The 144,179-nt window shown below is 35.7% G+C and overlaps 1 protein-coding gene across 2 annotated transcripts; it reads left to right on the forward strand.

The window, feature by feature from the left end:
• Positions 2,629-115,848, forward strand: PCDH17 (protocadherin 17). 2 transcript variants are annotated; one of them, XM_018056818.1, is made up of 4 exons: positions 2,629-7,617; positions 41,997-42,055; positions 42,189-42,361; positions 111,130-115,848. In XM_018056818.1, the coding sequence occupies exons 1-4, from the start codon at positions 5,047-5,049 to the stop codon at positions 111,810-111,812; spliced, it is 3,486 nt and encodes a 1,161-aa protein (XP_017912307.1). In that variant the 5' UTR covers positions 2,629-5,046; the 3' UTR covers positions 111,813-115,848. The 2 variants fall into 2 exon arrangements, with proteins under 2 accessions (XP_017912307.1, XP_017912308.1); XM_018056819.1 differs by having other exon boundaries at positions 42,192-42,361.

The following is a 144,179-nucleotide window of genomic DNA, read 5'->3' on the forward strand; positions in this document are numbered from 1 at the left end:
GCCTGGTGGGCTACAGTCCATGGGGTCGCAAAGAGACGGACACGACTGAGCGACTTCACTCACTCATAGTTTTAAAAATTGTATCTGGTTAAAGGGAAGTCAAACAATGGGAAATATCATTTGATTCAATTTCCTGTAAAGATGAAATAGGGATGAGACAAAGATTAGACTTAAGGGCTCCCCTAGTGGCTCAGCGGTAAAGAACTTAGCAACAAAAACGACAAGAAGACACCTGATATGCAGTAGTTTTGTTTTGCTCCCCTTGACTGAAACCCTGGGGTAGTCACCATAAGCATGGTAGTTCTCTTTCCATACACTAGGCGGAGGTGTGACACAATTACTCTGGAGGGGTGATGGGAAAGTTGGTGTCCACGAGGATGTGCTGGTCTTTCTGAGACATTGTTGGTTTCCCCTTAACATCAAATTAAGAATAATCAATAAATCATATTACCATTTCCTAGGAAGTTTTTCACTCTCTTGTGTTTGCTTTATTGTAAACCTCAAGTAAGAATATTTTATGAGTTTCCTTGAATGAGTAAGAAATGCAAAAAAAAAAAAGATTTTTCATATTTAAAAAAGTAATGATTAATAAATGAATGTGTAACCTCTACTCGACGTAAGTTAGTGGCTGCTTTTAAAGCCTCTACACCTCAGATTTCAAGATACACATGTTAGGATAGAGTTACTAACCCCTGCTTGAGAAATGTTTCACAGAGCAGTGTGGTTAGGCACCCAGTTGGCAAAATAACTTAGCTTTCAACAAAGCTCTAGCTCTCCTGTCTAGCAAATGAATGTGTATGACAAACTACCTATTCACAAAATGCAAAGACATTTTAGGATTTGAAGGAATGGCTGTAAAAGATTCCTTTTTGCATTTTTAAACTCTGGGGAAAAAAAGAAAAAAAAAAAAACCTCTGAAAGATAGTCTTTTAAAGAACTGGTGAACTTTGGATCCAATCATCTGCAAATTCATACTATAGGTTATCTCACTGAATCCTCTGAGAAATAATAGCTCCTTTACCTGAATCTTTAAGCAATTATCCCAACAACAGTCATCAGAACTTTCTTGTAATTGGTCTGGCTTTGATTTCTTTGAAACTTGAATGATTCATGTTACAGACTTGTATGTTAGCCATTCACAATTTATAAATGGCAACTTTACTTTAGTATTTATGAATTGTGATCAATACTCTAGCAATCAAAACACTCACCTTTTCTATTTCAATACTTCAGTTTTCTTTTGCATTCTTAACTCTTTCCCATGACTGGATCATGAACAAAGAAGTCCTCCTTATGGATGTTTGTGCTAATAGTTTGGGGAGAAAGAATCTCTGAGATGAGGAAGTAAATTTTGTAGAAAACGTAGATGAATCAGGAGTGTATTTGTGTGTGTGTTTGTTTATGTATGTGTGTGTGTGTGTGTAGTGGTAGTGGTGGTAGTGTTACTTAGAAAGTACGAATCTTACCAGATTTCCCAGTGATCTGTCTTAACGGTTATGTTTCAGTTTCTACGCGTAGAGGCTTTGGCAAATACTGTCATCAACATCTACTTGGTCTTAAGGATACAGCATTCAAATTTCCACATGCAACTTTAATAACAAGATCTCGGTAAACAGAAAACCTTGGAAACTATTATGAGTGAGTATATGGATGTCCGCTTTACTTTGAATCTGGGCTGAGATGCTGGCGACTGAAAAGGGTAAAGCTCTAAGTATTATTTAGCCAGATTTGGGTTTTAACAAGCTCCAAGCTCGAATTGACCATGAGCCTTTCTCCTTAAAGGAGAGGCGCTTTTTCCTCTGGGGAGACATGGCCTCTCTTTCATTCTGCTTTTCTTCTGAAGCACTTTCATAATTAAGAGACTTTCCTTGCCGGGGGACCGGGGGAACGCTGATTTTTCTGAGGATGCAGAAAGTTACATATTGATTGCTGTTGCTCGCGGTTTGTTTGCACCGGCGCGGGCAGAAGCGGGCGCGCCAGCACCCTCGCATTTACACACACACTGAAATACACAACGCACACACCCTGCCTCAGAAACACGTACACACCCCTCTGCACCTCATTTAGATGGGTCCACGCGCAGCCGGAAGATCTACGCCTCCCTTGGTATGGGTGAGTGTACGGTGCGTGCGTTCCTGTGTGTGTGTGTGTGTGTGTGTGTGTGTGTGTGTGTGAGAGAGAGAGAGAGAGAGAGAGAGAGAGCAGAAGCCCAACAGGAAGACCGCAGCTATCTTATTCTGCAAGCACTCTGCGATTACGGCTTCCGTGTACATCGGATAAAACAATAAATCAATCGCTGTCAAACTTTTTTTTTCCAGATTCTCTTTTTTTCCAGAGGAAGACGGAGGAGGCGTTTCTCCCGGTAGTTTAAGACTCGGGGGACCCTGCGGCGAGGCCCGGGGCGCCCCCGCAGCGGCGAGCGCGGGGCTGGGCCAGCCCGGCCGGGCCCCGTCTCGCGGCTCTGATCAATGGCTCTGAGGCGCCGGGGCCACAGGCCCCGCCCCCGCCGTCTTTCCGGCTCTCCCATTGGGCGCGGGCTGGGGAGGCCGGGCCTGGGGCCTCGCGCCTATTGGCTGGCGGGGAATCAGTATCAATGTTTAAGCGGCGGCGTGAGGTGAATAGAGTCAGTCAGCGAGAGGCGCTGGGGAGAGAGCCGGGACTGCGAGCCCGGCGGATGCGGCAGCTGAGGGCGGCCGGGGGGACGCCGCTCCAACTGTTGAATTTTCACCTTTCCTTTCCACCGGTGCTGTGCCTGCGGACATGGATTTATTTGGTTTGAAATCCGCACGTCTTTCCCAGGCTGTGAGCTGATCCTGTCAGGCACCAGATTGAAAGAGACCACCCGTGACAGAAAAGGAGGAAAAAAAAAAAAAGCCTCCACAACGGACTGCACAATTAACTACGCACACCAGTACTGGACTTTGTGAATAGAAAACACTGACAGGAAAATCGTGAACTGTGATGCGGAGCTAAGCTGTGAACAGTCTCTCTAATCCAGATTTTTTTTCTCTTTTTTCCTCACCCAAGATTGAAAGATTTGGGGGTTCCTTTACGCCTTTTTTTTTTTTAAATAAAAACACCTAGCAAAACAGACGCCTTGCTTTCCAGAGCCTCGGACTCCGGCAGAAAGAGGTAGAGTAAAAGTGCTGCTGGATTCAGCTTCACCTCCCTCCTCCTCTCCCTCCCTTTCTCTCGCTTTTTCTTGTTTTTCCCCCAAAACATGAATCTGGCTTTTCTTTCTGTAGAGTGAGTCAGAGAAAGCGTTAGGAAGAAGCCACAACTAATGTCTATGAAGGGAGGACCATGAGGCGAGAGTGAATTCGATTCGTTCCGCTGCTTCTGACTCATCCGGCAGATCGGAACACCTGCATTTCTGGATGTGTCATTCCCGTTTGTCGAGGCGCCTCGAGAATCCGATAATGTGTAGACAGACCCGTGCCTAGCATCCCCTGGGCGTTAGCTCCCCGGGGCGGGTGCCCTGGCAGGACCGCCGCGGCCGCAGCTCTTCGTCCGCTGCCCTCGCGACTCGCCCAGAGAGACTGCGAGAGCGAGACTGCAGAATGCATCACGCCAAACCTTGATGTGTTCCTTTCATCCAACCCACTCCTACTATAGGAAAAAAAATTGAAGAAAAAAGAAAAAGCCCGCACTTTATTCGCTTCAAATATTCACTACTTTTATTCCTCGCCAAGGTTTTCCTTTCTAGATGAAGAGGACTGGGAGGCAGGGCCATTGGAAGGAGATGCTGAATAGAAAGAAAAGAGAGGCACTTGACAGCCCAACCCTGTGAATGCAGAGACTGTTTCCCTTCTAGCGAGAGACAGGGAGAGTGTGTGTGCGGGGACTGGGAGGGTGGCTCCCCCTTCCTTTTTATTCCGCCTCTCCCTCCCCCTTCAAATCTGCACATCCAACCATGAGTTGCCTGTTGATTTCCTTTCGCCTGGGAAGAAAAGCAAACTGGAATTAAACTGCAGGGAGAGAAGTCCTTGCTCGCGGGCAGAGAATGGGATGGTAGCTGCGGCTACTGGCTCAGCGTAGGGAAATCAGAGTGCGTTCTACCAACAGAGGCGGAGATACGTTTCTACATTTTCCCCCTCCCAACAGACTCAAACCGCAAACGCAGATCAGGCTGTGTCTTCTCGACTTGGGGGAGAGCCTTTTCCGAGGAAGAGAGGGAGGAGCCTCGTGGAGGGAGGAAACTACAAATCCGGACACTAGTTCTTTGCGCTGCATTTCCTCCCCTCCCTTCGGCTGCTCGAAACGGAGAGAGAAGGAGGGAAAAAAGAAAAAAAGAAAGAGACACCCTTGGCTTGGAGATGCAGTCTGCCGCCACCGCTGCCTCAGCCGCCAATGCAAGATTAGATCTCTAAATGCAGCAAAACACTGCCTGAAAACAGACCAACCCGAGAAGCAAGCAGACATTTCACAAGGCTTCGGGGAAGCTTCAATATATCTGACTCTTTCTTCGTTGTTCCTTATTCCCATCAATTTCATCACTGGAGAAGAGAAACAAGTAAGGATTTCACTTTCTGATCTGCCTAGAGACACACCTCCCATCTCCCTCCCCCACCCGATGTGAAGAGTATTCCGGAGGCAAAAATCTGGAGTGGATTTGCAGCGCCCTAGCGGGAGTGAGGAAAACCTACGGATTCTTCGGCTTATTACCATCCTCCCCAGACGCGATTTCCTTCTTATCGCTGGTCTCATCGCTGAAGTTTGAGTCGCCCGAAGTCCAGGAGGGAGAGACAAAGCCCCGGGCTCGGCCCCAGCCGCAGGGAGCCTCCGCCTTGCTCAGTGCCCCTGCAGCTACGCTGCACCGCTGCTCCCAGCCCAGTGCGGATGCTGTAGATCAACAGGTTCGGGGAACTTGTGCGGAAGAAGGAGAGACCGCCGGGTGCCGCATCCCGGGAGCGGAAGGAAGAGAGGATCCAGAGACTTGTGGCTCGCGTCGGGCGCGTAAGCTGCGCCCGGGGCCCCAAGCTGGCGCGCACTCATCCGCTAGCCCCTACAGTCCGGCTGCTTCTGCCAACACCCCGCCGGTCTGGGATGTACCTTTCCATCTGTTGCTGTTTCCTCCTCTGGGCTCCTGCCCTGACGCTCAAAAACCTGAACTACTCCGTGCCGGAGGAGCAAGGCGCCGGCACGGTGATCGGCAACATCGGCAAGGATGCTCGACTGCAGCCCGGGCTTCCGCCCTCAGAGCGAGGCGGCGGTGGTGGCGGGCGAAGCAAGTCTAGCAGCTATCGGGTGCTAGAGAACTCGGCGCCGCACCTGCTGGACGTGGAAGCGGACAGCGGGCTCCTCTACACTAAACAGCGCATTGACCGCGAGTCTCTGTGCCGCCACAACGCCAAGTGCCAGCTGTCCCTCGAGGTGTTCGCCAATGACAAGGAGATCTGTATGATCAAGGTAGAGATCCAGGACATCAACGACAACGCTCCCTCCTTCCCCTCGGACCAGATTGAGATGGACATCTCAGAGAACGCAGCCCCGGGCACCCGCTTCCCGCTCACCAGTGCACACGACCCCGACGCCGGCGAGAACGGGCTCCGTACCTACCTGCTGACGCGCGATGACCACGGCCTGTTCGCGCTGGACGTCAAGTCCCGCGGCGATGGCTCCAAGTTCCCAGAGCTGGTTATCCAGAAGGCGCTAGACCGCGAGCAGCAGAACCATCACACTCTGGTGCTGACCGCCCTGGACGGCGGCGAGCCGCCGCGCTCCGCCACGGTGCAGATCAACGTGAAGGTGATTGACTCGAACGACAACAGCCCCGTCTTCGAGGCGCCCTCCTACCTGGTGGAGCTGCCCGAAAACGCCCCGCTGGGCACCGTGGTCATTGATCTGAACGCCACCGACGCGGACGAGGGTCCCAATGGCGAAGTGCTCTACTCTTTCAGTAGCTACGTGCCCGACCGCGTGCGGGAGCTCTTCTCCATCGACCCCAAGACCGGCCTGATCCGGGTCAAGGGCAACCTGGACTATGAGGAGAACGGGATGCTGGAGATTGACGTGCAGGCCCGAGACCTGGGTCCCAACCCCATCCCAGCCCACTGCAAGGTCACGGTCAAGCTCATCGACCGCAACGACAACGCGCCGTCCATCGGTTTCGTCTCCGTGCGCCAGGGGGCGCTGAGCGAGGCGGCCCCGCCCGGCACCGTCATAGCCCTGGTGCGGGTCACCGACCGAGACTCGGGCAAGAACGGGCAGCTTCAGTGCCGAGTCCTGGGAGGAGGCGGACCGGGCGGCGGCGGCGGCCTTGGCGGCCCGGGAGGCTCCGTGCCCTTCAAGCTGGAGGAGAACTATGACAACTTCTTCACGGTGGTGACCGACCGCCCGCTGGACCGCGAGACCCAGGACGAGTACAACGTGACGATCGTGGCGCGGGACGGGGGCTCGCCTCCACTCAACTCTACCAAGTCGTTCGCGGTCAAGATTCTGGACGAGAATGACAACCCGCCTCGTTTCACGAAGGGGCTCTACGTGCTCCAGGTGCACGAAAACAACATCCCAGGAGAGTATCTGGGCTCGGTGCTGGCCCAGGACCCCGACCTGGGCCAAAACGGCACGGTGTCCTATTCCATCCTGCCCTCGCACATCGGCGACGTGTCCATCTACACCTACGTGTCCGTGAACCCCACCAACGGGGCCATCTACGCCCTGCGCTCCTTTAACTATGAGCAGACCAAGGCGTTTGAGTTCAAGGTGCTTGCTAAGGACTCCGGGGCGCCCGCGCACTTGGAGAGCAACGCCACGGTGAGGGTGACGGTGCTAGACGTGAATGACAACGCTCCGGTGATCGTGCTGCCCACGCTGCAGAACGACACGGCCGAGCTGCAGGTGCCGCGCAACGCTGGTCTGGGCTACCTGGTGAGCACCGTGCGCGCCCTCGACAGCGATTTCGGCGAGAGCGGGCGCCTCACCTACGAGATCGTGGACGGGAACGACGACCACCTGTTTGAAATCGACCCATCCAGCGGTGAGATCCGCACGCTGCACCCCTTCTGGGAGGACGTGACGCCAGTGGTGGAGCTGGTAGTGAAGGTGACGGACCACGGCAAGCCCACCCTGTCGGCGGTGGCCAAGCTCATCATCCGCTCGGTGAGCGGCTCCTTGCCCGAGGGCGTTCCCCGGGTGAACGGCGAGCAGCGCCACTGGGACATGTCGCTGCCGCTCATCGTGACCCTGAGCACCATCTCCATCATCCTCCTAGCGGCCATGATCACCATCGCTGTCAAGTGCAAGCGCGAGAACAAGGAGATTCGCACTTATAACTGCCGCATAGCCGAGTACAGCCACCCGCAGCTGGGCGGGGGCAAGGGCAAGAAGAAGAAGATCAACAAAAACGATATCATGCTGGTGCAGAGCGAGGTGGAGGAAAGGAACGCCATGAACGTCATGAATGTGGTGAGCAGCCCCTCCCTGGCCACCTCCCCCATGTACTTCGACTACCAGACGCGCCTGCCGCTCAGCTCGCCTCGGTCCGAGGTGATGTATCTCAAACCGGCCTCCAACAACCTGACTGTTCCCCAGGGCCACGCGGGCTGCCACACCAGCTTTACCGGACAAGGGACTAACGCGAGCGAGACCCCAGCCACGCGGATGTCCATAATTCAGGTAGGAGACTTTTAGCATCACTGGGACTTCACTTTCTTGCTGGCTTGGGGAGCTGTCCTGAAACCTTTGAAACAGGAAGAGCCACACTGCCAGCAGCTGTGAGAGGGGCACTTACTGAAAAGGATTTCCACTTTGGCCACTGCCTGCACAGCATAGTCTACACATAACCCCTCCCATGTGAATAGTCGAAAATTTATAAGATGTAAAATGTCTTACTTTTGTTGCATTTTAAACGTTTATTTTTTTTAATAAGTTTTAAAATGTTACCCGGGTTCAGTGTTCGCAGTTTATTTTACTTTGCTGGTCTGCATTTCTCTCCACAACAGAGGATTAGTAAATATTTTTTTTCAGTTAATTCACTTAAAATTTTTGCATTTCATTCAAAAAAATCTGATGGCATAAGAAAGAAACATATTTCCCAATATTAAGTAGTTAACTACTTTTTAAAAGAAGCTAACTACTTAAGTGCAGCATATCAACCAACAAGCCATCAGAATTTTCAGAGCCTGAATCAGTATCAGTTTTAACCACCACCTCCCAGATCAGTGTTTCTATTTAAAAGGTATTCTAAAGGACACAAATCTTATTAATTCTTCAGCTGAAACTGCAGACAGTGCATTAGTGTAGCTTAAGCTTAGAAATGTGAATTATGCTCTGAAGATCTTTGAGAAACCTGAAAAAGTATAGGCTCTAAATATGACTTATATATACCTATGAAAAGTTTATATTTACTTTGTCCTGTGATTTTCCTGATCTGTTTCCTTAAAGTCCTTGAGAGATGAACAGAGTACACTAGAGGGGTGGTCTCATTCTTTGCTGTGAAAACAGGAAGCAAAGTTGCACTGAAGGCACCTGTACCAAAAAGAATTCCAGGATGCATTTAGTTTGCCTACTGCATATTTTCAGTATATCTAAGTGATATTTAATATATATCAGATAGTAGATTCACATTATTGGTATATGAAAAAAACTAACTGACCCAGCATGGGCGCTAGCCTAACAAACGCGGTCGATTGTACTGTGTTTAGTTCCTGCCTAGTTTCTTTATCTACTATTGAGTTGTGTCACAAAACAAACTTAATTTTGGCTTATCAGTGTGTGTTGCTAAAGATTACTTTGGATGAGCAATATTTGCAATTTGAAATTGAGTTTACTGAAAGTGACATTTTGGGAGGAAAATTAGTTTGGGGCAAATGAAAATAATTTACTCGGAATTTTGTGCTTTGAAAAAACAAATACCTTTTAGTGACACTTGACTCAGTAATGTTTTTATTATTAAAAACATTTATTATTATAAAACAGAGTAGTAGAATTTCATAATTTTATCATTTTAAACAGAAGTATAACAAATAGTAAAACTCAGCAGAACAGTGTCTTATAATATTTTAATGTCCTTGTAAATCAGACTCATACTGAACACTACTGAATACTAGAGTATGCACTGTAATTTTAAATCCCATTTCTTACAGTGTTTACTATACACTTGTAATTATGATTTTTGGAGATCTCTATAAAACTGAACAAGAAATTTCTCCCATGAAAAATTATAGTTTCTATGAAAGTCTGTGTGTAAAACTGGTATTTATGATAATTTCTATAAATATACTTGTTATATACTTTTCTTATAGTTTTACCATTGACAGTTAAAGAGATATCACAGAGGATTAATACTTAATCTTCCACTTCAAGTACTATGAGTTGAATTCTTATTCAATGTCCAATAAGAATGAAGTTTGTGCAGTGAAATCCTCAGCAAGCCTGATTCCTGATCAGTTAGGGAGGAGCAATCTTATGTAGAAGTACCCAGGAGGCTTTGATGGACAGGGGTCCCTGTGTAGTGTTTACACCATACTGTTCTTGAATCTGGCCATTGCCGGAGGGAGAGATGATGATGATTCCTCTCATTAGCAGTAAAACTTGAGCCAGAGCAAATCACATACAGACGCCACACACACACACACACACACACACACACACACACACACACACACACACACACACACACACGGCTGGGGAGAGAGAGTTTAAACAGAAAACAAAGGAGGCAAACTTCCTTGTTTTCCTGCTATTCCCTTTCTTCTAGAATCTTACTTCATGATAAAAAGACACAGGATAAGTTTAAGTTCTTGAAATGGTTTCCAGACTGGCTCAGTTGCCCATATTGTTTCTACCTTGGTAGTTTTTGCAGTCTTGTAAGGGATGCCTTTTAAGTTCCTAATATGTTAATTTCCTTTCAAGTGTGTCAGGTTTTTCTCAGTGCCTATTATGGGGAACAGAGTAAATTGAGTACAGTGACCTTGCTTTTTTCCTTTCTTTTTTAAACTAGTGTGCTGCAAACACTGTGTGCCGAAGTGACAAGCTCAAATTAAAGTGTTCAGGCATCCCATATTCTTGTTTCAAGTTTATTTATTAGTGTGTATTTATTTAACACAACCTGCTGAGGAAACATACTATTAAACCCGTGTATTTCTGAAGGAAGAATTTTAATCCACAGAATAAAGATGAAGTAGGAGCTATTGGGTCTGGTTTATCTTTATTTTCCAGCATCTTAGGTGCTGTTTAGAATATTCCCAGTGTATTTCTATTGATGAAATGAAAAAAAAATCATACTGTTTTGAGATACACTGTTAAAGGGTGGTGAAATGAAATTTAGTAACTTTGGGATTTATAAGACTCATGTTACAACTCAAATTAAAATTTGTCAAAAGATTTTGTGTGAGTTGCAGGCTCTAAAGTTTTATGATTAATATCTATAGATTTTTCAGCATGAATTTTTGTTGAGAATAGATGCCAAAAAATCATGTAAGCTGGTGTAAAAACAGTGATTTGTGAAAAAGTATTGTATTGCAGATTTTCTTCAAGTTGCTCAGCCCATGTAAAGTCAGTCTATAAAATGTCCAAACAATTGGCTGGTGATTAAAACATCCTCAGTAGTGTGAATAAGAATACAGTATTATATAGTGAAATATCTTATTAACTTTAAAGCCACAAAAGTAATTTGGAATAGAACAGGAACACAGATTTTGTGGTCAGTTAGACAAATAGATTATTAGACAAATTTATAAAAGCACTCTTCATCAGAGCAGTCTTCATGTGAATTATTTCATAGTTTAGTATGAGAATCTAAAATCAAGTGGAGGTCATTACTAATTGTCATGAGTTACTGCTAATCATGACTTATCAAGAATTACTTATTAGGTAACCAGGTAAATTTTCCACAGATATTTTCAGTGATGGCCTGGTTGCAAAGAGGAAGGAGGCTAGGGACTTCTCACTGGTGGGAGAATTTCCAGTTTTGTTTAAACATCTGTGTTTTCAGTTTTTTTTTTTTTTGTAGCACATAAAATGTAGTCATCTTAATATGCTGTCATAGAAGAAAATATGTTGAGCCAACAGAATAAGATATACTAAAATAAATTTTTGAAAGGAATACATTCTTATACAGTGTTTTACAGTTCAATTTTAAAAGATTCACATTCTGGTTGACTTTAGACTTTTATCCTAGAAGAGGAAATCCTTTTGATATACCTGGATGGCCTTTTCAATAAAAGTGAATTAAACATATGAAAATGCCTTCAGTCAATCCAAATATATAAAAATGAGATTGAGGCATATAGGACTCTAGTATCATAATGTAGATAATAAAGTCAGTATCTTAGAATGAAAGGGTGAAAGACAAAATACATCTTTCCTAGCAACATTAACCGTTGTCTGTCTTATTCCTAGTTCTCTAAGAGATTTTTGGCTTGGGACCCAGATGAGTTCTCAAGACCACAATTTTCAAAACTTCATACTCTGGTATGGTAGGCATTTCAGTAACAAGCACAAAATAGGTGAATAACTTTTTTTTATTCATGATTTTAAAGAATCTTTTGCAGTGTTATTCCAAGACAAAACCGTTTTATTAGTTACATGAACTTATTTCCATAAACTTGATATACGTCTCTATTTCTAGGGTTTGTGATGGGCTGAGTAAGAACGGAATATCCCTATCTTACTGCATGCCTCTAGAATTATCTTGTCCAGTTTCATTTTTTTAAGTTTTTTTTAAAAGATAGGTTTACGTTCTATTTCAAATTCACGTGAATACACAATCATAAAGCATATCTTTCTGTTTTTGAAGTTGAAGTATTAGTCTCTCCGTCATGTCCGACTCTGCAACCCCACGGATTATAGCTCACCAGGTTCCTCTGTCCATGGCATTCTCCAGGCAAGAGTATTGGAGCGGGTTGCTATTCTCTTCCTCAGGGGATCTTCCCAAACCAGGGTTTGAACCTGGGTCACCTGCATTATAGGCAGATTCTTTACCATCTGAGCCACCAGGGAAGCTGGCTTCCTGTTTTTACTATATATTAAAAATAGTATGAATAAAGTAGGAGTAAACTTTAAAAGTTACTCAGCAGTTAAGGTGGATACGCAGCAGTTTGAGTTTCTTTGGAGAAGAGTTTAAAATTCAAATTATTATCATTCTTAATATGTTATTATTTTTTTTCTTAGTTTTGTGTTTGCTTTTGAAAATCTCAGCTGCAGTGTAAATCTGTGTACATTTCTCTATTTTATAATAAATTTTTTTAAAAAGTCATAACATTTTTACTATATGAACTAGAACCCCGAAGCTCACTTTTAGTATCAGCTGATATAACTGCTCATGAGGTAATAGTTTTTTTAACCAATATTTTTTAGTTTTCAAAAACATTTTCAAAATATTAACTAGATAGTAGTTTATTACCTTTAAGGTCTTATTCTTACATCTTTATCAGTCTTTTAAAATGTAAAAGTAAGATGATTTTTAATTTTATTTAAGTTCTTTGAGTGACTTCTACAATTTTTCTTGAATTCTATGAGTGAATTTTGTAATATCAATAAATGCCATTATATAGAAGTCTGCACAGAGGATTTTATTCTTGGCATCATCTTGTTATTTAAGGCTGTGTGCAATCATGAAATATAGCAGGCCATAGAAAAGCATGCTCTAAAATTCCTATTTCAACTACTTAAACATATTTTTAGTCAAGAAAATAAATTTACATGTTCTAAAGCATTATCTGTTGCCTATCACTATATTGATCAAGTCAAAGTCAAAAATAAAATAAGAACATATTTTCTAAAACCTTTTCTTTATAAAGTTGCTTTTATAGTACATTTTATTTACTTTTTTATGATGCATAGATCACATTTATATATGAGGTTAAACTAAATATTATTTTAAAAATAATCCCAAATATTATCTCTTAAAAGACTATGAAATAAACATATTTAAATCTGAGGATAAATATTTAATATTGTTGAAAAGGGTAATATTTATACTTCATCTTGTTTCACTACTATTGTCCAGTTTCAAATTTTTCACTGTTAGTGCTGCTTACGTAATAAATGCAGTAGAAATACATCTATATAAGTAAGAAATGTAAATTAAGAAAATATTTTTAAAAATTTAAGGTTAAAAAGGTTTACACGCCTTAATTCAGTGAAGGCTGGCTCTGCTCATATTTATGAAAATGTGAACAATCAAACTTCCTGGCAAAATTAATGTATGCATGTACAGGTGTATATGTCCTTACATTTTCAGTATAATGTATATAAAGGGTCAAGCACAAACATTAGCCCATTTTAATACTTTTTTATTTCAAAGGTAGTTTTTTTTTCTAGGATGAACTCAAACCTTTCTTTTTCCTTGAAAATATTTTTAAACTTGATAATCTCACTGTTTAAAGCTTCAAACATTTTGAAGTTCCTTAAAATAGAGGCAGTTATTCCAGAGTAGTTCAGGAACAACTGGCTTTCAGTGGACAATAGGTTGGAGTTTATGTAGATTGGGGCTTCCCTGGTGGCTCAGATGGTAAAGAATCTGCCTGCAATGAGGGAAACCCAAGTTTTCTGATTCTCCAGGTAGTGTGCTGGGGTGTCTAGAGGCACTGTGAGAGTATATGCTGGGAGCCTGCTGATGAAACCAGAGAGGAAAGTGAAGCCACTGGAACTGGTCTCATGCCAGTCAGGAGGTGAAACTTAACTCCCCTATGCTGAGAAGTCTTGCAATACACTCAATAGTGGGTAAATTTTTACAAATGCACCTGCTAATTGTGATTTTAGTCATTGCTTCAGAATGTATTCCCCTCAGTGATGCTTCTGTTTAATAAATCCCACTGGGCTAAGCCATCTTTTAGTAAAGTCACTGGGGAGAGGGTATTTTTTTTTTTCCTATTGAATTCCTTCAACCAATGACTGTCTATTTGCTAGAGACTAACATAATGGTCATCTTGCCTATCAATTTGAAGATAGTGTTGACTTCTGACACCCATCTACAAAACACTTTTAAATCTTCATTGGACCTACACTAACCTATTGTCAACCCGTTTTAGCAAAGGAGATGTTGACAAGAATTCCCTTCAAAGGCACACAGTATTTTACAGTTAGTCATAGCTTTCACCACTAGCTTTGACAGTGATGTATTGCTGTCCTTTGGTCTCCTGAAATAAATTATCTCATAATAAAGAAGTTCTTAATGGCATCAACATTCTGTCCTGTGACTAAGCAGAAGCCTGTTCTTGCCTCCTTGCTACTGCAGAAGTATAAATTCAATATTTTTAAGGTAAAGCAAAAAAAAAAAAAAGATGTAACAAAATACAGATGCAAAGTTGTGGAGTGTGGGTGGCACTTTTCACTCTTGTGCACTGTGTTCTTCCAGTGATAGACTGTAAAATTGGCTTCAGACAGTGTTTGAGAGAATCTATTGATACACATGTGACATACTTCTATTTGTTCTGATTACTGGTATTTGTAGGCTCTGCCCTGGATCTATTCCAAGGAGTTCTATTGTAGTGAAATGACTCTTACAGTTCATTGAGCATCTAGCATAACTGTGCTAAATATGATTGGCACGTTTGCATATATTTATTCAAAAAATAAGACAGTTAAACAGCATAATTATGGGAAAATGAATCATAACAATAAAAGACCATTTAAGTTAACAAGCTTTGTGATCAAAGGATAAATACAGGTTGGATAAATTAGACTTTAGATGTAACTAATCTACATAAATAGACTTTGTTCTGATTAGGGGAATGGAATATATTAAAATAATTTAATGGTATAAGAAATGCATTTTCTTTCATACATTATGAAATATTTAAAGATTTGAGTTATTTTCTTTATATTTCTGTTCTCTGAAATGGTCATGAACCATATTTGTGTCGAGTGAAAAACAGGCAAGGTAAAGATGGCTATTATCTTGTAAACTTATTTAGTAGAATACAAGATGTAAGAAAAATATTTATTTTTTAGGCTTGTAATATTTTTGATTGATTTTTAATTAGCTAAGCATATTAAAGGGCCCATTTAAAGGAAAATTTCTTGTTTACTTCTTTTATCAACCAGAAGCAGCCTTTGTAGAATACGAAAGTGTGAATATTAAAGCTCTATTTCATGTTTTCATTGCTATATATTCATAATCGTTTCATAGATATATGCTGTTTTCAAGAAACACTGGATACATGTATGTAAATTTCCAGCAACTGTGGTGCTTAGGTATGCTTTCTTAAGCTTTACTTGGTGGTAACATTAAAAAGGTAATTTAAGCATAAGTCATCAACTGGTGTACTTTTACAATATTTCTACCTGAGTCAGTAATCATTGTTAAGCAATGATTGGATCATAGTTATACCTAGAATTTTCAGGTCCTCCAATTCAGTAAAACTCAAATTAAAATATATACATATATCCCAAATTTTGATAGCTTTTATAAAGCAGAATCATAATTATTTTATTATAGGGAGAAATGTTCACAGGGTCAAAATTTCATTTTTATTTGTATTATCCAATTTTAGACAATCAATGTCTTAGAAAAATTTTTAATTTTTATTTATGTGCAGAACAAACATTTGTATCTGTTTCAAAATGCAAAGCTATGGTTTTCACCCTTACGATATATTATTCCTTTTATTTTCACAGATTCCCATGTAAAAACCTTTGCTAAAAGCTCTTCATTTTATTTTGCACACAGTATATTTTAACAGAATATACTGAGATTATTTTAGGACTGAATGTTTGATAGATTTTTGCTATTTTTCCACAACACCAGAGCAACTGCATATGCAGAACTGATATATATATATATATGTAAACAACTCACTTATAATTGCCACAAGAAGGATTATCCATCCACAGTATGAGGTTACCAAAATGCACTTTTACTGATGTCCCTATTATAGGTAACAGTAAGAAGTTAGAATGTTTGAGAGATATTATGTTTAAAATCTTAGAAAAACTTGCTAGAAAAAATGTTATCCTTTAGTATTTTTGAAAAAAAAAAAAAAGATAGCTTCAAAAAGGGAATCTTTTCCATTTCAAATTTGGCAATTGCTTAGTTATACATCTTTATATAAATATTAGTTATAAAAATTTCTGGGCAACTTGAAAAATAATTAGTTTTGATTTCAATATTCTATCAGCAAAAACCAGGAAATTGCTTGATATTAGTGACTTCTATTACTGTGTCTTCTTAAGACACACAATTTCTATTTTGCTTTGGCAGTTTTGCAATTGTTTTAAAATAGTTTATCCCAAATCAACTTAATGCACTAAGAATGTGAATAAGAGGAGCTATAAACCATGAAAAATGAAAGATAAATCAACCATCTATCATTACAAGCATTCCCATTAAGATAGAATTAAAGATTCTGTGCAAATTTGCCTTCACATAGTTTTAAGGCAAGACGCTTGATTGCTTTATGTTTATTATTTTAGCTTTGGAAGACCTTGTGTAACATTAATGAATTGTTTTTTCTTTTTGTTTTAGACCAACCCTCACTCTCTTACCTCAATCTTGATTGATTAAATCAGAAATTTCTGATTGATAAGAAATGTTTGGAGATATAGGTGACTCTTAGTTGGCATGGCATAGGCACAGAGTGCATTTGTCATTTTAGGAGCAATATATTGGTGCTAATGCATGAATCTAAATGTAGGATAAAGACATTTTATTGAGAGAAGATATTATATGAAAAATAGGAAATATTTTGATACAATACATAGGTTGAAAAAATAGTTTATGACCTTATACTTTAAGTGTTGGCAGATGCACGGATAGTAATTATTAGATAAATTTCCAGATCCTGACCTTCTAGGAAGACAGTGTTTATTCTTAGATGATAATAAGGCCAAAAATAAGTGAACTATCTTGGTAAAAAAATCCCACTCCCAGTCAAGATAAGGTTACTGACAAAAGTACCCTCGCAGTGTGGCCCTCACATCAGCTGTTCTAATACCAACAAATGAAGCAAAATGACTAAGCTGGGAGAAACAAGACAGGGAATACATTTAAGGAGACTTTTTTTTTTTTTTTCTGATTTTGAGCAATAGGTTTTCCATGATTTTTTTTTTTATATAATTGAGACAATTACCTAGTAATTTGGGTTAGAATGCCTGCCCAGTTCCCTGTTTCAAAACCCAATTTGTTACCACCTGTGGCTATTTCTATTAAAAAAAAAAAGAAACATAATTACTATGAGTCTCAGCAGTCTTAGAGTAAATTTTGCAATTACAATGCTTCCCTTGGGCAGATGTGTGAAAATGGCAGATTAATTCCTGCCAGGATCTTTCTGTTCCTTGCGCATTTTTAGTTTTGGTGTTGCCTGCTTATTAGAGTGGCTCTGTTTGGTCTGGTTAAAGGTTATGTCAGTGTTTCCATAATAAATCTCTAGAAATGAAGATTCACAAGTCAGCCATTCAATTTTGCCTTAGGTGAAAAGTTGACATGTAACGTCTCAGCAAAGGAGTAGTTATTATTTTCCATCACACTCTGTTGCTGGGTTAAGTTTGAAGTAAATGGTAGCAGGACCATTTGGCAGTGTTGAAAAAGTAGGACTTAGACTAGCAGGCAAAAAGAAAAGTGCAGCCTTTTGACCTATGAAATAATATCTAATCAACAGAAGCTGATGGAAGTATTTTAATTCTGTACTTCATCTCTAGCTACTTAATGTATAAGATTTTTAAACAGCCACAATAAAAATATTGAGGCTGGATAGCTAACAAGAGATTTAATACTCCATCAATTTCCGTTCATTCCTTCATTATGATGTATTAAGTGAAATTGTTAGACACTCAGTCATGTCCGGCTCTGCAACCCCATGGACTGTAGTAGCCCACCAGTCTCTGTCCGTGGAATTCACCAGGCGAGAAGACTGGAATGGGTTGCTATTCCCTTCTCCAAGGGATCTTCCCTACCCAGAGATCAAATCTTGGACTCCTGCATTGCAAGCAGATTCTATACTATCTGAACCACCAGGGAGGCCCTGAGATGTGTCAAGTATATTCTTAATAAAGACCTAATTGATTCACACACAAAATAACTAATGTTATTAAGTTTGAATAGTTTTGAATCTCTGGCTCAGTGTTATAACTCTATTCAACCGCTGCGATGCATGAGGTCGCAAAGAGTCGGACACGACTGAGCGACTGAACTGAACTGAACTGAAAGTTAATTTATCACAAAATAGTCTAGATAGGAGAATAGTTGAAGACAGTGATCACATCCATCTTGTTTGTCTTTGTAGTTGACAGACCTTAACATAGTTTAATACATAGCAGGCACTTAAAATATGACTTATTTGTGATGTCATATGATCACTGATCAGATGTGAGCTGGGGCTTGGATTCAAACCTAAAAGTTATTCAGGTCAAAGCTAAGGTTGTTTATAGAAACATGCTGAAATATTGATCTGTTGGTAAATAATGTATTTGAAGGTGGCCTATTTGATAATTTTTATTCATAGTTATTACATTTTTAATAACTGCAATGAAAATCTCTATAAGTTATACTGATAATATTGCCAGTCCATGGGAAAAAAACAGGTGGTCAAGGTTCACAATTTCCATAATATGTTTATATTTACCTGTGTAGGTTTATCAATATGGGCTTCTCAGGTGGCACTAGTGGTAAAGAATCGACTTGCCAATGAAGGAGACAAGAGATGAAAGTTCAATTCCTGGGTCGGGAAGATCTCCTGGAGGAAGACATGGCAACCCACTCCAGTGTTCTTGCCTGGAGCATCCCATGGATGGAGGAACCTGGTGGTCTACAGTCCATAGAGTGGCAAAGAGTCAGACATGACAGGGGTGACTTAGTATACTGGCATACATAAATATAAATAAATATATATATATGTTATCTCTAATTTACATCATATCAACATAAACAGTATTGGTCAGAATATCTTTCTTTTTTTCTATTACTTGGTGTGGTTTATAAAATATCGAAACTATGCAATTCAGATGTTATATGTTATATATTTTAAGGCTTTGAAAACCCCACATCTGTAGTAAACTAAGAAAGTAGAGATTTTCCTGTCAGTACAGTGGTGAAGAATCCACGCTATAATGTAGGGGACGCGGGTTCTATCCCTAGCTGAGAAACTAAGGTCCCGCACACTATTGAGCAGCTAAGCCTGTGTACCACACCAGATAAATAAACTTAATAAACACTAAAAAAAGAAATTAATGTGATCCTTTTTTCTATGTTTTAATTTTAAGATAATTATATATATAGACTCCATAAAATATACTTATTTTTTAAATTAATTTTAATAAAATGAAATAATAGATAAATGGTGACTAGTACATTTTGATTAAATTTATTTGTATTTATTGACATCTAATTTTATGAGTTAATCATTTTCATACCAGCCATTTGCCATTTATAAATGGGAGAAGAAAATCACTACAGGCAGTTATCAAATTCATGTAGTAATAATAACCCAATTTACAAAACATTTCTTAAAATTTCAGAATCTCTCTTATGTAGGTGATATGATATTTCAGTTCACATATTGGGGAAACATAAACTACACATTCATGTAAACAATATTTTCCCATTTCAGTAGTGTTGTTTAAAATGCATCCACACTCTTCAGAGTTGTTCAAGCCATATTCATTAATTCAAGAGTAAGTCATGAAATATTTTAAAGAGCTCTTAATTGGAATACTTTACTGCCAATGCAGGAGATACAAGAGACGCAGGTTTAATCCCTGTGTTGGGAAGATCCTTTGGAGTAGGAAATGGCAACCCATTCCACTATTCTTGCCAGGAAAATCCATGGACAGAAGAGCCTGGTAGGTTACAGTCTGTAGAGCTGCAGAGTCAGACAGACTAAATGCACACATGCATACACATGTTGCTTTTAAACTACTACAGGACTTAATTACTATTTATCTGAATTTTAAATTTTGATGGAAAATTCAGGTCAAACAATTAGGAGGCTTGGTGGAATAAAGGCTTCAAGCAGAATGAGCTTTCACACCATATTATAAATTTAATTATCCTCTTTTGACAGAAGAGTCAAGATTCAAAGTTAAGGAAAAAAACAATCGAAAGGAGCATAGAAATATACATTTAGGAAGTTCAGAATTCACTGTCAACTCTCATTTATGAAAAAGCAAAAGACTTTCATAAACAGTAAACTAACGGTGTCAAATATTACATCAATTAGCCTATGAATAATAAGTTCTCAGTGGGGATATTTATATTCACAATTATATAAACATTATAGTTCAAGTCCATCTGTAAATTCACCCTGGAATATTTGTTATTTGAGGGAGAGAAGGCCCATCAACAGTCAGTGCTATTCTGTCCAGATGAGCAGTCAGGCTGGGTCTTGATTCATGGCACTATTAGATATCAAAGGCCCATGTATCCAGGGCAGACCTTCTCCTACACAGTGGATCCAAGCTGGACCTGAAATATTAATATTTCATAATCTGTCTGAATTTTACTTCTTTCCAGAATGTGCTTGTTCTTGAACTATCATACGTGCTTTTTTTTTTTTTTTTTAAGAATACAGCTGAGAAATCTGGAAAGGTGACTTCCAAATAATGTTGGTAGAATGTGAATGTTTTGCAAAGATACTAGTTTTCCTGAGTTTAATTTCTTTTCACATAAACCAAATAATCTAAACACATGTGTCATCTGTTTATAAATTTCTCAAAAAGTTGTTTAAATAACTGAAAAGTATCATCAAAGCACATAATTTGAGTGAAGCAAATGGAAAGAAATTATTGCTTATATTTTATACTGATCTGTTCTAATTTTTTTCTTCCTATCTTTGCCCTCTGGTATCTTTTCTGTGATATCCATTCAGAAAACATATTTTTACATAGATAGCTTAAGAACCTTCTACATTTATGTATAACTTAAATATTTTTAAATATGTATATATATTTAAAAGAATATATATATATATGTACGTATATAGGTTGAAGAGACCATGGTGGAATTTCTCACCAAATTACTACTTAACTGTACAGTTGCCCATCAGTATCTGTGGGGGGTGTATTCTTGGACATCTTGAATTCCAAAATTTAAAGATGCTCAAGTCCCATATATAAAATGGTTTAGTAATTACATGTAGCCTACACATATCCTTCCATGTACTTCAAATTATCTCTAGATTACTCACAATACCAAAGGCAATGTAAATCCTATGAAAATAGTTGTAAATATAATGTAAATGCTAGGTTAATAGTTGGAGCTTACAGCAAATTCAGGTTTTGTTTTTTGGCACTTACTGGAATTTTTTTCCCCCAAATGCTTTTTGTTTGAGATTGTTTGAATCTGAGGATGTGTGACCCGATGATATGAAGAGCTGACCATATGTACATTTGGACTTAAGATCATATAGTTGATTTTACATAGTGGAGCTGTACAGGGGTACATTGAATTTCAGATGGGTTGGATTCAAAGTACTATGTTTGGCATCATTAAAATGCACCTCATAGACAAGATACTTTTATTTAGTTAAAACTAAAAAGCTTCTTATTTCCTTTAATCTAGACTTGAATGTATATTTTAAGAAGTAAAGTGTTGATATTCTTTTTATATAAAAATGATAAAATGAACCTCTCCACATGACTCCCTCATTTTGTTCTTCAGGCAAGAGTGTGCTCTATTGAGATATAGTAGAGAAAGGATTCTCCATCTGCCACTCCTGAAAATAGAATGCTTAGCTATTTACCTCTTGATAAATCTTCTTTATTTATTTATGACTGTACAAGTCAGAGAAATAGACTAACATATCAGTTCCTAACATAAAGAAAGGAAATTTATAGTTAAACTTTGTCAACAAATTCTTTAAAGTTATTTTCATTTGAAATTTCCTGCCAAGCTTCAGTGAACTGCTTTATTTAAATAGTCATCGTTTAACTAGAGAAATTTAATCTCCAAGGACACATCTGTTATTTAATGATATTATAGGTTGGGTTTTGTTTGGTGAAAGTGTGGGATGCAAAGGTGCTAGGGGTTGGAAAAGAAAAGGGGCTCTAATTCAGTATCCTCAGGTAATATGATATAATAATTGGCAAATGGAGATATCATTTCAGTTGGTTAATTGTAATAAACCTATTATCTTGTTAGAGGATTAAAGTAGAATCAACATGTTGGGAAATAGATAAAAGGTGCATGAAAGCATTTAAAATTCAATCATTAGGTTTTATTGCACCCATCTGCTCCCAGGAAATATAATTGGAAATTTGATTCATTGACCTTTAGCTGCCATTTTGGATCATAGTTCCAAAGTCGTTGTTTTCAAGTTGGATATTTGAAGTTAATTTGATCAGAACCATACTCAGTACATTTTTAACTCAATTACCTTTTTGAACAAAATTTCAAAAAATAAAATCAGGCTTAATGGCTGGTGTGTATTTGACAGTAGCATCAGCATAGTTGTTTAATTCTGGATCTGGTTAAAGCAACTGATGTTCAACTTCATTAAGGGTTCTCTTAACTGAAAGAACTGACAAACTTTTTATGTTGCTTTATTCACAAACTCCTACTTCTCATTAATTATTCTCCAGATCTATATTACAGTAATGTATAGTTACAACATCCAATTACACTAAAATTACCTACCATGACATATGAAAAAACAGCATTTAGTAAAACAGGTGATTATCCTTAATTAAAAAAAAATTGGCACTTCTCAAGCCCCTTATGCCAACATAAATATGATGCTACAGAACCCTCCTAAAATGTTTCTTACACTTCACTCAGAAGAGTGAAATGTAATAAAATTACATGCCTAACAGAAAAAATAATTATGTAAATTGACCATGATTTCTTGTCAGTGTTTGTACACTGCTCTGTTCACTGAAGTTCATGTAACTTGGAAAAGAATCATGATTAAACAGGTGTTTCTTCAGCCTTTGAGATCAAATTTCTGAAATATTTATATAGTGATGAGCCAGATGTACAAAGCTTAACCTTATAATCCCATTTCGCAGCTTTTCCAAATACTTGGAAACTTGTTAAGTATGAAGCTGATTATTTTGGCAGCATAGTTCCATTAATAGGGTTCAGATCTTCCTTATTTACAAGCAAGTGCTGTTAATGTAATCTAGTATATTAAGTTGACATGGAAACTGAAAAAGAATCCATTTAAGGGTTCACTGACAGGGAAGGGTTTCTCTAAAGCTCTTTTTATTGTTTTTTTTTTTTTTTTTTAAATTAACTTCTGTTAGAAAACACATGGTACAGGTGAATGAAGTAAGTGTTTTAGGTACTATGCTACTACTTTGGTGTGAAGCAACTATTACTCTGATTTCTCATACTTTTATCATAATCTTGATATATACCAAATATGACAATACATCCACCCTTTACAAATATCCCTTTCAGCATCATCTCAGTTGTAAAGCCTTGCGTGTCATTTGACATGTGAAATAATTTTAAATGCACTTATGCTTTTTTAATGAATAGAGGCAACAGAGAGTAATGTAATAATGTGTCATGATTTTCATTTTGCTTATTTATTGGTTCTGCAATAGTAGATGGAGAAATTATTGTTATGCTTTCAGTTTGAGCTGTTTATGCACCATGCAACTAGGTGCACCATTTCATATTTGTGACATTCTGTCCTCTCAAGAAAAGAGTATCAAGATTTTTAAATCAAATTAGACTAGGAAGAGTTTTATACTTTGTCTTTTTTTTTTCTTTCTTTCCTTTTTTTTTTTTTTTTTTTTTTTACTTTATTTTACTTTACAATACTGTATTGGTTTTGCCATACATTGACATGAATCCACCACGGGTGCATACAAACTCCCAATCCTGAATCCCCCTCCCACCTCCCACCCCATATCATCTCTCTGGATCATCCCCATGCACCAGCCCCAAGCATCCTGTATCCTGCATCAAACATAGACTGGCAATTCGTTTCTTACATGATAGTATACATGTTTCAGTGCCATTCTCCCAAATCATCCCACCCTCTCCCTCTCCCTCAGAGTCCAAAAGTCTGTTCTATACATCTGTGTCTCTTTTGCTGTCTCGCATACAGGGTCATCATTACCATCTTTCTAAATTCCATATATATGTGTTAGTATACTGTATTGGTGTTTTTCTTTCTGGCTTAATTCACTCTGTATAATTGGCTCCAGGTTCATCCATCTCATTAGAACTGATTCAAAGGTGTTCTTTTTAATGGCTGAGTAATACTCCATTGTGTATACGTACCACAGCTTCCTTTGTCTTTTTTTTATACTAAGTGCATAGCTTTTATAAACTACCTGACTCTGCTTGAATAATAAACTCATGCTCCTTCAGAGAGAGGAAAAACCTGTTTTTCAAACTATATGTGACCACCCAATTCCCTATTTCATAAAGTAGGAAAAAGGAAACAGACTATCAGTGACTAGAACAATTCTTCAGCTTTTTATCTCTCAGGAAATTTATCTATTTTGCATCTTATATTTATAAAAAATGTGTCTAATGAACCAAAAATAAAGAGACATAATATTCTTAACATTGCTACTCATCAAGAAAAGGCAAATCAAAACCCTTCACCTCACAGCTGTCAGAATGGCTACCATCAAAAAGAACACAAATAACACGTTTGCAAGAACGTGGAGAAAAGGGAACTCTATACGCTGTGGATGTGAATGTAAACTCGGTACAGCCACTATGAAAGTATGTGTACCCTCCACAGTATGGAGGGTTCACAAAAACTAAGACTAGAACTACCACATGGCCTAGCAATTCCACTCCTGGCTATATATCTGCAAAAGAATTTTTTTTTAAACCCACTAATTTGAATATATATATATATACACCTCATTGTTTATAGATCATAGCAGCATTATTTAATATTGCCAAGATTTGAAAGCAACCTAAGTGTCTATCAACATATAAATGAATAAAGATGTGTAACATGTATTGTATATATACACAGTGGAATGCTACTTAGCCATAAAAATGAATGAAATTTTGCAATTTGCAGCAACATGGGTGAACCTGGAAGGCATTATGCTAAATGAAATAAGTCAGAGAAATATAAACTCTGTATGATAGCACTTATATGTGGAATATTACAAATATAGCAAACTAGTGAAAATCAGCAAAAAAAGAAGCAAATTTGTAGATACAGAAGGCAAACTAGTAGTTACCAGTGGACAGAGGGGCAAGATCGGGGTGGGAGTACAATCTGTTGGGTGTAAGAGATGTTCAAGAATGGGAAATAGTGCAGTTATTGTAAATGGAAAGTGACCTTTAAATTTTTCTTAAAAAATTCTTACAGCTCTAAAAATAATCAAAATTGCTTGGAAAAAAGAAAATCTCTATTTTTACAAGGAGAGGAACCTAGCTATCTTTCATGGCCAAAGATATTAAAAGCTGATTTCCATATTAATTGGCACAGGTCTGAAAACAGGTTTTTCTGAAAAGTTAAGTATTTGCAAGTAAAGTAGAGAATATTTGTCCAGAAGACCTGGCATACCCAGAAAATATTCAGATAATGACTTTAAATAAACTTTCAAGAATAATTATATATTTTAATAAAATAAGTGTGCAAATACTGACCAAAAATCCCATATAGAATTAGGTAACCTATAAAGAAGAATTCTTCAAGGACGATGGATATGTAAATACATGTTGAATAATAAAGTCTTTGGACCATTATTTTTTTGTGTGTGACTTATTAAAAAATAAGTTTCTCCATTGAGACTGTGCCTCTATATCTGTGTGGTTAAGACCCAGGCACGGCTGGTCAACTGCCTTTTGGATTTCAACAGCTTTAGAATTGACGCTTTTGAACTGTGGTGTTGGGGAAGACTCTTGAGAGTCCTGTGGACTACAAGGAGATCCAACCAGTCTGTCCTAAGGGAAATGAGTCCGGAATATTCATTAGAAGGACTGATGCTGAAGCTGAAACTCCAATACTTTGGCCACCTGATGTGCACAACTGACTCATTTGAAAACACCCTGGTGCTGGGAAAGATTGAACGTGGGAGGAGAAGGGGACAACAGAGGTTGAGATGGTTGGATGGCATTATTCAATGGACATGAGTTTGAGTAAACTCCGGGAGTTGGTGATGGACAGGGAGGCCTGGTGTGCTGCGGTCCATAGGATCACAAAGAGTTGGATAAGACTGAGCAACTGAACTGAACTGATCATCAAGCTGGGAATCTGTAGTCAGCTTCTAGGGACTACATTTCACCACAGGAAAAGTTACTCCCTTCCTGTTTGATTTTTAGCAAGTCACTAGTTTCCATATGAAGAGAGTTTACTCTTGGGAACAACAACTATTACAAAACCCTGATATGCAAAAATTCAAAGAAATATTAATATGTTTAATTTTGAGTTGTTGTACCAGTCCCTGCTGGGATGGGCAATACATGACATACACACACACACACACACATATGTGCAAACACACACACAACTAGATTTTTACTTTATAATATTGTAGGCAGCTATATTTCAATTTTAAAATCTTATATATTCAAAACAATATATTAAAGCTGCTTTTTACTCAAATTTATATAAATATAGCATAAATATCTTTCTATGTCCATGATGTATTTTCATATAAATGATGGAATTCTTGGCCAATTATGAACATTTTGCAATTCATTTAATCTTACTCTCATTGACAGACTCTTTTTTATCCAAATTCGTTTTTATTTATTTTTAGTTTTTATTTATTTATTTACTTATTGACGTATAATTGCTTTACAATGTTGTGCTAGTTCCTGCTGTACAAAGTGAGTCAGCTATATGTATACATATGTCTCCCCATCTTGGGCCTCCCCATCTCACTCTTGTGTCTTACTCTAGGTCACCCCTATCCTCCCACCTCCCTTCTGGAGGTCACTGCAGAGCTGAGCTCCTTGGGCTATACCGTCGCTTCCCACTAGCTATGCATTTTACACATGGTGTTGTATATGCATCAGTGTTATTCTCTCAGTTCATTCCACTCTCTCCATATCCACATGATTGGCAGATTCCTTACAATGAGATTCTGTTTTCAAGGCCTTGGCTTTTAAAAGCAAATAAAACTTGCTTTTCAGTCCAGAGCAAGTTGCTTAACTTTTTTTCCTGTTTTCTTACCAAATGTAATAATAATATTTGTTACTCATCATGCTGTCATAAGTGTTAAGAGTGAAATATGATTGTGCTGAAAACTAATGTTAATGATACTAAATTCAATAAATATTAACCCATATTAGTATTTTTGTTAACAGCAAAAGACAGAAAACATTCTGGAGCAGTTAAACTTTTGGCTTTTAATATGTAGACATATTTCCTGCAAAAACAAAATTTCAGTAGGCCTCAATCCTAGATTATTTATGATTATAAAAATGTAATTTTACTGAAATGCAAATTTGTTTTACTGTAAATTTCTATTTTGACCTCTCTAAACTAAGAGTGATCACTTTTGTTTTAATGTTAGACATTTTAAAATGTGATTGATTTTTGATAGAATTTATCTTGTGAAAATTTGTTTCTAGATGTCTAAAACTTCTTAAACCACCAAAGTAAACCCTGAAGGGGAGAGATATTATTAAGCCTTCCTTAGAATTGTGCTTTTTATTCAGGGAGACCTTGTGAGAAATAAAGCTGACACTGGATAGAAACTGAAGAGAAGTTTCCGTGCAAGAATTGTAGGCAATGAACATTAGAAAGTTAGAGACATATGACAGCATCTGATTTCATTTGCACTTCTTTTCATGTGAGAAAATCGAAGCACAGAAATGTTACCACAGCTTGCCAGGAATAGAGAACTAATGTCATCTGACTCAGAGTTTAGGATGTTTACTCCTACACCAGTTGGGATATCATATTTGACATGCATTTCTATTGAGGTATCTGTAGAGTATGAGAACATCTTATAGCATGAAAATTGCTGCTATGAAGTAATACAACTTACTTCCTAAACTGCAGGTCAATTTAAAAGAGAATTCTTTGAGGCTTCCACATAGTAAACATCTAACACTCCACTGGAGCCCATGTACAGCATGTTGTCACAGGGTCTCTCTGATGGGAAACCAGCAGTAGTGTCAAGAGGCTCTGTACTTGTTCCTAAACACTGAAAATACTTTCAAATTTTGGAGACTCTAGAAGCAGCCCTGGAGTCTCATATTTAATCATAGAACTGGCTTTGATTCTTTTATTCTCATCAAAAATTGTCTAGTAGACATCATTATTTTTATTTGTGTTTGATTTCAGGGCTGACCAATTATAGGCATAAAGCCATTCAACTAGATGTGACCTGGCATTAGAAGTCTGTAGAGAGTGTTGGTTAACAAGCATGCTTAGAATGAAAATAATCTGTGAGATGTGTCAGACAATGATAAATAGAATAGAATAGAAAGAAAAGGATAATACACACAAAAGCAAGATGAATCATATAGAACTTGCAGGATTTTTATTTGAAAGAATGCAAAATTTGGAGTCAAAAGAACTTCTTCATATTACTTACTCATACTGGAACCTCTGGCTAGTCTTTCATGAAGTCCACAGGCATCAGTTTCTCCATCCATAAAACAGAAATAATTATAATAGCACCAGTCAGTCAGGCTGAAAGGAAATAATAGACTTGGAAGAGTTGAAATACTGTGATGACATCAACCTCTAAAATGTAAAGAAGCACAGGAGACAAAGCTCAGCAAACTGAAGAATTCTTTTCTTTGGGAAGGAATGGGTTATTGTTATCCTTAAGAACACTCTAGAAGAACTTACAATACAGTTCAGGAAACTTCATGCGTCTAAGTGCATTTTGCTTTCAAGTGTTCCCATGGTGGTACTGCTTCTGCAGTTTTAAATTGCTTGGAATTGAATATAAACATGCCATAAATCACCTAAGGCCTAAATCCACTTAAAAGTATGATTCGTTTTTCAATCAGGTACTTTCTAAATGCATACTCTGTGAGAAAGTCTGTGTCGCACAGAGGATGAAAATGACTTCTAAATCATGACCTGATGGCTTAGCAGATAAAGAATCCACATGCAATGCAGGAGGCAAAGGAGACACAATTTGATCCATGGGTCAGGAATCCCCTGGAGAAGGGAATGGCTACCTACTCCAGTATTCATGCCTGAAAAATACCCTGGACAGAGGAGCCGGGTAGACTACAGTCCAAAGGGTTGCAAAGAGTCAGACATGAGTAAGCAAGTAATCACATATGTGAAAATGCCTCATTACTATTGATATTTTATATACAGAAGTGAGTAGAGTAAAAAATGTTAATTGTAGGTTAAGAACTGAACTGAGTCTTTCTAAGTCAGGAACCTTCAACTTTTTTTTTTTCTTTTTTTTTTTAAATTTTTATTTTTAGTTTATTTTACTTTACAATACTGTATTGGTTTTGCCATACATTGACATGAATCCACCACGGGTGTACATGCGATCCCAAACATGAACCCCCCTCCCGTCTCCCTCCCCACAACATCCCTCTGGGTCTATTCTAAAGTTCAGGGGCAATATGGACTCTGTCACAACTACTGAACTTTGCCATTGAAGGATGAAAGCAGCCAAAGACAACATATAAGTGAAAGGGAATGGTTGAGTTTCAATAAAACTTTATTTTCAAAAACAGAGAATGAGTCCCATAACCATCCAGAGTTCACCAACCAATTTTGTAAGTCATACCTGTTAATAATATTTGTTTGTTTTTTTTTTTCTATTTGAGTGTCTGTTAAAAAACTGTACTATTTAGACTTTAAATTGTTGTTGTTGTAGTCACCAAGTCATGTCTAACTGTTTTGCCACCCCATGGACTGTAGCCTGCTAGACTCCTCTGTCCATGGTATTTCCCAGGCAAGAATACTGGATTCGGTTGCCATTTCCTTCTCCAGGGGATCTTCCAAACCCAGTGATAGAACCTGAGTTTACTGCTTTGACAGGCAGGTTCTTTACTACTGAGCTACCAGGGAAGCCCAGACTTTGAACGGTTTCTAACAAAATAAAAATGACTGTTCCTTCAAAACTAGATATTTGATATATTGGAAGAATGCTTTCTTATTACTTCATGAAGTGATTCTCTAAGAAAGAATACTAGAGAAGAAAAATTCTTAGAATTAAAGTCTTCAAGCAAAAAAAGAATGGGGGGGGTGCTTGAATTAGGAATTAAGTGACGACCTGATAGAGAGTAGAGATATTTCATTTCATTTTCTGCTAATGTTTAATTAAAAATATGTTAACGTTAGTAAAGACACTTAACTTTATTTTAATTTCAGGTAAGAACACTAATCTAAAATAGACTATTTCCTTTGACTCATGCATTTTAAATGTGATACTTATTCTTATATTTCAGAGGGAATTGAAAAATATTCTGATAATCTAATACTCATAAATTTGATTAATAATTAATTTTTCCTCAAATATAAGAATGCTTTTTTCTTTGTAATGTTCATTTCTGAGGACAAGTCTTCCAGATTCCTGTATGTTATCTTCTAATTTCCATAATTGAGCTTTCAAATTACTCTTTTGTTTTTAAGCCAGAAATTCAAATCCAATGGATATTTTTTAATTTACATTTTTATATAATTTTTGTTCTTTGGAAGGAGTTAGTAAATTATCCTTAAATACTTGCAAAATGTTGAAGACTCAGAATTTCTCAAAAGTATATACTAAATACTGTAAAATACATTGTCTGTTTAGCTGGTTGGCTGAATCCTTACTTATAAAGAGTTAAAAATTCTCTATGCCTATCAAGTGTTAGAGGAAGGAAATGTGAGAAAGGTGCTACACCATTTAATTTCATCTTGAATTCCTCCTACTTTTTTCTTCTCTTAAAAAAAAAAAAAGAATTGGAATGCACCTATACAGCCAATGACTTGAAAGGCTGATGCAAAATCATATCAGAAACTGATCTTGTTGATAACTTTTTCTTGCATTTGTGAATATAATCATCATTTTAAAAATAATTGACTGTCAGTATTTTGAGGTGCAAGACTGGTGAATTGTGCTTACCAAATCATTGCATGCATAAAGTTTTAAATTTTAGCGTATTGTGAAAAAATATACTAATGAAACAGATAACGGCCATACAGATTGTTTTACTTTTTAGGTTAGTTATTTACTTTTTAGGAATTTTACCTAGTGATTGACTAAATATAATACCTTAAATTTGCACTGTAAAAGTTCAGAAGTACCTATTTTGACAATTGATAATATATGACTATAATGATGGTAATTATACAGTTAAGCTTACAGTATACATTATATATTTGATAATAGGTGCCATTATTACCTTTTTAGGGCTTCCCTGGTGGCTCAGATGGTAAAGAATCTGCCTTCAATACAGGATACCTGGACTTGATCCCTGGATTGGAAATATCCCCTGGAGAAGGGAATGGCAACCCACTCCAGTATTCTTGTCTGGAGAATTCCATGGACAGAGGAGCCTGTGTCCATGGGGTCATAAAGAGTCAGATATGACTGAGTGACTGGAAAAATCTAGTCATTAGAATTAAGTATAATATTAAGCATATTAAAATAATTTAATATGAAAGTATAAAAAGAAAGGTACAAATGCCCAAAGAGCCATCTTGTTATCAGGGGTAACAGTAGTACTATTTTACTTAGTATGTAACAATAATTTTTAAGATCATTTGAAGGCAATTCACATTAATGTCTCATTAAGTTATTTCTGAAAATATTGGAGGATGAAGCATTATTTTTCTCTATTTCTCAGAGAGGCAGTACATCAACCGACGGTTCCTGGCAGTCTTTGGCAAGTGTTACTGTCCTACAATGAATTAGGCATATGACAAGTGACCCTAGGAAAGTCAGCTGTAGTTTTTCTGTTTAAAAAAAAAAATGTGTACAGTGACTATATTGTGTCTCCTAGGACAACTGAAAAGAATGAATAGTAAATATTAATAATACTATTTTGTAGATCCTAATGTAGGGCTGCTGCTGCTGCTGCTAAGTCGCTTCAGTCGTGTCTGACTCTTAGTGACCCCATGGACTGCAGCCCACCAGGCTCCTCTGTCCATGGAATTCTCCAGGCAAGAGTACTGGAGTGGGGTGCCATTGCCTTCTCCAGCAGCATACTGCAAATCTCCAAGTATAAAATAGTGATAATAGTGCTGTGATACCATCTACATGCATTTAGATGCAGTGAGGTAGAGTTTCAAAGCATTTCCATATTACCTAAGTTAATTGGACTAAAAGTTGGTTTGAATCAAATAATTCAATTTTTTAATATAAATTAATTTATTTTAATTGAAGGTTAATTACTTTACAATATTGTATTGGTTTTGCCATACATCGACATGAATCCGCCACAGGTATACATGTGTTCCCCATCCTGAACCCCCCCCCTCCTCAATTTTTTAAAATTTCCATTTGGTTATGAGCAAGTTTCTCAAAATTAATAAAATTAGATTTTAAAGACATGTATTTTGCAGAAAGACAGCATTCATAGTGATAAGAAGTCAAATAATGTGTCACTAATTTTTCTCCCTCCCTTTTTGTTTTTATCTTCTCATGTGGAGCATTCTAGAAGTTCAGGCTTATAATGAATTTTTGTTGGGGATATATATTTGTGTCGTTAGTTTCTTGGAGGCCCAATTGTAGAGAATTTAGTTTCAGATATTCCCTCCGGGGGAAAAATCTTTCCATATTCTTCAGAGAGATGGAAAAAGAGTACAATAGGAGGAAAGCAGAGGAGAGTTTCTTAAGAATAAATGTCTGGTAAAGAGTTAAAAAAGAAAACAAAAGAATATCAAACTTCCTCTGCTGCTTGGAAGAAAAAGGGAACTGCATATTACATAGGGCTGAGATGGAGATGCTTAGCATCCTGAAGAGAATGGATTAATTAGGGATGTTGAAGTTAGCAATCTTTCAGTAAACTGGTTTGGATTCCTTTCCTAAGACATCAACTCATGGCCTAATGTGCTGCCCTTGCCAGTGGAATAGCGCAGTTAGCATTTGGTGGATCCCGGTGGTCTCTGGGCTCCAACTTTCAGCAAATATATAAAGAGAATGTGCATTTTTCTCTATTTTGTGCGCTTTTCCAGGTAACAAATAGCTCTCATTTTATCTTTTGAGTATTTCAATTTTCTTCTTTCTTGTCAAAGACGACTTTAAGATCACAAATTGCATAATTGAATTCTGGCATGCCAGCTATTATTAAGTTAACAATGCCATTTATAAAACGGTTAACATTTTCAAGAGTTTTTCAGATACAGCCACATCACTTCAAAAATTCATCTAAGTCATCCGAGTTGAATAGTGGACTTAGAATTCTCACTTACGGGATATAGCTTGTCCTCCCATTTTTAAATTTAAAGTAATGTTAGTTTTTGCTCAATGTGGTAAGAATTTCTCTTTTTTTTCCCTTGTGCTTTTAGTAACGTAACACAAGTGTGGCCCACACTGTATTTGTATAAAATGTATTATTTTGGAAATCACTGATAAATACAGTTATTGCCATACCTCATGCACTTTAGAAATTTCAAAGCCATAGGTGCTGTCAGATAACTTTATAAGTGGTGGCTTAAAATGTTGTTGCCTACTTCAGCAATGTGTAGAGAACCACACCATATATTCTGTTGAAGGCAGAGCTATCAGAAGCAATGTCAGTATGAAAAGGCTTAAAGTGAATTATTCACCTCTTAACACTCCCTTGTGTTCAGACTGCTGCAAAGAGAATGCTTGTTATCAATGTGAAAAGCAGTGCCTTTGAATTAAGGGAAAAGTTCAACTTGTTTCATTTTGTTTGCAACCCAGTGGCATCAATACATACTATCAATCTTTTGTCCTTAATTCAAAGGTACTTTTAAAATTTCACTCCCCTGTTCCTCTGAATTAGGAAAACACTGATCATCTAAGTATAGCTGAAACTATAACTACACATCCAACTGAACATTCACTTTTGAGAAGTTTTCTCTTAATGATGACTTCAAAGAGTCAAGTACATACTTTTGTTTTTCTTCAATAATTCCAATTCTAGATCAATAACACTAGAATGAAAGCTTTCTTTATATTTGTATTGCAGCCTTTGAAATAATCTTTTTGTATTTGACATATCTGTCTGCTCTCATATGTTACAAAATTACAGGCTGCTGGCACAGATATATAAAGTTTATTCAGATAAACATAAAACATTTATATTATATACACATATATATGTATATGTGTATATATATTATATATGTAAATATATATATATAATTGGTGAGGTAGATGCTTCTAGAACTTGGTGCAAAATACTACATCTTTTGTCCCTCATTGTCTAATCTGTTGTCAATATTATTTATTGTATCTTTATTTTCAAATATTATAGTTTTGAATTTTAGTTTTAATTTTTCCATTTTAGAACTTTCATTTTGACCCTATTTCTTGTCTTTAGGCCCAAGACGAGGATACCGCAAGAGAGGTTCTTAGGGCTCAAAACTTGAGGCACTTACTCGCAGGGTCATGCTTTTACATTCCTGGCCATATTTCCAATATTCTAAGATATTTTAAGGTCCTTGTTGGTTAATTCTGTCATCTTTTTCATGCCAGGGTCTCGTTTTATTGATTGATCTTTCTCCTAGGTATGGTTTATATTTTCCTGGTTTATTGCATGCCTTGTCATTCTTGATTGAATCTCAGATATTGCAAATTTTACATTGTTGAATGCTAGATTTTTATATTGTGCATAGTTTGAGCTAACCGTATGCTTCAGTTTACCTACTGAACCTCTGTCCCAATGGCCTCCTCTTTGGTAAGAAACAGACCTAGAAACACAAAATAATATCAAAAAAATGCCAGCAGTTTTTAAACCACTGTCTTCTGTGTTTCCACAACAACGATTTTGGAAATGCCAGAGCTGTTTGGTTTGTCAAAATTGATCTCTCCATAGGAAGTTTCCTGACTGCCTCATGACTCTATAATGGGAAATGTAAGATATTGCTGGTAAATTAGCACCAAGGTATTGTGTATATATTTATCATATAGTTATTGCACTAATCATTGATTGAGTTCTAGCATCATTTACTTAAATAGTATCTATGATGGTGAAAAATAACTCTAGAGTCTGCTTTCCTAATGCTCACAATGTTTTTTTCTCTCCTCCTTTTGTAGGGATACAATTGGAGAATAGTACTCTGATTTTTTCTTAAAGTTCTTTTGAAATGAGACTCGAAATGATGAGGATTTTATTTTTCTCATTCCACAGTTTTCCCATTTTCTAGAAATTCGGTAGTGTTTTACAATTTACTGGACTTTCATCCAGTTATCATCATTTTGAGATTATTACAGTGGTGCTTATAGGATTAAACAGTTTTAAAAGTGGGAATTCCCTAGTTTTCCAGTGGTTAGGATTCTGCGCTTCCACTGCAGGGAGCCTGGGTTCAGTTCCTGGTTGGGGAACTAAGATCCTGCAAGCTGTGAAATACAGTCAAAAAATAAAAAGCTAAAAAGTTATAACAGGAAAGCTATTATACAACGAAGAATTTTCACATATTATCTCATATAAAATATAAAACCACACATTTTAGATTATTTTATCCTTTGATACCATCAAAGTTGTAAAATTATTTTGGCAACTTTTCATACACTTTGGGGCATCTTAGATGCTAATAATTTCATATTCAGTGTCTTTAGTTTTTACAAAGATTCACTTATTTACAAATATAGAGTCACTTTCATGAGGTATTTTCTAAATTAAAAGACTCACCATTTCTAAGGCTGGTTCCTACTTCTTCATGATATAGCTACATTTTTTCATGCATTGAAAGGAAAAGCTTCTTTGCCATAAATACAGTCTGAAATCTTTATTTATTTAAAGTATGTATTGTATGGCTGGGTAAACAAGGACTACACACAAGAAAATGATCTTTGAAAAAAATGAAAATTAAGCTAAATAATTCATATTTAAGATGACTGTCTTATAGAGTGATGCTTGGGTTTGTTAGTGTGGCTATATAGAGTTTTATATCTCAAATCCCTTTGTAGCCTGTCCAAATAAACATGAGATCTCTACATAGGGTTTTGAAAGTTAACTGTATAGATTTTAAAGACAAACTTCAGAAATAGTCTTTATTGAGACTATTTAATGAAAACAATTCTAGTTTTATAATTCTCTGTGAGACAGAAGTAGCTTCAGTGTGTATGTGATGCAGATGATCACCATATACATTTATACTTAGAATTACCTGTTATTAGCATCCAGTAAAATGAACCTTTTTTGAATGTATGTGTGTGTGTTTTCATGTATAACTTCATGAAACTAACACCACAGTCAGCATACTAAAGAGTTCTATCACCTTAAAAAGCTTCCTTATGCTCTATCTCTATAGTCAGTCTTAACCCTGGCATCCACTGATCTATTCTTTGTCATAACAGTTTTTGCTTTTTTGCAAAGTCTTATAAATAGAATCATACAATGTACAATTCTTTTGAGATTGGCTTCCTCCACTCAGCATAATGCTTTTGTGATTCATCCAAGTTGTTGGATCAATTGTTCATTTTTGTTGTTGTTGTTTATAGTTTTCATTCTATATATATACCACAGTCTGTTCACCAGTTGAAAGTTATTTGGGCTGATTCCAGTTTTGGCAAAGAGAGCTCTTGAAAAATGTACAGATATCTGTGTGATCATAGTTTTCATTTATTTAAGGTAAATACCAAGTTATTGGGTTAATTTTGGTCTTTTCTTTCCCCTATGGATCATATTTTTGTTATTATGTCAAAGAATTCTGCCTAACACCAGGTCACATAGATTTTCTGCAGCGTTTTCTTAAGTTTTATATTTTCATTTAGATCTGGGATCAATTTAAAGTTTTTAAAGTGTTTTTGTTTTGTTTTAATAAGTTGTTTATTTCTATTGAATTGCCTTTTGCAACCTGGTAGAAAATCAGTTGAATATCTCTGTTGGTTACTTCTGAATAGTCTCCTCTGTCACATTGATCTATGTGTCTTTTCCATTGACAATACTACACTGTCTTCATTAGTGTAGCTTCGCAGTATCTCTTAAAACAGGCTAATGTGATTCCTTCAAATTTAATCTTTTTTAAAAAAAAATTTGAATATTATAGTTTTTTTGTTTTAAATTCTAGAATCCTCTTGTCTATAGCTACAGAAAGTCATGCAAAGAATATGAATGTAATTATATTACATGTATAGATTATTTGCGGAACTTTGATGTTTTGATTATGTTGAATTTTTAATCCATAAACATGATATATCTTTCCATTTATTTAGGCCTTTAACTTATTCCATCACTTTTTGTAATGTGCCGCATACAGATTCTGTACTTGTTTTTATTTTTATTTTTGTAAATTATCTATTTGTTTAAGTATTTGATTCTTAGGAAAATATAAATCTGTTGCTTCAGATATTTAAGTTTCCAAATAGTTCATTGCTATAATATAGAAATATGATTGATTTTTGTGTGGTGACTTTAAATATGGCAACATTGCTTAATTTATTTGTTGACTTTGAGAAGTTTTGTTTGTTTTCATTTGTCTTGATTCTTATTTTCTGCTTGAGCAATACTATTACCTGAGTATACAACAACACTGTGAGAAAAATTTTTCCTCCTTTTCCAGTTTGTGTCCTTCTTTTATTTTTTCTTGCCTTATTGACCATACTGTGGCTTTCGTGCAGTGGTGAATAGAAGTGGTGAATGATTTCAGTCTTTCAAGTTTGGTGTTTGTTATGTTCAAGTCGCTAAGTCATGTTCAATTCATCGCAGCCCTGTGAACTGTAGCATACCAGGCTCCCCTATCCTCCACTATCTAAAATTCCTGTCTATTGTGTCCATCGTGGTATCTAACCATTCATCTTCTGCTGCCCTCTTCTCCTGTTGTCTGCAATCTTTCCTGTCATCAGAGTCTTTCCCAGTGAGTCAATTCTTCATATGAGGTGGCCGAAGTATTGGAGCTTCAGCTTCAGCATCAGTCCTTCAGTGAATATTCAGGGTTGATTTCTTTTAGGATTGACTTGTTTGATTTCCTTGCAGTCCAAGGTACTCTCAGAAGTCTTCTCTAACACCTCAATTCAAAAGCATCAATTCTTCAGTGCTCAACGTTTGTGGTCCAGTTCTCACATCCATACGTGACTACTGGAAAAACCATAGCTTTGACTAGACAGACCTTTTTCAGCAAAGTGATATTTCTGCTCTTTGATATGCTGTCTAGGTTTCTCATAGTCATGTTAGTTATACTGTTTTTTGATAGATGCTGTTTATACAACTGAAGAAGTTTCTTTCTATTCCTGTTTGCTGAGAATTTTTATCATTAATAGATGTTAAGTTGTGTCAAATGTTGGACATTTTTTTAAATTTCTATTTGTATGCTTCTAATAGTTAAAAAAATCTATTTTGACTCCTTTTGCTATTTTCAGCTCAACTTTTTTATGTGCATATAAGTGGTCATATCAAATTAATCTACTTCCACAAATAAAATGTTTTCCCAATTTCAGGCAACATGGTTCAGCTTTAGTAGGTGCTTTCTTTCTTTCTTTTTTTTTAAAGATACAAATTTTTTAAATTGGTATATTATAGATTTATTTTTAGAGTTCTAACTGATGAGCAAGTAGTAGATAATAGTATATCTTAGGAATAGTTAATCACCACTTACTGCTAATAAAAATTATGATTTCAAGTATCATTTATAATTTACTACAATTTCCTGAGCACTAGAAGATAATACATAAAGACAAATATCAAAGAAACCATTTGTATCATACAGAATTTATCTGCTTTGTTTACTTGATTATTTTTTATGTTTTCTATAAAAAAGAATGTAAAGAATATCTAAATTTTTATATTCATCAAAAATCAATACAAGAAACCAAAAAAAATCAAATTAGGAGGGTCAACCAGTTTTTAAAATTAGTTTAGATTTGTTTTAAGTAATCATTCTGAGCAAATGATCATTTTTAAAAAAAGTACCAAACATTTGCCATTTTATTTCTGAGTGAAATAGTTTAAAATAATCATCATATCCTACAATTTAATTCAAAATGTTTACTTTAGAACTTTTCTGTTACTACTCATCAATTCCATGGATCCATTTTTTAATAATAAACAAATTATATGCTTTAAAAATAAATGGTGAAACTTTCTGTGTTCAAGTTGCATTTGAAGGGAAAACATTCTAATGATTCATTTTTATGGAAAATAATGAAGTTTTCAAGAGTTAAATATATTCATAAGTTAATTATTCTGCTGAGACCTAAAAATGTATGTCTTTGACTTCAAATTTTACTTTCTTTCTAAACTTAAAATTTAAGAATTTTAAATGTACAATGTGGAACTCAATTTTTAGAATACACTGTTGGAAAATAGCTAAAAGCCCTTCTCTTTCTAAGTTTAGCCCTTGATATACATATGGCTTTTTGTCTTTTTTATTGGTTTGTTTTACTCTGTATATACTGTTATTTTATATTTGGATTAATTTTAATGAGTTTTCAGATACCCTTGGAGACTGGATAATGAAAATGTTATTTCTATATTAAAATCAGTGTGGTTTTTATAGTGCATTAGTCATAAGTTTGTTAAAGGCTAAATGGCTATTTCATTATGGTAATTATAAACACACTCTATCTCTCACATTCCTACCTATTTTAATGGAAAAATGCAGACAGACATTATTAGTAAACTTCTGATACTCTGCTACTATTAAGTTTCAGACTTCTAACATTGTACTTTGTGAAATTCCATAATAATAATAATAATAATAATAAGCCAACTTTTTTTTTGCCTTTTTTTAAACTACCCTCATTTCTCCTCCTGTATGTATCTTTCTATTTTACTCTTCCTCCTCTCTCTATTTTCCTCTTGTCTTTCTCCCTGCCTTTATTTTTCTCTCTTCTTTCCTTTCCAAAATTCTTTCTTTTCTAACTGTCTCTTGTTTGTTTTTATTTTCATCAAAACAATATTTGGAAGTATTACCATTGCCCAGTTGTCACAAACACTCTGAGACATACATACAAACATACAAAGACACATCTGCACACACTACTAGCACATAATTTAAAATAACCCTTCACTTAATTGGAAAATGTATTTTATTTCTTAGTTTAAGTCTCTTATTAGAATTGCTTAGAACTTTGATATTATGCAAAAGTTTTTAGTTACTGTCTCTATTATATCAGGGGAAGAAAAGTTGTCCTAGTCTATCTCCCTGTGTCTAACTAAATAGGGATCCATATTGTATGAAGTTCCACATAACCAAAGGCATTAACATTATAAGATTAGCTGTAATAGCCCTGATATAGCAAATATTAGGAGTTTCCACTTTTCCCTTTACATTTTACTCTTTCCGTAATGGGCTTCCCTGGTGGATCAGTGGTAAAGAATCTGCCTGTCACGTAGGACACACAGGAAACCCAGGAGATGTGGGTTTGATCACTCGATCAGGAAGATCCCCTGAAGAAGGAAATGGCAACCCACTCCAATATTCTTGCCTGGAATCCCATGGACAGAACAGCCTGACTGGCTATGGTCCATAGGTTCACACAGAGTCAGACAGAACTGGGCACACACTCTCCTTAATACCCTGGATTCTGTTTCTGATCTAAATACTCAGGCTTAGCTTTGAGCTGACAGCAATAATGGGTTGATTCATTTTCAGCCAATTAAAAAAAATGATTTTAAGTTTATATGTGGAGTTTCTAAGTAATTTTAGTTTTAAAATTGGCAAAATTATTTTGCAAACATTTTTGCTCTTGGTGTTGGTTTCCATTACTACTTTAATGGAAGATATTTATCTTTTAAAGATGGATAGCTAGTTATGGAAGCAATTAAGGTGCTTCATAGAATCTGGAAATTTGTAAAACATGCTAATAAAATATATCTGCTACCACTACTAGTTAAAATAGATTAGGAGTGAGAAATTAATCTACCTTGTTTACCATCATGTTTGCATTTATCTTGACAAAGGTCATTAGAATCACAACAAGAAACAGATTAAGAAATTTGTGGAAGTTTTTCCTGTCCCCCAACTTCTAGCAGACAGTGAACCTTAGAGAGTACTCTAAGCTATTACTCTCAACAATTTTTTTCCAGTAATAGTTTAAAAGGCCAAATAAATTATTAACATGGGACAAGAAAAGAGTCTTATTAGTTTAAATTAGCCTTATTTATAAGGAAAACACATTGCTCTACATTAAGCCTTACCTTGGGTCCTCTGCTGCATGAATTATGCGCTTCTGTGTCACGGATACTTGTATGCTTGGTGATCTTGTAGGAACCCATAGCTGCTTCAGAGCACAATGGTGTGATATGAAGTGAGGCAGGAAACAGGAGAACCTTTGTCACTGAGTCAGCTGCAAGAAGAAGTAATGTGTATGAATGTACAGTATGGGGAGATCTATGAAAGATCTACTCTCTTTCTCCCAAAAGACTCTGTTCCATGGTACAAGGAGAATTCAGTTCTATTTGGCAGACCTCCATGTCAGTTTGGAAGCAGTAAAAACAACCACAAAAACAAGTCTCATTTCTCAGTGTCTTTAATTCTCCATGTTTTAAGTAACATTTTAATTCTCATTTTGATTTCACTTTGTTTTAATAATCAAGAGCTAACACCCCTCTCCCTTGTATTGAGTACAATTTCCAGTGTAAGGATGCAGCGAAGAATGAATTACAGAGATGAGTCCAGTCATAGGTGCTATGCTTGTGTTTGTCACTGGTACAATTTGAAGGAAAGGCCCTATATCTCTTAATTAAGGCGGGGATGACTTTAAACGATGTTACATCAAGGAGGGCAAAGAACCCCAGCAGATGATGCAAATTTGTTTCAAAATGAGTATTATTAAATAATTCATGTTTTTAATATAGAGAAATTAGGTCATTTTTCCACTCCTCCCACAAATGTTCAATCTTAATATCTAAGTAATGAAACAATACAGAGAGTGTTATCCATCCTGGTACTAACAGAGAATGCCAGTTATGACAGGCTCATTGTTTACTTTAACAGGTAATTTGTGGACTGGAATCATTTAATTGTTCTGAGTACATAATTACATGTCAGCAATTTCCAATTTAATTAAAATGTACAAATCTGAAGATTAAGGGAATTTTTGAATTATTAATCATTTTTCCACTAGGAAATCTTGTTGCTCTGCAGGAGATTTGTCCAGTGTACAACTATACGTATTTTTTTCCTTCTTTTTCGCAGACAGACAATTTTCCCGCAGAGCCCAATTACATGGGCAGCAGGCAGCAGTTTGTTCAAAGGTAAGGCCTATTAAATAACTTTCTCGGCTTCCCCATTTGCATTCGTGTCAAAATTGCTTTGTAAGAGTCTACACTTCAGGTTCAAACTCGTAGAGACAATACTTTCTCTTCTTTTTCTTTATATGTATTTCAGTAGCTCCACGTTTAAGGACCCAGAAAGAGCCAGCCTGAGAGACAGTGGGCACGGGGACAGTGATCAGGCTGACAGTGACCAAGACACTAACAAAGGCTCCTGCTGTGACATGTCTGTTAGGGAGGCGCTCAAGATGAAAACGACTTCAACTAAAAGCCAACCACTTGAACAAGGTGAGTGAAGCCTTCCAATGCTTACCAAGTATAAAGCTTAAGCAATATTAAACCTCAGAATACTAGTTGTAGTTTATCACCTTCGAATGGAGCTTTTATAATATAGCAAAACAAGCAGTAATCCCAAGGTTGCCTCACACAAAAAGCAATTTTCAACACTTCAGTAACCACAGGAAAATGAAGTTCATGGATTCTAGCCTGAAATCTTCCTGGAATGAGAAATTTTCCAAAGTCACTAGATTATACTTATTTTTATGAACATTTACTAACCTTTGCTGTTTTGCATTTTAGTAAAGGAAAATATGGTATATGTTAACTAGATATGCACATTTTAATATATTAATATAAAGATTAAATGAATAAATTTAATATATTTAGGTGAAATGAAAACTTGATTGAAATTGTATAGCTCTTAGCAAGGTTGGTATTATTTTTAGTGTGGGTTTTAGCTCCAAAGTCGTTTTTCAAGAGTCAAATAACAGCTAAGCCAGAGTTCTGGCTCCTTCTTTTGATTTACATCTAAGTCTTCCTGGATATCAAATAAACATGGACTTGTTTACTCTGATGGAGGTAAAAAGAAATGCTTCTTCATGAATATATATGTCTTTTATAAAAGTCTAACTTCAATTCATTAGCTCGATATGTCTTTTTATTAATAGCAATATTTTTATTGTTTTAAACACAGTAGAATGTTTATTAATGATTCACCCAAAGAAAATTAAGCTACTCTTTTGTGTAAGACTTAGATGCTGTGAAAAAGCTTTTTTATATCCAACTATAAAAAGTAAAAAGAACTGTTGCATAAATTGAATTTCAGAGTTATAAATGCATATTATATTAGTTAATATTAGTTTTCAAAATATTGATGATATGCAAGTATGTTTGATATTTAAGTTTTGAGGAGCTATATTTAAACTATTTGAATTTACTTATTTATTCTTCTAAGTCTTTTAATGATAGATGATTCATAGAAATTAAATTTTTGCCTCTAGTGTAATCTCTCCTATCACATATACATCAGCAGATAGCATGCTTTTTAATTTCTCTAATCATGTTGAAATTTTGATTCAAATATGCACATATACACATATATATACATTCAATACAGAAGTTAATTAATATATATATTTAAGTTTCTGCACTCAATATAATTACGCTGGCCTTATTTTAAGAATGACCCTCTCCAAAGCCTTCTTTTCTAAGTAATAAGTGCCAGATATATTGTAGCAAGTTTTTGCATAACAAGGCAATATTGTTTTAAAAGTTACTTTTAACAAAAGTTATTTGAATACTTACCTAATATTTGCAGTTCTTGCAAATTTGAATGATTATTTGATGTGACATATGTGGTCTTTATGGGTTTGACTATACAATGTCATATAAATATTTTAGGCACATTTTAGGTAATGAATGTTTGGATTTTGATATGTGAATACATAGCCTAACAGACTAATCTACGTCTGTGATAAAGTGGTTTGCAGGTAATTCATTGGCTACTGTTTGTAAAGCTGCATAGAGTAAGTAAAGCATTTACATTTACTGTCATATCTTCATGAGAAAATTTGTTGATTAAAACCAGCCTGCTGCTTACTATGAACTTCTTAATTCCTTTCCATACTCTGAATGAGCAATATAATTGATAAGAATGAAAAAAAAAAAAAAAACAAACCCTGTAAGGTAAGGACATTTATGTCTGAAAATATAGTTTATACTGAAAACCTGTTATTTTTTCCTATTTTGGTATCAAAAAGTAATGTCTTAGAAGGGTGGCTTTTGTTCTTAAAATAACATATAGTTGATGTATAGTTTAATTAATATTACACAGAAAATAACTTCTAGTCTACAAGTAAGAATGCCAATAGAGATGTCTCCTGTAAAAAAAAAAAAAGTAGTTTTCATGTATCCTTATTAACAAACATGAGAAAATTATGAATCTGAAAGCCACACTTAGAAGATAATCTCTGAATTACATAGGAGACTGACTTGTACTTTAAACATGATTTTTGAAGGATTAACTAAAAAAGTATTTCATTGATTGAATGATTGATGGATTTGGCTCATTAATTCATTTAATAAATATCTATTAAATGCTTTCAATAGTAAGGAAAATTAGATACTTTTGGGACATCAGAAATAAATTTTATTTCGAGCCTGCCTTCAAGAAACTGTATGTAACTGTGGTAGAGATGGGAGACTCTCTCTGCGTCTCTCTCCTATCTCCTCTCTCATTTACCTGTATCTCTTATCTGTCTCCCTACCTATCTCTCTATCTACCTCCAATCTGTCTTTTTCTGTCCATCACCTAGATGATCTTTTTGCCTCCCTGGCTCCCTTCCTTTAAGTTTTGTGTTTTTGCTATCTATGTATCTTATGCATACATCTATCTACCTACCTATCTAGACGCAGAGGAGGCGTTTTTACTACTATTGTTTTACTACTATTGTTATTACTTCTATTTTTTTTTACTACTTACCATAAACTATGCTAAATTCATTTTAACATTAGCTTATTTAACCTGAAAACTCTAAAATTGGTAGCATTTGTATCTTACATATAAAAAAACTGAGCTATGGGGAACTTGTTAACGTGCAGAGCAGGTTGGAAGATCTAGATCTGACCAAAATTTATATCTTTTCTATAGAACTTTATCTCCAAATAGTCGAATTTGCTCAAATATACATTCTGATTCATTGCTATGACTAGATATCAAGTAAACTTTGAAGGTTAAGTTAAAACTTGAGTTCATGTATATGAACCTTGGGGGACAATATCAAAATTACTTATATGCATTGAATTATTAGTGGCTAAAACATATTCTTTTTGGTATTCATTGCATTTATAAATAGATGAATATAGTTCCCCTAACATTTATAGATTTTAAGAAACTTTGTCAATGTTCCATGATGTAAGTAGTGAAGTCAGCATTAGAAATAAAATAGCATCCCTCCAGGGTTTGTCCTCTTAACCAATGCTTTATACTATTCATATAACAAATGGTTTACTCAGAAAAATAGATAAATAAATAAATGTTTGAAGAAGCAATCAGCCATTGTCTTGGTCATGGTACTCTGTTAATTTATTTGAAAAGCATCACAAGCACCAATGCTAAATTAATTTAATGCACACCTATAAAGAATAATTTCCTTTACAGACGAAAGAAGATGACAGCAGTATTCAAATAATTATCTCATGTCCAAGTTTCATATGTTAAACACTAATTTTTAATATCTTAAAAAATCTCCTAGAAAACAAATAAATTTCCTTTAAAACAGAAATGAAACAAAAAGAAACCTATTTATCATTTTTGCTCATTCTAAAATATTTATAGTAGTGCCTTAATAGTTTTTAAAAAGTTGTATCATGTTATATTTCATATTTTATATTCATTTAGTTGGCTTTTTTCCCTGTTTAAATTATCTCTATTAAGAAAAATGATGTTCTATTTCTAAATTAAAATACTGTTTTAACTTAGAAATTAAAATCAATTTAAAAAATAATCTTCATATTTTCAATGGACATTTTCTATGCTAATAATGATTTCCCTTTGCAAATAGCTTAGTACATTTGAAATTTTATTTCGTTAACTCAACTGTTGCTATTTTATTTTCTCTTTTTTACCATTAGACTTTTTCCGTTTGTTTTATTCCTGTTATTTGTGTACTTTTGCTACCATCAGTTTAAGCATCCCAGATATACAGCACCAGTATGTGTTGCCCATTATTTTAGAAAAAAAATTTGAAAGGATTCAATAGCTAATTGATGGTATGCACTATAGCTGAAGATAGCTTTAAGGATTTTATGTTAATAAACCCTCTAATAGAAGTTATTTTTGTTTCTCTTAGTGTGATTAAAAAAAAAAAAAAACACCTCTCAAAGAATGTACTTAGTGTCTTACTATTTGAGTTCAGTTTTCTGTCTGCCTCTCTGTCATTAGATTTTTCCCCATATATTCTCCATCAAATATTGAATGTAGATAGGTAGGTTAGTTGTTAGATAGAAAGAGGAGGGAGATAATAGTAAAACAATCTGAATGTTTTGGAGTTCATATGGTGCCCATACTAGCACGTTCACACACACACACACACACACACACATTATTTAATAAGTCATTGTTTATCAGAAAATGACACAGAAAATTGACTAAAATACATTTGATCTTATTCTGCTGATTTTATATTTTGGAATGAGAAAAACTAATTTATATCAAGAACTAATAAAAATGTATAATGTTACTTCTGTAAACAAGAGTCACAATTTTACAAAGAAGAAAAACTCTTTCAAAAATTTGTGAAGTTAATTTACAACTTATACCTCAGAATACCATTTATACTTTGACTTCAAGGAAGTACAGTGCCCTTCAATTTCTATCCACCAGAAACCCTGTAAAGTATTTTGATTGTTAGCAATAATTGCTTTTTTTTTCTTTTAAAAGATGTAATAAGCTTTCCCTAAAATTCAGTAGTCGCTATTGATTCCCAAATAATAAATGTGCAGTTTTTATAAATGCTGACCAGCAATTTCTCTGAGCTTCTTATTGATAGCTCAGTGACTGTTCTCAATTTTTCAAGGATAATCGGTCTTCTGATATCTTTATAGTTCACTGAAACCAACTCCTTGAATTGAAGTCTGATGCTAGTGGAGTAGCATTGTTCATCCTGAGTACTGATGGCCTGGCTTGTGCTAGAGACTGCAATGGAACACCACCCACATGGAATGTAATACTGTGTGGGGGCCAGATTGTTGGTCCCCTCCCTGATGACTGGACTCCAGAACATTTCTGAGCCTCAGGAGTTGTTCCTTTCACATTCATTTTTGTTTCTCATTTTATTTAATTGCCTTATGATTTCTTTTATTCTGTTCAAGTCTATGTCTCCCGTGTTCTCTCTGCTGCCAGAAAAATCTGACTTCTTAAATTATGTTCTGAATTCAAAACATTTCACAGTGGAATCCTTGATTATAATCTAATAAAATATAATCAGCAGAAAGTTGAGAATAAATGAAATACCAAATAAAGTAGGTTTGCTTCAGTGAATTCAGTTTTAAAACTAATCGCATTCTTAAGGGTTGCCTTTCTTCTTTTCAGAGGACATTCTAGAAAACTACAAAACTAAAGTTAAGGGATTTTTTTTTTTTTTTTTTTGGTAGCTGTTCCTTTTTTTCTTTAAGTTAGTGTTTAAATGTTGCTCCTGGATCCCATATTTCATAGCAGGTTTATACTAGTTTCAGTGACTGCAGTATTTGTTACATGATTGCAGAGTTTGGTGAGACTCTGAGGTCCACTCCTTTTAATCTCCCTCCCTAATTCACTGCATAATGATTGCAATGGCACCATATTTCTAATTATGTCTGGAAAGGAAACAGTTTCCACAACCTCTGTTTTACCACGAAGGAGCTATTTCAGAAAGCAGTAGTAGGGAAACAGGAGAGTAGAGGTTGAGATCCTTGTTCATGCGAGTGAATGGGGAGCCATGCATTCAGGATCTGGGGGGAGCTTATTGAGACAGAGGGTTGGGAGGCCAGACACCAAAGTGACCTATGTTACAATTTCCCCTAGAACTGACCCTGATTAGAAAAGTGCTAGCATAGTACTTGGAGAAGGCAGTGGCACCCCACTCCAGTACTCTTGCCTGGAAAATCCCATGGACACGACTGAACGACTTCACTTTCACTTTTCACTTTCATGCATTGGAGAAGGAAATGGCAACCCACTCCAGTGTTCTTGCCTGGAGAATCCCAGGGACAGGGGAGCCTGGTGGGCTGCCATCTATGGGGTCACACAGAGTCAGACATGACTGAAGCGACTTAGCAGCAGCAGCAGCAGCAGCACAGTACTTCTATATTCTCAAGCTTCTGCTCTGTTTTCTCTTCTGCATTATGGTTACCTTTGAATCAAGCAGTGTATTTTCCCAGGCCTACCCAGAACAGGCAACAGCAAATCTACTTCTACAGAAGTAAGAACTTGAAGATGGTGAATGTGTCCATCTTCTCAGCAGCCATCTGGCAGTCTCTGAAAATAATTTTTAAAAGAAATGTTGCTATAAACAATAGGAAATTTGTCTTAGGGAGGGAATGGAAAATTACAGCCATATATAGGGGACGGGAAGGAACTGTTAAATATTTAATGCCAGAGAGAAATAATTTACGAAATTTTAGAGGAACTTTTGCTTTATGATTTGCATACATGGTGTTTAAGAAATTGTATTATTTGCCAAGAATTCATATTATTTTCAAGCCCTGTGAGTTTTTATTACGCTGCATCTATCCCAAGAACACTGTAATATCATTTGCGCCACCTCCCTGTGCTGTCTTTTAGGACCTTCCAAATTCATCTGGCTTTAAATTTTACTAGATAAAATGTTCTCAAACTGTGAGCAGCTTCACTTTATTTTTGCTTACCAGGCTTTGCAACTGTCCCATAGTTCACCTAACTTTAATAGTTTCAATGACATCTCTTTTTCTCATGTGCAAACATCTGCTTCTAGAATTCAGCATCTGGTATCATGAAAATAGAGAGATTTTATCACCCTCACATTTGTTGCTCATCGTAAAGTCTTTCTAACAAGTGTTGCATGATTTACTATAGACTCAATGTGATTTTGAGATTCTCTTGCTTTTAATAAGCACAGCAATGACTTTTGCTGAAACATCCCAATTAGGAAATGTTGGGAGAGTATTTCCCAAACTTTTGAAACTAGTTTTGCCGTATACTAGGGGCAACGGAACCCTCCCCAGCCTTAGAATTACACACTCTCAAATATTCCCAATCAACTAGAGGATTTTAAATTTTTAAATAATATTTATAAATAATCCCAATGTATTTTTTTAATTTTTATAAATAAAATTCTATACGAGTCATATGCATTTTTATGAAACCAGGAGTGTGCCCATAAATGCTAAAAATATAAAATGGTTATCAGCTCCTTTGTTAATTAAGAAATGCAAGAAAATCATGTCATTTGGTCTAAAACCTCCCAGTAATTTCCTGTTATTTCACTTTAATAACATGTTCTAATATTGAAGGTTCTCTATTCTTTTGAAAGCCATATTACAAAACTTCATGGTAGGAATCCTTGAAGTATAACTCCTCTATTGTGTAGATAAGAAAACAGATTGACTTCCATGGGGTCATCAAGCTAGCTGAAGAGGTAGTACTTGTTCCAAGTTTATAATTTTCTGTCTAGAGCCCTTTCCAGTCTTCTGTGTCACTCCTGTGTCACATTAATAGACACCTCAAAATCTCTGAAGAGGCCCTTCAGGTTCATCATCATACTTCTTTTCCTTATTAATCTGAAGAAGTCAACTGCCATGCTCCAGAGCTTGATTCTTTCATAGATATTGAATAAATACTTCACATATTCCTATATCTTATATATATTGAATAAAGATATTGAATTAAAGTTCCAAAAGGTCAATTAAATGTATCATTCCTTAAGCTATATAATGATGCTTCTGGATTTTTTGTCACCAGGCATTCTCAAATAAATATTCTTTTCAATCTGGATATATTACCTATACCTCTCCTAACTGTGGGTCCTTGATACCTTCTTAGCATGCTAAGGAATGGTGGTGCCAAAAGAGATTTTCATTCATTCATTCAATATTTTAATAAATGATTGTGTCAGGGATACAAAGATATATGAAAACACAGGCTGGGTCCTCAAGAAGTTCACACTGTATTAAGGGAATTTGACATACAATCATGAGATTGGTGCACTGAGATGTTTGCCCTGAGTATTAATGGAGTCAGGAGAATGGAAACCCTGCCCGGATTTGGAGGATCATAGAACATTCCTGGAGAAGAAGACATCAGAGCTGATTCTTTAGCATATGTTTAGCTCTTTTGGCAGAGTGAAGTTGGGGTGGGTGGGAACATGACAGGCACTCTCAGAAACACAGGAAAGGAAGCAGAGTTTGGCAGGCTGCTTAGAGGCATGTGAGTAGAGATGTGTGAGAATAGTAATGCAGAATAGAGCCTGGGGAGGTGAGTAGAAGCCCAATGATGGGACCACTGAAACGCAGCCCTGGGAGGTAGCGGTATGCTAGTTATGGCAGTGTCTTGGGAAATAGGAATACAATTAGAAAGCTGGGCAAGTAACACAACGCAAGACAGTATGAGGCCTAGAGTGGTAAAGAAAGAAATGGAACAAAGTGGAAGATTCAAAAGTTTTAGTATACGTCATTACTTTTATGATTATAATGAATTGCTTAGTATTCACTTGAAATTGATTTTGATATAAGGATTTCTAAAGGAAAAAATAATTTGATGCCCAAGTAAATGGAATATCACTTGAATTATTTAGTGCATTTTAATGCATTTAAGTAAGTCTTATGTAGTATATACCACATATAGTAAATTAACACATAAATATTTGAGATGTTAGCTTTTTCTCTAAAAGATCAATGTTTATTTGTACATAGGAATCAATTTAATAAAGAAATTTACCATTCAAGTATGCTGGAGAGAAAAACAAACAAGGAGAAAACTTCAGTTTGATAGATCTTTGAGAAAAGTTTCAGAAAGCAGTGAGGTAGTATACAACTTGGTGTGATAATGAATTTTAGGATTGTGACTTGGGTAACTGAGTTTTAGTAAAGTGGTAGACACAGGGTGAGAGTATCATGGGGAAAGCATTTGGAAAGTCAAAACCATTTAGAAGATTAACAGAGAGACGACTTAAATTACCATTTGGTAATGAGAGGAAAAGACCCTGATGCTGGGAAAGATTAGGGGTGGGAGGAGAAGGGGACGGCGGAGGATGAGATGGCTGGATGGCATCACCGACTCTATAGACATGAGTTTGAGTAAACTCTAGGAGCTGGTGATGGACAGGGAAGCCTGGCGTGCTGCGGTCCATGGGGTCTCAAAGAGTTGGACATGACTGAGCGACTGAACTGAGCTGAATGAGAGGAGAGGTTGGCGATATAAACACAGAAACCATTGACATAGTATCATACTTAAAGTAAACCGATGACAGGGATTATTGAGAGAAAAGACAATAGGATCCATGCTAGAATCTGGCTAAAACAACAGTAAGAAGTTGGGAAAGAGTAAAGTTCAACAGTTGTTCAATCAGCAAAGAGACAAGGCATAATCTGTATGTTCTATGACAAGGCAAAATCTGGAGGACAGCTATGTGAATTATTTGACTAAAGCCAAGAGTTTTTAGATTTCATTTCCAACCATCATAATAGAGAGCCAAATTAAATCAATTCATCAAACCAATCTAGACAAGTCTGATTTTATTCAAAACAAAATCTGAGGACAGTTCCGAATGCATGATCTCACATCACTGGCATAAATGTATGATTCCAGAACTCACCACTTAAAAAAAAGGAACATTTACCTGAAATCATATATTTTGAATTTTTACTGTAACTCAGTATTTTTGTGTATTTGTTGTGTATATTTATTATGCATTTCTTATTCATTATGTGTATGTGTATAGTATATGGGGAGATCCCCTGGAGAAGAGGATGGCCACCCACTCCAGTATTCTTTTTTTAAAATTTTTATTTATTTATTAAAAATTAATTAATTTATTTTAATTGGAGGCTAATTACTTTACAATATTGTAGTGGTTTTTGCCATACATTGACATGAATCAGCCATGGCTGTACATGTGTTCCCCATCCTGAATCCCACCTCCACCCTCCCTCCCCATCCCATCCCTCAGGGTCATCCCAGTGTACCAGCCCCGAGCACCCTGTCTCATGCATCGAGCCTGGACTGGTGATCTGTTTCACATATGGTAATTTACATGTTTCAGTGCTATTCTCTCAAATCATCCCACCCTTGCCTTCTCCCACCAAAGCAGACCAAAAGACTATCCTTTACATCTGTGTCTCTTTTGCTGTCTCTCATATAGGGTCATTGTTACCATCTTTCTAAATTCCATATATATATGCATTAGTATACTGTATTGGTGTTTTTCTTTCTGACTGCTTCACTCTGTATAATAGGCTCCTTCTTGCTTGGAGAATCCCTTGGAGAATCCCAAGAGCCTGAGGGATTACAGTCCATGGGGTTACAGAGTTGGACATGACTGCAGTGACTTAGTATATATAGTATATGACACTGTCTTAGATGCTCTGCTAAATATTTATTCAACAAATATTTGTTAGGTTTTTGGTATGTGTCAGGAACTTCTCCAAATGCTGAGGATGGAATAATAAGCAGAATAAATATTCCTGTTCACATGAACCTTATATTTGAATGAGAATGTGATTCCCAAATGAACCCTCTTCAGAGTCATGACCCCAATTCTCATAGAACTTATAGTCAGAAAATATAAAATGTAGAAAGTAACATGCTATTGATTAGGTATAAATAAAAGTGTGAAAGTTTCAAAAGAAGGGATAGAATACTGATCATTATTCCAGGAAGACTCCATACATAAGATGAAATTTGAGCTAGGGTTTAAGGAATGAACAAAGTTTTTACTGTGAGATAGAAGAAATAGAACAAAACCATAAAACAACCATAGGATTCAGAAGTAATATTTAGGGGATAATGAACAGTTCAGTGTATCTAGAGGAAAACCTATAGAAGGAAGAAAATATGCAAATGGAAGCAGGAAAGAGTGGCCAGTAAAGAAGGGGAAATAGGCAGTGATAGTGTCCCCAGTGGTCAAAGAGAGACAAGAAGCGTGTTGACTCTAGAGAAATTAAAAAACAAAAAATGAGGCTCACGGACACCTATTCAATCTGATTACTACAGGTCTATCTAGGTTTCCATGAAAGAAGTTATGATGGGGTAATGAAAAAGGGAAACAGATTTTTAAAGATTATACCACTGAAGCATCATCAGGAAATGGGGATAGACATTTTTCTTATTCCAAGATAATAATGGAATAAGAGAAAGAAAGGGGGGAAAATATCTAAAGAAGGTGGTATTATAGATGGAAATTGCTTTAATTATTCAAGGTAACTGAGTATCAATATACTGAAGTAAATAATCCACCTAGAAGGAATTATTGAAGAATTGAATTAAATAGATATTATTTGAGCATAAAAGGGGAGGCTAGCTTTAAAGTGAAGATAAACTTTTTCTGTAAGGGAAAGATAACAAGATTTGAAAAGATAAACAGGAAGGTAGAGGCAAAAGTAAAGTAATTGTTGGTTCTGATCTTCTCTATAAAGTGGAAAGCAGATTTCCTTAAGCTCATTATTTCACAGAAATGCTTGTATAATATAAATGACACTCAGATTTGTGAAAAGCTAGAGGAGTTCAGACAGTTACCAAGATAATCTATTGCAAGATGAACATCTGTCAAAAACAGATACTGCCATTATTTCATATTTATAATTGTTGAAAAAATAAGAACATATATTATACCAACCCGAAGACATTACCATATTTAAATTATCTCCTCATGTACTTTTCAATTTTATAGCTTGCTTGGAGTTTTCCAGAAAGATGTTTTGATGTGTAAGCCTACAGTCTAGATTTTTCTAGAATTATATTGTTTCAAATTCCACTTAGAAAGATGATATATTGCGTATACCATATTTTATGTTTTAGCCCCACTGTGATCTGTGCCAGTACTTGCAATTAAACACATTATCAGTTTTGCAGTCAAAAGCCTTAAATATTCACACTAAATGGAATAAATGAATAATATAGATAAGCCTATGTCAATTCAAGTTAGTTTTTTCCACCAAATGAGTAGCAAAATAACATCCAGACCTGAAATCGTTTTCTGATTTCAAAATGGGCAAGAAATTGTAGGCTTGTACTCAATTTGCATATTGGAGCTTTTCATTCTTTAAACTCTTGATAACTAATAGTATTGATGATGATCCCAGTAGTAACATGATGATAAATATATATATATATATAAACAAGAGAAACTATTTAATCAAGTTTCCTATTAAGTCATAATAGAAATCTGCAATGGGGGGAGTCTTAAGATCAAATGGAGATTAAAATATTCTATAATCATTTTCATGTGATAAATACTTACTTTGGGAAGGACACTTAAATGTTTAATCATATCATAAGAAGATTTTGAGTAGTATTTTTAGGATTTGTAGACAGATAACAAAAGCCCTCCTACCTCTGATACAGGATATACTTTTGAAACAAAATACATATTTCATGGAGATTGATTCCTCTGCCCTGGATTTTTTTTTTTTTTTTGAGGTTTTGAAAATTCATACTGAGAGATGAAACTCTGTTTTGTTTTTGCCCTGAGTCATTTCCTTCCTAATTTTAATTACTGTGTTTATTACATAATATCCTTTTATAGCCGTCTGAGCTTTTACCTCTAAAAGCTGACATTTTTAAAGATATTTAAAATAAGGATGGCATGAAAACTTCAGAAAATTTTAATACGTGCAGAATGCCTTCATGACGTGTTCCTCCACACGGTTGGAAAACAATAGACAACATATTGAATCTTAAGTAAATATACCTGATAACTTTATTTTTCACTCTTTGAGTTGTGACTCCTGTTCAGGAATGACTCTCATTAGCATTAATATATGAATGAATTAATTCCATACATTTGATTTCAGTACCCATGTATATGACTGTGCCTTCAAGGTGTTTAGTTTTTGAAGTTGTCATTCCTCTGTCCATCTAGGTATAGTTCCATTTGTTAAATACTGTAATATATGTAATAAGTAAAAATAAAATTAATTCTGCTGGAGAAATGAATAGAGAATTACTTCATGAATTAGATGAGCCTCTAATAGTGTCTTGTAAGTAGAGTAGGATTGCAGGATATAGGTGAATTGAATGTCTGAAGATAGGATAATAGCAAGAACCAAGATCATGCTAGAAATGTCACAAGTCATAGCATGATCCAGGTTTCCCTGGTGGCTCAGACAGTAAAGCTTCTGTTTGCAATGCAGGAGACCTGGGTTCGATTCCTGGGTTGGGAAGATCCCCTGGAGAAGGAAATGGCAGTCCACTCAAGTATTCTTGCGTGGAGAATCCCATGGACGGAGAAGCCTGGTGGGCTACTGTCCAATGGGTTGCAAAGAGTCAGACATGACTGAGCAACTTCCCTTTCAATTTCTTTCATAGCGCGATCCAGGAGTGGCAGATAAATAGGGATATTTTTATTGGAGTTTGGTGTATAAAGTTATAATGGAGAGTAGTTGGACCAAATAAAAGGACTAGGGTCAGATTATGAACACCTTAAATGCTGTACTAAGAATTTTGAATCTAATTATATAGGCCATTAAAAACTTTGAGTAGAGTTACTTGATCAGAATTTTGTTATAGATGATTCAATTAATATTATACCAGAGAAGGGTTGGAAATCAAAGGAAATCAAAGGCCAAGACTAATCATCCATCAAATTTCAAAGGGACGGTAGCATGTTTAATATTTTCTAATTTTTGTGTATTGTAATTTAATTGCTGAGCTCAAGAGTTTTCATTGAAATCATTCTGAGCAATAAATGTAACTCAAAATACAGATTATTCACTTCAAAGGACCATCTATTTGTGTCTGTCAACTATGAACAAAGTTGATTTTTCTCTTTCATTTTTATTTATAGCAGAGCTGAACACTCTACCTTAAATAGCTATCTTAATGAAACCCTTAAAAGATTATAAATGTATAACAAACTGTATAGACTTATCCAATCAGATAACAAAAGAACAGCTAATAGTTACAGGTCACTAAAAAGAAAATAAACAGCTACTATATGTCAACGACTGCACCAAGCACCTTTATGCAAGTTTGTCCTTATAGCAAGTTGGTGAAATGACTGTTATCTCTAATAGATGAAAAACCTGAGCATAAAGGACTGAAGTAGCTTACCCGTGGTTGATGCCCTCAGCAGTGTAGCCCTTGTCGCCCTGATGTCATTTGTGTGCCCTCTTCATTCTGGTCCTTTTTGCTTATTTATAGTCTTCAATAACAATGTGCAAAGGAGAGTTCACAGGGAAGTTATACTAGTATTTCTAAATTGAAAATAGGATATCTTACTTTTGAAAGTAGAGTTGAATCTGATGATGTATGTCTAAGTATACAGAGATATGAGCGGCTCTTCAGTAGCACATATAGTCATCTCTTTGCCATCATTTTATTATTATCATCATTATGACTTCCTCTGCAGTGGTATCTGATAGTGAGATGATTGTTTTTTCATCCTTATATACACTGTTTGTCTTTACCCCAAATAACATTTATTTCAGCTCTACAGATCCTGCAGTTAACCTAGTCATTAGACAAAAGACACAACACTTGCCATGCTAACATTTTGATACTATTTGAAAAATACTTTGCATATACTTTGAAAAATCACCTTCATCTGTGAGGGCTATCTTTTTTTATCAATGTGTAATTGCTGTTAAACAAAGAATATAACAAGATAGTTCCAGATATGTTTTCTACCTCCCCATTCATTTCCATCATTTGATAAAAAAGATACTCTTACTATTTTTGAGTAATAAAATACGTTTTGTGTTTAAAGTGCTATCTGCATCAAGCTCTAGCATTAGTTTGCTTTTAAGCCTATGACAGACTCCTTCAAGTTATCTATTATAGACACGAATTTAATTCTGCTTTATTCACAATCCATAATTTGTTAAACACTAGAGTCCATATACATTCTTAAGAAATGTCACAGTTCTCTAGATATTTGATCAAAGTTTTTGTTCAATTAAAATGGAGCAAAAATGGAACAAATTCTATGAAATACTGGAGACAAATTAGCAAAATGAAAGCTTATCTTGTGAGTGAGTGCAGCAACCAGACCAAGGTTGGGCAGGTAAAGATTCCATAGGGCTTAGAAGTGCTCCTTCATGTCACTGGGCCCAGAGCTACATTTGCAGTAAAATAATTAGATTTTAATCCCAGCAGGTAGTGTTCATTTATTTGTGAAATGCTGATGTGTGCATGCATGCATACATGTTAGTCGTATCCCACTCTTTGCGACCCCATGGATTATATCCTGGGGTGAAAATACATTGTTGGTGAAAATACATGTACTGATTTTTAATAGTGTCAGTTTATATAAATCCACCTAAAGTAATAGAGATGTGGTAAAAATAAAAGTGGAAATGAAGGCTTTGCCAAAAGTGATAATAGATGATACTAAGAAAAGGCATGAAAGTACTCATACATTGAATAGTTATTAAAAAGAAGAGAAAGTGTAGTTCTTCAGGGCATGATGAGAGACCCCCTTGAATTCATACAAGAACATATATTTAAAATAATAAAGGTTAAAGAAACAACACTCTGAAAGCCAAAGTTTTCTAGATTTCTCCCTTGCATTTTACTGAGAACACCAATAGTATGTTTTTGCTCTCTCTTTGCTTCTATAAAATATTGAGATTTTTAAAAACTAGGCTACATAAAACTCCAGAGGTTAGGAAATACACTTACTACTAGATTTTTTTATGGGATATAACTGTGACTTTCTATCTTTTGATTAATATTTATTTTCTGTTTTATACCTACACAAATTTATTTTCTGTTTTATACCCACACATGTTTGTATGAAAACATACGTGAGTTTGTGTTCACATATATTTATCTTCAATATTTAAATGACCAAAGCTTATTTTTTTTAAAATTACACTTAGCCTATATCCATGAGAATATCATTAACTTCTCCAATGTATTGTAATTGTGCTTGGAAATTATATCAGGTTACTAGAGACTTGTCCTTGAAATTACAAAATGTACGAACAATATATAATGTGTCTTCAAATAGATTTATTAGCACAAGAGTATTCAAAAGCCATTAACAACCTAATTATTTCTATGTCCACATGACAATATTTTATTAACCATCATTTACAAAATTTTGAATGTGGAAAAGGATAAAAAGAGAAGCTTATTAAAAAGCCACAGGGCAATTTACTGATTTTTAGGTTATGAATGTACGTTAGTTGCTCAGTTGAGTCTGACTCTTTGCGACCCCATGGACTATAGCTTGCCAGGCTCCTCCGTCCATGGGAGTTTTTCAGGCAAGAATACTAGATGAGTTGCCATTTTCCTCCTCCAGTGGATATTCCCAACCCGGGGATCAAACCCATATCTCCTGTGTCTCCTATATTGCAGACAGATTCTTTACGTTCTGAGCCATCAGGGAGGCCCTTTTACGTTTTGAGTAATATGTTTTTATGAATAGAGGTTACATGTTTTTCTTAATTTGCTTTTGGAATTGTGTTTTGAATATAAATATGTACATTCATTTCAGTATATTTATTACATCCGTTAATTTTAACACTCTGGATACTTTTATTAATACCATTAAATCAGCGTTTGAGTGATTTGCTATCATTTCCTTCAGATATAACCAGTTTTTCTCTGGTATTAATTCAATAATGTTAAACTACTCAATTTCCCTTTAATAATAACACAGTACAGTCAGTAATTCTATATGGGGGAGGAACCTATCTGTATCATGAATTACTTTAAAAGAAGATAGATTTCTATCTTGTTTTAATTCAAAAATGTACTGAAATTCAAATGAGTCAATAGTATGTTGCTATATAAATCCTTATTAACATCTTCAAAGATAAGTAGATGTGATAGATAGTAATTAGTGAGTTATCTATAATTTGTGTCTAATTTAAGGGAGACTAAAAGTAGTTTGTTCCTTTACAACTATAAGTACCCTTTTATAGTTCTGCTTCTGTTCTTAACGTTCAATATCCATTAAAATATTCAAAAAGGTAAATAAACCTACTTAGTAATAATTATATTAATGTACACTTGGTAATAATTATATTGATGTATAAATTAAACTGACACCTCAAAGTGATGCATATTTTTTCTATCTTCTCAAGTATAGGTTATATTAAAGGATTAAACATTTATTTGTTCCAGAAACCGTACATGGCACTAGGGAAAGACATTATACACAAAACAAACCTAAGTCCTGATCTTTTGTTGCTCACCTCAGTAGATGTTTGTGCTATTAAAAGTTCTTGGAACATCTAATTTGACTTTTTGTTACTGAGACATCTCAGTCTGAATACACAACTTAGATCTACCATGTGAAAAATCAGCAGCTATGTGGAAATAAGCTTTAAAACTTAGGTGAGATAAAAGTATATCTTACCTACACCTGGGAAAGTTGTAGGATGGAATTTATATTCCCTTCAAATCGATAAAAATAGTGAATGATATCCTGCATGGAATCCTTGAAGAGAAAAATGGCATGAGGTAAAATCTGAATAAAGTATGGACATTATTTTATCAGTAAAATAATGATGTTAAGATAGGCCCATTTTGTGAGAGATCCATGCAACTCTCTAGTATCCTCGCCATTGTTCTGTAAATCTAAAACTTCTGAAATTTTGAAATTATTTTAAAAATTATTAACTTTGGAAGAGAAAAAAATGAGGATACCAAATTGTGCAGAACTTTAGATAATAACTGAAGTATTTTAGCATTTTTAATGACAAGTAGGGGGACATTGAAAATGTGTGGGCAGGAGACTAGTGTAATGAATGCAATCATTTAGAGACACCATTTCCTACTACTGCGCAGACAAATTGTAGGAAGGGAGTGGTGATTTCCAAAAGATCAATCTGATTCAGTAATTTCCATACAAAGTGATAAAGGCAGAATTAATGTGGTAGTCAGTATGACTGGAAAGATAAAGATTTGACACAATACAATCAAGTAATTAACAGTATTTGTCAATTTATTAGATACGAAACCTATCAGAGAAACAAAGTGTGGGTGATTTAGAGGAGAGATGTATGACATAATAAACTGCATATAGAATAAAACTAAAATGTAATTTTAGACTTAGAAATTACAATTGCTGATAGTGTTATATTGGTTAGAGTAAAGGAAGATAAATTTGAGTTCCCAAGGTTAAATGAAATTTAATCATTTCCTACAGGAATATCTTTTGGTTAAATAATTTGAAATCTCTTGAGCAAAGAACAAAGAATGTTTGGAATTTTTGAGCCTAGAATGTCACTGTGGTCTGTTTTACAACTTTTTTTTTGTTATGATAATGATTGGTCTTTTATTTTAAATATTCATATTTCCTCATAAGCGCATCATGAACCATACCTCTTAATGCATAAACTAAGAATGAGGAGTAAAATAGGAAAATTTCCAGTTGCCAGACATCTCTTAATCAGTAATCTCTAATACATATTCAGAATATTAATTAATGGTTATAAAGAAGTCTAAGAATGGCACACTGCTCCAATTCCAAATTCATTTGATGAAATGAAATTTTAGGTAGTTAACTTTTATTTTATTCTCATTTACATTTCTACCTTTGATTATTAAAAGTAATTTTATGTTCTGTATTTCACAAGTGGAAAATAAATTACTTCTGAAACTTTTAAAGAAAGGAAAATGGTTTGGAATTAATCGAATTTGAAATTGACCCACAAAACACCAGTAATGACTTGAGAGAGGGCACTGAAACTTATATTCTTATTGTTTGGAACAATAGGAATTGTTTGATGTCAATATTGTTTGATGTCTACCAAGTTTCCCAGAATGTTTTTGTAGACCATTTAAAGTCTTCAAGTTAGAAATAAATTTTGATTAAACACAGTCTCAAATGGATTTAAATTTGTGTTTTATAGACTTGACTGGCTCTTTAGGGTCATTCTTATGAAAGAAACCAACTCTTCATTAACAAAAATTCTAAAGTAGCATCACCAAAAGAATAGCTACAAAATGATTCTCTGAATAATAAAGCAAATGGAACAAATTGTTAAAACTAGGAAATACCGTGAAGGACATGCGGGAGTTCTTTGTGCTATTTTCAAAATTTTGAAAGTATTTAATAATAATTTTTAAACAACCACCACATAACAATGGGAGCTTTTTTGTTTGTTTCATTTTGGCTTTTGTGTATGACATAGATTCCAAATGCTAGGTAATATTAAGAATTGTGTGAAAAGCCTAAATGTAAGTTCTCAGGCCTGGCTCCAATCTACTGAATTAAATCTTCAGAGAATGGTCTGGGAATCTCAGGTGTTATGATGTTTAGAAAACATTACCTGATGACTTTGACAATAATTTTTTCACCAGTCTAGGTTCGATACAGGATATAGGATGCTTGGGTCTGGTGCACTGGGATAACCCAGAGGGATGGTATAGGGAGGGAGGTGGGAAGGGGATTCAGGAGTGGGAACTTATGTACACCTGCGGCGGATTCATGTTTATGTATGGCAAAACCAATACAGTATTGTAAAGTAAAAAAATAATATAATAAAAAAAGAATAAATGGAATAAGACAAAATGAAGAAAAATAAAATTTAAAAACAAAAAAAAAAAAAGAAAGAAAAAAAATGATAGTCTGGGTAGGGGAAAGGGCCTCACATTCATTGTTGCTCTGTATCAGTTCAGTTCAGTTCCGTTCAGTCGCTCAGTCATGTCTGACTCTTCACGACCCCATGAACCGCAGCACTCCAGGCCTCCCTGTCCATCACCAACTGCCAGCGCCTACACAAACTCATGTCCATTGAGTTGGTGATGCCATCCAACCTCATCCTCTGTCATCCCCTTCTCCTCTTGCCCTCAGTCTTTCCCAGCATCAGGATCTTCACAAATGAGTCTGCTCTTTGCATCAGGTGGCCAAAGTATTGGAGTTTCAGCTTCAGCATCAGTCCTTCCAATGAACACTCAGGACTGATCTCATTTAGGATGGAATGTTTAGATCTCCTTGCAGTCCAAGGGACTCTCAAGAGTCTTCTCCAACACCACAGTTCAAAATCATCAATTCTTCGGTGCTCAGCTTTCTTTATAGTCCAGTTCTCACATGCACACAAGACTACTGGAAAAACCATAGCCTTGACTAGATGGAACTTTGTCAGCAATGTAATGTCTCTGCTTTTTAATATGCTGTCTAGGTTGCTCATAACTTTCCTTCTAAAGAGTAAGCATGTTTTAATTTCATGGCTACAGGTACCATCTGCAGTGATTTTGGAGCCCCCTCAAAATAAAGTCAGCCACTGTTTCCACTGTTTCCTCATCTATTTGCCATGAAGTGATGGGACCGGATGCCATGATCTTCGTTTTCTGAATGTTGAGCTTTAAACCAACTTTTTCATTCTCCACTTTCACTTTCATCAAGAGACTCTTTAGTTCTTCTTCACTTTTGGCTATAAGGGTGGTATCATCTGCATATTTGAAGTTATTGATATTTCTCCCTGCAATCTTGATTCCAGCTTGTGCTTCCTCCAGCCCGTTTCTCATGATGTACTGGGCATATAAGTTAAATAAGCAGGGTGACAATATACAGCCTTGATGTACTTCTTTTCCTATTTAGAATCAGTCTGTTCCATGTCCAGTTCTAACTGTTGCTTCCTGACCTGCATACAGGTTTCTCAAGAGGCAGGTCAGGTGGTACGGTATTACCGTCTCTTTCAGAATTTTCCACAGTTTATTGTGATCCACACAGTCAAAGGCTTTGGCATTGTCAATAAAGCAGAAATAGATATTTTTCTGGAACTTTTGTTTTTTCGATGATCCAGCGGATGTTGGCAATTTGATCTCTGCTTCCTCTGCCTTTCCTAAAACCAGCTTGCACATCTGGAAGTTCACAGTTCACATATTGCTGAAGCCTGGCTTGGAGAATTTTAAGTATTACTTTGCTAGTGTGTGAGATGAATGCAATTGTGTGGTAGTTTGAGCATTCTCTGGCATTTTCTTTCTTTGGGACCAGAGTGAAAAATGACCTTTCCCAGTCCTGTGGCCTGTGCTGAGTTTTCCAAATTTGCTGACATATTGAGTGAAGCATTTTCACAGCATCATCTTTCAGGATTTGAAATAGCTCAACTGGAATTACATCACCTCTACTAGCTTTGTTTGTAGTGATGCCTCCTAAGGCCCACTTGACTTCACATTCCAGGATTCTGGCTCTAGGTGAGTGAGCGCATCATCATGATTATCTGGGTCATGAAGATCTTTTTTGTACAGTTCTTCTATGTATTCTTGCCATCTCTTAATATCTTCTGCTTCCGTCAGGTCCATACCATTTTTGTCCTTTATTGAGCCCATCTTTGCATGAAATGTTCCCTTGATATTTCTAATCTTCTTGAAGAGATCTCTAGTCTTTCCCATTCTATTATTTTCCTCTATTTCTTTGCACTGATCACCAAGGAAGGCTTTCTTATCTATCCTTGCTATTCTTTGGAACTCTGCATTCAAATGGGTATATCTTTCCTTTTCTGCTTTGCCTTTAGTTCTCTTCTTTTCACAGCTATTTGTAAGGCCTCCTCAGACAGCCATTTTGCTTTTTTGCATTTCTTTTTCCTGAGGAAGGTCTTGATCCCTGCCTCCTATACAATGTCACAAGCCTCTGTCCATTGTTCATCAGGCACTTTGTCTATCAGATCTATTCCCTTAAATCTGTTTCTCACTTCCACTTTATAATCATAAGGGATTTGATTTAGGTCATTCCTGAATGGTCTAGTGGTTCTCCCTACTTTCTTCAATCTATGTCTGAATTTGGCAATAAGGGGTTCATGATCTGAGCCACAGTTAGCTCTCAATCTTGTTTTTGCTGACTGTATAGAGCTCCTTCATCTTTGGCTGCAAAGAATATAATCAATCTGATTTTGTTGCTGGCCATCTGGTGATGTTGATCTGTATAGTGCTTTACATTTAAATTCAGAAGAATGTGGCATAATTTTATGATTGAAATGGATAAAAGATGTATACTTTTGGACACTAATTTCACCATGAATACATGAAAAGAGTAATGGGACTTTTGTTCACACAAGAAGATGAGTTACAGATACCAAAGCTGTGAATTGCACTCTCTTGTGCAGGAGGTGATCCTGGAGTATTCTAGATTATTTTCCCTAATCAGATGCAAATATTATCAGAATGGTTGAAATCTTGTGAGAGCACTTGTTCAGGATAAGCTGTGTAGAGAGAGATTGTCCATTTAAATCACTTAGAGAGAAGTGGGTTCCAAACAGCTTAGAAATATTTCCTTTGCTGAAAAAGCTTGGTTCATTCACCACCACTCCTTCCATTTACTCTGAAATCATTAGAGGTCATGGACTTATCTTCCTTCACAGTTAGGTAGTTAGTGTATTTAAAAATTCTATGGAGAAAATTGTATTTTATACAGCAAGTGTAATAAAATGTCCATTTTTATACTAGACAACATATACGAACTCTTTGTATTTATCTATTTTTTCTTTTAATAAAAGCAAGGTTATTGACTTATATTGAGACTGATCTTACTCTTTAAATCAAAATTTATTTTTATAGTTTGCAAATATATACTTTGACATTTAATTATCAGCTACAGTTGCCTAAGTATTTGCAGAAATGCCATATACTAAATAATATTGTTTTATTTTATCATCAAATACACAGAAGATGACTTGACACTTTTAAAAACATTGTAATGAATGTTGGACCAGGAATCAGTAGACTTCAGTTCTAGTACTGGTTCAGTAATAATACTAGTCGCATATCTGTGTCTTGAACTATGACCTTAACTTGAAAGTGAAAGTGAATGTCACTCAGTCATGTCTGACTCTTTGCTACCACATGGACTGTACAGTCCATAGAATTCTCTAAGCCAGAATACTGGAGTGGGTAGACTTTCCCTTCTCCGGGGGATCTTCCCAACCCAGGGATCAAACCGACGGTCTCCCACATTGCAAGTGGATTCTTTACCAGCTGAGCCACAAGGGAAGCCCAAGAATTCTGAAGTGGATAACCAATCCCTTCTTACCACCTTACAATGCTATATTACATACCGACATAAGAAAACTGAAAAGTAATGAAAGCTCAACTTGAAATCTGCTCATTATTTTCTCAGTGCAGAAATATGGTTAATTCTACATAGGTAATAACAATAAGCATACATTAGAGAGGGAATTCATTTGTACCAACCAAATTTTCAAAAACCTATTGCTGCTAACGATAAGGATGATAATATATTAATAAATATTTCTAGACAGTAAGGTTCATTTTCTTAGGCTCAAAAATCACTGCAGATGGTGATTGTAGCCATGAAATTAAAAGATGCTTGCTTCTTGGAAAAAAAGCTATGACCAACCTAGACAGCGTATTAAAAAGCAGAGATATTACTTTGCCAACAAAGGTCTGTCTAGTCAAAGCTGTGGTTTTTCCAGTGGTCATGTATGGATGTGAGAATTGGACTGTAAAAAATGCTGAGCACTGAAGAATTGATGCTTTTGAACTGTGATGTTGGAGAAGACTCTTGAGAGTCCTTTGGACAGCAAGGAGATCCAACCAGTCCATCCTAAAGGAAATCAGTCCTGGATGCTCATTGGAAGGACTGATGCTAAAGCTGAAGCTCCAATACTTTGGCCACCTAATGCAAAGAACTGACTGATTGGAAAAGATCCTGATGCTGGGAAAGACTGAAGGCAGGAGAAGAAGCGGATGACCGAGGATGACATGGTTGGATGGTATCACCAACTGAATGGAAGTGAGTTTGAGCAAGCTCCGGGAGTTGATGAAGGACAGGGAAGTCTGTCCATGGGGTCGCAAAGAGTTGGATATGACTGAGCAACTAAACTGAACTGAAGGTTCATTCATGTAGCATGTTTTTATTGTGTGTCTACAACTGAGCAATAAGCCAGGTACATTTTAGAAAGAGCAGACATAAGTCCTCATGGAAAATATGGCTTTCTAGCCACCATATGAAAGGAATGGGGCAATAGAGCCATGAAGGAAGTGATACAGCCAGGTGGCTCTCTAGGGAAGAGTTCCAAGCAGAGAGTGACCTGTGCAGTTCCTGTTAGCCTGGTGTATGGAATAAAAGGGAACAAGTCCAACGCTGCTGGGGCAGAGGAGGTGACTTTGAGGCAAAGATGTTGTCAGATGAGGAGGATAGAAAGTGGTAAATCGATAATATTAGGGCCGTAGGGAAAAGACACAATTCATGCTTATTTGTCTTACTGATGATGCTTATGACCTGTTTACTGGAAGAATCATTGAAATAGGGTTCTCTTATATTAAACTATAAGATTTTTGTGGAGATTACAGAGTAAATCAAACCTGCCTGGACCTATTTGTATAGTTTGCCGATAGGTGTGTTTGAATGTATCTATCTATATCTCTGTGTCTAATCTATAATTGTATGCATCACAATTGGATTCATCCAATATATACATTCCCTTTAACACTTAGCAATATGTCTTGAACAAATCCCTGATCCCTTAATTTCTTCCAAAGTAGTAGTCTAATTCAGCTCCATATTTAAAGTCAAAATTCAAGTCTTTGATTGAACAATTCTTTACTGAAGCACAATTCTATTTGGCAAATTGTATATAATACATATATACATATACTTTATAATTATTTTGATATTTAACGCACTATTCTAATTACTCTTACAGGCAGTGTACTGTTGAAGATAACTTTTATAATAATATATTTTATTATTTTCCTAAGAAGTGGTCCTAGGAGCAAATTACTGTTTCAAGGAACATAACTTTTCTTAAAGTTTCTTGATTTAAAAACTAAAACTTCATAGAATTTAAAATAAATAAGCTATAGATTTCTCAAATTTTTCACATTCAAAACCAGCCCATTGTCAATTATGTCCACAGAGGAAATATTCTGGAGGAAATATAATTAGTTTGTCATATTTCACTAGACTTCAAAAATCATGTATGAAAATATAATTATTTGAATTTTTAAACCAGCACTTTAACTATTCATGCTGAGTTTTTATTATATTGTTTGTCTTATTTGGACAAAAATGTTTTCACAAATTAGTTTTAATTATTACTGTATATCAGCTTAATGTAATATAGTTTAGTCGATTGTGTTCAAAGTCTCTTTATACTATTAGAATGAAAAGAGATCATTTAATGAAATAAAGGACTTTTGTTTTTAGATACTGCAGTTTAGAAAACTTAAACATATTGCCATAATATTCATGAGGGAATATACCTTATTTTATCAAATTATTTAGCTGAACTCAAATGAAAAAGGTGAAGATTACTAAAATCATGAATTTTTAGTAGGTGAAAAATATAGTTAGTATATATCTATTATCAGATAATTTGACTTCTGAATAAAACTGAAAATCTTCATGAGCAAAAAATGATTCAATACATGAGTCATAGTACAAATCTTTATAGTAAGTGTCCAGATAGCATCATTTCTGTGTGATGATGTGTAATGTATAAAATGTGAAGTCGTTACCTCTTGCCAGGTACAAATTTCAAAATAATCTAACCAGAGCATGTTCACTAATTGCATTTCTATTATATGTCCTTCATCACACAGTGTAGCTATATAACCTTTGAAAATCGTGTCTCCTGAGATTCTTAAATGCTGAATCATTTCATAGACATTTGAGTTCAATTCATTTGAGTTAAAAACTATAGTTTCTGAAAAATGTCTACAATATACTTTTAATTTCTGTTTTTCCTTTCTTATTTGAATTATAATAAATTAATCATTTTTCATGGATATTTGCCAAGTCATTAATCAAAAATGTTTCCTAAATTGAATACTAACAATTATGGGCAAATATTTAAATTCTGTTAAATGAAAAAATGGAAAAAAATGAAACAAACATTTTTTTCAGTTGAAATTAACTTCATTCATTCATTGATTCATGGCAGAATTTAGTGGGATGACTATACTATTTGTTATCCAAAATGGTTCATTTTTTTAGGATGCAAGGGGCTTTTTTTTACTTCAGTTGAAATAGATTTTTTAAGATAAATCTGAATTTATAGGAGTGATGTACAGGAATTTTTTTTTAAATAATGGGATAAAAAATGATTATGCATAAAAATCAAAATATAAGTAGAATGAAGAGATTAAAAAAATGAGAAGTAAAGATTAATATTTTTCTATTTGGCTCCTCTACTATGATTTTTTTAAGTGTTAAAGTTTTCAACATTTAAATTTTAATTTTTAAAAAGAATGCTAGCTTTATTTGTTACTCTTAGATGTAGAATGTGTGCACATCAATTAAAAGTTTAATAGCTTTACCCATTTCCCTGTGTGTTTAGAAGTGAAAATGGGTGATTTGAAAGGGAATCCAAGAGAAAAAAAAAAAATTTTAAATTTAAATTGTAGATAAAACAACATGTCTAGAATAAATTTAGTTGCTACCAAAGTGAAATGTATTGCCCTTACATATGTTGCCTTTGCCTAAATCAGTAAATATATTAATATTATGGCAACTAATAAAGGTAATTTATTTTTGAATTAAAGGCAAATCCTAATAGGAATGCTTATTAGACTGTGTCTTTCTTTGAATATATACTAGAGTTTATTAATTTTTAATACAGATAAACCTATTTAAGGTGACTTATGGTTTAATAAATGCCAGTGAGAACAGGAAGTTTAAAGGCTTATAAAATTCAGGAAGATAATTTCAACTTGATAATGTTTCACAAGGAAGACTAGTACAACTTTCTGTTATCATTCATTCACTATTTCCTGGTGTACAGGCATTGATATTTAGCATTTTCATGCATTGAGAAACAGTTCTATGCTTATTGTTAAGTTGTCTGCAATTTTGTGAATTAATAAATGAGAGTTCCTCCATTTCTCAGCCATATCCAGGAAGCATGCCGGCAGTTTTCACTTCCATACATCAACTGAATGCTGCTTTAACTAGCTTCTCTCTTGGTTTATCAGCAGTTAAATTTATCTGTGTCAGTTTACTTTTGCTTTTTACATTTTTAATATTGTAATACTTTTTGAGGTGAGCTAGGCTGATATGTGGTAATTTTATAAGTCTTTTATTAAAATGAGTTAAAATAAACCATAAACTGGTTTAGCTACCTCTATAGCAGCTTACATATTTTACTTCATAAAGAAAATTTACTTCTGGGCATTCTACCAAATGATGTATGTATTTCACGTATCTTTGGGACATTTCTAAAAGTAGCAGTATTAGATGAACTAATCTAGAATGGTGGGGAAGAACACAGAGTAACGTGTATTTTAAAATTCATTAATTCTAGATGATTATTTTTCTTTCTGTTTTTTCCGCTATTTTAGATTTCTATCCAAAGAGAAAAAATTGTTTAATTTTTCCAATTTTGATTATAAAAGTAAATTTCACTTTCAAAATGACTGTTTCAAATTAAAAATATGTATACACACATGTTTATAAAAGTGTATATATTTGGCAGTAATTTAATCTGTGTGATGCAGTCTGGATTATATGAGTTTATTTTATAATCAAATTATTTTATGTTAATTTCTCACATACAATGGAATACAGATTAACATTTTTTTCTATTTCAATAATTCATTGAGAATTGAAATATTCAAAGTAAATTTTTAAAAAGGAAACATACATTCACTTTCATATTTTCTCAAATAATGTTCAAATTTCAAGATTCAGATCTACTAAAATTTCTGTTTTGCTTTTTCATGGTTAATTTTTTAAAGCTTCAGCATATTATTAGAAGACCTACAGGTAGATCAGAGGGAAAGTAGATTATGTGTATTTTATTTGGTAATAGTGAATGAAATAAAATTGCATAAAATCACTTGTATTTATTATTTTAAATATAATAATTCAGCATTGGTAAGTGCCTTAATTTTAAGTTTTCAGCTATAAAGAAATATATTTTAAGAAGGGTTAAACTATTACATAGCACTTTACTCCAAATAGTACTTTTTTAAATTATATAAAGTACTTTATGTTGCTTTTTTCACATTTTATGATCTCTTTATTGTTTTTGGAAAGTGTACATGTTGTCAGAGACAAACTAATACAGTTTATAAATCCCTAATTTAAGAAGAAAATAAAAAACAGTGTATTGAGTTTTTATAGTTTTATGTCCTATATTCTTTTATAACAAATAATTCAAATCATGTCTTCAGAAACCAGTTAAAGTCAAAATAGTTTGTAAGAATGCTTCCAATGTATAAACTGTAGATGAATGAATTATAGAGTTCATATTACAGCATTCAATGATTTTCTTAAGGCAATCTACATAAATAATGGCATATCAAGGAGGCCCAGATAATTGATGGCAGTAGGTTGTGGATATTTCATACACAAGTTTTATGGTTTTTTCCCAGATCAAGCTATATGCAAAATGAAATCAAGCCTACCTTGATGTGGCAAAAGTTGACTCATTTATTGAGATAGGAATGCAGTAAGTAGATAAACCAGCCTATGTATATAAGTTATATGCTGTGTTTTTTCAGCAAAAGGTGTTCGTTGTTAAAAATGCCTGATAGAGAAGGATTGTCTCTCCATAGGGGTTGTCTATTTGTAAATTTTAGGGCACATTCTAGTTGCTACCTAAGAGCTACCTGCTTATCTGTGGAATTATGTCAGCAATGTCTTGCATTCTCACCATAGAGAGCAATTGTTAGTATCCAGTAAGTAATGAATATGAAAAGGATTCAATGAGAATGAGGGACTTTTTTTCCTATTCAGTCTCATATGCTGGGCTTTATCCTGTGAAAAGGAGCAAGTTTAGCATTAGGAAAAGTGTTATGAAGCATTAGCTAACTCAGAAGTGAGAAACAAATGTTTAATCTATCCAAATGAAATCTATGTGAGTTCATTTGTTGTTGAATAAACACATTTAATACTAGTTTCACTACCTAAAATCAATATCATGAAACATTTTATGTTTATTTTTACATATCCTGAATTGAAATCTCTCCTCTTGAAATCAGCATTTGATTATTAAAAAAAAAAACAACCCTTTTGTTTAGAAAAATTTACCACAAATTGTAAAACAGTAGCAATATATGGTAGTATAATTGTTCCATTTTAATAGTGTCTATTTTTTCCCCCAGTCCTCAGAGAAATCCTATGTAGGCCATTGCCAGATGCATCATTCTAGAGTATATTAATCAAGGATCTGAATCGGATGGCAACTCCTGTGTGTCCAAAGAGCTGGGTCAGGATGTTTCTATAACTCCCTGATGAGGAGTAGAAAGATATTGGCCTTTTGCGCTATATAGACTTCAGTGTTTTCTATTTTATTAACCGCTTGATTACTGCTCAGTGTACCTGCTAAGTAGGACACACTTTTGTTCCAATAAGTGAAAGTCTCAGTGTATGGTTGAGTGTAATTTTTAGAAAAGTTCCCCACTGGCTGCAAGAAATGAAATAAACTATGTTTTCCCTTTCCAAATAAATTAAAATCAAGGGTATGGGAGAGAAAGGAATTGAGTGGGTTTTTCTCTATCATAGAATATCTGAATATCTGGTATAAAACAATGGCTCCAAGTATGTTGATAATTTGCATCTTAAAAAACAAATTCATAAAAAACAGAGACATGATCACATTTCGTTTGTTTGTAAATCATAGCCTCTCACTTAGGAATTCCAGCCCAATTCCTTGGCTATGACATGCTGCCAGAAACAGGGTTTTTATGTAAAAACATACAAGATAGGTTGAGATTACAAATGGAAGCAAAGAAAAGAAAGAAAAAGAAAGGAAAAAAGGAAGGAAATAAAAGGGGAAAGGAAGGGTGAAGATTGGTTTCTAAAAGTAAATTATGTCTTCAGGCGAAATTATATTTACTGAAATGATTTTGATGAAAATAACCCGTTTTTTAAATTATAGTCTGTTATTTCTCCCATCAAAATAATCTTGTCTGCAGCATGGTAAATTTTGGTTAGAAAAGTGAGGTTGAATTAAAAATTATGGACCAATGCAGTGGAGTACGTATCTGCCATTCACCACCTTCTCTACTTTGTATCCAACCCTTTATATACATCAGCACTGTCCTCACAGAAAAAAGCTCTGTAATTTAAGTTGGTTGCAGGTTACCAAAGAAGAGATTATGAATCAGCAAATATTCTTGTAGTTAAGACTGCTCAAATTATCTTCATTGTTTCCTGAAGAAATGGACATGAAGCAGAAAGCCCAGGTGCTGGTTCATTTCTGCCCCTTGTCCCTTTAACTCTGGTCTTTTGAAATTCTCCTTTAAAGATGAAGTTTAAGTGTACTGTTATCTGTAAACACAATTTAAACTCTCTCTATACACAATGTTATTGTAACAGCTGTTCTTAGTAGGAGATAGGAATAGGTTGATCTTAATATTTTATTTGTAATTATTATTTTGGTTTTCCAAACCAGTCAGCATTTTATGAAAATACTATCTTGATCCTAGAAAGCAAAAAAGAGATCAGATCGTATAAAATTATTTAAATCTTCAGTTTTAGTCAAATTGTCCTTATTTTACATCTTAAAAAACTAATTCATAAAAAAGAGGGACATGTCACATTTAGTTTGTTTGTAAATCGTAACCTCTCCTTTAGCAATTCTAGCCTAATTCTCTGGCTATGACATGCTGCCAGAAATAGGGCTTTTAAGTAAAAACATACAAGATAAGTCACTTTAGAAAGAGTGCACTTGCAATTTTATATAAACTAATTGTATTTAGTCCTAAAATTTTAAGAAATAAACCAAACAAGTGATAAACATATTAAAATAGAATATCAATAAAAATGTCAGTGTTACTTTAAATAGATTATTTTAACAAAGGAAAACATACATAATACTTTTTGCAAGGAACATGAAAATAATTATTTATAGTTTTAAACTGTATCCAGCAAAATATACTACATATTTCAAAGCATTAATAGTGATATTTAAATTTATTTTTATCGTTTATACTGGAAAATGGAAGTTAGTAGTTCTCTATTACAAACAAAATATGATTTTACACATTTTGAGCATTAACAATAAAAATTAGGTAGGGTTTATAAATTGAAATTCATGATGAGAAAAAAAATATTTTCCTTCTGAGTGGTAATGAAACTGCTAAAGTTTTTGTATGTGTTAATATGAGAAAGGAATCATATATGAATGTTGGCAATATTTTTATCTACTTAAATTCTCCCACATTCACAGTTGATTGACGTTCTCAACAAACTGATAATAGCCCACTTGATTTGTTTAAATAATTCTTAATTTTTTTGAATTTTCAAGTAGACTTGAAGAAATCATTAGGAAATACTTGCATCAAGGGTAATCATTTGTCTATGATCTTATTTATTTATTTATTAGTATTTTACTTTTTTAGAGCAATGATTTGCTGTTTTATTCTAAAGTGGGGAAATCCATCTTCTAAGGAGACATCCTTATAGTTTTTTTAGGCACCTGCTTACATTTTCAGATGATTCTCTCTCCATTGAGCTCTATGTACTTATTTTTATTAAGTGAAAACCCTATGAATACAGACTGGTTTTCCACTCTTTCTAGAACTTTATGCTATACAGAATAGTTCTTATTTATTCATAAAATAAAATGTTTTATGCATATTAGCCATGTTGCAGAAGTGTAGTTTAGCAAATTTTTGCATGAGTGTTTCGTGCCAGAAATCTAAAATACCTTATCCTTGACAAGATGCTAGGTTTTTTAACCCAACATTTACGTTTGTGTTGGTTAATGTGTTTAACATCCACTGTGTACAACTCACACAGAAAAAAAAATGCAAATAACTTGCCAAATAAGCAAAATAGGAAATTATGTTAAAAAGCTAGCTGTCCCTTATATCCAACATGAATAGCTCAGGTATATTCTTCTCTGTTATTTATTTAGGTGTACTATGACATGTTTCTACTCAAAGTGAACTATAAAAATGTTGTTACCAAATTGCAAGATGAGATGAGAATGATTGAATAGTATTATATACTATTATATCCTCTTATATAGTATTAAAGTCAAATATTCTAGAAAGTTGGGTGTTTTAAGAGATTGCAAATGAGCTTCCCAGGCGGCTCAGTTGTAAAGAACCTGCCTGCCAGTGCAGGAGACGCAAAAGATGTGGCTCAGTCCCTGGGCTGGGAAGATCCTCTGGAGAAGGAAATGGCTACCCACTCCAGTATCCTTGCTTGGAGAATCCCACTGACAAAGACTTGCGGACTGCATTCCAAGCGATTGCAAAGAGTCAGACAAAACTAAGCGACTGAGCACCGCGAATACTAATAATGTAATGAAGCCCTGACCCCTGGAGTCTCTATGCTTATTAGCATCCTTATCCTGTAATGCATAACAAAAGTGTTTTTTGTTGTTGTTAATCTACAAAGAAAGTTGGAAAACGGGTCAGAATCAAAACGAACAAGACTTTAATTCTGGAGTACTTCACATTAAATTAATTTAAAATATTTTTTGTTATATGAAATCATATAGATCTTAATTCTATTTTGGGTTTTCATCATTCTTTTTAAAATGTTAAAATATAGTATGCTTGTGGGTGCAGACTGAGTTGTGTCCGACTCTTTGTGACCCCATGGACTGCAGCCTGCTGGGTTCCTCTGTCCATGTAATTTTTCAGTCAGGAATACTGGAGTGGGTTGACACTTCCTTCTCCAGGGGGTCATCCCAATCCAGGAATTGAACCCGTGGCTCTTGTGTCTCCTGCATTGGCAGGAGGAATCTTTACCACTAGTGCCACCTGGGAAGTTAAAAAAGTATAGCATAGTATCCCAGATATTCTTGGTTCCTTACATGTATAAACAAGTCATAGCAATGAGGCATCTAAATTTAATGACACTAAACATCTGTAATCTTGGTAAGGAAGTAAAATGTAGATTTGGGGGTAAAAGTTTTCACATAGATTTCATCAAGTGGATTTTTACCTTGACCTGATGTTCTTTGTGACATCATAGCCCAATAAATGTTCTGGATTGAATTATTGCTTTTCAGTATATAAATATGGGGAGAATGTATAGAGGAATACATATAAAAAGAGGAGAGGATGCTTTGTTTATTTTTTAATAACAGAAGATTCTTTGTTCATGCACTTATTTTTGGTGCCTTTACTGGAAGATAGATTCTTATGGGAACAAACTTTTCTTACTGACCTGATAGAGAAATTTAAGCTACACAGCATATGTATAGAGTCACAGTTCTGACACAGTTTTGAAGTAAAATCAAAGTTGAAATGTTGGTCTTTAGTGGTTCATATATATCCTACTTCTTTCTCTTTATTTTTATTGATAAACAGATGCTGATTACAGGGTTCTGGTAATTATTCCTCCCCATGAAATTGGAAATACTGAGAGTGTTATGTTTTGCATAATTTCAGTTAGTAATTTTGAGCACTGTGTAGTGAATTGAATGTATCTAGTGAACAGAAATCTTTGAGTAATATGATGCTCTTGAAAAATGTTACATATTGTCTTTCATTCTGAAGCTGATTCTTTCAGGCCATAGAGATAAAATTATCAGAGATGTTGCCTTGTAGAAATACCACCACCAAACCCAACTTTCAGAGCTAGAGAACTCAGATGAAGGTTCACCCTCATGTTACAGAGCATATATTTCTGAGGAAAAACAATGACCTTTGGCACCTCGTAGAAAATCAATATAAGGTATACCAGCTAACCATTTTTTTGCCAACAATTGAAAGGAAAAAAAAATTTAAAAAGCCTTGACATCTTTGTCCCCCACTCTGATTCATTTCTATGTAAACAGAGCCCCATTTTGACAACTGTTTAGCTCAAGGCACAGATTTGAAGCATTAGAGATAATGGTAGATTTATTAGATTAACTTTTGCCAGCATCTCTTAGTGTCCTAGATAATTACTGGCCATGGTACATCTGAATGGTTTCAGCTTGTATGATTGTAATGCATGCATTCCCTTGCAGGCATTGAAGTTGTGTCAAAAGAGATATTAGAGTTCTATATTTAGTTATGTTTCATTGATTTGGTTTTTAAAAATGTGTGTATGTGAAATAATTCATATCTCTGGCTTGTTTCATCCTCAAATTAAAAAACGCCAAAAATTTCCTTCTATTAATTTTCTGAATTTTTAAGAAGCTATTCTCTTAGCTATCTTTCTAATTTCATTATTGATCTGTCATTCTTTGATTACTCAAGTGAGCACCATCAGAATTCCATCATCAAATTTGTACATTACATATCTCTCTTTGTATGACTAGTTGACGCCTTCTCTTTACATACTTACATTTTTCTTCTGTATCTAATGCCTTTTTATCCTTTTTATGTTTATATACTGTACTTTCCTTGCTACTTTCTCTATTAGATTTCTATAAGACATTTTCATTACTACTTTTTATAGCTTTTAATTGATTTGAAGTTTTTTGATTAGGTTAATATTTTATATGATTTTATTAACCATTCCCCTATGTTTGTTCATGGTGGTGCCTATTGTTTCTCAAATAAGCAGTAAGTATTTCCCTACTGCATTTTTCTGTGTATATGGATGAAACATATTTTAATGCAGTCAATAAATATACAATTATTTTCCAGTTTTAAAAGATAAAGATTTATATTATTTTCTAGACAAAATGTGGATCCCAAATGAAATTTTTGTTTATTTTTAAATGATCTTGGAGCAAATCAAAGATTTCTAAACTTGTTCTTTATCTACACTCTGGGTAGGTCATGGTTTCCTCAAAAAAAAATCTGTCTATTCCTGTTGTCCAGGCATAATTATTAATAGTGGCCTCTATCACTTTCAAAAACACTCTTGTTTGGATAACAGATTATGTGGTGGCCATAGTATAGGTGACTACAGTAAAACAAGAAGAAAAATGCTTAGATATAGAAATATGGGGAAAGAACTCTACTTGGGATCAGGAGAATAATTTTTGTTTTGCCACTGTCTACTCTGAAGCTGTTTTCCTGCCTATAAAATGAAGACATTTTTTTCTTGAATGAGCTCTAGTATCCCTCTCATTCCTAAAATATAAATTATCACACCTAATTACACCTCTTTTGAGATTTAAGCTGCACAAAGATGGAGTATACATATAAAAATAGGTACAAGGGATGAAGCTTAGATGAATATGTTTGATTTAAGAGATGGCCCGATTGTAGAAGTGAATATTTGCTTTCTTTTGCTTAGACCTTTGTTGATATTGCCCAAATACCTTTGGAAAATATAAAACAAATTTATTTAATAATGTAACCATCATTCTGTATGTGAGCAGTCAGTCATACACACAGAAACCTGAACTAGACCCAAGAAAAAGTTCAGGCCAAGCAATTCTATAAAGACAGTTATTTCTACAATGTTCAATAAGAGTTAAATAAGATGTACTTTTCCTGTGTCATCATTTCTTTGAATGGCAATAAAACCATAAGTAAATAATGAATAGAAGGCCCAACTAAAAATAAACCTTCCTCATTATTTTCTTCTAATAGTAAAGATATAATGGAAAAGAATTATTAAAATGGAATTTAGTTTACTAAAAATATCAAAGAAAGCGAAAATTAGCATCACTTTTTCTGTAGTTTATCAAATTACCATATCTCAGTATTGCTTTATCTCTTTTGACTCCCTGATTTTTGTCACATAAATTGTAAAAGTGGAGGGTGGGGGAAAAAAACCTATATTATAGATGCGGGACATTCCATCTGACCTCCAGAAGGCCTGCTTCTAATTTGCATGTGGCCCATGTCACATTCTTCACCTTTCTGGTATTTCTCAGATGTTTTCACTGAAAGATAGTAAATGTATGATTATGAGTCTTCAAATGACTATTAGAGGTGTTTGATTCTCATGTTCTAATTTTAAAATACCCATAATTTTGCTGTTTTATGACAATTTTTTTTACAGAGCAGTCATGATTTAAATTATTTTCTATCTATTAATATTTTTCTTTGGGAACATGTATCTTGCCTATTTCTGCTTTTGTGTATTTGAACGCACTTTTCTGTTAAGAGAAGCATAGAGATACAGCTCTGGGATTCTGATTCCATCATTTCAAAAATCATTAAGAGCAAAAGAGTACTGTGCATTTATGATCTTTTCACGTCAACTGTAAACTAATATCACCCTCAGAAGACTAGGGGCTTCCCTGATAGCTCAGTTGGTAAATAATCTGCCTGCAATGCAGGAGACCCTGGTTCAGTTCCTGGGTTGGGAAGATCCACTGGAGAAGGGATAGGTTACCCACCCTAGTATTCTTGGGCTTCCCTTGTGGTTCAGCTGGTAAAGGATCTGCCTGCAGTGTGGGTGACTCTGAGTTTGATCCCTGGGTTGGGAAGATCCCCTGGAGAAAGGAAAGGCTACTTACTCCAGTATTCTGGCCTAGAGAATTCCATGGACTGTATAGTCCATGGGGTCATAAAGAGTTGGACATGACTGATTGATTTGCACTTTCACTTCTCAGAAGATTATGTGTTCTGTTCATTCAATGCGTAAATTGAGATGGTAAGTAATATTATAGTGAACATATTAAAAGCACCAATTATATGTTTTGCTTTGTGATTCTAAGAGTCCAAAAATGAGTAGCTCTTACTTGAAAAAGGCTCTGCCTTCAAACTTAGGTGTCCAAATTATGTTATACTTTCCTTGACTTGCTGATCCTGCCATAGTGTTGTAACCTAATTCTAGTGTTCAGTCAGTGATTCTGTGAACTAAGTGCTTTGCCTGCATCTGCCCATTTAACTCCCACAGTAATCCTATGAGGATATCCCCATTGTATAGATGAGAAAGTGAAAGAGTAGAGAATTTAAGGGATTTGACCCAGAACACATGTAGTAAGTTTTCAGATCCAGCTCCTGGGTTTGCCAAATTCAAGTTCTGCCCTTCCTTAACAGTTCAGTTGATAAACACAATTGACACTTGTAAGAATCCAGCTCTAGAGACTGAAATTTTCATGGCCCTCAGGGATGGTGTGAGTATTCCCTCATGGCCTCAGTTATGCTCTCCGAGTACTGAATGGGCTCAGTTGTGCATATGCAGTTGTGTGTAGCAAGACAGGCCTTCTCTGACCTATAAATTTCCCACATGCATGGAAGGACACTCTCCCTTCCTCACTGTCTTTGCCACATTCTGAACCCCTGCTGCTGTCTGCATTCAGAGAGCCAAAAAGAAATTAGGTGTGGCTGCGGATGCCAGCAGACTCTCACGTGACATTGCTTTTCTGTGTCTCTGCAAAACTGCATGTGCATGTGTGTGCAAGTGCACCTGTGAATTTGTGTAGTCTGTCTTTATTTTGTTTTTATATCATCAATTTACTTTTATGAATATTTCACAATTAAGACATTTAGCACAGTTTTATAAGTGTATAAGTGTTCCCACTTTTGTAAAGATGTGATCTCTTTGGCCAAGAAGCTACCAAAAAGTTCAGTAAAACCCCCTCTCTTTTTTTCCCCCTAAATTTTGAGAGAATTAGCAGTAAATCAAATGAATTTGAATATATTTAATCAGATTGTTTTTAGGTATAGCATATGCCAGATATCAACTGCTTGGCATGAAAGAAAGTTCTCTTGAGAAAGGAAAAATCTGTAGGTAATGTGGGGCAGTAGTGAACTTATGGGGAGAGTAAATTGGCCAAGGTGATACTCCCAATTGGGAAAATGAAGGAAGTCAAATAAATTTAGGGATAAGAGAAAGTGTGTTAAATGGAGAAAAGATAAGGAAAGGGAAGTAAATGCAGCTCACTTCATTTATCTTCACGGAATCACTTCTGTGTCTTCGAAGAAGGGAATTAGGTGTTCTTTCTCCACTTCTTGTTATATTCTATTGCTCCCTATTGCAAGAACTTAAAATTAAAGCCAAGGTTAGTAGTCATGGTATTATTGTCCAACCACACTGTAGCTTTGGCAGTTTTAGTTTTTGTGAACTAAACCAAAAATCTATTTTATTATGACTTTTAAATATAGTAAAGTATATTTTGAATCCCCAAGTAAGTATAATGAATAAATTTTCAGAATATAGCTCATTAGCAATTGTGGAATATATATGTGTATGTGTGCGTGTGTGCGTGTGTCTGTGTATACACTCAGTATTTTCAGTTGCATGGATATTCACTAGTGTTGCTTGCTTTCTGTCATAAGAATGCTGACTCGTCTTGTTCTTTTTACTGTTATTATTATTGCTTTATGTTATCATTATTGTCTTCACTGAAGAAGGGAATGGCAAACCACTTCAATGTTTTTGCCTTGAGAACCCCATGAACAGTATGAAAAGGCAAAAAGATAGGATGCTGAAAGATGAACTCCCCAGGTCAGTAGGTGCCTAATATGTGGAGAAATAACTCCAGAAAGAATGAAGGGATGGCGCCAAAGCAAAACAACACCCAGTTGTGGATATGACTGGTGATGGAAGCAAGGTCCAATGCTGTAAAGAGAAATATTGCATAGGAACCAGGAATGTTAGGTCCACAAATCAAGGCAAATTGGAAGCAGTCAAACAGGAGATGGCAAGAGTGAACGTCAATATTCTAAGAATCAGCGAACTAAAATGGACTAGAAAGGGCGAATTCAACTCAGTTGACCATTATATCTACTACTGTGGACAGGAATCCCTTAGAAGAAATGAAGTAGCCCTCACAGTCAACAAAGAGTCCAAAAGGCAGTACTTGGATGAAATCTCAAAAATGACAGAATGATCTCTGTTCGTTTCCAAAGCAAACCATTCAATATCATAGTAATCCAAGTCTATGCCCCGACCAGTAATGCTGAAAAAGCCAAAGTTGAACGGTTCTGTGAAGACCTATAAGACCTTTTAGAACTAAAACCCAAAAAAGATGTCCTTTTCATTATAGGGGAATAGAATGCAAAAGTACGAAGTCAAGAAATACCTGGAGTAACAGGCAAATTTGGCCGTAGTGTACAGAATGAAGCAGGGCAAAGGCTAATATAATTTTGCCACAAGAATGCACTAGTCATAGCAAACACCCTCTTCTAACAACACAAGAGAAGACTCTACACATGGACATCACCAGATGGTCAATACTGAAATCAAATTGATTATATTCTTTGCAGCCAAAGATGGAGAAGCTCTATACAGTCAGCAAAAACAAGACCAGGAGCTGACTGTGGTTCAGATCATGAACTCTTTATGGCCAAATTCAGATTTAAATTGAAGAATGTAAGGAAAACCAATAGACCATCCAGGTATGACCTAAATCAAATCTCTTATGATTATACAGTAGAAGTGAGAAATAGATTCAAGGGATTAGATCTGATAGACAGAGTGCCTGATGAACTATGGACAGAGGTTCGTGACATTGTACAGGAGGCACATATAAGAAAAAGAAATGCAAAAAGGCAAAATGGTTGTCTAAGGAGGCCTTAGAAATAAACTGTGAAAAGAAGAGAAGCTAAAGGCAAAGCAAAAAAAGAAAGATATACTCATTTACATGCAGAGTTCCAAAGAATAGCAAGGATAGATAAGAAAGCCTTCCTCGGTGATCAGTGCAAAGAAATAGAGGAAAATAACAGAGTGGGAAAGACTAGAGATACCAAAGGAACATTTCATGCAAAGATAGGCACAATAAAGGACATAAATGCTATGGACTTAACAGAAGCAGAAGATATAAACAAGAGGTGGCAAGAATACACAGAAGAACTGTACAAAAAAGATCTTCATGACCCAGATAATCACGATGGTATGATCACTCACCTAGAGCCAGACATCCTGGAATACAAAGTTAAGTGGGCCTTAGGAAGCATCACTATGAACAAAGCTAGTGGAGGTGATGGAATTCCAGGTGAGCTATTTCAAATGTTAAAAGATGATGCTGTGAAAGTGGTGCACTCAATATGCCAGCAAATTTGGAAAACTCAGCAGTGGCCATAGAACTAGAAAAGGTCATCCTTTTCTAGTTTTCATCCCAATCCTAAAGAAAGGCATTGCCAAAGAATATTCAAACTACCACACAGTTGCACTCATCTCACACTCTAGCAAAGTAATGCTCAAAATTCTCCAAGCCTAGCTTCAACAGTACATGAACTGTGAACGTCCAGTTGTTCAAGCTGGATTTAGAAAAGGCAGAGGAACCAGATATAAATTGCCAACATCCGTTGAATCATCGAAAAAGCAAGAAAGTTCCAGAAAAACATCTACTTCTGCTTTATTGATAACGCCAAAGCCTTTGACTGTGTGGATCACAATGAACTGTGGAAAATTCTTCAAGAGGTGGGAATACTGGACTACCTGACCTGACTCTTAAGAAATCTGTATGCAGATCAGGAAGCAACAGTTAGAACTGGACATGGAACAACAGACTGTTTCTAAATAGGAGAAGGAGTACGTGAAGGATAATGTCACCCCGCTTATTTGACTTATATGCAGAGTACATCATGAGAAACGCTGGGCTGGAAGAAGCACAAGCTGGAATCAAGATTGCCGGGAGAAATATCAATAACCTCGGATATGCAGATGACACCACCCTTATGGCAGAAAGTGCCCCTTGATGAAAGTGAAAGAGGAGAGTGAAAAAGTTGGCTTAAAAGTCAATGCTCAGAAAGTTAAGATTATGGCATCTTGTCCCATTACTTCATGGCAAATAGTGGGAAAACAGTGGAAACAGTGACAGACTTTATTTTGGGGGGGCTCAAAAATCACTGCACACGGTGATTGCAGCCATGAAATTAAAAGATGCTTGCTCCTTGGTAGAAAAGTTACGACCAACCTAGACAGCATATTGAAAAGCAGATACATTATTTTGACAACAAAGATCCATCTAGTCAAGGCTATGGTTTTTCCAGTGGTCATGTATGGATGTGAGATTTGGACTATAAAGAAGCCTGAGCACCAAAGAATTGATGCTTTTGAACTGTGGTGTTGGAAGACTCTTGGGAGTCCCTTGGACTGCAAGGATATGAAACCAGTCCATACTAAAGGAAATCAATCCTGAATATTCATTGGAAGGACTGATGCTGAAGCTGAAATTCCAATACTTTCGCCACCTGATGTGAAGAACTGACTCACAGGAAAAGGCTCTGATGCTCATAAAGATTGAAGGTGGGAGGAGAAGGGGACGACAGAGGATGAGATGGTTGGATAGCATCACCTACTCAATGGACCTAAGTTTGAGTAAACTCCAGGAGTTGGTGATAGACAGGGAGGCCTGCTGTGCTGCAGTCCATGGGGTTGCAGAGTCAGACACGACTGAGCGACTGAACTGACCTGATTGTATTTGAGTGGAGGAAATTCACAGAGAAACTTTCAGATAAGATCTATTCTGTTTTAGTTGGATGTTTGAATGGTTTTAGATACCTGTCTTCTAATTTAAAGACTAAAAGAATGAGAATTCAGTCATGCAGGTTTGTGGTCTCTGTGATTTAATCACAACTCAGCCTGTAACTGTCCTTGTGCCATTTTGTTTTATCATCATAGTAATATGAATTAAATGCACTCTCTCTTTTCTGTAGCATTTGTCAAGGATAATTATGATAGTATGGCTATTATGTTCTCCTGACATTTTGGAAGGCATTACAGATTACAAAATTTACTCACTGGAGCTGTCATGGAGTCAATAGAAATTCTGTAGAAAACCCAAAGTGTATTGAGAGTTTTTCTCCATTGATTACTATTCTGATAATATAAATCTGCTTTTAAAAACTAATTTTACATCATATTTCCATATCTGTATAATAACTGAGAACCAAATAGCAGGATAAAATTTAATTGTATAGCTGTTTCCTATTGTAAAGCCTGGCTCAGTGACTAAAGTTTCTACCAAGAACCCACTGAAACCTGAATGTGGCATAGTACTTAAAAGACATTATTTGAAACAAAGTGACAGGGGGTAATTTGCTATGCTACAAAAAAACCATGCATTGATTTTCATTTAAAGAAACTGAAATAACACAGCAAAAAGAGTCTACTGTGAAAAATATCAGAAAACAAAAGATATATTTTCTTGCATTGTGTGTAAGACACCAATGTCACTTTTTAACACATCCTTAGATTCAGTCACTTTTACAGAACTTATATAACTTGGATGGATTGATACTTAGGCTTTGAAATTGCAAAGGAAACCATAAATCCCAGCAATTAACATATATATGTGTTTGTGTATATGTACATATGTATGTGAAGGCTTCTGTGGTGACTCAGATGGTAAAGAATCTGCCTGCCATGCAGGAGACCTGGGTTTGATCCCAGGGTTGGGAAGATCCCCTGGAGGAGGGCATGGAAATCCACTCCAGTATTCTTGCTTAGAGAATCCCATGGACAGAGGAGCCTGGTGGTTTACTGTTCATGGGGCTGCGAAGAATCAGACATGACTAAACTACTAACACAGCATACAAAAATGTATCAAGTTTTTATTATTATTATTTATTAGTTCCACAACAGATCAATTGAAAAATATATTCAATTTCTTTTTAGATCTATGACTTTCAGTCTTCTCCCCTCCCACAATATTGATTTTATTTCATGAAGTAGAATGCTGCTATATACTGAACGTTTGTTTGTATCCCACTGCCAAATTCTTTCTTTGAAACCTAATCACCAAGCTGATGGTATTTTGAGGTGAGGTCTTTGGGAGGTGTTAGATCATGAGGTTGGAGCCCTCATGAATGGGACTAATGCTCTTGTAATGGAGGCCTCCTTCATCCATGTGAGGACACAGAGAAAAAAAACACCTTCCCTGCACCAAAAGCTGGATCCTCTTCAGACTCTGAATCTGCAGGTACCTTGATCTTAGACATTTTCTAAGCTTCCAGGACTGTGATACATAAGTTTCTATTGCTTATTAGCTTTCAGTCTGTAGCAGTTGGTTATAGCAGCCCAAACAGACTAGGACAAGTGCCTTATACAAACGATTTATTTATTTATTTTTAATTCTTTTCTCGGCAGGATGCCGTGCTGCTTGCGGAATCTTAGTTCACTGAACGGGGATCGCAGCTTAGTTCCCTATGGTAGTGAAAGTGCTAAGTCCTAACCGCTGGATCACCAGGGAATTCCCCCCAAAAATGAGTTATTTTAATATATTGAGACATAAAGCCCTAAAGAAACACAATGTGCATGTGTATACTGAAGTAACTTTAAAAATGCCTTTGCTAACAATGCATATACCTACTGCTAATGGACAGTATATTTTAGTGAAATTCAGTATCATGTTTCTTAAAGGAAATATATGTTTGCCTTATTTTTTCTATTTGGGTGAAAAATGTAGTCAACTGCCTTTTGATCCATGTATAAAAACTGAATATTTTAATGTTAATACATTCATTTTCCAAAGGTGTAGGAAATTCATTAATACATGGTTTGAGATAATGCTGAATATCTGTGGATTTGAATCATCTATTCCAGCTATCTATAGTAAAAATATTCTCACTAAAAATATGCATGTGTTTGAAGCTACGTTTACACATATGGAGATATACTTTCTTATAAGAGACTATTTCTTTTTTCATTGTTAATCCAAACACTCATGTACATAAGTGCACGTTTTTTGTTTTGTTTGTTTTGAATCTTTTTATTTTTTAATTTTCTGTATTTTAATTTTATTTTACTTTACAATACTGTATTGGTTTTGCCATACATTGACATGAATCCACCATGGGTGTACATGAGTTCCCAAACATGAACCCCCCTCCCACCTCCCACCCCATAACATCTCTCTGGATCATCCCAGTGCACCAGCCCCAAGCATCCTGTATCCTGTATCAAACATAGACTGGCAATTCATTTCTTACATGATAGTATACATGTTTCAATGCCATTCTCCCAAATCATCCCACCCTCTCCCTCAGAATAATAGTCCCTAGTATACCTGGGAATTTTAAGCAAATTTTCCATGCAGATGACATTAAAATATGATTATTATATATAAAAAGTTGAAAGTAATATAAGTTGAGAAGCTAGCAATCTGAGGAAATAAGGACAAAGAGTTACTATTTAGCAAGCATTACAAAAAATTCTGTTTCACAGTTTTTGGTAACATTTAGAACAATCTTGGAGAAGGCAATGGCACCCAACTCCAGTACTCTTGCCTGGAAAACCCCATGGACCGAGGAGCCTGGTAGGCTGCAGTCCATGAGGTCACTAAGAGTTGGATAAGACTGAGTGACTTCACTTTCACTTTTCACTCTCACGCATTGGAGAATGAAATGGCAACCAATTCCAGCGTTCTTGCCTGGAGAAACCCAGGGATGGGAGAGCCAGGTGGGAGGCCGTCTATGAGGTTGCACACAGTCGAACACGACTGAAGCGACTTAGCAGCAGCAGCAGCAGAGCAATCTTACACACATTTTTCCTGGGTAATTTCAGTGTAGACTTCTACTCCTGGTATCAGTTTTAGTGATTTATGTACTAATCTCTGATACTAAGTTTAACTTATTTATAAGCCATAATATTGAAGACAACATTTTAATTTATTCATATCAATCTTGTTTTACTTTTCTAGAATCTACATTTTATTTTCCCTATTGTCACTCTGGACAGGTATCTGAGTATTCTATATTTTTTAAGTTAAGGGGACGACAGAGGATGAGATGACTGGATGGTATCACTGACTTGGACATGAGTCTGAGTGAAATCCAGGAGTTGGTGATGGACAGGGAGGCCTGGAGTGCTGCGATTCATGGGGTCACAAAGAGTCGGACATGGCTGAGCGACTGAACTGAACTGAACTGATAGGCTTTTTTTTCTTTTGATGTTATGTATTAGTTTCCTAGGGTAAACATAGCAAAGTGCTACTGATTGGGTGGCTTCAAACACAGATTATTTCTCATACAGTTCTGGAGACCAGAAGTCCACACGCAAGGCAGCAGGTCCATGCTCTCAGGGCCCTTGGGCAGGACCATGCCTTGCCTCTTCCTGGCTTCTGGTGCCTGCTAGCAAACCCAGACGCATCAGTCCTGTGTCTGCCTCCGTGGTCATATCGTCTTCCCCTTGTATGACTGTCTCTGTATCTCTCTCTCTCTTTTTTTCCTATATTAAGGACACCAGTCATTGGATTAGGGCCATTCCTAATATTAATGGACATCGTCTTAAGTAATAATGTCTGCAAAGATTCTGTTTCTAAATTAGGTCACATTCTGACTTTTTAAGGGGACATGAATTTGGGAGAATGCTCTTTTAGCCCAGTCTACCCTCTGTCTATCCAGTTTGAAAATCCACTACTCCCTTTCAACTTCACCCCGCTGTCATAACCCTATCCAGGATGAACTCTAAATCCTGAATCTCTTCTAGATATCAACTTGAGAAGTCCAAATATCAGCATCTAAATCAAGTGTGGCATGGTCCATCCTGAGGCGATATTTACTTCTTGCTACATACCTATCAAAGTAGAAAACAAGTTGTCTGCTTCTAAAATAGTGGTGGAAGAAGCGTAGGCTAGACATTCTCATTCTGAAAGAGAAATTGGAAAGAATAAGGTGTTACTAATCTAAAGGACCTGTGTGGATCACAACAAACTGTGGGAAATTCTTCAAGAGATGGGGATCCCAGAACACCTTACCAGCATCCTGAGAAATCTGTATGCAGGTCAAGAAGCAACAGTTAGACCTGGACATGGAACAACAAACCGGTTCCAAATTGGGAAAGGAGTATGTCAAGGCTGTATATTGTCACCCTGCTTATTTAACTCATATGCAGTGTATATCATGCAAAATGCCAGGCTGGATGAAGCACAAGCTGGAATCAAGATTGCCAGGAGAAATATTAATAACCTCAGATATGCAGATGACACCACTCTTTATGGCAGAAAGTGAAGAAGAACTGTACAGCCTCTTGATGAAAGTGAAAGAGGAGAGTGAAAAAGTTGGCTTAAAACTCAACATTCAGAAAACTAAGATCATGGCATCTGGTCCCATCACTTCAAGGCAAATAGTTGGGGAAACAATGGAAACAGCAACAGACTTTATTTTCTTGGGCTCCAAAATCACTGCAGATTTTGACTGCAGCCATGAAATTAAAAGATATTTGCTTCTTGGAAGAAAAGCTATGACCAACCTAGACAGCATATTAAAAAGCAGAGACATTACTTTGCTGACAAATATCCATCTGGTCAAAGCTATGGTTTATCCAGTAGTCATGTGTAGATGTGAGAGGTGGACGATAAAGAAAGCTGAGCACTGAAGAACTGATGCTTTTAAACTGTGGTGTTGGAGAAGACTCTTGAGAGTCCCTTGGACTTCAAGGAGATCCAACCAGTCCATCCTAAAGGAAATCAGTCACGAATATTTGTTGGAAGGACTGATGCTGAAGCTGAAACTCCAATACTTTGGCCACCTGATATGAAGAACTGACTCATTGATTAAAAACCCTGATGGTGGGCAAGATTGAAGGCAGGAGGAGAAGGGGACAGCAGAAGATGAGATGGTTGGATGGCATCACTGACTCAATGGATATGAGTTTGAGCAAGTTCTGGGAGCTGGTAATGGACAGGGAGGCCTGGTGTGCTGCAGTCCATGGGGTTACAAAGAGTCAGACAGACTGAGTGACTGAACTGACTCTAAAGAAAGCTGACAACACAGCAGGGGAATTTCCATTAGGTTTCAAGGCCTGAAAGTAATCATCTGTGTTTTTAGTGTGTCTTAATGCTTTGTTCTGACCCTCTACAATTAGCCCACCCTTCCTGGTCCCTGCGTCTGTATTCTCAGACACACTGTCCTTGCATTTTATCTCATATCTGTCCCCTTCAGTTCGAATTGCAGTGTTTCTTGTGGAATGTAATTGACAAAAATATTTGTCTTCTGTGGATGTTGATGGGATCCATGCCATTAGATACACATCCATAGATTATTCCTTGATAATCTCATTCCTAATTCTGACTTCTCTTGAGACGACTGAGTGGATCCATCGCTTATATTCCAAATATCTGTAGCAAATGACTGTCCACCATTGTTCTTATTTCCAGAGCATGCTATCTGGATAAACTGAGACTTTTCCAAATCAAGTAGTGGTTTCTTTTTGCTTGAAAGTCCATTCCTATTAATCTCTTTCACATTGCACGATAACCAGCAAGGAGAAAACCAAACCACACCTAATGCACTTTGCTTGGAAATCTCCTCAGCTAAATATCCAAGTTCATTGATTATACATTCTACTTCGCACAGAATAATTTGGCCAGGTTTTCTGCCGCTTATAACAACAATTGCCTTCCAGAGTCCAGTAAATTCCCATATGAGCTCTCACAAGAAGCAACTGTACTGTTTGTGCTTTTGTATACATTCTGTTCATGATAACACATAGATTTCCTCTAAGATGACAGATGCTTTCTGTACAGCTCTCCTTGGCTTCTTCCTGAGCTCTCGGCAAAATCACCTTTAATGTCCATATTTCTTCCAGTAGTTTCCTTAAGGCAATTTAAGCTTTTTAAAAAACATAAATTTCGAAACCTTGCATCTTCTATCCATCACCCAATTCCAAAGTCGCTTTTACATTTTTAGGTTATGTGTTAAGAGTAACACCTCACTTCTGGTACCAAAATCATTATTAGTTACCTAAAGCTGCCATAACAAAATACCATAAACTATGTGGCTTAAAATAATAGAAATTTATTCTCTCCCATTTCTGGAGATTAGTGGTCCCAGATCAAGGTATCTTAAGAAGGAAATGGCAACCCACTCCAGTGTTCTTGCCTGGAGAATCCCATGGACAGTGGAGCCTGGCTCTCTACAGTCTGTGGGGTCACAAAGAGTGAGATGCGACTGAGTGACTAAACCAACTAAACCAACCAACCAATCACGGTATCATCAGGGCCCTGCTCCCTGATGGCTCTGGAGGAAGACTGTCTCTAGCTAGCTTCTGGTGATTGCCAGCAATCTTAGACATAGTACTCCAAACTTAGCTTCCATTTTCACCCGGTGTGCACCTGTGTGACTGTCCCCCCTGTGTGATTGTCTCTGTGTCTTTTATTTTTTTTCCTAAAAAGACAGCAGATTTTGGAGTAGGGCCAGCTATCATCCAGTATGACCTCATCTTTTAAGTACCCTGTTTCCAAAGGTCATTGATTCTGGGTGGTAATGAATATTTGGGGTACAATATCCAACCCAGTGCATAACCTTTAGCTTCTTTATCCCTAATTTGGATGTGGTGCATTTTTCTGAATAAAAAGTCTATACTTTATGTGACTTTGGTTATAGTATTTTAAAAATATAAAATATGTTTTGAATATATCTGAAAAATGTTAGATGTTGATTTCTTTTTTTTTTTTCGATTATTATTAAAGTGCCTTTTACACAGTAAAATGGCCAGTGGATAGAAAAAAGTTAAGATTGTGGTAGGACTGAAAATTTAAAAGGATCATGTCAACTTTATAAAAGACAAATGAACCTGGTAACAAAGTAAGAATAAATGAAGGTTGTAGACTGTAACTTTTTCTCATCTATCTTCAGCAAGAACTAAATTGTCTTTTCAGAATTTTCAATGGAGTACATAACAAGATGACTTAGAGATTAATTCTTCTTCCCCTAAACAAATACTCTATTCTGTATTCTCTTTACTGTGCTAAAAATCACAATAGGCATTATTTAAACATGTGCATGAGGCAGACCTATTTTCAGGTGTTTCCATCTGTTGTGGGAATATACTTTAAGAAAAAGAGAGAAACATATACAAATTAAACATGAAGACAGAAGGGAAAAAAATGAAACATCTGTAGGGCAACAGGGCAAAAAAGTGTTTGAGCTGTCCATTGTTAACTACTCAGTCTGTTTTACATTGAATTCTGCATAATTATGTTGTGGAGGAGGGGCAAACAACAGATGTTGAATAAAGGTTGCAATAAGAAAATGAGACAATTTAGAAAATAAAGCTACTTTGGTCACCGACAGGCTTTTTTTTTTGGCAGAACTTTTAGGCAGCAATCAGTTTCATATATTAACTGCACATTTCAATAACATTAATGCAAATGAAATGTTCTTTTTTTAGTCTAAGTTGATCAATATATACCCAAGTTAAGCAGAAGTTCAGAAAAAGCAAACAAAACCCCCAAAAACCACATTTCCTTAATTTTATATTTAACAACTTCTTTTACGGTGTGTGGAAAAAGAGTAGAAAATGTTACAGAAATGCATATGTTCATCATTAGTACTGTCAGAGCATTCTAAAAATCAAAAGTTTCTAGGCAACTGAGTAAAGTGTTAAATATATTACACAGTCTGTTGTTTCAAGTACCAAACAACATATATTGTGTAACTAACATTAAGAAAAAAAATGCAGTTAAAACTATTAAAGCCTTACTCTCCAGGGATATTGGACAGTTTGCAAGTTTAATTTTGATTCTGCTTGTTTACACCTTCTTTATTGAAGAAAAGTTTTTATTTTACTTAGGAAAAATGACTCTATCAGCATCACAAGATTATTTTCCCTATTGTCCTAGGCATTCATGTAGTTAATTTGCATGTTTCTATCTCATCTAAACTGAAATACTCCAAACAAGAAATTTCCTTCCAATAAGACTGTCTTTTGTATTTGGGGAAATGCCAGTAACCATGTCCATAAGGACTGATCCATCTAGAGAACTGTAATATAAAATTTGAAGTCAGTAGAGAAAGATTCGTGATTCTATCGGCCCTATTTTCCAGCTTGGCTTTTCTATTTGTTAACTAAAAATATTTTATTTTTCAAGCATTCCCGACTTTGCTTTCCTTTGCTATCCTCACCCTACACACCATCACAAGTAGACTTCAGTCTGTTGATCTGCCTCCTCCAGGTGAGCAATTTCTTCATCTGCTAGCTTTCTTTCTGTAATCCGAATTTTACTTGTTAAATGATGGCAGTCAGAGGACTAGACACACATACATTATATATATATATATATATGTGTATATATATATATATATGTATATGCTTACACATATATGTATATATATCCAGGAAGAACTTGTAGACTATTTTTAAAGGAAAATAGCATAGTAAATAAGTAATTTATCCTGTGATATCTGCAATGGTACTGTTAGTATACCAGGAGAATGAATCTAATATTAAGGATTGAAAAAAGAATATAAATATTTGTTTATATTGTTGTTCATATTTATTATTTTTATGTGAGTTTAAGTGGCTCAATTCTTAATTATTTAATATAAAAAAATCTATTACTTGCACTAATTTCACTTAGGAAAGCCTGTAGGTAGGAAAAACAAAGTAAGACATTGATGGAATGAAAAGTAGATTGGGATAAGAAAAAGGAACTGATTATTTTCTTTGGATGTTATATGTGGGTATAGAGCAAACTTTCATTGTTTGGCACTGAAGAATTATGCTTTACCTGAGAAACTGGATCCCCAAATTCTTGTTTCCTTTTGGAAAGACAATTTCATTTTGTATTAGATAAGTGTTATTTTGTAGAAATGCTTTAAAGGCTCCTTTACATCTTACCTTACATATCACAGTAACACAGATTTTTATACATATATAGCTGTGCTTGAAAAATATATGTGTATGTTATAGCAGTCTAACTATCACTGTTGTATTTATTTGTGTAGCTTGACTGATGCCAGAAAAAAGATTGCATCATTTTTGCATGGAAATGAATGGAGTTTGGAGAGAAAATATAAAAAAGACCTTAGGCACAAAACTATAGAGTCAAAAGGTTATATTTGTTCCTGACTTTGGAGGGTGAACTGGAAAGTTTGACAATGTAGATGTGCAGACATACTCTCTCTCACATACACACACATACACATGTCTATAAAAAGTCTTTTTTATTACCCTTAAATAGTTGTGATTTCACATTCATTAAAATGCTATCCACTTGGGTAAAAGAGTTTTATTTTCCAGTTCTGTGAAAATTGAATCAAAGATAATATTTATACCCATACAGCAGTTCAGTTTGTAAAATGTACATTTCTGTTTGTTACTTTGTATATTCTTAAAATTCTTTCTGTCTCAATCTGAGACCCACTTTCTGTTCATGTATGTGGGTGTGCTCCCTGTGACTGTATGTGTGCGTACGCACCTGTGCTTTCCATGGCCAGCTTCCAGCTTGAAACATGGAGCCATCTGGGCACTGTGACTGAGCACCAGGAAAACCAGTAGGTGATGTTACTTGGATTAGACCGTTTTTGTTTAATATTCACTAAATGATTCTTGAAGATTTGCGCCCTTAAGCAAGGTTTCTCCCATTCATTTCCATCTGATACAGGAATGCGTTCCTTTATTGTGTGTACAGAGGGTGCATGCATAATAGTATGCACAATTGCTTTTCAGCTGTATTTATTTTTTGATTATTATCAGACATATTGGGGTTATCTTACTCTTTCTAACTTATATAGTTCTTTTAAAGTATCAAAATAGTGAAGCTAGTATAAAATTCTTCAGTTTAGAACTCAACTATTGGAGCTCACTGAATGCAATCTTTTCTACTTTTATATAGAATATATATATTTCCTTTATTATTATACTACAATTATTATATGTAATACAATCATCATATATATGTAAGTTATTCAGTAATCAGAATAACTCTCTTTTTGTTAAATCACTACCTCCAAAGTGTGTGGTTTCTCTCTTTTTTTAAATATTTATTTATTTGACTGTGTCAGATCTCAGATCTGAGGGACCTTTTATTGCGACTCATAGACTCTCTGGTTACAGTGCACAGACTTATTTACTCTCTGGCATGTGGGATCCTAGTTCCCCAACCAGGAACTGAACCTACATCCCTTGCATAGCAAGGCAGATTTTTAACCACTGAACCACTGGGGAAGTCCTGAAAGTGTGTGGTTTCTATAGCTACAGCTCTTATGTTTACGGATAATAAGTATTCAGTGACCTAACATTAGACTGCATACTTTTAAAAGAAATGCTTAATCTCAAAACACATCATTTATATTTGAATTTTTATGCAAAATTATTTACAGATATATGTTTTTAATAATAAAATGACCACCTAATAGGTAGGAAAGTTCTATTTTTCTGCATACTCCTAATTTAGAAGTTTCCCAGTGTGTAACAGTACTTAACACTATAATCATATTTATAATAATTAGCTAGATAATTTTCTTTTGTGATCATGTGTATTTTTATTGATTCAATTAGTAAGCATTAAAACATTTTATTAGAAATTTGCCAAGTTAAATAGTAAAATTTAGTTTTAATTTAGCCTGGACCTTATATTTTAATACTAGGTAATATTAGGTTGAGAAACATACTCATCTGAACCTCAAAAATGAAAACCAGTCATCTAAAAATTTAAGTCACCTTATAGCAGAAAGTGAAGAAAAACTAAAGAGCCTCTTGATGAAAGTGGAAGAGCAGAGGGAAAATGTTAACTTAAAACTCCATATTCAGTAAACTAAGATCATGGCCTCTGGGCCCATCACTTTATGACAAATAGACGGGGAAACAGTGAAAACAGTGTCAGACTTTATTTGGGGGGCTCCAAAATCACTGCAGATCGTGACTGCAGCCAAGAAATTAAAAGACACTTGCTCCTTGGAAGGAAAGTTATGACCAACCTAGACAGCTTATTGAAAAGCAGAGACATTAGTTTGCCAACAAAGGTCTGTCTAGTCAAAGCTATGGTTTTTTCAGTAATCATGTATGGATGTGAGAGTTGGACTATAAACAAAGCTAATAGCTGAAGAATTGGTGCTTTTGAACTGTGGTGCTGGAGAAGACTCTTGAGTCCCAAGTCTCCTTGGACACCAAGGAGATCTAACCAGTCCATCCTAAAGGAAATCAGCCCTGAGTGTTCATTGGAAGGACTGATGCTAAAGCGGAAGCTCCAATACTTAGGCCACCTGATGTGAAGAGCTGACTCACTGGAAAAGAATCTGATGCTGGGAAAGATTGAAGGTGGGAGGAGAAGGGGACGACAGAGGAGGAGATGGTTGGATGACATCACCGACTCAAAGGACATGAGTTTGACTAAACTCCATGAGTTGGTGATGGACAGGAAGGCCTGGCATGCTGCAGTCCATGGGGTCGCAAAGAGTAGAAATCTACTGAGCGACTGAACTGAACTGAAAAATTTAAGATTAGAGTCATGCTTTCTCAATTCAAGTTTCCTCTCCTTTGAGCAGACAGTTTATGTTCCTGACTATGTGTCAGTGACAGATTGTATTAATACATTTTCCAATTGACTTAAATCCTATAATGCTCTAAAGGAATGTTAGAGTTCAGTTACAAAATCGCTGCCATTTCCTAAAGATTACAGAGATTTGCTGAAAAAGAATGTGTGCAGATTAGACTTGTTAGAATTTGTTTGTTGGTGGTGGTGGTATTGTTGTTGTTTTTTTTCTTTTTTTTTTTTTTTGGTGATAGAATTGTCTAGCAAGTGTATTTGGGCCAGATTAAGGAGGGCTTTGAACAACAAACTGAATAGTTCAGATTATGACTATTTTCATTATGACCATGGAATTGTTAAGCAGCTACTCAAAAATGACTTTGACAGTACAAAGGATCACTTCTTTCTGAGACTGAGCATACGCATTTTTAAAGGGAAAAGCTCAAATATAGTATGCTCAATTTAAAAAAGACTGTCTCTATGAATTTCTCCTATGATTTTAATATGGATTTCCTTTTAGATTTGCTTAGATTACGGGTCTGAAAATAAAATAAGTTCTCATATACTTACAGTTATTTCCCTGTTATTATTACTCAGGCACTTTAAGTTTATCATCTGTTCTATGCTTTGGGTTTAGCTGATTATTAATTAAACATCAGAAAATGCTCTCTAAGATAAGAAAGTACTTAAAACACCACTATAGACACCTTTTGATGTTTATACTGCATTATGTGTGCATATATGCATATCCTTTTAAAACACGTTTTAATCTTTGTTCTGATACAGAATAGCTTTTCCCAATAGTGTTTTGATACTCGGTTTCATTACATATCAGGGTGACCCAGAAGATCCTGTATCCTCTCTTTCTGTATGTGAGTTTCATACTTTTTGTCCCTAATATCTTTGCTTCAGTCTGTTTTAATGATTACAAAATGTTAAAGCTATTACTAGAAAAATGGCCTCTTATTGCCAGTAAAACCCATGATAACATGCATTTATGTATATTTACTCTAGAACATGGATATGAGTATATTGACTTTGCTTATATATTCATTCTTGGGGTTACCTACTCTTACAGAGTGAAAAACACCAGCTTTGTAAACTTGCAGTTATAATAAAGGTAATAAGAACTAACTTAATGATTTTAGAGATGTAATTCTTAGAACAGGCTTTATTTAAAATGTCACCGTCTCTTTTCCTACTGTTTATATGTTTTGAACTGTAATAATAGTAGCAATGATAGTGGTAGTATTAGCACCTTCGTGGTAGGAGTTGTTTTATTTGTTTTGATTCAAAAGACCTGTTTGTTTTTCTGAATCTACCTTGACTCGTTATCAAGTTTAACTGTTCTCTCAGAAAGATTTCTCTAATAGTACACTTTTTTGGTGAAAATACGTATTTATTGTCATTTGTGCATCTAGATACATTCATATTGAGGATATTTAGATTCAATTTATTTTAAATGATTGTAATAAGTAATTTTATAGGAATTATATATATTGATAATCATAGTTTCATCTATTTTCACCAGTTTTAAATCTTAAAAGAAAACATGTTTTTTATTACTTATTTTTAAAAATTACATTTTAAAAAATATTGACCTAAACAAGACCCTCATCTGTTCTTTTGGAACTATGTCCACCTAATTGAAGGTAACCAAATTGAAACTTTAGTTCTATCTCTAGAGTAGAGTTCTGGGAATGTAATGAATAGCTTTTGGAGATCAGAACATCATTAAAATATAACAGTATTAAAATCTTTTTTAAAAAAAAATCCACCTTCTGGGGCTCCCAAATCCTACTGTCAGGCATTGATTACTAAATGATAAGTAGGAGAGGATTAGTTGCATCTGAGTTAACTGTTTTCTGAGAATGCTAAAAATGATACCAATTCTGTTTATTTGTCTCTAGCAATTAAAAACAAACCAATGATAGAAACAAATGAACAGTGAGACTTACACTGGTAAATAGGTGTTCATCTGAACAGAAATCAGATAGCAGGCAGGAGAGAAAAACACTGAAAAGACGATCTTGCTTGCTTCTTACAAAGAGTTTGGCTTAACATGCATGTTTTCATTGACTTTCTTTGCAGAATTACCACTTTGCTAGGAGAACGACTTGAATTTTAGATGTATTCATCCATGTCATCAACAGTGGTGTCATTATCAGAGATACGGTTAGTTACACAGGTGATAAAACAGAAGGAAAATGTCTCTTCCATCGTAGTATATTTGAATAGTCTTGGGTCTGAAATTCACAGTATTATTTAAGCTGCTAGAAATTTAAATTTGTCCTTGTAAACCAAACAGCTTTTACTAACTACTGCATGCCAGAGTGTAGGTTTCTCACTGCATATAAATCAGGAATTTTGGAAGTTGCATTAACCCTTTTAAGAATCTAACATTACAAAGACTTATTAATTAATTCATGTTGATGGAAGCTATCAGATACACCATAAAACACTGAGGCATCTACCTTAAATCAAAAAAGAGAAACTGGTACATTTGACCCAACCATGCAGTAGGAAAAAAAAAAAAAAGACAAAAGGAGAACGTAGGAGAGAAGAAAAAAGCTTATAGATGCTGACATGTAGGTTTACTCACTCTTTTTGTAATTTAAAATTTAAAGAGATGATTATTTAAATATAGATTTTAATGTCAATAACAGTATCGCTAGTTTAAAAAATTATCTTAAGTGGAAAATATTCTGACTTCCATGTTTCAGTGCATATATGTTAGGTAGGATTTGCTTATAGGATTTAAAATGGTGCCAATAATAATAAGATAATTCTCAATAATAAATAGAGACCTTTGGAATTTTATATAAATATGTATTTAACAGATCTGATGTTACTTTAAGTACTGTGTATCTCATAGCAGAAGAGAGCTATTATACATAATTTTGTTAGGTCCTGGGATTGTTCTGAAAACTGACATTGCATTCTCATAAATGAGCTGAGTAATTTGTAAGGAGTGGTCATTTGTATTATAGATAGCCAATAGTATTTGATACTTTTTCAATTTAATCTTCCTTTATATCCATGGTAGCATTTTGTTCAAATTCAGAAGTGAGACTGTTGAGTTTGTTTTCAAAGAATAGAGAGTGAAAGAATATACCAGGACCTCAGAGTCTTGATCCTCAAGGAGTGTAGGGAACTCAATGAGGCAAATAGATTAAAATATAAGAGGCATGGAGTAATGCTTAAAAAATAATACAATAGGAAAATTGAGGCATTATCTTTGTCCAAAATAGAAATGCATTTTGGAAAATATTTTCAGAAATTTTCATTATTTATTTTCTAAGTAGCCAGAATAAATTTTGAAAAGTTTCTGACATTTAACATCTGCTTCATTTGTAACATTTTCCTTGCCTTGTTGGAGTATTATTACTTCTCTCCTAGATACCTATAATGATCTTATTTCTTCTAGCCCTTCCATCTTCTGACCTTCCAGAATATTTAGTCTTCTTGATATGGGATCATATGCAATCTTATGGTTGGTTAATAAATAGCAGTTAGAACTGGACATGGAACAACAGACTGGTTCCAAATTGGGAAAGGAGTACATCAAGGCTGTATATTGTCACCTTGCTTATTTAACTTATATGCAGAGTACATCAAGTACAATGCCAGGCTGGACAAAGCACAAGCTGGAATCAAGATTGCAGGGAGAAATATCAATAACCTCAGATATGCAGATGACACCACCTTTATGGCAAAAAAGTGAAGAAGAACTAAAGAGCCTCTTGATGAAAGTGGAAGAGAAGAGTGAAAAAGTTGGCTTAAAACTCAACATTCAGAAAACTAAGATAATGGCATCCAGTCCTACCACTTCATGGCAAATAAATGGGGAAACTATGGAAACAGTGACAGACTTAATATTTTTGGTCTCCAAAATCACTGCAGATGGTGACTGCAGCCGTGAAATTAAAAGACACTTGCTCCTTGGAAGAAAAGCTAAGACCATCCTAGAGAGCATATTAAAAAGCAGAGACATTACCAACAAAGGTCCATCTATTCAAAGCTATGGTTTTTCCAATAGTCATATATGGATGTGAGAGTTGGACTATAAAGAAAGCTGAGTGCTGAAGTATTGATGCTTTTGAACTGTGGTGTTGGAGAAATCCCTTGGACTACAAGGAAATCACCAGTCAATCCTAAAGGAAATCAGTCCTGAATATTCATTGGGAGGATTAATGCTGAAGCTGAAACTCCAATACTTTGGCCACCTGGTGAGAAAAACCGACTTATTGGAAAAGACTCTGATGCTGGGAAAGATTGAAGGCGGGAGGAGAAGGTGACTACAAAGGATGAGATGGTTGGATGGCATCACCAACTCAATGGGCATGAGTTTGAGTAAACTCCAGGAGCTGGTGATGGACAGGGAGGCCTGACGTGCTGCAGTCTATGGGATCACAGAGTCAGACACGACTGAGCAAAAGAACTGAACTAAATAATAACAGCAAATTTGAGAAAACAGGAAGAGAGATAAAGTAGATGTGGGAAGAAAAAGATATTTTTCTAAGTCAGAATTATGAAATGCAGGATTTATGTTGTTAATATAAATATCTGTTGACTCATAACACATTAAGGCTTTCTTTAGTTTAGAAGTGGGATGTAAGCAGATTGGGGTAGCCCTGGAGTTGGAATGATGGTGCCAGAGTCATGCCAGGTCCTTGGTGCTCTGTTGGAAACATATCCTGGTTGCAGCCAAAACGATATATATTTGTTTCCAGAAATAGTGTTGATTTGAGTACTACTTGCCCTCTGGCCATCCCAATTTTTTATATTCATAAGTGTTGCTCAGGAGTTTTCCAATCGAGCTCCTAAGTATTTTAGAAATCTTCTGATCCATGCAGTAAACTGCTCAGATACTTACATTAGTGCTCCATGGCCTGCTGCACTAAATTTGGTCCTTTATTCACAGCTTTGCCACTTTCTTTTAAATTCTAGCCAATTTTTCCTATGTAATTTTATTTTTGGTAGTACAGTCTATGTCCTTCCACCTATGCAGCTGATCTCTCATTATCCCATGAAGCGCACATTTCTCTGTGTTGACTGTTGCACGTTCTCCTCTCCTTACCTAGATCACCCTCTCCCTGCTCTCCACCATCTGTTGAAACCATGATCATCTTTTGAGTTGCAGATCAAGCACTATCTCTTGTACAAAGCCTTTCACAATATTACAGTCTATGCTTTTCTCTGCATTTCTGTCGTTTGTTTTCCTATCAGTTCAGTCAGTTCGGTCGCTCAGTCATGTCTGATTCTTAGAGCCCATGAACTGCAGCACTCCAGGCCTCCCTGTCCATCAATTCCCAGAGTTTACCCAAACTCATGTCCATTGAGTCGGTAATGCCTTCCAACCATCTCATCCTCTCTTGTCCCCTTCTCCTCCTGCCCCCAATCCCTCCCAGCATTAGAGTCTTTTCCAATGAGCCAGCTCTTCTCTTCAGGTGGCCAAAGTATTGGAGTTTGAGCTTCAGCATCAGTCCTTCCAATGAACACCCAGGACTGATCTCCTTTAGGATGGACTTGTTGGATCTCCTTGCAGTCCAAGGGACTCTCAAGAGTCTTGTCTTCCTATAACATATATGTCTTCCTATAACATAGTTTAAATTATAATTGCTCATGAATTATTTTCCCTATCCTAATTTCAAATCAAGTTTCTAGCTTCCAGTCAAAGTGTAAACTCCTTGGTGAAAAGATACAGCCTTCCAGATTGGTGAATTTTAGAGGTGGATAAATATGAGTTCATTTAGCACGCAGCTTTACTTGACATAACACCTATTCCACAAAATTCTAATGAAGATGCCTTTGCTTAAAAACTTCCAATGCACAAAGCTGGTGTTTAGTTTGTTCTTACCTTATGAATGATTGAATATACTTTTTTTTTAAAATGCTGAATCACACACATCTACTACTCTCACTGAATTTGAGCTGTCTTTATTCTTGTGGAGCATTTGAGTTGTATTGTTTTCCCTTGTGAGGTCATGTCAGAGTCCTTTATTTAAAATCCAAAAGCAAAAACAAACAAACAAACAAACAAAAACCACCTTGTTCCAGTTACTATAGAATTGAGCTTCCGAGTCAGTTCTCCTCAGGGTACCTGTTAAGAAAGAGATGGCCCCATTTATCTGTAACTTCACTTCCAGGGTTCTGCTTCTGCCCCAGGTGATGACTGCATCTGCAGTATGGGATCAGGGGAGGGGAGCAGCTATGTTTTGAAAGTTAATTTCAGAACAGTGTGCCACAAGACACAGTCACATTGGTTCCTGATGCATGGTCTAGACTCTCATTTTTTGATTTTTAATTTCTGGTGCTTCCATATTAGATTTCCTATAAGGAAATAAAATTCTTTTGCTTTTATCCCTTAATTTATCTTCCCCTTTAATTTCTTTTTTCTTCGTCTCAGAGCATTATCTGTGATTGTCAACATTTATACCAGAAAATTCATTCTGGGAGACCTATTATTATGTCCAAAGGGTCACAAACACTTGAAACCATCCCTGAAGGTGTGCAGGTGCATTGAATAGTAAATATGAATGCTCCAGGCACTCCAGAGACCCAGTTGCAATTGGATTCAGTTGAATGTGATATAGATCAGTGGTTTCTGGTATCTGAATGAAGCCAGGACAATACATTCTGAAACATTGTGTGATGCAAGTGCTCACCGGAGGACTGGTACTTCAAAGCTATCGCGGTTTGACTATTTGACAGCATTATACCAACTTCCTCTTCAAAATGTGCTCTCTGCCTATCAAAAGCAGATGAATGGCATTTCACAACTGAGGTAAAATCTGGAAGCCAAATTGGCAGTGCACCCACCTAAAATATATACGTTTATCTCATGGTATTTTTATTTTGCAAACTATGTTCCTAAATCCTGATCGCTTATGGCCAATTATTAGGAAACAATTTAATTCCTGGAGTCTATACACAATGTTATATCATGATATCACTGGCAAAATGTAACAAGCATCCTCAGGAAATGAGCAAATGAGCATGTTGTAATAAAATACATGATCTTACATTAAAAAGCAAAAGAAGCAAAAACACATCCCACATCTATATATTTGTGTATTGTTATTTGATGAGTAGAACAACCTAGATCATTGTGCACAAGTGAGAAACACGGGAAATACAAGGCAATGGATAAAAGATCACTTAGATAAAGAAAAGTGACTGTTCTCTGATGCCACATTTTCCCCTTTTCTTCCGTGCATAAGAGATACACCAAGCGTATTAAAAATTGTGCTAAAATTAATCCTGGCAGTCATGTGAACACTAGCAGAAAAAAAAGTGTGATAAAATTATTAGGATACTTGTTTTTTTCCCCCAACACAGAGAAAGATGTTTTGAGACAACTTTCCAACGCAGTCTTGAGAAATAATATTCAAAGTAGAATTTTTAGCCCCTTCATAGTTAGATAGAGGGAAATCAGAAGGTTTATTTTTAACTAATGTGCTAGTAAATGGAACATAGAAATCATAAATGAAAATAATCAAATGAATAGATTGTTAAAGTGCTATTTATATGGAATGACTCACCTTATCATTGTAACAAGTGTCAGGAGTTTACAGGATGGTAAAGGGAAATAAGTGAGTAATCATCAACATTGTCAAAAAAAGGAGAGAATGGTTTATGGTAGAAAGCTGTCAGTTCACAGGATGTTATGAATTGTATCAATTTACTGAAAGATACATTTTATTTGAGGTTATTGAACTGTATTCTGACTAGAATTTTAGTTAGTGTTGGTGTTTTGTGTTGGTATTCAGTTATTTGTATTTTAGTGTTGGTGTTTTTTTCTGTTGGAATGTATTTGGATTAATTGTAATTTGTTGTGTTCATAGAGAAGTGTGCATGCTTGTGTGAAATTTTGTGTATGTGTGTGTGTATGTGTGTTTGTGCTGTAGAAAGAAAAAAAGCAAAGCAAGATGTGGTTACATCATTAAAAACTTTCAGTAGAAAACTGGTATATGTGAACTGTCTGTCTCAGGTTCTGTTTTGTCATTGTTTACTGGCAGATAATCTGTGAGAGAGGTCAATTTAGATTCTGCAGAGTTCATCTTCAGAACACTTGGGCCAGCCACAAATATAGATGGGTGCCAGCTCCTTACTTTCCCAGACAACTGATTAGTTGTTATAAAAGCTTACATTGGTGAAAGAAGGTCAAGTAAGAAGTGAAGTCTCTCAGTCCTGTCCAGTTCTTTGCGACCCCTTGGACTGTAGCCCACCAGGTTTCTCCATCCATGGGATTTTCCAGTCAAGAATACTGGAGTGGGTTGCCATTTCCTTCTCCAGGGGATCTTCCCGACCCAGGGGTAGAACCCAGGTCACCCGCCTTGCAGGCAGACGCTTTACCATCTCAGCCACCTTCGAAAGAAGGTAAACTAGAAATAAAAAAGAAAACTGAGAACAAGTGAAAAATGAACTTCCATTTATAGAGTTGTCTACTTGGAAACAATTTTAATTTTAAGATGCTGATAGAAACAGGAGCAACCACGACACTAACAGAAGAAGCACTTTTCCTATTTAAAGCTATTTACCAAACAGAAATAAAACTATTCTGTTGACAGTCATGAAGCGCAGAAAACTCTTTCAAATGGCCTTCCCCCACAACCACAGCCCTTCAGAGCTTCCTTACTTAATGTTCTGATTTATGGATTTTGGTTTTCAGATTTCTATGACAGAGACTTTATTTTATCATTATAAAAAATAAATCAGATGCATATGTGAGACTCCTATTCCAGAAATAATATGCATGTTTTCAGATGTACAGATATGTGGGATCCAGAGGCAGCAGGCAAAGCTGAAACTAAGGGGAGGAAATCCTTTTATGTTTTCTAATATTTCCCTAAGTGTTAACAAATTAGTTGCTAATATCTCTCTTTGGGCAGTGTGGTATAATGCTTTGAAGACAGGGAAAATAAGCTTATCTTATAATTTACTTCTTGAGTGATACAGATTAAAATAAAGAGATAGATTTACTCTGAAGGAAGAAATTTTATGGACTGGTTCCGTAACATGTTTCCTTTGCGGTGAACACTATAGAGTCACAATACGCAAGTATTTTTCTCCTCTGACTTTTCCCCAAATAACTATATTCAACATATGCCCCTTAATCTTTAATAATCCTTGCCGGCTTAAATAGTGTTTTGACTTCAAAGTTTAGTCTTATACACGGCGATTGTTGACACCTCTTCCCCATCTTGAAATGGCTGTGCACTCTTAATGATGTAGTGACATCACAGTGTTAAGATCACATTATGAATATTAGGTTCTGGTAACTTTTGTGGAAGATTGCTAAAGTCCAATACTTTGGGAACAGATAATTTCATGTATTACCTAAATCTTTTTTCCTCACACGTATGTAACTTTCACAGTGACTGTTCCTTTGAAGGTATATTTTGGCAGAAAACGATTGCTTGCCTAATATCTTTAAGATTAAGTTGTTAAACAGCTTAGTCTAGGTTTAAAAAAAGATCGAAAGAGCTTTCAGATTTGTCAGCCAATGTGAATATGCAAATTTCAAACATCTTTATTTCTAAATCAATTTGAATTATATAAAATTTTAAAATCAGTAGTCAAGTTGTTTATTCAGTCAGAGATTTCACACTCAGTTGAAGGGAAAAGAGAAAGATTAAAATATTGTTTATTGGTGATTTTAAATAAAAAGATTTATGCATGTAAATTATATATAAAGTTTTGTAAGTTATAAAAATGTTCATATATATATGCTTATAGATATATATCTTTTATATTACTAATATATAACTTTTATGTTACTAATATATAACTTTTCTGTGCATTTTATTCATTCATCTGTATTTCTTTTATGGTAGTTACTGATTTTTAATTTTCAGGAATACATTGGAAATGCATTTGAGTTTTAAAATTTTGTTTGGACTATCTGCTGGAGTAAGCTCAATTTTATTACACACATACAAATAGAGATTTGTATGTGTGTGTGTCTGTGTGTGTAGTTTATGGTGGCAGCTGAATTGCAAGTACTTCTAGTAATTTGAGTGACTATATCTTTTGCAAAAAAAATAATATAAATTAAAACTGACCTAATTAAGATGACTATGTTTAGATCCCTCCCCTTGGGATCTTATATAATAGCAGATGTGATTATAGGGGTAAAGAAAGTGCTACTTGCTCAGCCATTTCCAATTCTTTGTGACCCCATGGACTGTAGCCCACTAGACTCCTCTGTGCATGAAATTCTCCAGGAAAGAATACTAAAGTGGATAGCCTTTCTCTTCTCCAGGGGATCTTCCCAACCCAGGGATTGAACCCAGTTCTCCTGCACTGCAGGTAGATCCTTTACCATCTGAGCCACTAGGGAAGTCCATAGTAGTATAGAAAGTGATTCTTAATAGTAAACAAGAATTTAAATTATGCAGATGTCACACAGTCCTTCAGATAATTATTAATTTAAAAGATTAGACGCTGTAAACTTTCTCTACAGACAGAACTGCCCATATTTCCAGCTATTGGACTTCAGAGTTGTTTTCACTTTGCAATAGAAACATGCTTACTTCTCGGTTACTCTCTCTTTTTTTTTTAATGTGACATTTATTTATTTTTTTAATTTTAAAATCTTTAATTCTTACATGCATTCCCAAACATGAACCCCCCTCCCATATCCCTCCCCATAACATCTCTCTGGGTCATCCCCATGCACCAGCCCCAAGCATGCTGTATCCTGCATCAGACATAGACTGGCGATTCAATTCTTACATGATAGTATACATGTTAGAATGCCAGTCTCCCAAATCATCCCACCCTCTCCTTCTCCCTCTGAGTCCAAAAGTCCGTTATACACATCTGTGTCTTTTTTCCTGTCTTGCATACAGGGTCATCATTGTCATCTTCCTAAATTCCATATATATGTGTTAGTATACTGTATTGGTGCTTTTTTTTCTGGCTTACTTCACTCTGTATAATCAGCTCCAGTTTCATCCATCTCATCAGAACTGATTCAAATGTATTCTCTTTAATGGCTGAGTAATACTCCATTATGTATACGTACCACAGCTTTCTTATCCACTCATCTGCTGATGGACATCAAGGTTGTTTCCATGTCCTGGCTATTATAAACAGTGCTGCGATGAACATTGGGGTACATGTGTCTCTTTCAATTCTGGTTTCCTCGGTGTGTATGCCCAGCAGTGGGATTGCTGGGTCATAAGGTAGTTCTATTTGCAATTTTTTAAGGAATGTCCACACTGTTCTCCATAGTGGCTGTACTAGTTTGCATTCCCACCAACAGTGTAGGAGGGTTCCCTTTTCTCCACACCCTCTCCAGCATTTATTGGTTGCAGATTTTTGGATCACAGCCATTCTGACTGGTGTGAAGTGGTACCTCATTGTGGTTTTGATTTGCATTTCTCTAATAATGAGTGATGTTGAGCATCTTTTCATGTGTTTGTTAGCCATCCATATGTCTTCTTTGGAGAAATGTCTATTTAGTTCTTTGGCCCATTTTTTGATTGGGTGGTTTATTTTTCTGGAATTGAGCTGCATAAGTTGCTTGTATATTTTTGAGATTAGTTGTTTGTCAGTTGCTTCATTTGCTATTATTTTCTCCCATTCAGAAGGCTGTCTTTTCACCTTGCTTATATTTTCCTTTGTTGTGCAGAAGCTTTTAATTTTAATTAGATCCCATTTGTTTATTTTTGCTTTTATTTCCAGAATTCTGGGAGGTGGATCATAGAGGATCCTGCTGTGATTTATGTCTGAGAGTGTTTTGCCTATGTTCTCCTCTAGGAGTTTTATAGTTTCTGATCGTACATTTAGATCTTTAATCCATTTTGAGTTTATCTTTGTGTGCGGTGTTAGAAAGTGATCTAGTTTCATTCTTTTACAAGTGGTTGACCAGTTTTCCCAGCACCACTTGTTAAAGAGATTGTCTTTACTCCATTGTATATTCTTGCCTCCTTTGTCAAAGATAAGGTGTCCTTAGGTGTGTGGATTTATCTCTGGGCTTTCTATTTTGTTCCATTGATCTATATGTCTGTCTTTGTGCCAGTACCATACTGTCTTGATGACTGTGGCTTTGTAGTAGAGCCTGAAGTCAGGCAAGTTGATTCCTCCAGTTCCATTCTTATTTCTCAAGATTGCTTTGACAATTCGAGGTTTTTTGTATTTCCATACAAATCTTGAAATTATTTGTTCTAGTTCTGTGAAAAATGTGGCTGGTAGCTTGATAGGGATTGCATTGAATTTGTAAATTGCTTTGGGTAGTATACTCATTTTCACTATATTGATTCTTCCGATCCATGAACATGGTATATTTCTCCATCTATTAGTGTCCTCTTTGATTTCTTTCATCAGTGTTTTATAGTTTTCTATATATAGGTCTTTAGTTTCTTTAGGTAGATATATTCCTAAGTATTTTATTCTTTTCGTTGCAATGGTGAATGGAATTGTTTCCTTAATTTCTTTTTCTACTTTCTCATTATTCGTGTCTAGGAATGCAAGGGATTTCTGTGTGTTGATTTTATATCCTGCAACTTTACTATATTCATTGATGAGCTCTAGTAATTTTCTGGTGGAGTCTTTCGGGTTTTCCATGTAGAGGATCATGTCATCTGCAAACAGTGAGAGTTTTGCTTCTTTTTTTCCAATTTGGATTCCTTTTATTTCTTTTTCTGCTCTGATTGCTGTGGCCAAAACTTCCAGAACTATGTTGAATAGTAGCGGTGAAAGTGGACACCCTTGTCTTGTTCCTGACTTTAGGGGAAATGCTTTCAATTTTTCACCATTGAGGATAATGTTTGCTGTGGGTTTGTCATATATAGCTTTTATTATGTTGAGGTATGTTCCTTCTATTCCTGCTTTCTGGAGAGTTTTTATCATAAATGGATGTTGAATTTTGTCAAAGGCCTTCTCTGCATCTATTGAGATAATCATATGGTTTTTATTTTCATTTGTAGACCTTTTGGATTATCCGATCTTTCTTGGCAAAGGGTGATTTTGTGAAAGAGTTATCATGTTATATTGAGGAAAGGACAAAAATAGGGTAAATGATTTCTTTGTAATACCAGATTGGCCCAGAAGAAAAAGTGAATCTTGGGTCAAAGTTCTCTAAGTTTATTTTCTGTCCAGGATGCCTACATTTTTTTTTTATGCAAATATCTAAACTCTGTAAATAGTGGCTGTCTATGTAACTTGTTTCTTTTTTCATTTTTATAGTTCATAATTCAACATATGTATTCTGGAATTCATTTCCCCACGGTACAGAAATAAGTTTTATCATCTACCTCTAAGGCTCTAGAGCTGGAGAAAATCCTCCATGTTATTATCCTTTATTATACACACTTAGTTTATTGAGGGGATTTAAAAAATTATAATAGAAGGTGTGCATAGCAAAAATCCTCCCAATATGACTCCCCTTCCCTTAATCCTCTAATTCCTCCCTCCATCTCTCTCTCCTCTCACTTAGCATTCCTTTTTTCCTCTCTATTTCTTTTTGTCTTGCTGGTCAGTTTTTTTTTTTTTTTTTTTTTTTTTTTCCTTTTTTTGGTCTAGCTGGTCATTCTTTATTTACTACCAATGTCTCTTTTATGTACCAACCTAATCATCTATTTATTATGTTATTTCAGAAATAATTTGACTTTTTTATAAATTACTTGACCCTTGGTAATTATAGTTCACTTTATGCTCACAGTTTCTGCTGTTTATACAAAAGTGTCCATTTAATTTTCTTCACCACCTGTGAACTGCTGCTATCAAGTCTATTGCTCAGTCATGTCCGACTCTTTGTGACCCCATGGACTATACAGCCCATGGAATTTTTCAGGCCAGAACACTGGAGTGGGTAGCAGTTCCCTTCTCCAGAGAATCTTCCCAAACCAAGGTTTGAACCCAGGTCTCCTGCATAGAATGCAGATTCTTTACCAGCTGAGCCACCAGGGAAGCCCAAAAGTGAGGCTGTTTCCACCCAGTTTCCAAACGGAGACCTTGCGCATGTTAGGGTAACATGATAACCACTAAACTGGGGAAACCACAGAGCTGTGGTTTCCTTAGTGTAGTGGCTGCTATCAAAATTACAGTCTAATCCCAAGGTGAACAGCATGTAATGTGTCATAATCAGTACTCGAAATTTTCTCCCTCAGTTGTGACATGAAGTTGAGTGGTAGAACTGCAGAGTTTATGTTGATGGTTTCAAATCCAAGGTTGATTTATACTTTCATACATCTGTACTATTCTATCTTTTTCACTCTCTTCTTAAATTCATATTAATTCATTCAGAGCTGGGCTATCCAAATTGCTGAAACTGAGACCATTCAATATTGAAAAATAAAACTATGTTAGTGTATTTCAAAGAGATTGTATGAGTTGTAAATAGTTTTTTAAAATCACAACTCTAAAAGATACAGAAATATTACCAAGTGAAATGGATGGTAAAGTTTTTCACTGGATCTTTGAAGAATAAAATTAGTTGAGTGAAATGATACATATTTTTTTTCTAAAACTTACTGACATAGGTATAATATTGATGATTTACTTTCAGAATACATAAACAGACACCTGATATTAAACATTTTCGATATCCTGTTGTTTAAATTTTACTCTACTTTAAATCTGTACAGGGAGGCTTTCCAGAAAGTTTCCTAGCTTCTTCTGCTTCTGTTTGTGTCCATCTGTCTGACAACCTTTCAAATCATAGATAGTATTTGAGTTTGTGAGTAGATAGTAGATAGTTTACTTTGAGACTACATTTCAGCATTCTTGACTGCTTTACATAATAAGCTTAACATATTCTTTTCACTGCTTACGTAAATGTATTTTAAGAAGAAAGACAATTAAAATAGGGAAAAGCCACCTAGATACTTCTTTTTAACTTTTCATGTGTGCATGACACATGCTATGAAATATCATAGAATTTTTGTTCTGTCAAAACACCATTTTGATTCCTTTCTAAGAGTTTAGTTTCATAGAAAATTATTTTATCCTAAAATCTTTTAAGGTAAGTTAAGTTGTGGTTTATTTTTTTTTTCTTTTTGGATAAGGAATGATTTATGTGTTTTAAATATAAACAGATTTTGTATATGACTTAAATGCAACTGTATAAATGTATCAGTGCTATTAAATCTGCTGATTTTCCCCTTTCACATAGGACACTATACATTATAGAGATCCTCTTGCATCAATTAAATGGTAATCCCAAGAGTTCCCAAATGTGTAGGGAATTCTATTCCCATCACATAGAGTTAAATTGTAAATATCCTCTCCTGAAAAAAAGTCCCTGTTTTAAAAAGGATCATTAAACATAAGGAGGACAATCATTTGTTGATGAAAGGGAAAACTGGGAAGATATAGTTCAAAGTTATAGCTTAAAATATTGAATTCATCCACTGTTGTCATAGTGAAGGAATTTTCTTTCATATTTTCTTGTTCAGCATCTTTGAAACAGTGGTAATTAAAAGAATGGTTTATTTAGATTATCTACATGTTATCGTGAAAGAGAAGTGAAATTCTCCCAGAGCATTACCGTTTAGGAAATCAAGATTTGTCATTCATTCTGAACTATTTCTCTTGACTAAATCCATTTTCACTTACACCAAAAACAAAACAAACAAAAGAGATCGAAGTGAGGAAACCTGATTATGTGATCCGTCTGCAAATCTACTACGATAGGACTATGTACATTTTTGACAAGATTGTTTATAACACATTTGGATAGAAAATTCTATTTGCTACTCTCAGTAGGAAAAGTAAGCTTTAAAGGAAAAGTTTTATTTCATGACTGTTACCAAAATAACAATTACAAGCAAAAGAGGGATAAAACATGAAAAAAAAAAATCAGGTTAGGACTTGGTATGGAAGTTTGCAATTCAGTTTCTGTACTGTTATTTGATTTGAAAAATTAATCCTGGTAATCCTTTTTGAAGTTCCCTGTTTCCAGGATGGATTATACAGAACAAAGACAAACTGATATCCCCAGGAGATTAGTTTACAGTGATGTTCTATTCTACTGAGAATGATTCTCCAATGGCCACTTTTTACTTCTTTCCAGGCTATGGGAATTCGTTAATATCTAGAGAATAGACTTAAATAAAACCATTGTCTCAACCAGCAGGTTTATGCAACCATCCTGAAATGTTTTAATTATTGTTTTCTTTTCTTTTTAATTAAGAGACCAGAGGTCAAGCAAACCCAGGGAGAGTGGGTCACAGTCTCGGCAGAAATGTAAAGGCGACCCTAGTGATTGGCTTTGCTGTCTTTCTTTTGTTTTGCAGAACCGGAAGAGTGTGTTAATTGCACAGATGAATGCCGAGTGCTTGGTCATTCTGACAGGTGCTGGATGCCACAGTTCCCTGCAACCAATCAGGCTGAAAATGCAGATTACCGCACAAATCTCTTTGTACCCACAGTTGAAGCTAATGTTGAGACTGAGACTTACGAAACTGTGAATCCCACTGGGAAAAAGACTTTTTGTACATTTGGAAAAGACAAGCGAGAGCACACGATTCTCATTGCCAATGTGAAACCTTATTTAAAAGCCAAACGTGCCCTGAGCCCTCTCCTCCAAGAGGTCCCTTCAGCATCAAGCAGCCCGACCAAGGCATGCATCGAGCCTTGCACTTCCACAAAAGGCTCCTTGGATGGTTGCGAAGCAAAGCCAGGAGCCCTGGCTGAGGCGAGCAGCCAATACTTGCCCACTGACAGTCAGTATCTGTCCCCCAGCAAGCAACCAAGAGACCCTCCCTTCCTGGCTTCTGAGCAGATGGCAAGGGTCTTTGCAGATGTGCATTCAAGAGCCAGCCGGGATTCCAGCGAGATGGGCACCGTCCTGGAGCAACTTGACCACCCCGGCCAGGATCTGGGCAGAGAGGCGGTGGATGCAGAGGAGGTTGTGAGGGAAATCGACAAGCTTCTGCAGGACTGCCGGGGAAATGACCCTGTGGCTGTGAGAAAGTGAAAAAGAACAAAAGGCATTGGCATCTTCCTGTTTCTTCTTTTGATTGAAAAGTGATCCCTCCTGGTGACAACCTCATTGTACAGGGATGAAGAAAGACCGATGCTGCTTTCAGGCTCTTAGTGAACATCTGAAGTGCCCACGAGTACGTTCTTTTCACTGCTGTTTCTTTTTCAGAGATAACGATGGTTTTTTCTGACCAGACTTATATTAGGACAGAATTAACGATGCTCAAAGAGGAAAGACAAACAGAGAAGAAAAAGGAGAGGAGTTAAAAAAGGATGATGAAGCAAGTTACCTTTTGACAATCTGTTAGGAAGGTATGCAGAGTGAGAATGGAAGAGTTTTTCTGATTGCTCTAAGACTGTCCTCCATGGTTTATGCTGACTTAACTGTTTACCTATAAACCCCAGTCAAAGCAGGGTCATAATTTTTGATCTGTGGTAGAATTTCTAGCAGTCACCACAGGCTTCTACTGAACGTCCCGAAAAGACCTTGCAGTAGTCCAAGCTACACCAAACATTAACACATATTTGTGGTAAACATTTCTGTATAAAGTTACCTGCCACACATATAAACACAGAGAACATTCCGTATCATTAGTCGAAAAAAAAATTAAAAACTGGGTCATTTGTAAAACACCTCATGTCGTATAAAAGTTAAATGTAAAAAGATATATTCCATTTTGTCCTGCACACACATAGCCTAATTCACTTCATGAAAGGAGAAGTAAATTTAAAGGTTTAAAATGCCTCTTTAGCATTTTAGTGTCCAACAAACATACACATAACAATGGATATGTTTCAGATTTGCCCTAGAAAAGTTCTGAAAAATAGTTACCATTGAGTGCTGATATTCAGAGACAATTAACACGATTGATATGTTTTATTCATTTGTGGACACTAAAATAGCTCAGGAACGTGAAAATGTTTTAGACATACACAAATCACATGACCATTTAAATGTGCAAATGTAAGAAAATTAAATGTGTTTACATCAAATGACATATTTTTATTGATTTATTGCAGATTCAGTGCATATGAGCCAAATTGTTGAGTGTATAAGAGCTATATTGTGTATTTTATTAAATTAATATATAGTTGTGTTGCAAAAATATTTGGGCTTATATTGTAAATGGCAAGTGTTGCCTCAGTAGCTGTCGAACTCTATGAGTTTTGTTTTTTCCTGCTTCCTTTTCCCCATGGAGTGTTGGAAGCAGTGCCTCAGAGCAAAGTCTCTTGTTTAATGTATAGTCTACCAAGTACTACAGTACATAATCTGTTCAAAATGTGTTTGAGTGAGCTGATGGAGCTAACTGAAAGGTCAGAAAATACATCTGTCAGTCACGGTTATGTGCAAATCCTTTGTGGAAGCTTTTATTAAAGTCATGCTAAATCACAAGAATTACATTTGTACCAATACCTGAAACTTCTTCATGTTTTTCAATAACTTGCAGCTTCTGCCTATGTAGATATCATACTGTTGATTGGTTCTCAAAAGTATCCTAAGTGGTTCAAGATGTGTGTTCCCATTATATTTCAAAACCATGCAAAATGCTTTAATGCATGTGTGGTACCAGCACTGGTTACTTGCATTGTGTAGTGTTTTATAAGAGGTCTTGGTCTTAACAAAAGGTTTGCCTTTTTTTTTTTTTCAGTGCTCTTCTGCCTCTTTTTATCGCTGTCCTTTGAGAACAATACACCTTCTATTCTTTCATTTTGTTGCACCTTTCCTTGTGACATTTAGCAAGTTTCAAACTTACTTCCATATGAGGCTAGGAAACCTCAAATTTCAGGAATTGGGGAAAAGTAAAATTAGCACTTGCAGAAGCAGCAGCAGATGGGAAAATGCCTTGATTGACATTTTCCTTCAGCGTTTAAAAATTTTGGCATTTTACAGCTTCATGACAAACAGTTTCCAGCCCATACCTTAGAATATGTGGTGCTGAGTTAAATAAAGGCTGTTTGTGCACTGGAGCAGAAAAATGCATTATTTGCAAACTGGTGGAGAATTCTGTGCCTTCTTTCCTGGCCACCAAGCCAGTGTAGTAACAGCGTAAATGTCATAAAATCCTTATATCAAAAACAAAAGCAAAAACAAACACAGAGGTGAATTCAGTTTTGTAATTTTAAACCTCGAAAAATCCAACTGAAAAGATTTCCGTCCAATGCTGTCAAGATTTGAGACTGTACCTCGTTTGCAGAACTTCTTTGAAAGGGAAGAGTGGACAACTCCCATCAGCCTTATTCTCTTGAGAACTGTATTTGGTTCCTAGTAACAGCCTTTCCAAAGCTCTACTCTTGGTTTTTATTATTCATAAATGTTTAAATTAGAAAAGAAAGGATCTTGTACATGTGAAACTTAATTGACTCTCTATATTTTGGACAATTTATGTATCTGAAATGTGTCGTCTCTGTTATATGGTGTTATTTTTTGCCAGGAGACTACAGGTTGATTTAGCTTGATAGCTGTGATTTGATGGAAAACTGATTTCCATTTAGTCTTACCAAGTGTTGCCTCTCTCTTACTAGACAATAGCCAAGTAGTAAAATCTAAGGCAGTGTGTAAATGAAATCAACAAAGAGAGTAGGGTTTATTTTTAAAATGTTCTTAATGCTGAGTAACCAGTTGTTCAATTTATTAAAAGTGTCTGAATACATTAAAACACTATCAGATTTTAAGAATTGGTTGTGCCAGTGTGTGAGGGATTACCTTTAGGCTCTCTGTCACCAGTGATTTACTAGCCTTAGCTGTTTAACACATTATCTGTATTTAGTAGTGATTATTTATTTACCAGTTGGTGGTAATTCAGCAGTCAGGACTCTAAGCTTTTATAGTTGAGTTGAAGGGAATCTTGCTTTTATTCATTTGGCTGGCAAATGCCTTTATCACAGACCTCTGGTGCTTGGCTTCCATGGAAGTCTCTGAGATGCCAAAATTACCCCTTTGGGGAGCAACTTGCTCCAAGGGGTGATGCAGTGATATTTCAAGGGGTTTTTGTCGCAATTCAGAATGTGAAAAATTATCTTAATTCATATGCTCCAATTACTGACCCCTCAAAAAAATCCCCTACATTCAAAATAAATAAAAATACTTTGTCTTTTAAGTCCTTGAATAACTGTATCAAGCACAGAAAAAAGAATCTATAAAATTTTTTCATAAGAAAGTCAAAGTTCTAAAAATTGTTTACTGATGAACTAAAAAAAGTACCGGTAACAAAGCAATGTTTCCATTAAATGTTAATGTGTTAATGATAAAAGATCTTTTCATTAAAATTGAAAGTAGTGAGAATCAGTGTTAGTTGTACCTATACCAAAGTAAACATAAAAGAGATGTATCACACAATTTCAAAGAATGCTTTCATTTCATTTCTTAACCTGGCATACTTAATCCTTACTGCAGGCAATATGCAAATATTGGCTCACTACTCCATAAATTAATTGAATTCCTGGTTGGGAAATTGACTTGTTTTGTTTTTCTAAATTAGCTGAGATCTTGTAAAACATGACTTCCCTTTAAAGGATCTAGGTACTGCTCAATTTAAAAAATGATACCATAAAAAATAAAAAAGAAAAGTAATGTCGTGATGGAGCAGTATGCTTTATTAGAACCAGGTTAAAAGCTGTTTGTTGCCTAATGGAGCAGAAGTTGCTGAGGTCAACAAGTAGACTGAGATTTGGCATAATATATGCCCACTCATTATTGTCTAATTATATTCTTTTGACAACACACAACACTTATCGGAGCATTAATTCACATGAGAGTTTTGGCTATCAAGATGTGTTGATTCGAAATGTAATTGAATGAGACCTGAATAAAGTCTGACTTTCCTGGCTCCAGTGTTTCGTAGGTTGGCTATCCCCATTTATCAGCCCCATTGCTCCATAAGGTTCTTAGCTGCACCAAGTGATTGGTGAACAAGGACAACAACAAAGCAGCATACATTGTATGGATTTATCTCAACACTATTGTTTAATGGCTGTGTTTAATGTGACCTATCTGGAAAATGAGGACTCTGAATAAAAAGCTATTACTAATAGTGGTGTTGCCTTCCCTTGCATTCTCTAATACACTGTGTACCGCAGGGACCCTGATCATAATTATTTTGGAAAGCAATTGTGACATCATAAATGTTTGTGCTATTCCTTTATTTGCCAGTAAAATAAGCTTTTGGAAAACTTATTTAGCAATAATGTCACTCAGTGGGAATTCATTACCAGGCTTTCAGATAGCCTGATAAGTTGGATAGTCAAATACTTACCATGGAGTCATAGCCTTATGATACTAGTGGCTTTTCATATTTATGATTGGTTTGAAGATACTTTGGTACAAGATCCTAAAGGACTTCAGAAAAGTCATTTTTATAAGACCTCTCATAAGCTTACATGACTGATAAAACCACCTATTTATAAGTGGCATTTTAAAGTTAGTACGTGTTTATTGTGGCATCTTAAAATAATAAGCCTCTCTTTCTACTTACTAAACAAATGTTTATGAATTCCTACTCTATGTTTTCCTTGGGCAATTATGCCCCGGGAGTAAACAGTAAAATCCAAATGGTGCCTGAGTCACAGTAGTCTGCTGGGAGAAACAAAGAGGTAAGTTCAGCTCTTTATGAACTAGAATTGTTTGTTGGCATTTTCCCTCAGCTAGACCACACATCCCATATCTCTGCTAGTTCACACCCAGTGAGTAGCATCTTCTAAATTACAGACCAACATAATGTTCTGCCCCTGTTGATTTTTTTCTTTTAATTTTACTTTTCTTCTGACAATATAAATTACATCAAGAAGTGTGCATTGCTTTTCCATATTTAAGATCTTTGTGGTTTAGAGTTATTAGAATAGACTAAATGTCCTATCCATTATTTTGTTCGTTTATTGGTTAACATGTCTGTTTCTTTTTCAGTGAGCACCACTTAGGTGTTAGGTTCCATACAATGGTCCTAAGGTACAAAAAACTAAAATGATTACATTTTACCATCAGATCCTTGTACCTAGGTGGTATATGCTAACATAGAAATGATCTTATATTGCCTTGAATTATATTGCCTCATAGAAATTGAGCTTATATTACCTTTTATAATAAAAATATTTCTGTGTTAAGTAGAGCAAAACCATATGGTTATCACGTCATTTATTGCTTTCAAGTGTGTTAATTGACTCACCTGAACCAGTTGACCAGGGCTGAAGGATTTGGAAGTCATTCAGATGAACAACTCTACCTAGCCAGGTTACAATGAGGAGGAAGTCATGTGTACAACATGTATCACAAGCTTCCGTCATGTCAATGAGCTATCAAAGCCCCTCAGATTAGGGTATATTTTAAGTAGATATGCCCCAAAGATACAATTACTTGATAATCAGAGAGCAATCATTTGTAGGATATGAAGAGAAAAAATTCTTAAGCATCACTATAGCATCAATATAGCACAGAGAAATAAATCATCAAGTTAATGGACCATCTTCAGACTCTTTATCACATGCTTTTGTAGATGGTTGGCACATGGTTCACCAAGGAAATAGATCATTTTCTGTTCATATTAGAAATTAATAATGCTGGATAATCCACTGTCCATTAGGATTTATAAAAGGGTACAACTTCTTTCCCTGTTCTCCCTTTTTAATAATTCAGAAAAAGTTGCCAAACAATAACTTAGTTTTTGAAACTACTTTAAATGTTAATGAGTATCTTACATACAAATATTGATTAGAGAGGGAATATTTTTGTGAGTTTTTGTTTTTTTACAAATTTTGTATCACACAGACTGACTTCGCCCATTAGATGTGTTCTATTTTTTATCTTACAAATGAAGCATTTCACTTTGAGAGGAACAATTTATAAATGATCTATAGCATTCTAGTGAACTAAATTTTGATTATTATTTATATTTCAAAATCTATTTTCCTGAAGGTACAATATTCAATCAAATTATTTCATAATATTTTTCAATTGTTGTAAAACAGAAACAATATTGGAAGCTTTCTTTGTTATTGTTCAACTTAGACAGTATATCATGATATTTTGTATAAAATATTGGTCAGTACTATTTATATGAAAATTGTGCTTATTTCCCTAAGGATTTGTAGCATCAGGCAGGTCAAATAATAGTTACACAAGCCTAGTTAATATTGATAAATTCTATTTGTAGAGAATTTTCCAGTTCCCAGAGAATTTTCACAAATTTAGAAGGCATTACAAAATTAGAAATTTGAAGGTCAAAGAAGTAAATAAACTTAACCAAAGACATTGAACTTGGAAATCTTAAGATCACACTGAACTTACTGAGCACTTCCTCTATTTGCAGCAGATTTTGTGGATTCCAAAATCTTGCTCTTGTTAACATCTAGCCTTTCTAGTATCTTAAGTTTATCATACTAAAACATTAAATTATGTCAGTAATATGCCTTTCACTTTAAGTTGACAGTCACATCATATAACCTAGATAGTCTCTATGTTAATAGTTCATAACAACATTAAATAATTTAAAAATAGAGAATAGGGATTGTACTCTACAAGAGAAATTAAAGACATCATAAGAATTGAGCCTCCAAGAGAGGCTTGCCTCTAAAAGAGATTGCCTTCAATTCTTTACTGTCATTTATAAAATTGTTTCACAGCATTGATGGTATGGTCTCCAAAATATTCTGAAATGTTACGGAAGATTTGCTTTTTCATGAACTTAACATATTCTCACAGAAAATATTCATAGATTTTATTTAATTCCTTTACATCATAAGGTTATGCATATGCTGAATTAATAAGATTACTAATTGACTTCTTAGAAATAATCACATAAACTAATAATATTGAAAGAATATTTAAATATTGCATTCATATATATGGATCAATATGCACATATGGAGGCATGAGAGTCAAATTATTTCAAATGTCAGTATAACAAAATGAAGAGAATTTAAGTAGTAGCAAAATGGATAAAGGATGAACACACTTTTTTATTTATGACTTTCCTCATCCACATCTGATAAAATATTATATCATTGCTATTTTCAGTAATCTGATGAAAAAGAGAGATTACTATAGCTATCCAAGTCATTTTCTGTCTGGTTAATCAAAAGTGAAGTGTTCTGATTCTTCCTGAGTTTTGCTTACTCATTCATTTTAAAATATCTCCCTTGGCAATTTACAGAAAACTAAACTTATTCTCAAGAGGTCCAGAAATAAATTTTAATGTAATTTTAACACTAACTCTTTTATGTTTCAAAAATTTAAATTCAGATAGATGGGATATGGTATTCATTCCTTCACTTTATTGATCAGCTGAATATCTCAACACTATCTCTTTGCCATCATATTTTGACATTATTCCTCCTTATTTTTGCAGTTGAAATATGTTTTCACTGTGATAATTTGCTTTGATGTAATATTTTTGAATTTTTATTCTGTTCTTTCTATTAAAAATCAGGTTTATTTATATAGATATCATTATAAAATTAATTTTTATAGCATTGTCTGCTGTCTTGCATATAACCAGTCTCTTATTTTCATCTTAATTTCATAATTTTCTATCAATATCAAGTATTATATAGTCTTTCTCATCTATTTTTCCATTAGGTATGTTCATATAAATATATTTCTATATGTCTTTTTATTTATGGATCTATTATAGAGGTAGTGATGTGCAATCCAATAGTTACAGCAAGTAGGAAATGTTCACATTGCTTTTATTAACCTATAGGAAACAACTCTTTTTTAGATGTAGCCTACATAGAGTGTTAAAATTGACAAAATGCTTAATAAAATATAATAGATGTATAAAAGGTGGTAAATAAATTAATATACAGGGTTTTTAGTTAAAATATTTATGGAAGAGTGCCTCGCTACTTCACTGAAAATTTGAAAATGTGATAGAAATTAAATCATATTACTCTATTAATATTAGGGCTTCAGTTCAGTTCAGTTCATTCGCTCAGTCATGTCCAACTCGTGGTGACCCCATGAACCGCAGCACGCCAGGCCTCCCTGTCCAAAACCGACACCCGGAGTCCACTCAAACTCATGTCCATTGTGTTGGTGATGCCATCCAGCCGTCTCATCCTCTGTTGTCCCCTTCTCCTCCTGCCCCCAACCCCTTCTAACATCAGAGTCTTTTCCAATGAGTCAACTCTTCTCATGAGGTGGCCAAAGTATTGGCATTTCAGCTCCAACATCAGTCCTTCCAATGTACACCCAGGGCTGATCTCCTTTAGAATGGACCGGTTGGACCTCCTTGCAGTCCAAGGGACTCTCAAGAGTCTTCTCCAACACCACAGTTCAAAAGCATCAATTCTTCAGCATTCAGCTTTCTTCACAGTCCAACTCTCACATCCGTATATGACCACTGGAAAAATCATAGCATTGACTAGACGGACCTTAGTAAGCTAAGTAATGTCTCTGCTTTCGAATATGCTATCTAGGTTGGTCATAACTTTCCTTCCAAGGAGTAGGCGTCTTTTAATTTCATGGCTGTAATCACCATCTGCAGTGATTTTGGAGCCCCCAAAATTAAAGTCTGACACTGTTTCCACTATTTCCCTATCTATTTGCCATGAAGTGATGAGACCAGATGCCATGATCTTAGTTTTCTGACTGTTGAGCTTTAAGCCAACTTTTTCACTCTCCTCTTTCACTTTCATCAAGAGGATTTTTAGTTCCTTTTCACTTTCAGCCATCAGGGTGGTGTCATCTACATATTAGTGCCTGCTGCTGCTGCTGCTGCTGCTAAGTCGCTTCAGTCGTGTCTGACTCTGTGCGACCCCATAGACGGCAGCCCACCAGGCTCCCCCGTCCCTGGGATTCTCCAGGCAAGAACACTGGAGTGGGTTGCCATTTCCTTCTCCATGTTAAGAAATTCTCATTTTGAAAACTCATCAGGTGAAATGTTTGGCTTTTACTGAAGATAAGACTCTTTTTTCTGAGATATGCTTATGATTTCTCCATCTGCCTTTTCCCCTCAAACACCTCTAAAATTCAACTATTACACTTATTTCATCATTTCTCTCATTTTGGATAACTACTAAGATTTAATCTGTGTTCATAATCCAAAGATGAAAAGGAAGTAAATGAATGGGTCAAAAGTGACTTCTCTGGTGATTTTCCTTCCCAAGAATGTGACATTTCACTTCAATTCAATGTTAATTTATGGAGCATGTATTGTGTTCTTGAATACAATAGAGCATACAGATATTAACAAAATGCAGGTTCTGTCTCCATAGAATTTAAAATACACTGGGAGAGGAAGTTATTTACACAAATGCAGTTTGTAGTTGGTACTATGAAAGAAGTACAAGTTGCAGTGGGTAAAAAAAAAGACAGAGTACTTTGAGCTAAGGAGATGAGAGGTGGGGAGGGAAGAAAGCATTTGAATTGAGCATTTAAGGTGGAACAGGGTTTTGGCAGCAGAGACATACACAAAATGCATTCTGGAAGCGGAGAGAGGAAGTGTGTGCAAAACATTTAAATAAAGTCAGAATATTATCTGAATGGAAAGCTACAAAGTTTTCAGAGGGTGGGTTAGGTCAAGATGGGGATTGTACTGATGCTGACATATCACATGAATTTCTCTTCCAAGGAAAAGAAATTCGAGGATACCTGAATTAGGCTCACTAACTGGGAGAGCTCTGTGAAAGTCTTGCCAAGCTGAATGCGAATTCAGGAAAATAACACTAGGACAGCTTGCTGCTGCCTGGTGATCCATTCTTATAAGATGCTGCCTAATAGTACCTTGTTCTTGGGTCAGGTCCAACTACCTAAAGGCAATGCCAGCTTTTCTGAATCTTGCAATTCTCAGCTTCAAGCTCTCAGCAGAGTATTTATGTGTATGTTTCCAGCTTCCCAGAAATGTCTTTCTTTGAAATTATAATCATGTTTGAAGCTTTAGGAGGCAGAGAGAAGAGAAAGGTAAAGACCAAGAACATAGATGATTTTCATCTCATGGAAAATTGACTTTTTAACATTCTCAGATTTTCCAATCTGGTACCTAGGTGAGTACTGTTTGACAGAATAATTCCATGTATATTTTTTATTTTTGATCTATGTCCATTGACTCAGGGCCTTCCAGGCTGATATAGGTATATTATCTTAATTCTTCCACAATATTCCATGTATATCATAGAGGAGCTTTTAATTATTGATTATTTAGACAGACATAAGAAATAATGGTTTTCCCTCATAACTCAGTTGGTAAAGAATCTGCCTGCAATGCAGACCAGGGTTCAGTTCCTGAGTTGGGAAGATCCCCTGGAGAAGCAAATGGCAACACACTCCAGTATTCTCACCTGAAGAATATCATGGAAAGAGGAAAGTGGCAGGCTACAGTCCATAGAGTCTCAAAAGTCGGACATGACTTAGCAACTAAACCACCACCACCACCATAAGAAATAATGCCTTAGCTTACTGGTTCCCAGTAAGCTGATCCACAACTGATCCACAACTGGGATCAGTTGTGCCCTCCCAGTAGTATTTCACAGAGACCAGAGGCCAAGTGCCAAAGAATTGATGCCTTCAAACTGTGGTACTGGAGAAGGCTCTTGAGAGTCCGTTGGACAGCAAGGAGATCAAACCAGTTAATTCTAAAGGAAATCAACCCTGAATATTCATTGGAAGAACTAATGCTGAAGCTGAAGCTCCAATATTTTGGTTACCTTATGTGAAGGGCCAACTCATTTGAAAAAACCCTGATGCTGGGAAAGATTGAAGGCAGGAGGAGAAGTGGGTGACAGAGGATGAGATGGTTGGATGGTATCAGCAACTTGATGGACATGAATTTGAGCAAGCTCTGGGAGACAGTGAAGGACAGAGAAACCTGGCATGCTGCAGCCTATGGGGTCACAAAGAGTCGGTCATGACTGAGCAACTGAACAACAACAAGTCCCCCCACCCCCAAACTCCCCTTGCATCCTGAATGCCACATAACATTGAGCAGAGTTCCATGTGCTATACAGTATGTCCTTGTTGGTTATCCATCTTAAATACAGTAATGTATATATGTCCACCCCAAACTGAGAGACTGAACAACATATACAGGAATCTTGGACTGTTAAGAAGTGGGGAGATTGGGTTGCTACTGGCATCTATTAGAAACTAAACATCCTCCAGGGATTTCCCTAGTGGTCCAGTGGTTAAGAATCTACCTGCCAATGCAGGAGACATGGATTTGATTCCTGGTCTGGAAAATAAAGTCCCACATACCACCTGTCAACTTAGCCCATGCAGTAAAACTACTGAGCCCACGTGTAGCAACTACTGAAGCCTGAGTTCCCTAGAGCCTGTGCTGCACAACAAGAGAAGCCGTCACAATGATAAGCCTGCTAACCACAGCTGAAGAGTATTCCCCATTTGACACAACTAGAGATCGCCCTCCCCCAGCAAGGAAGACCCAGAACAACCAAAAATAAATAAACAGAAGTTTATAAAGAAGAAAACATCCTGCAGCACGCAGTAGAGTGTTCCCCCCCACCTAACAAAAAAATGTCACTAATGTCTGGGTTGAGATATCTTGCCTTAGAAAGGACATGTTTCGGAAAAGAGGAGTGAAAAATATTAGGTTTGGGGAACCAATCATTGATTATTGAATCAATTGATATGCTTCTTCCTGAGTTTTGAGAAGAGTTCTGGAAATTCTCCTAATTACTTAACATAAGGACTTATTTAAAATTTCTTACAGATATATTCTGCTCTAGAGATTGGCAGGCTGGTGTGTCTTGCAATCATGAGTATAATCTCAGGCTCTGATCAGTACTGAGTTACTCCAAGATGGTGGAGAAGAAGGGCATGTGCGTATCCCCTCCTGTGAGAACACCAAAATTGCAACTAGCTGCTGAACCACCACCTAGAACCCACCAAGAAAAGATACCCCACAGCCAAGGGCAAAGGGGAAGCCACCACAGGATGGTAGGAAGGGCGCCATCAGGTTTAAAATCAGTTGGATGGCATCACTGACTCAATGGACATGAGACTGAGCAAACTTTGGGAAATAGTGAAGGACAGCAAAGCCTGATGTGCTGCAATCCATGGGGTCACAAAGATTCAGACAGGCTGAAAAACAGCAAATCAGTATCAACAACTCACTGGAAGAATCTCCATGGAAAGGTGCTGCTTGGAATGGCTCTTTACTCCTCCTGAAGCAGTCAAAAGCTGATCCCCTAAGCAGGGCAGGTAAAATGATATTCCTCAGGTGTAAAAGGAGGGAAGAGTTTACCTCTGAGACTGTCTCAAACGTCTGGTCTACTGCTGCCTTAGACATCAAATGACATGATTAATTTATGCTCCAAACTCAAGTCACTTGTCCTTAACATGTATGTGGAATCTGTCACTCCCATGACACTGGGAGTTTGTGGGGCCAGGTATTAGAAAAAGTGATGGTGGTGGGAGGTGTCAGATCAAGAAATGGCAATGCTTAAACAGAAGCTAGGAGATCATAAATATGTCCAGATGGTGTAGGATGAATGCTTCTATTGATTTCTTGGGCATCTTCTGACCTGACTTTAATTCTTTCAAAGTAATATGTGGAATGCCAAAAATGTCAGATTGACTTTCTAAACGAGGTGAGGGGAAGGTGAGTGCAAATGGTTTCTTAAAAGTTTTATTTCTTTTGACACATATTCTGTTTTACCCATCTGTAAAGCAGGGTGGGTGGTTCCAATGCACATTTTATGAATTTGAACTTGAAATGACTCTGGTTTAAAAATAATAATGGTAATGTGTTAAAAGGGTGACAGGAACTCCAGTGGCAAAGTTGAAAGTCTGCACATTGACAGGCTAATTAATACAAATAATAGTTACCATAGCCAATCCACATTTGAGACTTTATTTGGTACAACTCAGCTAAATATGCACTAAGTGAGTTAAAAGTAAAGTTAACATACATTGTAGTGAAGGCTGGTGTTACCAACAGACCAGGAACAAATTGTGAAAGGGAAAACCATAGTCTGAACCTATGAGGTGTTCTTTCCAGAGAGACTCAGTCACCCTCCAGCACATGCACAAACTTGCTGGGTTTTATTTACGCTGGAATACTTCTATATTGAAAAGCAATATAGTTGCTGAAATACCACTACTGTTCAAGGTAATTTACTTCCTAATGGTTTATTTACATAGTGAAATTTGCATTTTATTTCACAGAAAATGTTGTGACTCCACCTGCCCTCAGTTCAGTTCAGTACAGTCGCTCAGTCATGTCTGACTCTTTGTGACCCCATGAACTGCAGCACTCCAGGCCTCCTTGTCCAACACGAACTCCTAGAGTTTATTCAAACTCATGTCCATTGAGTCGGTGATGCCATCCAACCATCTCATCCTCTTCCCTTCTCCTCCTGCCTTCAATCTTTCCCAAGCTTCAGGGTCTTTTCAAATGAGTCAGTTCTTCACATCAGGTGGCCAAATATTAGAGTTTCAGCTTCAACATCAGTCCTTCCAATGAACACCCAGGACTGATCTCCTTTAGAATGGACTGGTTGAATCTCCTTGCTGTCCAAGGGACTCTCAAGAGTCTTCTCCAAAACCACAATTTAAAAACATCAATTCTTCGGCCCTCAGCTTTCTTATAGTCCAACTCTCACATCCATATAGACAAACTCTCACACGCCACCTGCCCTATTTTAGATGAAACACCAAAGCAAAGAGAGAAATGGAAACAGTCAAAGAAGAGAATGAATATAAGAACCTTCTTACCCACTCATTCCCTCTTGGCAATACTGAACCTGGAATCTGGAGAGAGCATGAATAACCCTGGTGCTTTCTACCCTCATGACTAGTGCACTGACTTTATGTTTCAATCTTGTCTTTCTTCATCTTTAGAGTGCTTGCAGTTCAGTAAAGGTTATTTCCTCAGGTGATGTTGAGTCCTACAAAGTTCATTGTGAGGGTATGTTCATTTTATGAAATGTAAAAGACAAGTGAGACATAGAATGTCTTGCCAAGTTTCAACATCACTCCTGCTTGTCTGACTATTATTGGCCTCAGACAGATGGGGGTGCTAATTGTAGATCACAGCCTAATGTAACAAAGCACTGCTTTCTGACCTCCTGTGATCGAGAGCACGAAACTTGGTGCAATACACTTTCCCTTGTCATTGAAGCACATGCATCATTATATATGAGCATTTTCCTTGGGGTCTTCAAGGTTCAAATCCTAGGGTGACAACTGCCATTTTAAAGGTGACTCATTACAGTCATTTAGAGTCCCCTAACAGATGGATAAGACTTATTTCTCAGGGAACTCTGGCAGGTTACAATTCTCAACAGTTTTTAATCATTTCAACAAACTTACACACATCTGTCAATTACCCTATTTGGTAAAGTTAATAATGCAACAATCTGACAGTAACAAAGTGGTGGTTTTTTTTAAAAAAACTATTCCATAACATTTTTGCATTAAGAAATAAAAATATAGGTCAAATAAATTCAAAAGTTTATTTTTTATTCATAAGAAAAGACTTTTTATTTTCATAATAAATTTTATATTTAAGTTATGATTCAGAAGAATTCCTAGATGCTTCATATAAAAAGCATCAGGGACCAAACTATAAATATATATATTAAAAAAATTTAAGCGTATTTAAGCAAAGTTGTTTTTCTCTTTGAAAGCTTTGATCATTATACAAAGTTTCCCAAATAAATGAAAATGGAAGTATTTCATTTACAAAGTTACAGCAAGGAAGTATAGTAGTTAAAAGTCATAGACTCTTATCTCAGAGACATAACTCTTATCTACCACTCTCTAGTGGTGTGACCTTATATCATGAGTGGGCAAACTATAGCTTTGGGGTGAAATCCAAACCCCAGCTTATTTTTGTAAATAAATATTTATTGGGAACCAGCCACACTTATTTATATATTGTCTATCTGGTTCTATAGTACAACAGCAGAGTTGAATAGTTGGGACAAAACTGTATGTCCCACAAAGTATATATATATATAGGTTGTCTGGCCCTTTACAGAGGAAATTTACTTTGTAAATTTACATGAACTACTACACATGAGTGCATGCTAAGTTGCTACAGTCATGTCCAACTCTGTGTGACCCTATGGACTGTAAGCTGCCAGGCTCCTCTGTCATGGGATTGTCCAGGCAAGAATACTGGAGTGAGTTGCCATGCCAGGATCTAGGGGGATCTTTCCAACCCAGGGACTGAACTCGCCTCTCTTAGCCTCCTTTATTGGCAGATGAGTTAATTACCACTTGCACCACCTGGGAAACCCGAAAGGGGACGCTATGGCTGCATGGACTGGAAATTACCCAGGCCTTCTGTCACTTCTGGCAGGCATGAATTCTACCACCGAACCACCCACACACCGTAACTACTAGATACTTCAGTTTTTCCATCTGTAAAATGTAAGAGTAACTAACTTCTAAAGTAATTGTAAGGAATAAATGAGGTAAAACACAAACAGCTTAGAAGCATTTTGAACACAAAGAAAACTCTCAATGAACACTATTATCTCAAATAGACTCATCTTAGTAATTCAAATAGAGCCACACATAATCACAATATATCATTGCAAAACCTTGTTGAAGGTCTTAGATTATTCTAAACAAAGCAAAATTAAAGAAACAAAAAACAATAATAATGAAATAGCCTGAAGTTCACTCCGTTTATTATAATTTCCCAGTCAACCCAAACACTATTCCTTGCACATTAGTAGCTAATAAGTCATTTAAGCACGTACCACTATTTTACCAAAATCTGGGAAACCTTTACCTTGTTTGCCACTAGCTGCAGAAGTATGCAGTCCATGGTCAAATGCTTCTCAGTAAAGTTAAACAAGTGGCAGCTGGCACCATACAGCTCTGTTATAATGAAAACATGAGGTGGCTGCCATTACACAGTCCTGCACTAATGAGAACAGTAGGAGGCTAGCATTACAATGGTCTAATGAAAACAGGAAATGGCTGGCATTACATTGGTATAATAAAAACAGGAGGTGGCTAGCATTATGCTGGTGGAACAAATAAATTAAGATATGTCAAGCCTTCTCAGTTTTATCTCTCGTATTTATAACCACGACACCCAAAATTTAGACGAGATTCACTCAAAGCCAACCAGTGTTGGATGAAAACAAGGTTTTTTCCCATTGCTCTTCAAAAGTTCGTCCTATTTCAACTTGTCTTTCCCTTAGGCCAAAGAAAGCAGGCTGTAAAAAAAACAATACAATTTACACTAAACTCTTATTCCCTTTTATTTCAAAAACAAAAACAAACAAGCAAACAAAAAACAACAAGGCAACATTATTTCTGACACCAGAAGAAGATTGGCTGGAATAAGAGTTAACAATTTCAAAAACTGTTTCTACTTTGGTCCTTTCCTTTTCCTCTCCTTTTTCTGTGAAGTATTCAATGGTGACTAAATACTCAGAGTGGCATAAAACAGAAAAGAAATAAAATGCTACAGAGAAAAAAATTAAGCACAAAATCAGTCAATTAACTGAAAGACTTTTTTCTCTGAACAAAAGGGAAAGATTTCTCATATATTGTTTCTTTTTTCAAACTTATTAGTATAGGTAGAAGACTTGTGTATACCACTCAAGACAATATATTTACAATATTATGTGTTATTGTAAATCACAGAGCCAGCTGTGTATGATTAACCCTGATCTTTTTAATCTGGAGGAAAACAGAGAAAGTTGGTACAGTTGAAAGTCATACATTAAGACAGTACATTGACCCTATCACTCAATAGGTCCAACCCCCATTTAAAAAAATGCAATAGGATCTATTTTTTTACATTAAAATTCTTATTTATTTGTTCATTCATTTATTTACAAATGATGTCAAAAAAGAACAATGCCAAAACCACTCCCATGGAAAGGGTCATGTTTCTAAAGGCTCACATACACGGATGGTTTTAGTTTTCCAATGTGGGGAACAGACAGGAACATTCTGGTGAGGTCATCAGGTGACAAAACAGCAGTATGATTCCAACAAAGTGAAAATACTGATAATCAAATAAAGCCATTTTTAATTCAGTTTTAGACATTGATATTTAATTTCTTTTACTCCAAAAATTTTATTAGTCTTCTCTAAGACTACTACTGAGTTAGCTAATGAACAAATGCACATTCACAAATACATTTCTATCCAATGTATACTAAAGAAGCATATAAGTGGAAGGGGAAAATTATCTTATGCTATTACTATCATATTTTTGCATCTGTGTAAGACTAAATCTTTCTTCTTGGATGTGCTTTTCTAAGAAATGATAAAAATTGATCAAATTTTAAATAAGAAATCATGGACAAAAAGTCGATTAAAACTCTTTACTGATTTTTTTCAAAGAGGTGGAGTTTATTAATCTAAAAGAAGTGATTTCTCTTACATGTTTAAAGCCAGTATTAAATCTACGATGCGCTGAACGCTAATGCATGTGTTGCATAAAATCTGTTGCTGGGCTTGCATGGGATTCACAGACATGGCTTAATCGAGACACAAAGTGATGTGTGCCATGCATTCAAAATTAGCATCTGGCTGAGGGCCACTCAATTTGGCATCCTAAGAACTGATTTTATCCTCTGCCAAGTTTCTGCAGGGACTAGACTCACTGAATTCTGAATCACAGCCTCTAATTTCCCCTTCAACAGACTCTCTTTGAATTGAGGGACCAGAGAAACTTTTAAGTGAACATAAAAATTAAATGTGAAATATAGAACTCTCCAAATAAGAATATTCTTGATACAAGATGCATATAAAACATGAAATATTTCCAATTAATCACTTGTAATGTGGACCACTTACTAGCCAGCTCACCCTCCATTCAATTTATTTGTTTCTTACACAGAGAGCACACTATAGGCTGCCCATTCTGCCAAACTCCAAAGAAACACTTGAGAGCTTATGAATTTTGCATATTATCAATTCACTTGGCAGGTCTCATCATATTGTAGGCAATATTTTTTGATAGCCAACTTTGTGGAAAAAATGGCATTTTGCCCTAATATCAAACTAACCAATTCTGTCATGGTTGGCATCTTTATTACATTATTAAATACATCAGTCAATACCAGCTGGTGTAATTGAGTCCTGTTTTGTAAAACAGATAGCTGTTAAAACTATGGATCTTTTGTCAAAGTCAAGTCAACAGGCAGAAAAGATTATTGTTTAATGGAATTTTAGAAAAAAAAGATATCATTATTGCAAGTATTTCTGATTCAAAATAATGCATCGACCTTTCCTCAGTTTACGTTCAGAATCATTTATAATTGTGCTTCACTGAAAGCACTGCATTTAGCATTTGATTATAGTGATCTTAGCTTTGTGTAGCACAGGCAAGGCATGAAACCAAACACCTGGAAGTTAGAAGGGGGTCACAAATGCCAGAGCAGGCAACTGTGAGAAGAACTTGAAAAGACATGCTTAGAACTAAAAAGATAATTTATTAGAAGAAAAAAATTGTCCTTTATTTTGAATTCTTAAAAAAAATAGCTCCAAAGATGAGGCTTAATAAGTTTTCTTGGAGATTAATTAAATTATTTTTAAATAAGTAGAAAAGATGCCAAGGCAGAGAAAATTCAAAGAAAAAAATTTGTGAGTGTTTAGTTTTCTTTTCTTGCAAAGCTCATCAAACAGCTTTTAATGCCTATATAAAATGATGACATAGGATTAAGTTAAATTTATATAAGCAAAGTCAGCATTATTAAAAAAATCAGTATCTAATCTGGATAAAGCAACTTAATTTCTGATTCCCCCCAAATCCTAAAACTTAACACCTGTTCCATTGTGTTTTTTCATAAGAAAGTAAAATATTCTTATAATCTTATCCAGAAAGAACAAAATTCCCATGAGAAATTTCTTATATTTTTAGCATATCTGAACTTTTAGGATTCCACAGGAAGACATCATAATAATAATCGACATAAGAACAATTTTTATGTGACTCATTTTAATAAAAATGAAAAGTCAAATGAAAGGTTCTTTAAGTCAAATTGAAAATGTAATCTAACAACATGCTTTCAATAGTATTTTACAAAAGTAGATCAAGTAGATCAAAAAATAACTTTCTGATAATTTGAAATGTAATTTGTGCTTGAGATGTACATGTTTTTACTAATACTTCTATTCAATAAAATTATTTATCTAAAGTCTGAACTGTCCTTAAAAAATAAACGTTTCAGTGTAGATTTGCCTACAAGGCCAGCTCAAAATTAAAAAAAAAAAAAAATGAGAACCTAAGAAAACTAATAGTCCCAGAAATATTCCTCTTTAATTCTTACAATGCTCTCATCTCTGCCAACTGGAAAATATTTAGGCATTACTGAACACTGGAGAAGGGAAGAAGGGCGGGTGTCTCCAAATCAAATCGGATCTCCCACTTTACCTGATACAAAGGGACCCTGCATGTTATTGTACTTTTAAATATCCACAATAAACTCAAGCAAATAATTTCCACAACCTATGAGTCATGTTTTTTTTGGGCTCCAAAATCACTGCAGATGGTGACTGCAGCCATGAAATTAAAAAACGCTTACTCCTTGGAAAAAAATTTATGACCAACCTAGATAGATATTGAAAAGCAGAGACATTACTTTGCCAACAAAGGTCCATGTAGTCAAGGCTATGTTTTTTCCAGTGGTCATGTATGGATGTGAGAGTTGGACTGTGAAGAAAGCTGAGTGCCAAAGAATTGATGCTTTTGAACTGTGGTGTTGGAGAAGACTCTTGAGAGTCCCTCAGACTGCAAGGGAATCCAACCAGTCCATTCTGAAGATCAGCCCTGGGATTTCTTTGGAAGGAATGATGCTAAAGCTTAAACTCCAGTACTTTGGCCACCTCAGGTGAAGAGTTGACTCATTTGAAAATACTCTGATGCTGGGATGGATTGGGGGCAGGAGGAGAAGGGGACGACAGAGGATGAGATGGCTGGATGGCATCACTGACTCAATGGACGTGAGTCTGAGTGAACTCCGAGAGTTGGTGATGGACAGGGAGGCCTGGCGTGATGTAATTCATGGGGTCGCAAAGAGTCAGACATGACTGAGTGACTGAAATGAACTGATGAGTCATGTACTACAAAATCCATATACTATCTGTTATTAAGCAATACATTCTTATGTGTTTTCCTCTATTTCATTTCAGTATCTTGGCTTAGATTTTTCTCAAGAAACTATGCCTGTTCAAGTGTTATTACTTTTTCATTTCAGAGATCTCAATAAATAATAGCTAAATTTGATGTTCGGTTCAAAGCTTAATACTAAGTATTTGAGAACTTAATGAATCTAAGTGTGAAAGATCAGTTGGAGGTATAGATAGTACCTGGATCTCCCCATGAGTAATCTGTGCCCATGTTCAGAACATCCGCAAAGTAGTGGTATAAAATTAGAAGTAAGCTTTAAAGTGAATGCCATATTTGATATTTTTAAAGGATCAAATTAATAATGGGTAGAATTAAATAAATACTGGATCTTACAAATGTTTTATTTTCATAAAATTTTTATTTTGAATCATATATGGATTGCAATATTTAATTCTATATGTGGGGCTTCCCAGGTAGCTCAGTGATAAAGAATCAGCCTGCCAACGTAACAGACACAGAATTGATCCTTGGGTGGGGAAGATCCCCTGGAATTGGAAAAGGCAATCCTTGCTAGTATTCTTGCCTGGAAAACCCAATAGATGAAAAAGCCTAGCAGGCTACCATCCATGGGGTCCCGAAGAGCCAGACATAACAATTCCATGTAATATCTATTTCTATTTATCTGTCTATCTATGCCCTGTTATAGTTCTGTTTCTCTAGAGAATCCCAATTAATACAAGTGATATGATATAGTCAGGACTTTGAGTCAATTTGCTTAGTGATCAGTTTGGTTAGGATAGTCAAAGACCATGTTGAGAAATATAACCTGAATTAATTTCATATCAAGTCATGTATAAGTTGATTGTCCCAAACATCTTCATTAAAATTGTTGCTGCATAAAGGAACTACGTCGCTGTTCTCAAGGTTAAGTCTATACAGTGAACAAAGGATGGAGAAATTGATGAAAAGAATGGACTTCTAGGAAATGAAAGCAATGCATACAGAACCTGGATGCCCAAAAGATTTTGACTTGTTTAGGAAAATATATTAATAGAAAATTTTATACTAAAATGATTATTATTGTCAAAGTAACAGCCCATGGAATGATTCCTTGGTAAGATTGGTATAGACCAAGATTTTGCAATATCTCCTTGGAGCACTGCTACTTTCTTAAAAGAAAACATATCTAAAAGTTCTCAGTTGATTAACAGATTATTGTATTATTATGTAAATTGGGTACAAAATAAGCTAAATATGAATTCCATACATTGATATTTTTTAACTGAAAAAAGAAAGTACAAATACATACAAACAAAAATACACATTTAATAAAACTCAAATAAAACACAATTAATGTAAGATAGTAGGATGTTATTATATCTGTGAAATTAAACTGCCACTAGAAACATAAACATGATCATGGCACAACACTCTGTTTAGGGATGACTGCAGCTGGTTGCGAGTTTAGCATTGTTAAATGCCTGTGAATCTTGTAATGACAGAAATTTCCTACCACATATTTCTTTTTGATCTATTATAAAACATTCATTAGTATACATCTCTTGGTATCTTCTGAATGAATGCATTATTTACATATTAATTATGTCTATTCTTTTCTCTTTAGCCTATTGTAGTAAATAAGTGTTGATAGGTCTTAGTAACTAAAAGTTTCCATGATTTTTAAAATGAACATTTATACTTTGAAAACTGAGAGAGAAAATAATTGTGACACTCAAGGATATGTCTGCATATTCCAGAGAACATATTGGCCCCAGTCGAGAGAAACTATTACAGAAAGGTATTGTATGGTGATCATGTATTAACCTGGGTTTATTTTATTTTTTTCCAAAATATTTTTGTTCTCCTTGTCCTATTCTCCATGTTTTTTTTTTCTCCAGAATGCAAGCATTAAATTGTGGGATGCATCAGATTGTACCATCGAAATATAAAGACATATGGTTTGGCTTTAGCAATTGCATTTGATTTTATGGCTCTAAATAAGAGTGTCTGCCTTCATCTACAACTGGGTTGAAAAAAGCAAATCAGTGGCATCCAGCAAACCTTCACAACATGGGATCATGGTTAGGTGGAGTTATAATCTTCCAGACGAAGAAAGGTCAATGAGATAAGACACTGCTTAACAAGTCTTTAAATTTCTCCACTTTGGCAAGGTTCCTAACAAAGAAGCAAGAAGTGGTATTGAAGTGTCTCATTCTCACCTTGGCGAACCCTTAAAATGCAATTTACTATTGCTCTCAATTACTGTACATTCCACAAGTGTTGACTAGTTTTGACTTGCAGCAGCCTCACAGTCAAATGATGATGAATGAACATAATGAAGTGTTCCATTAAACAGAAATTTACTGCTAAAGCAAAAAAAGACATTTTAGAATAATCTGAATGACTCTTATTTGAAGCTTTAATAAACTGACAAAACAATGTGTTAAAAGCTAGAGTGAAAGAGTTTTTCCACGAAGACAGATATTTTTCCCAAGGAAATAAGTAATTTCCTTCAAAAGGAAGTGATAATTTGGCATGTTTTCCCAGCGTGTTATTTGTATTAATTATCTAGATTGTAGAAGGTCTTACTTCATATTGCTAAGATTTTTGATAACTAGCAATGAATTCAAATATGTCAGTTTAGCAAGAATTGCTCAATTACACTTTAACGGAAAGTACTTTTTCTCGTTATGTCTTATGCACCGCATATTTCTCATAATAAACGTGTATATGTATATATTGGCAGTTTAAGGTCTACATGGTGGCTAAAAGCAAAACAACAAAACAAAGCAAAAACTGAGAAACATTGGCAGGGAAGATGATACATATGGATGTGGGTGGCAGTGTTTGAACAACAGATCTGGTTGTCCCTAAGGGAACATTTTAGGGGGAAAAATATATATATATACACATATATATATCAAAGCAGTGCTTTGTGTTACATTTAGTGAAGCTTTCTACCAAATATTTGTATGTTATCAAAATTATAACCTTTGCTTGGCTTGGTGTCCTTGAATCTCATTTGTGAGAGAATTTTGGATAATGCTGTGTTATCTCTTTAACCTATGCATTCAAAATTTTGTCTTTCTTGTATAGATTAGTTTTAAAAGATTGAGTTGCATTACTTATGTATATTGTACAACATGAATATCTAAATACGTTATTTCACCAAGTGCAAAACTTATTAGAAGTTGCTTGTTAGAAGCAAACAAGGAGAAAAACTTATTTGAATTTCATTATGTGAGAAGTTCTACAAAGCTCCCTTCTTTTTCTTTATTCTCATTCAAAAGTTTCTCTACTTCAAATTTGAGATATCCTTAATTAGAGATCACTCATTGAGCACAGGCTTTGAAATCAGAAATAAATATATGCAAATCAACTTCAAACTCATGTAATCTGGGTGAATTTGGGTAATTTATAAATTATCTGAATTGCATTTTCTCATTTGTAGGATTATACCTAATTCATTAGGTTATTGTGAAGATAAGAGTGATAGCGTTTATGATATGAGATAAAAATTCTAGTTCCTGTGTACAATAAAAGATTACTAATGCAAGAGAGTCTTAGATACATGAGTGAATGTGGGAATATTAAGGAAGGTGGCAAGAGATACATACTCTTCCAATTAATTTGATATATTTCATCTATTTAATTTAAAAAATAAATGCTTTGTTACATATTTTTATTACTATCTCCCTTTTAATGCATAAGAAAACGGAAGTCTGACACAACCCATGCAGGATTTTAACCAAGTTTTGAAAGGTGTGCATTTTCAACAACATATTTCGTCTAGGTAAATTGCACCCAAGGGGCTGGAGAGTACCTATATTTTGAAGGCATAGTTCATTTTATTGTGTTTTGCCTCATTGTGTTTTGTTTCATTTTCATTAAATTTTATTGGGGAATAATTGTTTTACTGGAGAAGGCAATGGCAACCCACTCCAGTATTCTTACCTGGAGAATTCCACGGACAGAGGAGCCTGGAGGGCTACAGTCCATGGGGTCACAAAGAGTCGGACATGATTTAGCAACTAAACCACCACCACCATAGTTGCTTTACAAGGTTGTGTTAGTTTCTACTGCACAGCAAAATGAATCAGCTATCTCCCTTCCTCTGGACTTCTTTCCCACTAGGTCACCATAGTGCATTATGTAAAGTTCCACATAGATAACTAATGATGACATGCTATTGTGGCATTTTATTTTTTAAACAAATTTAAGGTTTGTTTTAACCTTGCATCAAGCAAGTCTATATAAGTGCCATTTTTCTAACAGTATTTGCTCACTTTCTGTGTATCAGAGTCACATTTGGTAATTCTCACAAATATTTCAAACCTTCCACCAGCAAAAGTATTGAATTGCTAAAGGCTCAGTATTTGTTTAGTATATTTTACCAGTAAAGTATTTTTTAATTAAATCATGGATATTTTTAAAAACATAATGCTATTGCACTCTTAATAGACTGTAAAACAGTATAAATATACCTTTTTCATGATCTGGGTAACTAAAAAGTTTGTTTGACTTGCTTTTTGGGATATTCACTTTATTGAGGTGTATGCCAGGCTGGATGAAGCACAAGCTGGAATCAAAATTGCCAGCAGAAATATCAATAACCTCAGAAATGCAGATGAAACCACCCTTATGGCAGAAAGCAAAGAAGAAATAAACAGCCTCTTGATTAAAGTGAAAGGGGAGAGTGAAAAGCTGGTTTAAAGCTCAACGTTCAAAAAATGAGGAGAACACATGTATACCTGTGGTGGATTCATGTTGATGTATGGCAAAACCAATACAATATTGTAAAGTAATTAGCCTCCAATTAAAATAAATAAATTTATATTTAAAAAAATGAATATCATGGCAGCAGGTCCCATCACGTCATGGCAAATAGATTGGGAAACAGTGACGGACTTTATTTTCTTGGGCTCCAAAATCACTGCAGATGGTGACTGCAGCCATGAAATTAAGACACTTGCTCCTTGGAAGAAAAGCTATGACAAATCTAGACAGCATATTAAAAAGCAGAGACATGACTTTATGGACAAAGCTCCATCTAGTCAAAGGTACAGTTTTTCCAGTAGTTATGTATAGGTATGAGAGTTGGACTATAAAGAAAGCTGAGCACCAAAGAACTGATGCTTTTGAACTGTGGTGTTGGAGAAGACTCTTGAGAGTCCCTTGGACTGCAAAAAGATCCAACCAGTCAATCCTAAAGGAAATCAGTCCTGAATATTCATTGGAAGGACTGATGCTGAAGCTGAAACTCCAATACTTTGGCCACCTGATATGAAGAACTGATTTGTTGGAAAAAGACTCTGATGCTGGGAAAGATTAAAGGTAGGAAGGAAAGGGGATGACCAAGGATGAGATGGTTGGATAGCATCACTGACTCAGTGGACTTGGTTATGGACAGGGAAGCCTGATGGGCTGAAGTCCATGGGGTTGCAAAGAGTTGGACATGACTGAGCAAATGAACTGAACTGAAACTGAATCTCAATATCTTCAAGGAATGCCTGTACCACTCAAACTGGACCTTCATGAAATGAAATGGGTAGGAAGATTGAAAAGAATTCTGTGATAAAAGAACATCAAGAGCAAAGGTACATATGGCTGATATTTCATCCATCATTTGAATATTGGGAAGCACATCCATGTGATTGGAGTATAGAATGGGAAAGAATGAACAAGACTGTGATTTTCAAAATGTTCTAGATTTAGAGGTCCTTGATTGCTATGAGTTTGTACTTCTTACCAAAGATGATAATGAAAGGTTTTTGAAACTGCCCATGAGAAAAATAATGTATGGTAGAGTAAAAAAAAAAAAAAAAAGTTAAAAAGAATGATGAGGCAATTTCCTGTTAGAAAATTATAATGACCTGAACAGTTCTTTACATATATCAACATACATTTTCAAACCTCACAATGTTTCTTCCAACTTCATGAGAAAATCGAAACAATCAAAAGAGAAAATAGCATATGCACCCACATCCTCTGCCTCCTCCAGAGTCGTCATGGATGACAGCTCTGTTCTCTCAAGCAAGTCTGTTTCTCCATTTCTGTACCGATTTCCATCTTCTCAGAGACTAGGCAATTTTTTGCCACTTCTAAATTATAAATTAGTTGGTTTCTTTTGAGCATTGCAATTAGTAAACAAATGTGTTGTTATTTATAAACACACATACACATGCATTTCACTTGCCCCACCTGCTATTACATATATTGTTGTTTTCCCATTTACAATGAAAGTCCTTGAATAAATTTTCTATGTTATTGTTTCAACTTTTCTTCTGTTCTCTCTGAAGTCCAGTCCAATTAGGCTTATTTTCTCTTTTATTCTCATGACTCTGCTCTTACCAATATTACTGAAACCACGGCTGACTTCCAGGTTGTTGAATGCAATAGTCAACTTCATGAGCCTCTTTTCAAGAAGTTGATCACTTCTCATTAATATAGGCTCCCTGGTGGCTCAGGTCGGTAAGACCTAGGTTTGATCCCCCACTCCAGTATTCTTGCTTGAAGATTTTCATGGACAGAGGAGCCTGGTGGGCTACAGTCTATGGGGTCACAAAGAGACAGACATGACTGAGTGACTAACACTTTTCACACTTTTCTCATTAACATATATTTTTTTCACTTGGATTACAGGACTGTCTTGGTTTTCTTTCTGAGATGGATTGATTCTTCAGTATCCTAATTCTCCCTTTTCTTCATTAACTCTTAAATTGGAACACCTCAGAATTAAGTCTTTACATCACCTATATCTCTACTTATATGCATTCCTTTTGTGATCTTTACTGGTCTCATGGCTTTAATCATTGTGCCAACAATTCTTAAATTTATAGTTCTCATCTAGACATTTTTTTCTAAAGGGGTCACCAATTCCATGCATCCAATTCTTTCCTTGATATTTCCATTTGCTACATCTAATTTAACATCTCAAAAAACTGACCTTTGATATTCACAATTAAAATGAAATGAAACAGCAAAAAATAGCCACTCTTAACCTTCTGAATCTTAGTTGATGCCAACTAAGCTTTCGGTTGTTTAGGTCCTAACTACAGAGGCCTCGTTTAACTAATTTTTTCCCCCAAATGCATTTAGATTGCCAGACGACTTGTTACTTCTTGGAGATATGCATAAACCTTCCACTATCCATGGCTTCCACTAAACTACCACTGTCCAACACCATTGTTTCTAGCCCAAGTTCCTTTATAATATCCTAACATGTTTTTCTGCTTCTAGCTTCACATTTTTAACTGGTTATTCTCAAACTAAATGCAGAGCAACCCTTTGAAATCATAATCAGCAAGTAGTTCTCCATGTCCTTTAGAGAGGAAAAAAATAGAACCAAGCAAAGACCTCAGAGCTCATGGAGAGTATGCTTTTCACCAGTTCTGTTTTTACCCCACTCCAGTTCTCTTCCTGGAAAGTCCCATGGATGGAGGAGCCTGGTGGGCTGCAGTCCATGGGGTCGCAAAGAGTCGGACACGACTGAGTGATTTCACTTTCACTTTTCACTTTTCACTTTCATGGATTGGAGAAGGAAATGGCAACCCACTGCAGTGTTCTTGCCTCGAGAATCCCAGGGACAGGGGAGCCTGGTGGGTTGCTGTCTATGGGGTAGCACAGAGTTGGATATGACTGAAGCGACTTAGCAGCAGCAGCAGCAACCATCCTTTTACTCTGTGTCAGGAGCATTGGCCTCTTTCTTCTGGACGTCACTTTGATTACAGCCTGCACACAAAGTCTTGACTGGATTCTCACTTGGTCACTGGTACTTACTCAGATCACGCTACCTAATATTGCATCATACTCACCCGCACCTGCATCCTCTGCCAATCCATGTCCCCTGTTCAGTTCAGTTCAGTCACTCAGTCATGTCCAAATCTTTGCGACCCCATGAACCACAGCATGCCAGGATTCCCTGTCCATCACCAACTCCCAGAGTTCACTCAAACCCATGTCCATCGAGTTGGTGATGCCATCCAATCATCTCATCCTCTGTCATCCCCTTCTCTGCCTGCCCTCAATCCCTCCTAGCATCAGGGTCTTTTCCAATAAGTCAACTCTTCACATCAGGTGGCCAAAGTATTGGAGTTTCAGCTTCAACATCAGTCCTTCTAAAGAATATTCAGGACTGATTCCTTTAGGATGGACTTGTTGGATCTCCTTGCAGTCCAAGGGACTTTCAAGAGTCTTCTCCAACACCACAGTTCAAAAGCATCAATTCTTCAGCACTCAGCTCTCTACACAATCCAACTCTCACAACCATACATGACCCTGGAAAAACCATAGCCTTGACTAGATGGGCCTTTGTTGGCAAAGTAATATCTCTACTTTTTAATATGCTGTCTAGGTTGGTTATAACTTTCTTTCCAAGGAGTAAGTGTCTTTTAATTTCATGGCTGCAATCACCATCTGCAGTGATTTTAGAGCCCAGAAAAATAAAGTCAGCCCCTATTTCCACTGTTTCCCCATCTATTTGCCATGAAGTGATGGGATCAGATGCCATGATCTTAGTTTTCTGAATGTTGAGTTTTAAGCCAACTTTTTCACTCTCCTCTTTTACTTTTATTAGGAGGCTTTTCAGTTCTTCAATTTCTGCCATAAGGGTGGTGTCATCTGCATATCTGAGGTTACTGATATTTCTCCCAGCAATCTTGATTCCAGCTTGTGCTTCATCCACCCTGGCATTTTACATGATGTACTCTGCATATAAGTTAAATAAGCAGGGTGACAATATACAGCCTTGACGTACTCCTTTTCCTATTTGGAACCAGTCTATTGTTCCATGTCCAGTTTTAACTGTTGCTTCCTGACTTGCATACAGGTTTCTCAAGAGGCCTGTCCCCTGTACATAAGCTTTCTTCTTTTCTTAACAATTGTAACTTTCTAAAAAATAGTTTTCTCATGCTTATTGACTAATCTCACTACTAGAATACATGCTTTCTAAGGCAGAGGATCTATGTTTTTCTTTTATATTATTTTCTTTGCTATTACGTTCCAAATACCTTGAATAGCATGCATTGAATATAATGGACCTTCAGTAAATAATGGTTGAACTAACTTGAATTTCAAAGCAACTGAATTTATTAAACAACTAGGAAAATTGTGATTATAACTTTATCAAATAAATAACGTAGATGGTGAAACTGATTAGACAGCATCTATTCTGCTGCTTCATAAACTCACAAAAGGCAAGAAAAAAGCAAAGCAAGAAGTGAATTTTGACAAAAAGTGTGACATGGGTGTCTTTGTGATCATCAAAACTAGAATCAGGAAGTTTAACAGATAGACAAGGATGACACATTTTGCCTACTTGAGAAGTGTGAGACTGAGAATTTCTCTCATCCAGAATTCCAATAGACAGAAGGCATAAGAAAATAATAAAATATCATTTTCTTAATTAAAAAATATTCATGGAGATAAATATGATATAATCCTTAAATAACATATTGCCTAGAATTAAAATATTACATAGGTAGACATTTTTAGAGAATACTGTGTGCTAGCTTACTCTTTTCAGATTCCAATTTGGCACCTTTTCCTCTCAGTTTTTTAGCTTCTTATCCATTCTTGTTTGTGTCTTCACTCGGAAAGTTATATGTTTATCTTGTCATTGTTCACTTAGGCCTACTAATTGTCAGACAGTGTTACATATCTTCGGGATAAAATTCAGAAACAGACAATACAGACACAGCCTCTTGTCATGGAGCTGACATTTTAATATGTCCAGATGATAATTAAGTAAAGAGATAAGGTAATTTCAGATGCTGATATATGTCATGAAGGTAATAGAATGGGTGTTGTAATGGAGAATAATTGGCAGATGAGTTACTACATTAAGACAGTTGACCAAGTAAAGATGTCAGAGAAGATAGTGTTTGAGTTATAATTTGAAGAAAGAAAAAGAATCCAAGATAATTCAAAACAAGAATATTGGGAACAAGATTGGCAAAGTCAGAAAAAGTTAAATTAATGGGCTAAATTTAATACTGAGTGTGAAACTCAAAAGTAACATGCTGAAAATTTTTACTACTTGTGGCTAATCCTGTCTGCCTCCTTGGTTTCCCCTCCACAGAAAATACCACAGCTTACTCACTTATTCAACTAAAAACCTGAAAGTTATCCTTAAAGTGGTTGCTTCTTTCATGCTTTTGTTTTGCTTTCATTCAATCCACCAATCTATTCTATAATCGCAATAGATCCCAAACCTGTCCACATCTCTTAAGTTGTGTTGACTTATCTCACACGCTAGCAAAGCAATACTAAAAATTCTCTAAGCTAGGCTTCAATAGTATGTGAACTGAGAACTTTCAGATGTTCAAGTTGGATTCAGAAAAACCAGACAAACCAGAGATCAAATTGTTAACATCTGTTGGATCATAGAAAAAGCAACAGAATTCCAGAAAAGCATCTACTCCTTCATTGACTACACTAAAGCCTTTGAGTGTGTGGATCACAACAAATGGTGGAAAATTCTTAAGGAGATGGAAATACCAGACCACCTTACCTGCATCCTGAGAAATCTGTACAGAGGTCAAGAAGAAATAGTTAGAACTGGACATGGAGCAATGGACTGATTCCTTGTTGGGAAAGGAGTATGTCAAGGCTATATATTGTCACCCTGCTTATTTGACTTCTATGCAGAGTACATCATGAGAAATGCCAGACTGGATGAAGCACAAGCCAGAATCAAGATTGCTGGGAGAAATATCAGTAACCTCAGATATGCAGATGACACCACCCTTATGACAGAAAGCAAAGAGGAACTAAAGAGCCACTTGATGAAAGTAAAAGAGGAGAGTGAAAAAGCCAGCTTAAAACTGCATTCAGAAAATGAAGATCATGGCATGTTTCATGGAAATGGATGGGAAAACAATGGAAACAGTGAGATTTTATTTTCTTGGGCTCCAAAATCACTGTAGATGGTGACTGCAACCATGAAATTAAAAGACACCTGCTCCATGGAAGAAAAGCTATGACCAACCTAGACAGCATATTAAAAAGCAGAGACATTACTTTACTGTCAAAAGTCCATCTAGTCAAAGCTATGGCTTTTTTCAGTAGCCCAATATGGATGTGAGAGTTGGACCATAAAGAAAACTAAGCACCAAAGAATTGATGCTTTTGAACTGTGGTATTGGAGAAAACTCTTGAGAGTCCCTTGGACTGCAAGGAGATCCAACCAGTCCATCTTAAAGGAAATCAGTCCTGAATAATCATATAACATAAAGTAGCAAATGCTGCGTAAAGGCTTACTAGGTGTTTATTAGGTACAGTTATAAGTTTTGTATTGTTTTCACTTAGTTATTCCTCACAATATTCCTATGTAGTTATGTGTTATTGTTACTGTTACTCTAATTGTATCAATGAGTAAAACTAAAATTCAGAGTTTCCTACCTTGAACAAAGATACACATATGGTAAGGGTGAACCTACAGTTCAAATCCACCGAGTGAAACTGGTGGTCAAATTTAATTGCTCCATATCACTCTCTCTATGGAAAGAGAGGCAATATAAGATTAACTTCATGATAATCAGTTTAGACTACTAGGCAAGTGAGATAAGAAATAATAAATAGCATGACCTATTATGGCATTTTTAACAGATTCTGATTAGACTCCTTGCTTGAAAGGACAGAACTGGAGAAGAGGATCAAAGCTTGAGAATTATGAAGTAACTCCAGGATGGCATAACTGAGCCTCTGGACTCAGGTGGAGAGCTGCAGTGCCTACATTACCTTTCAGATTTTGAGTGTGAATGGCCATCGTGTCACATACACAAAAAAGTGTACTTTAATCAGGTCATTGCACATCAAAAGACTAAGACTGTCTGACCTTGGAGGCCTAAGGACCTTGAATTCAGCCTCTAAATTATTGGGGGAGGCAGCAGCCATCTTGCTTAAGTAGCAGCAGCAGGAGTCGAGATTACACAATTCAGGGGAATTATTTTGCATATGAAACAGATTTAGAGTTATATAATTTTACGATTAGTTGTAAAGTGGGGTTGGAAATACTCTTCATTTTATCTTTTGCTGAGATGAATATCACACATAATAAGGTTTGCTAAGGGTCAGTTAACAATTTTATGTCTTTTAATATTATGTCCTGGATGCAGAAAGCCAATCTGAATAGTCCAGAATTATTGGGCTAACTTTCTTCAATAACAGAATGTGTGTTTGCTACTTATGATTGTGCAGTAATTATCGCATCTCCACTTTGTCTGTGTAGACACAGCCAGCATTAACTTTTATGGGGTGTGAAATCAAGCAAACTGGAACTAATTGAAGTGTTAGTCAACACTGTACTGAAATTGAATAAAGTATGATTCATATGGCTCAGATAATAATTGAAATACACATCTCAT

The sequence above is a fragment of the Capra hircus genome, chromosome 12 (genome assembly GCF_001704415.2).
Source record: "Capra hircus breed San Clemente chromosome 12, ASM170441v1, whole genome shotgun sequence".
Lineage (NCBI taxonomy): Eukaryota > Metazoa > Chordata > Mammalia > Artiodactyla > Bovidae > Capra > Capra hircus.

What these genes read in the sequence shown, in the direction of transcription:
- PCDH17 (XM_018056818.1), top strand. Translation starts at nt 5,047, where the DNA reads ATGTACCTTTCCATCTGTTGCTGTTTCCTCCTCTGGGCTCCTGCCCTG. An exon ending in AGGCAGCAGTTTGTTCAAAG is followed by an intron (nt 42,056 to 42,188) that starts GTAAGGCCTATT and finishes TATGTATTTCAG; the next exon opens with TAGCTCCACGTTTAAGGACC. An exon ending in AAGCCAACCACTTGAACAAG is followed by an intron (nt 42,362 to 111,129) that starts GTGAGTGAAGCC and finishes TTTGTTTTGCAG; the next exon opens with AACCGGAAGAGTGTGTTAAT.